This window comes from Panicum virgatum, chromosome 3N, assembly GCF_016808335.1.
Source record: "Panicum virgatum strain AP13 chromosome 3N, P.virgatum_v5, whole genome shotgun sequence".
Lineage (NCBI taxonomy): Eukaryota > Viridiplantae > Streptophyta > Magnoliopsida > Poales > Poaceae > Panicum > Panicum virgatum.
The window spans coordinates 4,980,433-5,121,847 of record NC_053147.1 but is presented as its reverse complement, the minus strand read 5'-3'; the positions used below and the strand labels follow the sequence as shown (position 1 = coordinate 5,121,847).

The window sequence follows — 141,415 nt, the reverse complement described above, 5'->3', positions numbered from 1 at the left end:
AGCCCGAAAGCACAACGAACCAAAATTCTTACCCAGATCATCTGGTCTAAGCAAGCAACTAGTATAACTTGATAAAGCACAGATCAAGACTAAGCATGCTAAGAACATAGCAAGATAACCAAGAACGAACTCAGTATGAATAGAATAATGAAAGTCAGAATACAAAGCCATACCAGAGGCCGAGGATTGCTCGCCGACCCCGAGGACGATTGGATTCGCTAAAGAGATGAAGTACTAGTCTAGCTCCACTACCCTAAGGAGTACAAGTCATAAGAGAGTGTGAGAGAGAGGCCTTCAAGTGGTGTGTCTGGTGAGTGGTATGAGAGGCCCCTTATATAGCTTGTGGAGGTTGGTTCCCGCCATCTTCATACATGGAAACATGCCAAACCGCCTTCAGGAGGATCAGAGGAAGCTTCCCGCCAAAATGCACCTGGACGGGACTCGGGGGGGGGGGGGGGGGGTTCGGCCGAACCCCTGGTTCGGCCGGCCCCACCTTGCCACCTCTGGCCACCGTCTTTCTCTGGTACACTGCCTGGTGGGCCCTGATGTTGATACGTCGGTGCCAGGGCTTCGTTGGTCGGTTTGGTCTGTCAGGTGGGCCTTTTTTGCATGTGTTACGCAGGACGTGATCTTCTGCGACTTTGTCTGCGTGTTCTTCATGTTTTCTTCATATTACGGACTTGTGCTCCTGAAAAGATAAATCTTCGAAAACAACTGTGGAGCTAGGTTAGTGATACAAATATGCGAGTAAGAGATATGGTTTTCCTTCTTTTATGAGTATAGTTGACGGTCATATTTCGCACTTAATGACCGTCAACAACACCCTCAAGCTAGCCTTTTGCTCGTCCCGAGCAAAACAAGGCGCTCGTAGTTGATCAGGAGTTGCTACAATGTTGAATTTCCAACTCATACTTTGGCACAACCAAATGCTTCTTACCTTGATTTTGAATAAGTTGGCTTTTGTTCTTACCTCTTGCATTACTCCTGTGGAGCTTATAGCTTCACCTCATCTTTGGCGGTTGAGAGTCAGAACAGTATCATAGAGTCCTCATATTCTCTTCTCTTTAGTTCAACCGTCAATCCGGTGGTTTTGTAAAGTTTTTCAAAAGAAAATTATAAAGTTCCTCGGATGATCTCTCGGATCGCTCAGTGTGTATGATTCCTCACCTAGGCTTTTTATTGTGTCTTTCTTCTCAACCTATCTCTAATGGCTGTTTTTGTGGAGCTGTAGGTATGGAGGCTTTGAAGGCATACCTGCTTCTCATATTTTGCTGAGTCAAACACCGGATCCAAAGGAGAAACAAGTCATAAACCTTGATCAAGATGTGCAAGTGTGTGAATATTTTTTTGTGGATAGTGTATGAACTCCTTTGTATGAACCATCTCTCCATTTTCTTTCTTTTTGGATAAGGGGCTATCTTTTCTTCTCTCTTTTTTTTGACATGCCGAAGCATGTGGCATACCTTCTTTGGGTATGCATCTTTTATTTTGTTTTTGCATAGCCCCATATCCTTGATATATTTTTGAGAGAGAGGTGTCATACATGGACTTGGAGTTTTATTTTGTGGATGGATGGATATTTACTTACTTCAAGTGTAGAAGCATAGCATGTGGTGGAAAATGTGTACGTGATCTTGATCATTCGACTATGAAATGAATCTCACTAAGGGTCACAACAATTTGACAAAGCTCAATAAGATAGCAAGCTGCATATGTGGAAGGTTTTGCAATGAAATCAACATATGACTTTGGATAGGAATTTTCATATCATTGAGGAACTTTATTATAATTTTGTGTTTTCAAAATTAAATACTCCGCATATCAAGCATCACATAAGAGAAGATCATAACAACTCTACTTAACCATATCATAGCTGACAACAACTTAGATTTGGATCATGCTTTCTGCTACCCACAAGTTTCAAGTCTAAGGTTTAAACTTTTAAGCCAACGAACCCAAAACTAGGTAGAGCATAAAGTTGTAACAAAGCATATGAAGGAAATTAAAAGAACAACTATTTATCATCTCAACAAGGAAAACTTACACCATGCTTACTACACATATTAAAAGAAATATTTTTGGTATTTTTCTAAGTTTTGCAAATTTTTATTTGTTTTTAGTTATACAAATTTTTATGGATTTTCTTATTTTGCAAATTTTTATGGGTTTCATGCAAGGTTATGGAAGCAGTAACGATAAATGATACAAGTTACCTCTCGTGGGGGTCCTCCCCCAAGCTGCTTCAGGCTCACTATGGCTGGTCGGGGTTGAAACCCGTCCAGCGGCAGTATGCCCTCCACTCCTCCTGTCGCTTCAACTGCAACTGCTCCATGTCGTGGAGTCTCTTGCCAATGTGACGCTGCCATGCTTGGGATGTGTCGATGTGTTGGTTCAGCGTCTCTTGTATGTTGTCGCTCTGCACCCGCAGCTCACCTAGCTGCTGGGTGATGGTACCGAAACCTCGGGACAAGGCCGTCCGTCTGATGAGGTCCGGGGCTCCACTAGAGCTAGAACTGGTGGACCGGTGGCCTGGTGCCTGCCGTGCCCACTCCTCAGTGCTGGCACTGTTCCATGATGAACCACCGGCCTCATATTGATGTGATTGCTGTGGCTGCTGAGGTGGTGGTGTCGGCTCTGCTTCCCTTCTGGTCCTGCTCCTTGTCATCCTGCCAGACAAATTAGAAGATCTATGCCTACGACCTCCTTATCGTGGAACGAGAGGGATGGTTAGTGAATGACAATTATACAAATGGAACTCCGCATTGGGCAGCAGAATTTCATTTGTAAAGCCCAAGTAAAAGAAAATCAAAGAGTCATTCGGGCCTTTCTTGAGTGTGTGACCTTGGATCAAATAAGACTCGTCGATATACGCACGGTCGCCCTCAATGAAAGGAATAAAATTCCCCTCTAAGGCACCGATACGTGTAGCAATACGAGTAATCAAAGAAGTTCACTCAATAGGACCCGTCATCTTGAAATTCGAAAGCCATTGCTTAACCAAAACTTGCGCAGGGGAGATTTTGATCATGGCATAAAGAATGAGCAACTCATCATTGCGCACGGGTCGGACATCATCTCTTGGAAAGAGAGTGATGGTTAACCACTTGTGCATCAACTGAAGAGTTGGATTATGAATGTCGCCGCACCGAGATGCAAACTTACCATGGACAACTTGACCCGAAATTTGGCCCCAAAATTCATGACGATTAAAACTGCGGCAAGCTTGTTCGAGAGAAATTGGCCAGCGTTTGTTAAAATCGAGGTGGCTAGCAAAAGTTTTCTAAGAAAGCAAATACTCTTTCCCGAAAAGTCGAAAGTAAACCCCATTTTCCACCTCCCAAAGAGTGCAAAGAAATTGGATGGTGAGGAGTCGAGAACCATACTCCTCAATGGGAACGAAGTTATCCCATCCAATTGCATGCCAAATAATAGAAAAGTCTTTGTACATACATGTTTTGATGAGGAGATCCGGATCGAATGCTCGGGTGTGGACGAAGCTTCGGTTCTTGAGGATAGCGTAGCCTTGTCGTTCACGATCATCTTGCAAGTCAAGGTAAGGAGCATCTTCTGTGTCAATCTCTATGACCTCGGCTTGCGGTTCAGCTTGCATCTCTTCGTATTGTTCTTCTTCCTCGTAGTCCATCGTGCTTGGTGTAGGCGTAGGTTCGGGTGTGTACGAACTTGAGCCACACCGAGAACAGGATGAACTTCCACCCGTCATCTTTTTGAATGCGCCGGAGACCTTCCACCCTAAGCCTTTCATGATGGAACAAAACACGTGCAACTCGAAACGGGTTACATTAGTGAAATCGAAATGAACGTTCTTACCCGTGAGTTGCTCCTTCTTTCTTGCAACAGAGAAATGAGAGAGAGAGGTCTCTTGAAATCAAATCTTGAGCAAAAATCCAATGAAAACACGAGAGCAAAGTTTGAGAGACTTTGATATGGAGTGAGTGAATGAGAGTTTAGTGTGAGAGCTCAACACCCACCTCTCGGCCTCTATTTAAAGAGAGAATGGCCGGGCACAACGGCTAGGAGCTGAGCACAACGACCACTAGCCATTGGAAAAAGGTGGCAGGGAGCCATTGCCAGGTGGGGTCGGCTGACCCTAGGGTTCGGCCGGCCCCCCTATGGGCCCACTGGCTGATAGCCAGGGCCCAGGGGCTCCCTAACGGCTATAAGTTTTGAAATTTTGGGTGCCCGGTCAAACTTTGCTTCGGAAGATGTTAAAAATTATTTTTTCAAAGGATTTTCATGCTCGGAAATATTTTTGAATTTTTGTGAAAATAGAAAAAGTGCTAGAAAAGTTTCTAGAATGCATGAGTGTTTTGAATATTCAAATATGCAGTGGGAAAAGTCGCAAAAGTCGAGAAAAGCAAAATGGTGAAAAGTAAATATGAGATACGTACCGGTTTACTTTCGGCAAGGGCTCGTCGATTTGAGTCTGACGAGCGGGACCTTTCTCCTACTTTGGTTACCACTGTTTGGCTCGTCCTGGAGAATTAGACGAGGATGAACTCGCGACCTTACGCCACATCTTCTTTGCACGTCTTCTCTTTGATCGTGTGGTCGTAGGTCTTGGTAGTTGGGATTCTGTTGCATCCCAAAGTGCCTGCCCTTCGTCATCCTGTTGGTTCAAGATGTGCTGCTCTTCTCTTTGTTTGAATCTAAAGAACATGTCCTTCTTTTCGATGCGGAAGCGGATTTCTCCTCTTCCTACGTCGATCCTTGCTCTAGCGGCCCTCAGGAATGGTCGCCCAAGGATGAGCTCGATTCTGAAGTCGCCTTCTATATCCATGACTACGAAGTCCGCAAGGACGAAGGAGTCTCGTACGCGGACCAAGACATTCTTGGCTATCCCCTCGGGATACCGGATTGTAGACAAATTTCATTCCAATCAACTGATCCGTAGCGGCCAATACATCTCGGTCTACGTACCGGAACTGATAACATTCGAGATTATGCAGAATTATACTCGAAAGATCCTTTTTTGGCTCTCTCTTTAGCCCTATGTCTCTTATCCCTAGGAGACCCATTAAAAACACTCAAATACCAAAATGAACTGATCCTATTAAATTTCACTAATAGAGTCTGCGAGCTACACACACATGTATGTTGTGGAGAGAGCAGGGTATAAGAGTTTCTCGTATATTACCATGGGCATAATATTGACACTGGCCCCCAGGTTGCAGAGCGCGTGCTCATAGTATTGATCGAAGATTGAGCAGCTGATCATGGGGACGCCTAGATTTTCTTGAATTGCTACTACCAGGCCATCCCAAGTGTCATACTTCGGGGGATTGTACCTGCCTGCATGGTTAGTGCGAGAAGTCTGCCGGAGAGGGTTACCCCACCCGGTAGACACCATGTTTGCAGTTTCAACGGGGGATTCGGGTTGCCCCGGAATCTTCCTGGACTCAGAGACAGGAACAGCAGTAGTGCTTTGCGCAAGTTGTGTTTCTAACATTTTGTTGAAACTTAGTTGGTTTTTAAGAGCAAAAGAAAGAGTTTGAACTTTAGCATTTATACCTTCCAAAATTTTATCATTGGCAGCAATCTTTTTGTTTAAAGATTCTTTGATTTTAGCTTGGCAAAAAATTAGATCTCTCAAGGAGGATTGGTTTGAATTAAAATTTGACTTAAAATTGTTACCTCCTCCTTGGAATGGTGGGCGTGCTTGACCCCACTCCTGGCCACCTCGTGGACGGAACCCGGTGTTGTTGTTGTTGATGTAGGCTGCGTCTTCTCGGGGTCTCGGGGTAGTCAATCCCCGAGTGTCCACCATCACCACAAACCTTGCACATTGAGTACGAGTTCATGGCATGGACGGGAACATGCATTTGTTGTCGGTTCCCTTCATCGAGTTTCTTCAGTAGGAGGTCCAGTTTGGCGGCGAGCATGTCCGTCTCCTTAACGGTATGCATTCCGCCTTTGGTTCTGGGCTGGGAACGTTCCTCGTTCCAGCCCTGGTTGGAGACCATCTTTTCTATTAAGGTCGTAGCCTTGGCAATTGTGAGGTCCAGATAGACTTCTCCATCAGCAGCATCAAGATGGGCTCTGGATGTTGTCGTTAGTCAATTGTAGAAGCTTTGGAGCACGAGCCACTCATCCATCCCATGATGAGGACATGCAAGTATATATTTATGGAGTCTCTCCCAAGCTTCTGGGATGGATTCCATCCCTGTCTGCTGGAAACTTGAAATTCTTCCACGTAGGACATTTATTTTGCCCAACGGAAAGAATTTGGAGAGGAACGCCGTGGAACACTTGTCCCACGTGCTGACGGCTTCTTTGTTCTGATAAAACCACTATTTTGCCTTCCCCAGGAGGGAGAAGGGAAACATACAGAGCCTGATGGCGTTAGCCGTAATGCCCCGTATGGTCACGGTCTTGCATAACTCCAGAAAGTTCTGGAGATGGGCGTTGGCGTCCACATTTGGCTTGCCACAGAATGGGCTAGCCTGCACCATGTTTATGAGGCTGGACTTCAGCTCAAAGTTCACGTCCCCAACATCAACGTTGGGTCCAGTTGCCACATTGGCAACTGAGGGGACGGAGAAGTCGCGGAGAGTCTTCTCAGCCATGGGTTCGGTTATTGTTGATGGTGCTTGGGGAGCTGGCTCGCTTGTCGACTGCGAGAGTGGAGGAGGGACGACGCGAGGTCGGACTCTTCTCACGAGTTTCTCGGGATTTTCAACAAAGTTTACCGGCAAGGAGAAACCAGACATACACTACCCTGTTTTCATCCAATTAGTTGAAAAAAAAAGATAAACACATTAGCCTGTATAAGCAGTAGCTATCTCTTACTCATATTGCCATGTTTATGTGCTTAGTAAAATCTTTACACCTAGTGCTATCCCCGGCAACGGCGCTAGAAATGCTTGTTGATATTTCTTAGCGCAATCACTAGGAACGGGGGTGTCCCAAGCAACGGCGTCAGAAATACCATGTTGGTATGTCTTAACATTTACAGAAAGATCCGCAAGCACACGGATATGCCGTTGTAGCATTTCACCCGGAAGTATTCAGGGTATCGTTATTTATATTTTTCCAAGGGATGACGAGGTTGTGTAAAGATATTTACTAGTTCCATAACCATAACTTTATGAAATAAGGTGCAGACTACTAATTATGCAGGGGTAAGTGATAAATAAATGATAATCAGGGGTAATGTGACACACACAGAACAACAAACTCTAATGAATAAAGAATAAACAAGCACACCTAAGTTTAGTGGGAGCATAGGCACAGATCCTAGTATACTATTCATGTTAGCAGATAAGTTATGTTAGCCACATGCTTAGAACTGCAGGTGCCGGGAAATTAGGGACATCGGAGAGAATGACCCGCACTGGGGAACACACAGTCCCGTTTCATTTTTGCATGAACTCTTACACGATACCCGAATGTCGGGGAGTACACTAATCGAGAACTAGCTTTCCGGCGGACCGACAGGACTGTCACCACCGGCGGTCTACCCCAATCAAACCGTAGAGCACCGTCATACCGAGGGATCCCGCATACCCAGGCATCATGTTCGCTTATGAGGTCACTACCTTAGCACCCCCGGGTCCCCCACCCTTCGGATGGACAGGTAAGATGCTAAGGTAAGTCCGAAAGCACAACGAACCGAAATCGTTACCCAGATCATCTGGTCTAAGTAAGCAACTAGTATAACTTAATAAAGCACAGATCAAGACTAAGCATGCTAAGAACATAGCAAGATAACCAAGAACGAACTCAGTATGAATAGCATAACGAAAGTCGGAATACAAAGCCATACCAGAGGCCGAGGATTGCTCGCCGACCCCGAGGACGACTGGATTCGCTAAAAAGATGAAGTACTAGCCTAGCTCCACTACCCTAAGGAGTACAAGTCACAAGAGAGTGTGAGAGAGATGCCTTCAAGTGGTGTGTCTGGTGAGTGGTATGAGAGGCCCCTTATATAGTTTGTGGAGGTCGGTTCCCGCCATCTTCATAAATGAAAACATGCCAAACCGTCTTCAGGAGGATCAGAAGAAGATTCCCGCCAAAATGCACTTGGACGGGACTCAGGGGGGTTGGTTCAGCCGGCCCCACCTTGCCGCCTCTTGCCACCGTCTTTCTCTTGTACACTGTCTGGTGGGCTCTGATGTTGATACGTCGGTGTCGGGGCTTCGTTGGTCGGTTTGGTCTGTCAGGTGGGCCTCTTTTGCATGTGTTTCGCAGGATGTGTGATCTTCTGCGACTTTGTCTGTGTATTTTTTGTATTTTCTTCGTATTCCGGACTTGTGCTCCTGAAAATATAAATCTTCGAAAACAACTGTGGACGTAGGTTAGTGATACAAATATGCGAGTAAGAACAACTGTGAAGCTATGTTAGTGATACAAATATGCGAGTAAGAGATATAATTTTCTTTTTTTATAAATATAGTTAACGGTCATATTTCGCACCTAACGACCGTCAATAGGTTGCATGCCCCGCTGGCCGCTCGCACAGCCGGAGGCCAGCAGAAGCAGGGAGGCTTACCGCGCGTGGCGGGAGATCGAGAGCGTCGCATGCGATTGGAAAGAGGGAGATGAAGAAGTAGCAGCGGCCGTGCGGCGGCGGCGCTCAAGCTACCTGTGGCTGCTCAAGACGTAGGGGATGGATCGGAGTGATCAATCGAGGTCATACTCACGGTCAGGCAGGTAGGGTTGGAGATAGACTTGAGTATGGAATATGGATAGGATTGGACCGATAAGTTTACTGGGCTCTACCTCTACTCCACCGCAGCATTTGCTCAGCTGCTTATTGGGCTCCTTGGCTCATTTGGCTCGCGAGCGGCTCGTGAGCAGCTCGAGCTGGCTCATTATACTTAACGAGCAAAAATCTTAGCTCAGCCCGTTAGCAATTTATAGCGAGCCGAGTTGAGCCGAGCCGAACTCGAGCGAGCTAATGAGCTACGAGCTTTTTGTCCAGTCCGGGGTGTATGTTGCTCTCCTAAGTTTACATGCACATTGAAAAATAATATATGTAATGCATTAATAAAAGAATGATTGGCGTGCGTGTCGCGTTGAAATGAGATGGGACTATTTCAGTTCATGTTGAACGTAATCGCTCTATTCGGCTCCAACCATCCAGTAGTGTTTTTCTCTCATACTAAATTAGCACCAGCCATCAGCCAGTCATAACCAGCCGAACAGAGCAATTAATAGATTTTTTAGTGTGGTGGAGGGGTTCATAAGGCTGCATAGATGGTATCAGTCTTTAACAGAGGTTGATTATATTACCTCGCCTGTGGCGAGCTAACTATATATGGTGGATGTAGTGTAGAAAATACGGAAGGAAAGAGTAGTAGATAGGATAGAATATTGATTCTCATTACGTGATCATATATAAGGAGTAGACCGACTTAGTTTATTTACTACAAGGCTCTTTCCAGGCAAACAAAATATCATAACTTTGCTCAAAATCCAATCTAACTACTAAGATTAGCTTAATCTGATCCCTAGTAAACCGAACGTCTAAAAAATAGTGGTGTCATGAATATATAGAGCCATGAGTTCAGAGCGATCTTGTCGTGCTCACGGTGAAGCCGAAACTGGAGCCTCCGGTTTTGTCATATTCTGACTAAGATTCAAGAACGGTCCCTAGGCAGGACCATGCCGGTATGCGGCCTAAGAATGCCTCCTTATTATGCCATGGCGACTTGAGAGGAAGAACACAAAGTTCGAATTGTAGGACAAAAGAAAAGAGGTAAAAAGATAAGTAACACATATCAAGGTTTGAAGCAAAATGGAACCAATCTATTGCAACTAGATAAAGGTAAATAAGTATTTTAGTATGTGTTAGAATATTTAATAGATGAAAGAAGATGTGAGATAGGCAATTATAATTATTTGCCACACACTTTATGTTTATATTAATTCTAATTATCCTGTGCTTGAGCGGGTTGATATGCTAGTTCCAACAAATATTGCAGAACAGATATGCGGTATCAGAATGGCTAATCCCACCAGAAGCGAGGACATCTCCATGGTCAAAATTTTGCAGGAGAAATATAGTGACCAGCAAATAAGATTATATATCACAAAACAATTCGGTTTTCATTATTTTTGTGACTGCAACACGTAGTTAAATAAAGGTGAAACGGATAATAATAAAATATTATTATATATCACAAAACGTTTCGGTTTTCATTATTTTTGTAACTGCAACGACACGTAGTTAAATAAAGGTGAAACGGACAACAGTATAATCCCTTGTAAAAGAAAATAATACAGCGAACGAGCTGAGCAGAGGGCAGAGCAGAGCTTCCCCCTCTCCTTTTATTTTTGGAAATGGAAATTCAGAAAGAAAAAACTTCACCTACGGCATGTAGGAAATCAAACGACACGACGATACAAGCAAGGGATGGATCATGGATAATGAAGCAGCTAGCAGCCGATCCAACATTTTAGCAGCACCTCTTTAGAGTGCCGGGCTTCTCCCCGTTGCCGTTGAGGATGGTGAGGTGGCCGGTGAGCTGCCACCCCTCGGCGTCCTTGCCGTGCAGGTACGGGCACTGCGGCGTGTATTTGTTGTAGCTGATGACCTTGAGCAGGTTCCACTGCTCGTTGGGGTCGACGGCGGCGAACTGGGTCCACGCCGGCGTGGAGTACTCGTAGCGGCTGTGCGTGAGGCGGTGGAACTCCTGGATGTCCTTGTTGTTGGCGATGCCGTCCTTGCTGTTGTCGCGGAGGTCGACGGAGAAGATGTCGCCGTACGGCCTGACGGAGTGGATGAAGATGGGCATGGAGATGGGCTCCACGGACACGGCGGCGAGGTCGGACGTGAAGACGAGGCTCCGCATGTCCGGGCTGAACACGGGGTGGTTCACGTGGCCCCGGAAGGTGTCGGAGCTGTGGACGACGCGCACCGGGGGCGGCACCTTGCCGGGGCCGCGCTCGGCGGCGTTCACCAGGTAGACGCTGAAGAAGCCGGCGTCCAGGAGGTCCCTGTCCGGCGCCTTGGGGTCCTTGTCCCGGGAGGAGGCGAAGACGATCCAGTTGCCGCTGGGCGACCAGCTGCAGTGGGTGTCCACGCATGCGCCGTCCGTCAGCTGCGTCACCGTGCCCTCGCCCCACTCCCCGAGCTCCGCGTCCTCCATGACGAACAGGTTCGTGTGCATCCTCTGGCCGCCGGGCAGCCTGTCGCGCGTCGACTTGAACACCAGATGTTTCCCGTCGGGGCTGCTCGACGGGAACCCGTTGTTGAACTTGCCCTTGGTGAGCCGCTGCGGCGCCCTCCACTTGCCGGTGTCCGGGTCCTTGACGATGGCGGAGATGTTCACCTCGCTGGTGCGGGTGAAGGCCGGGCCGTCGCAGATGTACAGGGTGTCCTTGTCGGGGTTCTGGCTCCACGCCGTCGAGAACAGCTTGTTCTGGCCGATCAGGTTGTAGATCACGCGCAGGCCGTCCTTGTCGGCGACCCACACCGCCTTGAACTCGTTGTCCACGAAGGCGAGCTTGGAGCCGTCCTTGGAGAAGCTCGGGAACACGCCGGCCACCCGGAGCAGCCCCACGTCCTTGTGCGACGCCGGGGTCTGCACCTTCTCGAAGTTCTTCTGGGCGACGGAAGTTCCATTCTGCGCGACCAGCCTGTCGGTCCGGCAGCGGTGGTAGCCGATGCGGCTGCCGCCGTCGAGGACGAAGGGGTTGTAGTGGTCGGCCTTCGGCCTCGCGCTCAGGGTGATCTGCGCCGGCCGGTCGAGCGCGGTGGTGTCGAAGATCTCGATGTGGCGGTACTGCGCCTCCTCCCGCGGTGCGGTCATGACGTTCTGCAAGGACTTCTTGCGGATGGTCGCCACGGCCACCCTGGTCTCGCTGATGGCCGCCGGAGTCATGGCGTCGATGCCGACCGGCGTCACCCGTTCCTCCTTGCCGGCGGCGATGTCGTACCGGAACACGGCCCAGGAGGTGTTGATCGTGCCAGGCTTGGTGTCGGCGCGGTGGAAGAAGATGACGTTGTCGCTGCCCCATGTGGGCCAGCCGCCGTTCCTGATGATCACCTTGCGCCGCAGGCCGCCCTGCGCCTGCCGGTCCACGTTCATGATGGCGATGTCGGTCTTGAGGTGCTCGATCTCGCCGTTCCACCGGTGGAACTGGAAGCTGGCCACCGCCACCACCTTCCCCGACGGCGACACGGCCGGGCTCAGGTCGTACTGGTCTGGTGGAGTGAGGCGCTCGGTCTTGCCGTCGGCAAGGTTGGTCTTGTACACGACCGTCCACGGGGTGCGGCGTGCTCTCCCCGGCTCCTTGGTGGAGACGTAGATGAGCGAGTGGCCGACGGTGCGGCCGCCGGCCTGGAATCCGCCGGCGAAGCAGCCGCTGTCCTCCAGGCGGACGCCGCCGAAGGTGTCGGCGCCGTAGATGTCGGCGAGGCGCAGCACCCTGGGCGGCGATTCGTCGTTGCTGGAGCCGTGCAGGGCCACGTGCAGCGTCTCGAGTCCGTTGTCTCTCTCGGAGACGAAGATGAGACCCTTGGCCGCGTCGCCCGCCTTGGGGTCGCTCTTGCGCAGGAACGAGACGAGCTCCTTGAGCGCCGCCGCCGGGATTTCCCGGCCGTTGTGGTTGTACGACTTGCCGTCGGTGAGGGGCCACTCGTCCGACGCCTTGGCCGCCGCATTGGCAGGAAGCGAGAAGATGTCGAGCTCCACCGGCGGCCGGTAGGTGCCGAAGAAGGCGATGCTGCCGCGGCTGTCACCCATCGCCCCGGGAGAGCGATCAACTTCTTCTCTCCTTCGTTCAGCTCGCTCGCTCGATCGGTGCCTGTGCTTGTACTTTCTTTGCGTGCTCAGCTTAGCTCAGAGGATTTGCTCGGATGTCTGATTTATGGAGTTGGCCTGCTTGACCTCGAGCTAGCAACAACAGCGTTAGTCGTCATTGTTTTTTCTGCCGTTTCTTGTTAAGAATTGATGGATGAACATCATACTCGCGCAAAAACAAGACGACCTCGAGCTAGCACAGCATCCAAGTCATTGTTTTTTTTTGCCGATTTAAAATTTTAATAGATCAAAATGTAACAAACATGACACCATTTATGTCATTTCGAGTGATTTTGTTGATCGTATGACAACGCAATCAATGAGACTAATGATTTTGTTAAGTGAACATTTCTAGATCCTAGAGATGAAGTAAAAAGGCCATACAAAGCAATACACGAAGAAAGAGCTCAAAGAAACGCTGAATTGGATGAGTTCTGCAGAAAACAGGAGCACCGGAAGAAATGATGCGTGTAGCATCGGTGCATCCGATGGTTGTCGGAAGTTCTGACGCCCTGTCATCGGTGCAAATCTGAGCACCAAATGGAGATCAAGCGAATACCAAGTCAAGATAGCCAAGTCACCGGTTGAACCGACGGCGTCAAGCTAGGCATCGGTGCATTGGATGTACTATGTTCCAGAGACGATGTCAAGCACGCAGGAGCCAAGTCTTCAGCACCGGTTGAACCGGTGGTCCATCGGAGCATAGCACCGGTGTAATGACGTCAGCAGGAGAGAAAGAGATCAATGGCTAGTTGAGTGCTGTGAGTGACCGGTTTAACCGACACACAGTCATCGGTTAAACCGGTGGTGTCGCAGACAGTGCGTCAGAAGCTCAACGGCTACTTCAGGTCTAAGAGTGACCGGATGATCCGACGCCGCCCCATACAGAGGCATCGGTTCATCCGATGGTATGATGTTTTCTGCTGACCGTTGGAGCAACGGCTACAAGATTTGGTGGCCTATATATACGCCTCACCCCGGCCATTTGAAGTTTGCTGGAGTCCCAAGACATCTCATACACACCCAAGAACACGTCCAAGCCATACAAGAGCTCATTGATCATATCCTTAGGTTTTAGCACTAGCTTTGTAAAGTGTGAGTGCTAGATTAGCTCTTGAGTAAGTGAACAAGCAAGGTTGAGATCCTTGTGGCTGGTTCTAGAGTGAACCACACTTGTATTACGGTGCGCCGACCCCTTGGAGCAATTGGTGGCTTGCCGGCAAGTCAACGACCCTCCGGTTTAGTGTGGAGCGGCGTCGACGACATTGTGCGAGGGACGGAGACCCCTCCTTCGTGGGCAATCTCCCTTAGTGAAGATCGGGATTAAGGTGACCGTAATTGTGTTCACGGAAGAGACTTGATTGCCGAGAAGCAATACTCTTCGTGAGTTCTTCAACAACGTGGACGTAGGGGCGCTTTTGTGGCAATCCGAACCACAGGATAAATCCTCGTGTCAAGAGTCCACTTCCTCTCATCCCTCTCTTTAAGTTTCCGCATTTCATATTGTAATTTATGTGCCTTTACCTTCTTAGTGTAGTATCTTGCTAAGATTGGCTATAGGTTGCAAAACTCTTTTGGGATGAGGGTTACACACTTAGGTGAATCGTAGTTGCACATCTAGTTAGATTGTTTTAGTTTAAGTTTTGTGCAAACTAGTTGGAGCCATAGGTTAAGATTTTAATAGTGCATAATTCACCCCCTCCTCATCATAGACTAGAGCACCCGATCACTTTCACAAAACCATACTCTAGCAAAAAGAAGACGCCCAGGGTGCCTTTCCTTCCACGATCACCTATGTCCTCGCTTCCTACTTGATCTTATTTGCCCACTAGCCGCCTGCAGCGTTAATTTCTCTTCCTTCAGAGGAGGTGGTGAAAATTTTCAATGCCTAGAGAATTCATGCATGTATGTGTTTGGTAAGTTTCTATTTTCATATAAGGCTCTTGCTGTCTTGGGAGACACACTCTGACAAGATAGTCGCATGGGTTACTACAGACCAAAGTTTTAAATCTCCCGCTATAGCTTCCGTTATAACCCGCTATAGCTATTTAGACATGGTATCGCTATTTGAACTCATGTATAATTTAACCACTATAGCTCGCTATAGCCTTATTTAGCCCGTTATTAGCTGTTTTCAGAGGTCAGCAGCTAAACCCCTTAGTCCGCTATTTGGAACCTTGCTACAGACACAACTACACATACCCCTCCGTCCTAAAAAAATAAGTTATTTTAGAATTTAAAATTTATCAAAAAACCAGAAGAGATTGAGAGCCAAATGATGATGATATCCGTTAACACACCAATTAAAGAAAAGTTTGTCCAACACAGGTTGAGATGGTCATATATATATTTAGTATGCATGTCATATAGTTTGATCCAATATACGGTGCCAGCTTTAGATTGTTGCCCTGGGGCCCGACATTTGTGTTTGTGCAATGTTTAGGAAACAAATTCCATCTTTTCGTAGGAATCGGAAAGAAATGGGGAAAAAATGAGAATTCTATTATCTCGATGGTGACTTCATTTTTTTCTCTATATTATTTTCAGCTTCGATATCAGGAATTATGTGACGACATCCTATATATGTACGTCACGCATAACACGTATTCCTTCTAGGTCCTCTTTTTTATGTAGTCATGGTGAACCTAGTTCATACTGTGATGCGACGCGTGAGATCCAGACAGGTTTTAAACGGTAGTTCAGGCCCCGTTTGGTTCCCAAAGGCAACTTGTGTTACAAATAGAATTTTATATACATGGAGTACTAAACGAAGTTTATTTATAAAATCTTTTCACAGATGGGTGTAACTTTGCGCGACGAATCTAATGAGCCGGCTACAGTAATGTTACAGTAATCATCCTCTAAGCGTACAGTCAATGTCCTTATTGGATTCGTCTCGCGAAGTAGCGCAAGGTTGTGGAATTAGTTTTGTAAACTGCCTTTATTTAATAATACATGTAATTAATGATTAAAATTGGCTACAGTACCTAGCGCTACTAAGGGCATCCCCAACCCTCCACATAGGATGATTTCATAGCATTAAATATACTGATTTGTGGCTTATGTGGCACCATAATAAATGAGAGAGAGTGTGAAAAGAGAAAGAAACTAGGTCTCATGCAAGACCCAGTGCTGATACGGGAACATATGCACTGGACACTACTAAGTTGTGCATTGAGAGTTAGTTGGTGTCTTCATATAAATGGAGAACAAATATGATAGGTGGATAGGAGAGAATTTGTTTTATAGGAAAGCACATTAAGACATCATAAGTTGAAGAGTGTAGTTTCTAAAGGTGGTGTCTTGATGATATAGCAATCACTACTATAAAACAGACCTTTATTCCAGCCCATTTGTCCCGGCAGCCTTTGGACCCGAGACAATAGGTGGCTTTTGTCCCGGGTCCAACGGCTAGCCGGGCCAGCGGGGGGGGGGGGCATGGGCCTTTTGTCCCAGTTGGAGACACCAACCGGGACAAAAGGGATAAAAGGCCCCCCTTTTGTACCGGTTGGAGCCACCAACCGGGATAAAAGGCCCCCCATTTGTCCCGGTTGGTGTCTCCAACCGGGACAAAACTCATTGGTCCCCTTATCCCCTTTCCTCTCCCCTCGCCCGAGCCATTTAGCTCATTTGTTCTTGCTGTTCTTGGCTCGGGAGAGGGGAGTTCTTGCTCATTTCTTCACCTCATTTGTGAAGATCTTTGATTCTCCCGTCCATCCATCGGCGCTAAAGGTTTGGGGCTTATTTTTCTCTTCTTACTTGGCTTGTATAGCTCATTTCATACTTTAGAAATAGAGAAAATGTGTAGCTAGCTCATTTCTTGGATATTTAGATTGCATATGTAGTTGTGATTTTCTTTTAGATTTAGATGAGTATGTGGATAATAGAAATTTTTAGAATGAGTGTAGACACTTCATGCGATGTACTTGTATATATGACCATATTGTAGATAGTTGATTTTTGTATTCATGAATGAATTAATGAAATGAGTATATTAGAATTTTTTGTATTATGAATGGATTATTTTGACACTCTAGTGTTGCATTCGTTCATGCTCACACTCTAGTGATGGATTATTTGTATATTTTTTATATGATTTCATTGTTATTTGCAAGAGTTATTAATCTGATCATTGTAATTGTAATAGTAAATAATATTTGCATTGTAATGGTAAGAATTTATAATTTTGTGGAAAATAAAGGTATTTTTCAGTAAAATATGGCTTCAGCAGCTGGAGGGAGTGGCGCCGGTGGGGGTGATCGTTGTCCTTCTGGAGAGAAGGGCACAACTCGAGTAGGTCGTCGGTCCAAAAAACCTAGTGCTTTTCATAGGGCAGCGCTCCGTTATTTGGAAAAAGAATATAGAGAATGCATGGCATGGGGCGAGGAACCTCTGTTTGATCTTGAGGATTTATTGCGGCGTTACGGTTCGTCGCCACCAAACTCGGAGGTTTCAGCTCCGCCATCTTCTTCTGCGCCAACAAGAAATCCGTTAGAGCATTCTGCGTTCCAACACAAGAACAGTTGAAAACATATGTGTTGTTGTCCGAATTTTTAAGTTTCATGTTGAGTACTCCTTTGTTAAGTTCTGTAATGGATTAAGTACTCCTTTTAATTAATCAAGATGTTAGGTTACATTTAGTTATTCATGTTATGTTAAGTAGATCATATATTTATTTTTATTAATGGATTAAGCAGATCTTTTAATTATTCATGTTATGTTACATTTAGTTTAATTTAGATTTGATATATTTTATTTATTCGATACGTGTAAAGAATACAAATTGATTTCTTTAAAATGCAGATGGACTGGCAATGGATGTACAATGCTGACCGACGTTCGAAAGAATTCATTGATGACCTGCATTATTTTTTGTCTGTGGCTGAGGCAAACAAGCATAATGGTTTTATGTGCTGCCCGTGTGTTCATTGCAACAATAACAAGGATTATTCATCTTCAAGAATCCTACACAGCCACATTTTCGCAAATAGTTTCATGGAGAAGTATGTTTGTTGGACGAAGCACGGAGAACAGGGGGTTACCATGGAAGACAATGAAGAAGAAGATTTTGACGACCACTTTCCCGGGAATGCTAAAATCGGTGCATTCGATGACGATATTCCCATGGAAGAGCCCGAAGTAGATGTAGCAGCAAATGATCCCAGCGATAATCTGGGGCAGGCATTGCACAATGTGCAGGCAGACTGTGAGAGTGAAACGGAGAGGTTGAAGTTCCAGAAGTTGTTAAAGAACCACCGTAAGTTGTTGTACCCAGATTGTCAAAATGGATTGAAGAAACTTGGCACCACCTTGGAGTTGCTGCAATGGGAGGCGACAAATGGTGTATCCGACAAGGGATTTGGTGAATTACTCAAACTTGTTAAAAAAAATGCTTCCTAAGGACAACGAATTGCCTACCACAACGCATGAAGCCAAACAACTTGTATGCCCTTTAGGATTGGAAGTGCAAAAGATACATGCATGCCCCAACGACTACATCCTCTACCGAGGCGAGTACGAGAATTTGGATGCATGTCCCGTATGCAGTGCATTGCGTTACAAGATTAGAAAAGATGATCCTGGAGATGTCGAGGGGGAGCCTCCCCGGAAGAGAGTTCCTGCGAAGGTCATGTGGTATTCACCTATAATACCACATTTGAAGCGTCTGTTTAGAAATAAAGATAATGCTAAGTTAATGCGATGGCACAAAGAGGAACGCTAGAAAGACTCGATGTTGAGACACCCCGCTGATGGGTCGCAGTGGAGAAAAATAGATAGAACGTACCCTGAATTTGATTTGGATGCGAGAAACATAAGGTTCGGTTTGAGTATGGATGGCATGAATCCTTTTGGTGAGATGAGCAATGGTCATAGCACTTGGCCTGTGTCTCTTTGTATGTACAATCTTCCACCATGGCTCTGCATGAAATGAAAGTTTATCATGATGCCAATGCTTATCCCGAGTCCAAAGCAACCCGGAAATGACATTGATGTGTGCCTAACACCATTGGTCGAAGAACTCTTATTGCTCTGGGGCGATGAAGGTGTACGGATGTGGGATGAATACAAACCGGAAAACTTCAACCTACGAGCATTGCTGTTCGTAACGATCAATGACTGGCCTGCTCTTAATAACTTGTCAGGACATTCGAACAAGGGATACAAAGCATGCACACACTGTTTAGATGATACCGATAATATATGGTTGACTCACTGTAAGAAGGTTGTATACATGGGTCATCGTCGGTTTCTTCCCATCAAGCATGCGGTATGAAAGAAGGGCAAGCATTTCAAAGGCCAATCGGACCACCGAACAAAACCGATGCACCGTAGTGGTAAAGACGTCTTCAACATGGTAAAAGATCTAGAAGTTATTTTTAGAAAGGGATCTGGTAGCCAACCTATTCCGAACGAAAACGGAATGGCACCCATGTGGAAGAAGAAATCTATATTTTGGGAGCTACCATATTGGGAAGTCTTAGATATTCGTCATGCAATTGATGTGATGTACCTCACGAAGAATTTTTGCGTCAACCTGATAGCATTCTTGGGAGTGTTCGGAAAGACAAAAGATACAGTAGATGCATGTCAAGAATTGCAACGTATGGAAGAACGAGATGTCTTACATCCACAACAGCGAGATAATGGATGACAATACTTAAGTCCTGCCAGCTATACTCTTAGCAAGGAAGAGAAAGAAATCATGTTTGACTGCTTGAGCAGTATAAAGGTACCATCTGGATACTCATCCAATATAAAAGGTATCTTAAATTTGGTAGAGAAGAAATTTACAAATCTCAAGTCCCATGACTGCCATGTGGTTATCACCGAACTTCTTCCGGTTGTGCTGTGGGGGATTCTGCCTGATAACGTCCGGTTAACCATCGTGAAACTATGTCCCTTCCTCAACGCAGTTTCTCAGAAGATAATTGACCCGGAGAATTTGATAAAGCTGCAAAATGATGTGGTGCAATGTCTTGTTGGCTTTGAGTTGATATTTCCACCATCTTTCTTCAACATCATGGCACATCTTCTAGTGCACCTTGTGAAAGATATTGATATCCTCGGACCAGTATTTCTACATAACATATTCCCATTCGAAAGGTTCATGGGGGTACTCAAGAAATGTGTTCGTAATCGAGCTCGTCCAGAAGGAAGCATCGCCAGTGCCTACGGAACTGAGGAGGTCATTAAATTTTGTGTTGACTTTATTGATGACCTTAAACCGATTGGAGTCCCTGAATCGCGATATGAGGGGAGACTAACTGGAAAGGGTATATTAGGAAAGAAATCTTATGTCTGCACAGATGATTTCTCATTCAAGAAAGCGCATTATACGATTCTTCAACAATCATCCTTGGTTGACCCATATATCGAGGAACACAAGAAAATTCTGCTCTCCAAATTCCCGGAAAATTCTGAGGCATGGATTACACGTGAGCACATGAACACTTTCTGTAGCTGGTTGCGGAAGCATCTAATGCATAACATGGATATAAGTGAACAACTGTTCTTATTGGCTAGGGGACCATTTTGGAATATCTTAACATACCAAGGGTACGAGATAAATGGAAACACATTTTCTACGATAGCTCAAGATAAAAAGAGTACCAACCAAAACAGCGGTGTTCGTATGGATGCCACGGACAATAATGAAAAAAGGACACATATTACAACTACATTGAAGAGATATGAGAGCTGGATTACGGTCCCAATTTCAAGGTGCCTCTATTTCATTGCCAATGGGTTAAGCTATCTGGAGGAAGGGTAACAAAAGATGAGTATGGTATGACAATAGTTGATCTCAACAATCTTAGGTATAGAGACGAGCCATTTGTCCTATCCCAGGATGTCGCTCAGGTTTTCTACATTAAGGACATGTCCAGCAAGCCAAAGAAGGGGATAAACAAGCAAAAGGATGAGCATAAGCGACACATAGTTCTATCAGGAAAAAGAAACATCATTGGAGTGGAGGACAAGACAGACTTGTCAGAAGAATATAATAATTTTGTTGTTATTCCACCTTTCGAAGTAAATGCTGATCCATGCATCCTGGTAGCCAATGATGATGCTCCATACTTGCGCCGTGATCATAATCAAGGGACATTTGTGAAGAGAAAGTTTGTTACTGCTAATTCTTCATGTACTTGAATCATTTTATATTATTGTATAAAAAAGTAATCGCAATTCGAATACTTTTATTATATATGTACTGTACAATTATACTTTATGTGTTATATATATCATTTTTTATTTTTTTCACTTAATTACCGGACTCAATTATAATTTTCATTCAATAATGGATTACTCAACTAATTTTATTTATTTCATGAAATTACATTTACATTAACACACTATACTCTCTCACTAACACACACAATCTCACTAACACACACTATCTCTCAAACTCACACACTACTCATTAATATCATGAAATTGCTTAATTTTATGTAAAATTCACTTTTTAAACGTTAATATCATGATAGAATCCACTTTCTGTCGAAAAGCAACAGTTTGAAAAAATTTGTTCACCTAATATATTTTTGCATGGTCAAAATAACAAATATTTCGTTGACCCAATCACTTGAATGAAAATTAATTATTTTTGTTGCGTGTATCAAGTTTATATAGAAGTAAGAAAATTTGTTCCATAATTTTTTGAATCAAAATTTATTAACTGAATTAACAAATGAAAGCCTATTTTAAAAGAGAAGTAAAAAGAAACAAAAACAAACATAAGATTTGGCGGGAATGAGGGAAAACGAGCCCCTTTTGTCCCGGGTGGTAGATCCACCCGGGACTAAAGGTGGGCCGCGGGCTGGGAATTTTCCCGGCCCGCCCAAAAACACTTTTTGTCCCGGGTGGAGCCACGACCCGGGACAAAAGGCCCTTTTGTCCCGGGTGGTGGCTTCACCCGGGACAAAAAGGCCCCCCCCTTTGTCCCGGGTGAAGCCACCACCCGGGATAAAAGGGACTTTTGTCCCGGGTCGTGGCTTCACCCGGGACAAAAGCCCCCCCATATATTTCCTTCGTTCTTCGCCCTTCCCCCAAACACTTGGTTTCTTGATCTGCGCTTGGTGCCGCCGCCGTCCCCTGCTCCCCCCACCACGCGAGCCCAACGTCCCCGAGCACCGCCGCGTCAACGTCGCCGCCCAGAGCCCCGCCGCATGAGCCTAATGCCCCTAAGCACCGTCGTCCCTACGAGCGCCGCCGCCGTCGACGTCCGCCATCCCGGCCCAGCCCCAGCCACGCGAGCCCAACGTTCCCGAGCGCCGCCGACCTCACACCGCCGTCCAGAGCCCCGCGTGCTCCCCGAGCACACCGTCGTCCTCCTCCTCCCCGACTTCGTGTACTCCACCGCCGCGCCGTCGTCCCCCTCCCCGGCATGTGGTCCTCGGCCCTCGCCTTAGGGCTCCGGCTCCGCCTCGGCGTGTCCTCGCCCCTCGCATCCGACTCCGGCTCCGCCTTCCCGACGTGTGCTCCGGCTCGCCCCGCCGTCGCCTGTGCGCGCCCTCGCCGTACGTGCGCCGCGTGCCGCCCTGGCCCTGCCACTGCAGCGCCCGGCCGGCGCCGCCCTAACCCTAATGTGGATTATTTGTTTAAATTTGTTTAGAAATTGGTTTAAATATGGATTATTTGTTTAAATTTGAAAATATGGATTATTTGTTTAGAAATTATGTTGTAAAATATAGATTATTTGTTAATTTGTTTAATTTTGATGACAATTAGGGTGTTAATTACTTTTGAAATTATATTATTTATAGTTCATGTTATTTAGAGTGAAATCATAAATTGTTGTGTAAATTAAGATATATTTGCAAATTTTTAAATGTATGAATGTGTATGTATGTATGTGTAAAGTGAGTTTAAATTTCTTTTAAATATTTCATGTATATTTCTTGAATTACTTAGAGAATATTTCTCGACTTCATTCATCGATCGTTACTTAGTGAAAAAACCTTCAAGAATATTTCATATATATATATATGATTTCAAGTTTATTTCTTGAATTACTTAGAGAATATTACTCGACCTCGTCCATCTATCGGTACTTAGTGAAAAAAACATCTAGAATATTTCACGGTCGATACTTAGTGAAATTGTAGATAGAATATTTCGGGTATATTTTTTGAATTACTTAGAGAATATTTCTCGAGCTCATCCATCGATCGGTACTTAGTGAAATTATCGATAGAATATTTCTTTTATATTTCTTGAATTACTTAGAGAATATTTCTCGACCTCATCCATCGATCGATACTTAGTGAAAAAACCATCTAGAATATTTCATATATAGAATATTTCAAGTTTATTTCTTGATTTACTTAGAGAATATTACTCGACCTCAACCATCGATCGGTACTTAGTCAAATACTCACAAATATGTGGATTATTTAGAGAATTTTTTAAGGGTTTTATTTGTATTCATATTTTAGTTACGATGAACCCGCGACACACAGACGCGGAAGACGAACAGTTCCTATTGAATATGATTGCCGAAGGTCAAGGAGATGTCCCTGAACAAACTGATGATGGCAGCAATACCGACATATATTTGAATATGTCCGGTGATGGAATTGAGCCACCATCTATTCAGGATGACGCTGCTGGTGAACAAAGTGCTAATGTACATATCACAACTATACTTATTTGTAGTGAAAATCATATTTTCATCTGAATCTATATGAATACTATGAATGTTTTTTTATAGCCGTCTGGATCATCGTCGCAGCAGAAAAAGATGAAGCGAGGCCCGATAAAAAAAACTGGAAGGGCGGTTCATTATAACGGAAGTTGGTCCAGATGGCGAACCGATCGCTCCAGAAGCTGCCGCCAAAAAATTCATAAGACAATCCAGATGTATTGTCAGGGACCACATCCCGATCAGCTTCAGGCTCTGGAAAGCTTCCAATCCAAGCGAGGAACGGGATGCGGTACCCGAAAGAGAAAAAGAATGGTGCTGGCGGGAGCTTAAGAAAAACTTCACGGTTCCAGCTGAATCCGAAGAGATATGCAAGCGCTGGACCCTGAGTAAGATGGCCGAACAACTGCAATCATTCAAGAAAATTTTGACGAAGAAATATATCAAGACCGGGACCACACCCGTATTTACCGGCGAGCTCGAAAAGCTCAGGAGTCACTGGGATGCATTTGTGGAATACAAGTCTTCAGAGCTTGGGCTTCAGAAGGTGCAGAAGGCCAAAGAAAATGCCTCGAAGAAAGTGTACCATCACACTCTAGTCCAAGGAGGCTACAAGCTTGCAATACCCAAATGGGAGAAGATGGAGCAGGATCTGCTTGACAGAGGCATCCAACCTGCGACCATGAACTGGCCTGAAAGGTCAAGGACCTGATTTTTTGGTCACGGGGGAAGCTTGGACCCATTGACTGGGGACTGCATCTATGGGCCAAAGATCCAGCTAGCAGCCCAGAGACTATAGGAGGCCATACAAGCAGCGGCCGAGGGAACATTCCAGCCGGATAGAGAGTGGGACGAGCTAACTTACGCCCTTGGGAATCCGTAGCATCCGAGCCGCACAAGAGGCAAAGGCGTGGTTCCGTGGAAGTATGTGTTCAGGGATTACATTGAATCATATAGAAGCCGGTAAAGAAGAAAGAATGATGAGCGGGAGTACTTGCGAAGGCTAGAGGAACGGCTCATGTCACACGATCAAAGACTGGAGGAAGAGGTTCAACGCCAAGTGGCCATAGCAATGAGCCAGTAATAGCAAGCGCAAACGGTGCCTCCAGAGCCTAATGTCGCAGCTGATCATATGTCTTAGCGGAAAAGCAGCTGCGCTTCCACAGACATCGCCGTCGAGCCAATGGGGATCCAGGCCGCAGTTGAAGCGATGGCCCCGCAGCGATTTCCAGTGGATGAGATCACCCAGCGGACTTCTTGTGACCTGCAGACTGCCATTAAGAACTTAATGTTCACTGTTGCGTACGGTACCGCCATGCCAACCCAACCAGGCGACGTGTACCACGGGCAGCAAATTCCGGCAGGATATACAAGAGTTGGCATGAAGCAGGTGTGCCAGGGTTGGGAGACGCTCGAGCTTGATATTCCTGGAGGCGATGGGGAGAGTACACTAGCAGAAGTCATTCATGGCTACATCCTATGGGATAAGCGCTACATTGTCCTAAAGTCGGATGATCGAACACCAAGACCGGCATCTCAGCATGCCTCTCCAAGGCCATCATCTCTGCAAAACCCCCAAGGGCAGCACTGTCTCAACAAGGTTCACCGGCACATTCTCCATCACCATCATCTCATGCGCCGATGAACACTCAAGCGTTACCATCGCCTCCATGGTCACCCCCTCCGCCGCCGGCAAAGAAGCAGAAGCAGCCGCCGGCAAAGAAGGTAGCTGCACCGGCTAAGGAGCCTCCAAAGAAGAAGGAAAAGAAGAAGAAAACCAAGGAGGCTCCTATTAAACCCTAGGACAAGAGCCTTGAAGAATGCGATCGGATAACTCAAGAAAGAGTTAAAGAGCACTTCAAGCCGAAGCCGAAGCCGGAGCCCGAGAAAGTGATAAATCCGGTAGATTTGAAATTTTTAAGGGAATTTGCGAAGCAAATAAGAGAAAATTCATTCCGAGAGATCCCCCTTCAGACTACGAACGCACAATTATCAAAACTACTGAGAAAAAGAAGAGACAATCAAAGTCGTCGTCATCATCCGACGTTCCACAGCTCGGAGCCCAAAAGAAACAATCAATAGAGCCTCTCGTAGTGGGACAGACGACGCAACAACAAGACTTTGTTACATTTTTGAATGAATCAAACCTGACGGCGGCTCAGATTGCAGGGGGAGAAGATATTCCAAAGGCCGATGTGGTTGTCAAATGGACGTATGAGCTGGGCAAATCTCTTGTACCCCCAAAGTAGTGTCCGTGCTTCCAACGCAAATGTATAAGCTGCACCAGCACTACATGCGTGCGATGGCCAATTGCATCTTTATGCAGGGCGCAAAGATTAAAGATGACGATTTCTTACGGGGGGAGGCCATTATATGGATAAACTGGGAAGAAATTTACCAACTATTCCATCAGGAGGACCTCGACATCTCTATGGTCGGCTTGTGGGTTCTGTAAGTATTTTACTCTCCTTACGTATTGTTTTGCATGATCTCAACATACTGATCCCTTGATTTATTCGGTATCATGTAGAATGGAGATACAAACTTGCAGGAGAAAGGGATACTCTCACCTCGGCTTCATCGACCCAATTACTTGTAATTGGAGGATTCTACGCGACACTTCTGATGAGCTATTCCAAAACTTGTTCAAGTACATAAGCGTTCATCACAACAAGCAAATGATATTGTTTCCTTACAACTTTGCGTGAGTGATTTCTTCCGTCTAACTCTTTCTATTCTGTAATCGAATTGTTTAAACCTTAACTACCAAGAACTGCCTCCGTATAATCTTGCAGTGAACACTGGGTCTTAATTGTCATAATTCCCGAGAAGAGCCTACTCGTGGTTATGGACTCATTGAGGAGAAATCCAGAACAATACGAAAATCTTCTTAACATGATGAAAAAGTAATTCTACCACTACTCCGTCGATGACCGATAATTTGAATCACTTTGTTACTTGACTATAATTATTCTAATCATGCACGGGATTTGGAAACAATTCGCTAAAAATCATCCAGGCAAATTTGACAAGGAATTGAAGATCAAGACAGATTTTGTGGTATGCACTTGGATGATTCATTGCACGACTCATTAGTTTTATTATATATTCATGTAAATACCTGATAATTTCTTCTCTCTTAAAGTGTATGAAGTAGAAACAAGGCACTAATTTATGCGCATACTATGTATGCGAGAACATCCATGGTCTGATAGGTCCTCCAAGGGCCTGGACAGATTGGGAGGAGGAAGTAAACAAAAAACTTGTTAATATTTGAACTCGTATTTTAATTAGTCGAAATTAATTATCCCCTTTTTTCATAGGTCGAGGAGATGCGCGATAAACTCATACCGGAGGAAAAGATTATGGCGATTCAAGAACAATTGTCCGGATTTATTGTTGAGCAAGTCCTCGATCCAAAAGGCGAATTCTACTATGATGGACTATCTAATATTGACAATCACAGCAAATATGATAATATACGTGTATATATATAGTTAAGAATGAATATACCTATGTAAATATATATGTGTATGTATTATATTTCTATTTATGAGTATGTATGTATTATATATTTAAGCCCTCCAATAATATATATGTGTATATATATATGTTTATATATGGAAACTATCTAGGACAAATATTATATAAGTAACTATATATATGTATATATTAGTGGAGATCTTACACACTGAATGCCAATACATAAGTTTAATTGAAATGTAAAAGTATAATCCAAATAGAAAAACAATTGAGAAAAAAAGAACAGAAAAAAAATGGACCTCCAACCGGGACAAAAGGGTGCGCCAGGCACGTGCCTGGCGCACCCTTTTGTCCCGGTTGGTACTGGGACAAAAGGGTGATTTTTGTCCCGGTTGCCAAACCCGGGACAAAAAGGCACCCCTTTTGTTCCGGCCTGGCGTTCTCAGTTGGGAAACCGGGACAACAGAGGTTTTCAACCGGGACAAATCAGCGTTTTTGTAGTAGTGAGGGTGTGTTTAGTTCCACCCCGTAAACGCAAAAAAACCGTAAACACATTAAAGTGAAAAGGAATCTTGCTAATTTGAAGTACTAAATGAAGTCTATTTATAAAACTTTTTGCATGGACGGGCTGTAAATCGCGAGACGAATCTAATGAGCCTACTTAATCCATGATTTGCAACAGTGATGCTACAGTAACCATCCGCTAAATATTAATTAATCATGGATTAATTAGCATCATTAGATTCGTCTCGCGATTTACAACACATCTGTGCAAAAGTTTTATAAATAGACTTTATTTAGTGCTTCAAATTGGGAAGATTCGAAATGCAAAATTTTTTTACGTTTACACCCTACCGAACTAAACACGGCCTGAATATATATACTGTAGAAACTACTCACGGACACTATCGGTTTTGGATTGCCCTAAACCAAACAAGGCCTCACATGCATGCATGCCATTAATAGGCTAGCATTGTCTGGTAGTCATTAAACACAACAACTGAATTTAAGAAAGGAGGAGTTGCCGATCTCAAGATTCAATTTATCTTGACATTTGCTGGGGCCAAATTTCTTGACTCGTTAGTTGGCCACATCTTTTGTGAGTACTCGCCCTCTCCCTCCTCGTTCCAAAGCCAGCGCTCTATCTGGGCAGGAAGTTGCTCTTGGCGCCCCTGGCACCTTCATAAACTCTTATTTTCTTTCTTTTTTCACGCACACTCACCCATATAAATACACACGCAAACCCTACCCTTATAAGAATCTATGAAGATTGAGCCGGCAAATCCTCAAGATTGATGAAGCCACCTAGACGTCTCGCTATCAACGGGAACGTTACCTATTACTGAAAGCACAACGCCGTTAAATTCTAGAATATTAATGAATGTTGAGCATATTAATGTCCAGGTCTTTCAAAAAAAAAAAGAGAAGGCTGACACTTGGTGACTCCAAGCAGTCATTGCATTATGTCTTTGGTAACGCGTCATTGTTTTTTGCGAAATTGGTAACGCGTCATTTGTTCATGAAAATATTTTGTGCATGTGTTGTACGTGTCATCATTTTCATCATCGGGGTATATAGCTGGCCAGTTCTAAGTTGTCAACGCATATCTATTTTGCATCATTCGAAAAATATTGCCTACGTACACATGCTAGCTTGTGTACTTCTTCAGATACATGCATGATGAGCTTGCATTGTTTCATGGAATCCATGTATCAAATATCTACGATTGTACTGTAATCATCAAACTATTAATATAATAAAAGGCTAACGCTAGGTCATTGCCAGCACAGCAGACTTCATTTTCTCTCTTTCGTGTCATAGGCCCAATTTTTTAAAAAAAACATTATGCGCATTATTAATCCATGTCGTGATTCTGATTACGACTCCATCCTTCCACAAGTATAAGGAATTCCAAAATTTTTAGGACATTATGGATGATGGGAAAATATATATTTATGCTTCTCAATCAAGCTCCAGACCAGATTTTGGTTAGCACCATTGAAGAATGGCAAATTTGGATTGGCGTATGAAAAATACAAATTAATTAAATGTGTGGCGATTGAGGTAGAATTAGGTGATTGGAAATTCTTATATTTATGGACAGATTTTTCCAATGGCCAGAAGTCCTTATACTGCAATATTTAGAAGAAAAAATCCATCTTTTAATCAAGAGAAGAAAAGAAAAACAGGATTCCACTACGAAATATAGGTTGATAGTGCATATGTTGGGTAGTATAGTTGTTCCTTTATTTTTCTATATATTTGATCAAAGTTGGCTAACTTGACTTAGGACAAAACTAATACGACATGTAAATAAAAATGGAGGGAGTATTGTGATGAAAGTGATCTCGTCATGCATTAAATGGTGGTTCACAGCAGGTATGCATGCCATCAACCGGCTAACATTGTTTGAACTGAGAAGACGAACTCTTGGTCACTCCAAGGAGTCTTTGCTTTATCTCTCATTGGGGCCGTGTCGTTTATTCTCAAGAGTATTCCGTGCATGTGCCCATGTCAACATTTCAATCAATTGGGTAGGTGGCCAAGTTCTAATCATCAGCATGTCCAATTATGTTACCAGGTTTAGATGACGTTTAGTTGCAATTAGTTTGAGGAAACACAAATAGTCCAACTGATTGGAGATCTATTCGAAGTCGGATTTCTCCAACCAGTTGGCTGGCTATTTATGTATTTTTCCTAGACCTAGCTCTGTATGCAGTCTTGGTCAAATGTCAAATATCTTATCCTGTGATGTGACCAGCTGGATCTAATAATCAGGGACTAATAGGGGTGGTAACTATTTGCACTCATGTGACGACAATCTATCTGTGTCAGGCATGACTATATATTGTTCATAATGTGGTGCCATCAGCGATCCAATCACATATTAAATGTAGTTCACATGCTGTAACCATCTGACCTCTGAACATGCAAATAGTTAATCTGAGGTGTATTATTGTTTGATGAAAGTCGTCTCTTAGGGGTGATGCCTTATCATTATTATCTTGTAGTTTTTAATAAGGTAATAAGAAAAGACTAAGTACTCTAGGTCATCGCAAGCGGCCATTGTTTTCTATGGTAGGACATGTTATTTTGTTAGAAATATTACAAGAATGGTACTGCTATTACCTTTTCACACGCATCTAGAATGGTACTAATGGTCACTCATTAGCACCGGATTGTGCCACGACCCAGCACTTACGCGTGTGGAGATATTAGTACCGGGTCGAGCTTATGCTAAAGGCTCTGAGAACCTTGGGTACCGGGTCATGACACGACCCGGTGCTAATTCAGAAGCATTGGTACTAGGCCGTGCCACGGCCCGGTGCTAAAGGCCCTCTCTTCGCACCCGGCCATTGCAGCCGGTCTGCAACAGCCGCCAATATTTTTTAGCAGGACAATATAAGGCATTTTCTAGTAGTATATTTGCAGGTTATGGATGGTGTAGGTCCTTTTTTTATGTAGTCTTGATCCAATTATTTCATATTGTGATGAAAGTGATCTTGTCAAGCATTAAACGGTAGTTCACATGTATGCATGTCATCAGCAGGCCAGCATTGTTTGACAGAATTCACATATAACTTGGGGATGGATGCCTTCCAATATTAAAGGATTATGGCTGTATTGTAGTCGCTAAACTAAGAGAAGACGAACTCTTGGTCACTCCAAGGAGTCTTTTGCTGGGCCGTGTCATTTATTCTCAAGAGTATTCTATGCATGTGCCCATGTCATCATTCCAATCAATTGGGGGTAGATGGCCAGTTCTAATCATCAACATGCCCATTACGTACACGTTTGCATGTGCCACATGTTTAGACGTGTAACTGCAATAATTTTGAAGACCACGAATAGTCAACTGATTGGAGACCTATTCGAAGTCCGATTTCTCCAACCAGTTGGACTATTTCTGTATTTTTCCTAGAGACCTAGACCTAGTTTTGTATGTAGTCTTGATCAAATATCTTATCCAGTGATGTGACTCGCTGGATCTAATCTAGGACAAATATAGCTTGGTAACTTATTTGCAATCATGTGACGACAACCTATCTGTGTGATGCATGACTATCTTGTTCATACTGCGGTAATGATCAGCAATCCAGTCGGATTAAAATTTAAATGTAATTCACATGTAACTATGTGACCTCTGAACATGCAAATAGTTAATCTGAGGTGTATTGTTTGATGGAAGTCGTCTCTTAGGTGTGATGCACGCCTTGTCATTATCATCTTGTAGTTATTAATTAGATAAGAAAAGACTAAGTACTCTAGGTCATCGCAAGCGGCCATTGTTTTCTATGCTAGCACATATTGATTTTGTTAGGAATATCACAAGAATGTTACCAGTATGAAAACGATTTCTTAAACATCCCTTATTATATTACCTTTTCACACACAGCTAGAACTAGCCGCCTGACATGGCAGGAGCTGCCTTCGACTATATGGGTGCCAAGCGGTTTCTTAAGACAATTGTCTGCAGAAATGGAGTGACGACTACCATAGGTACAACTTTCATAAGGAACCACCTATAGAGAAACAATTTTGTAGAAGCAGACATACAAGGAGCAGCGGTGCTAACAAAGAACCGTAACTACGACTAGGGGTTGGGGGCCTTTAAAATTCAAATTAGTGCCGAGAAGAAATGGCACTAGTGCCGAGAAGAAATGGCACTAGTGTCCATTGACCATGTTAAGTTTAATTAACATGGCATGCGAAAGATAAATTTGATAAGTATCTTGTGAAAGATTTTAATGAATTACATTGTTGTACTGGGGCCTTACAATTGTGGATGAATTTCATAGCCTATCAACCCGTGCTCCGGCACAGGCTAATTAGAATTATTATAGAAATAAAGATTATAGTTAATAATTATAATTATATATCTCACACCCGCTTTCATCTATTAAATATTCTAACACATACATACTATAAATACATATTTAATATTATCTAGTTGCAATGCATTCCATTTTGCATCACATCTCAACGTGTGTTTGATATATGTTTAATTGAACCATTTGTTTATGAATTGGTATTCTTATTTTTTTCAATCATACATGAATACATGGTGACACATATCATGGGTAGTATTTTTTATAAATAATATATTAATAATGATTGAAATAGTAATTTAAAATTTTATATTTGTGCACTTTAACATTTGTTATAATTATATAATTTAGATTCAGACTTAGGGGTTACTTTAACTTTTAATAATAATATAATTGGATAATTTATATACAATTTAAGGGGTTATTTGCATTATTTTTATAATGATATAGGTGTGTAATTTATATGAAGATTAGGGGGTTACTTTGGATATTTTTTGTTAACGGTTTAGGTGGGTAATTTAGATACATTACTTTATTCTATTTTCATAATAATGGCACATGTGGGTAATTTATTAGGAAAGATAACAGATCCAATGACTACTGTGATTAGAGTTGTCGGATTGATGGCTGGATGTTTCTAATTTTTGTGAGAATTTTTAGAATTTCTCTATTTTTTTATTGTGTTCACCTAGGATCCTAAGTGGTTTCACGTGGAGGTTCAAAAGAGCCTGTAATTAGTAATAGTAAGATAGTGCAATGTTTAGGAAACAAATTCCATCTTTTCATAGGGGTCGGAAGGAAATGAAAAAAAATTCTGTTATCCCGATGGTGATTTCATTTTTTTCTTTATGGTCTTTACAGCTTCGAGAGTTTGAGTTAGTAGTTAAGGTATCAGTAATATGTGACGACATCCTATGTACGTCACCCATGAGGCCAAATTCAGTGGGGGTGTCATGGGAGTGCCATAAACATTAAATTTGCTGACGTGGCAGTCTAATTATGAAGAGAGAGTAGGGAGAGTGCATGAGATATGAGAGGAGTGTCATCACCATGACACTTCTCCGATTTAATTATTTAGTCTACAGTCTTGGTAACAGTGTCGATGACACTTCAACTGAAACTGACTTGAGACGTATTAGTTTTGGTCCTCTTTTTTTATGTAGTCTTAATGGACATAATTCATAATGTGATGCGACGCGTGCGTGGGATCCAAGCAGGTTTTAATTAAATGCTAGTTTACATGCATGCATGTCTCTATCAGGCCAGCTATCATTGTTTCATAGAATATTCAGAATCGATGCTCTTCTAGTACTAAAAACCATGGCGCTGTCTGGTGGTCACTCCGCCAAACAGTCATTGATCATGTTATCTCTTTGGTGACGCATCAATATTTGTTCTTAAAAATACTTTTTATGCATGTGCCGTGTCATCGTTTTATTCACCGGGTTCCTTGTAGCTGGCCAGTTCTAGTTGTCAACATATCTATTTTGTATCATTCTAGTAATCTTGGGTGCACATGCTTGTGACATGTTGATCTTATTTGCTCACTAGCTGCAGCGTTGATTTCTCTTCATTAAGACGACTAAGGTATGCACTAATGCTTGACTGAATGCGGGTTAAGGCTACTGGTTGGAATCATAAATTAAAAGAACACTCTATAGACTCACTGCCATGGTCCAAGTCCAACAGTGATCACTCAATGGCTTTGGCCCATCAAGGGAAATAAAAACCTACTAGCTACTAGTATATGCAATCGCAATGGTCCGGGATTTCTTTGGCAGAAGACCCTGTCCTTTGCTGAAATTCGAGAGAAATGATCTGCCCATGTTAGCATAAAAACCCCTAGCATAATCTAGAATACCCATGATCGCCACAACGGAACGGCCTGCCCTGTATTACTATGTGCGTGCACAATAATCGCCTTCTGCTCTGTACGTGCACTGGTAGATCACTAACTACATTGTCTGTTGGAGTAACTTCACAACTACCCCAGTCCCTAGCTAATCAACTGCATTCTGCGCATTAATGCTGTACTAGGATATGGACGAAGACTTGCAGATGCATGCACACCATTGGCATTGACGAAGACTTGCAGATGCATGAGTACTGGAACCGCCGCAGCACACTGCACACGTCATGGAATTCAATTTCATTTCAGTCAGCCGCTGGAACAGTGGTACGCGGCATTGAAGCTCGATCAACCCACCGGCCCGTACCGGGGGCATTATTGCCGCATTTCGTGTGCTGGGTGTTCGGTTCTAGCCGATCGGTTCCGTTCCTTTTTTTTTTTTTGAAATTCGGTTCCTAGAAAATTGGAACCGATCATTTTTTTAGATATAGGAATTAATGAATTTCAGTTTCGGTTTCTTCGGTTCGGTTTTGATTCTGACCGAAAGAACCGAGATTTACCAGGGCAAAGGAAAAAGGAAGGAAAAAAATGAAAAAAAAATCAGCCGCCGCACGCACTCGCCGGTGGAGGTCGCCGTCGATCCGCACCCTCACGCAGGTCATGGCCGCGCGTCGTCGATGCGCCGCCACCGCGCCATCCCGCGGGTCGCCGAAGGGACGCTGTCACCGCCGCGCCTTCGTCATGGTGCCGCGCGATGCCGCCGCCGCCGCGCGCCGGGGGTGGGGCCGGGGGCGGCGGCCGCCGGGGCCGGGGGGCACGCTGGGAGGCGGCCGGCGGCGGCGAGGGCTGGGACCGGGGAGGCGACCGGCGGCGGCAAGGTCTGGGAGGCGGCCGGCGGCGGCGGGTCCGGTGTCGGCGGGTGCTGGGCGGAGGCCAGCGTCAGTGGGGGCTGGGAGGCGGTCGACGGCGGCGGAGGCTGGGAGGCGGCCGGCGGCGGCAGGGCGGAGGTCGCCGGCGGCGGGGACTGGGCGGCGGCATGCGTCGGCGGGAGTTAGCGCCTGGCCGCCTGCTCCCTGGTGGCTTGGGGGAGGCGGATGTGGTGTGTTTGGCAGGGTGGGATTGGTCCCTAGGGTTAATTGGTTTGCTGGATTTGTTGGGCTTCGTTCCTTCGTGGGATAATTTTCTGATGTATCCGATTCTTCGGTTAACCGAGGTGTAGAACCGAACCGAACCGAATATTTCGGTTCCTAAGAAATAGGAACCGAAACCAAACCGAACTCCTCGGTTTCGGTTCGGCTCCAACCGAGACAAAAGGCCCCTGTCCCCCCTGTCCCGGCTAGCCGTTGGACCCGGGACAAAAGCCACCTATTGTCTCGGGCTCAAAGGCTGCCGGGACAAATGGCCTGGAACAAAGGTCTGTTTTGTAGTAGTGTGGAGAGAAAATTTGGGAGAAGATAGTAGTGCTATATGATATGATGTGGTATTTTCCTTAAAACGATATTAAAAGGCATAAAAGAATTCCAAAATCATCGACACTGAATCAAAATCAGTAGAAAAGTTAAATAAAATACTTACAGATCTACACATATAGAAAAGAGTTAAATACACCAGCGGTCCTCGAACTTGTCCTGAGGTGCCACTTAGGTCCACGAACTTGCAAAATCGAAATCTGGGACCTTGAACTTATTAAGTTGTGCCACTTAGATCCATACCTCTTGGCATGACGCCACGTGGCATGAATATATGCAAAAAACCCTCCAAAATTGCTATCTTCTACCTTCACCCTCTCCCTCCCGCTCTCTCTTTCTCTCTCCCGACGCCTCCCCTGCTTCCTCCGCCAATGCGTGGAGCTCGCCGCCGCCCCCTGCCTCGTCGCCTTCCACTGGAGCTCGTGGCCGCCGCCGCCCCCTGGAGCTCATGGCCACCGTGCTGGAGCTTGCGGACTCCGCGCTCGCCGCCGCCCCTAGAGTTCGCGGCCTCCGCGGCCGCCGCCCCTGGCTCGCCGCTTCCTCCGCTCGGTCTCGAGCCGGTGGGTGTCTACTCTGCCTCTCTAGTCAAGTCATATTATTGTTTGAACATAGCCAAGTCTTCTGGGTCCATTTAATCAAATGGACTTGGAAAAAAAATTGCGCAGCGAGTCATACCAAGTCATCCAAACTGGGGCATTTGCTACAGGCCTACAGCTAGCGCTGGATTTGTATATATACAGGGATGAATGTGCATCCATCAGACTCATCAGATACAAGGTGTGCTCTCCTTCAATTTGTTCTCCCTCCCTCCCTGTTTGCTAGTTGCAGCAGCCAGCAGGATCAGCAATGGCATTCAACGATGATGACAAGCCTCCTACTTCCAACACCGGTACAGTTTCTTTGTCATCAGCAGCATGGACACAGAGATGACGATGACCTTGGCCATTGATTGATTGATTTGCATTTCATTTTCATGGCTGTAGGGAGCACCAAGGGTCTGGTGAGCATCAAGCCGGTGAAGTACTTCAAGGACGATGCGGCGCTGACGGCGGACACGGTGACGGCGGAGGTGGAGATCAACGCGACATCCTCCACCACCGTGAGGGAGGGGCTGGACCTGGTGGCCGTGCTCGACGTCAGCGGCAGCATGCGCGGGGACAAGATCGCGAGCCTGAAGAAAGCCATGACGTTCGTGATCATGAAGCTCACCCCGGTGGACCGCCTCTCCATCGTCACCTTCTCCAACGACGCCGCCAGGCTGACCCCGCTGCGCTCCATGACCCCGGCCGCCCAGACCGAGCTCAAGGCTGTCGTCGACGGCCTGGCGGCCGGCGGCTGGACCAACATCCAGGCCGGCCTTGAGACCGGGCTGGCCGTGATCGCCGGCCGCGTCAACACCAAGGCCCGCACCGCCAACATCTTCCTCATGTCGGACGGGGAGCAGAAGCCCGGCGACGCCAGGCAGGTCGACCCCGGCCAGGTGGCCATCTACACGTTTGGCTTCGGCAAGGACACGAACCACCTGCTGATGAGCGACATTGCCAAGAGATCGCCGGGCGGGACCTTCAGCTCCGTGCCGGACGGGTCCACGGTGACTCTGCCCTTCTCGCAGCTGCTGGCTGGTCTCCTCACCGTGGTGGCGCAGGACGTGGAGCTCACCCTGACTCCCAAGACCGACGACGGCGACGTGGACACAATAGTGGTGGCTCCCGGCACCGACTACAAGACGACCACAGACGCCGCCACCGGCGTGGTCACCATCGCGTTCGGCACCCTCTTCGCCGGAGAAGGGCGCAGGGTTGTCATCACCCTCACGCTCAAGGACGTGAGCGCCACCAACAATGAGGAGTACGACGCGCCCTTAGCCGAGGCCCAGCACAGCTACACCGCCCAGGGAAGACCAAGGGACCCTCAGCTTCCACAGGACATCCAGATCAGGCGCACCCCGACTCCATCCCAAGCCCCTGGCGCGAGCAGCAAGGCGCGGCAGGTGCAGGCCGAGATCGCCAGGAGGAACCACGCCGAGGCCATCAGGCAGGCGAGGCTGCTGGCGGACAAAGGCGACCCTGAAAGCCTGGACGAGGCGCGGTACAAGCTGGTGGACGCGCAGAACGCATTGGAGGACATCGTGCTGGACAGCCTCGCCGACGGCCAGAAGCTGGTGGACTCGCTCCGGGCCGAGCTGGTGCAGCTGATCAAGCTCATGGAGACCAAGGAGCTCTACGAGGCGCAGGGCCGCCCCTACGCCCTGGCCTCCGAGACCAGCCACGGCCGCCAGCGCTACTGCGCCAGGGGCGGCGACGAAGACAGCGACGTCCGCCTCTTCGCCACGCCGCGCATGGACACCTACCGCGAGCAGGCCAAGAATTTCGAGAAGGACCCCACGGCGCCGGTGCCCACCGCCGACGAGGACGTCAAGAAGGAGGTCGCCGCCAACCCGCTCGCCGCCATCTCCAACGATCTCGCCTACTACCTCCGCAATGCTATCGAAGCGCTGCGGGCCATCGAGAGGATCATCGCCCCAAGCGCCTAGGGATCGGAGTTACCATTTCCTGTCCATCCGATCACGCGCGCGTACCCGTTTCCTTTAATTTCTTGCTACAGTACCTGTTTCCAATAAGCGCGCGCGATATATACCCGGTGTGTAAACGTATTGTTGTTTCCTCTCCAGTTCACATCATTTGAATTCCAAAACAGCTTTGCTTCAAATAAATCTTACTCCATACTGATTCCATGCATGCTCTATTACTGGATACTACCTCCGTCCCAAATTACAATTCATATATTAACTTTTCTAGATACATATATTTTACTATACATCTAAATGTACACTATGTTTAGATATATAGCAAAAATCATGTATCTAAAAAAGCCAAAATAAATAGTAATTTGGGATGGAGTGGTAACCATAAAGGAATCAGAAAGTGGTGGTGTCTATTACATTTTAACAAAAAGTGCCATTTGTACGGTGTTGGGGATTGGACCTTCGGGTCAAGCCCTCACCCTCGGAAATGCTCTCTAACCTGTTTGCAGGGCCAAAACGAAATGGAGCCAAGCGTACCCGAAGGTATTGGGTGAACACTAAGGAGCGCAAGCTCGAAGACCATGACCTTCAGGCCGAAGGATATCACGTTCTGAAGGCCGAAGATAACGGATGGCTGCCCTGAAGCGCAAGCGCAAACACCAAGACCTTCGGTCCGAAGGATACCGCCTCCACCGCGCCGAAGGTGACGAACGGCCACCCGGAAACATAAACTCGAAGATCAAGACCTTCGTTGATGGAATCTTCATGGCCCGAACTCTCGGAGGAACCCGAAGGTTATAGCAACCTTCGTCGACTGAAGACGTGAGTAAAACGTGAATATGAAAGAAGGTCGGAGTTGTACACCTTCCGAATACGTGAGAAGGTCGGATTTGTAAACCTCTCACCTTGTAATTTTACCCCGAAACCGGCTGAGAGTGGGCTGTAAATGAGTTGGGAGGGGGCAATTTAGGTAATCCTGGCCGAGGGCTAGGGGTATAAATAGCCTCCTCTCTCCACAGTGTAAAGGGTTGAATTTTCTGATCATTATTGGAGAGTTCGACACTTACTTTCATTGTCTCCCTTTTTACTGTTCATGCTCCCTGTCTGGGCATCTACAAAGCAGAGATCCCAACAGCGGCGACCACCGTTCCAGCACGTAAGACAACCCTCGATGGCCCCAGCGAAGAAGAAAGCCATCGTCGGCACCACAAGCACCACCACCGAGCCTGGCCGCAACCTCAACGGCCCCCATCCGCAGCACGAAGGAGTCAACCCGCAAATGGAAGACATCAACAACGAAACTGCCCCTCATGGAGACCTGTTTGATAACATCGAAAACACCGAAGCTCATCAACTCACAGAAACTGCACTCAAGCTCAAAGCCCTCGAAATGAAGAAAAAGAACATCGAAGCCCAGCTTGCAACCAAAAAGAGGGCAATGGACCAAGCCAACAAGTTAGCCGAGGCCAGGCGCAGGCTAGCAGAGATGGAGGCAGAAGTTGAGAGCTTACAGAGGGCATACCAAGAAATGCCCGAAGGTTCCTCCCAGCAAGAAAACCGCGTCATCCTACAGACAGCCTTTGCTCATAATGAGAACCAAAGGCCACCGCCGGTCAACCTCCCATTTGACCCGACCTCGCCACTCTCAGTCGCTCTACGGAGAACTTCATGGCCGCTCGGCTACAAGCCAACTCAACTCCCCAAGTACAACGCCACAACAGATCCAACTCAGTTCCTCATGGCCTACGAAGCAACCATCGCTTCGGCCGGAGGTGACGACTCCACCATGGCCAAGTCATTCGTCATGGCTTGTGAAGGTTCTGTGGCTAACTGGTATTCGTACCTACCTCCGCAATCAATCAACAACTGGTATCAGCTGAAAGGAAGGCTCCTCCAGGACTTCCAGGGCTTCAGAAGGCTGACTACCAACACTGTCAAAGATTTCAAGTGCCCCCAGCATGACCGTGAGCCTCTCTATGACTACTTCCGGAGGTTCGTCCAAAAGAAGGCTCAAATTCCAAACTTCCCAGAAAAAGATGCGATAGAAAAATGCATCGAGGGACTCCTGCCTGGTCAGCTTGCCTCTCACCTCATAAGTGAGCCTCCGAGGACTCTAGAGGAGCTTTATTCAGAAGCAAAAAAGTACGCGAAGTCAGACGCTGACCACCGCAGAAGGGTCGAGCAAAGAAGAATCATGTGTCAGGCTGAAAAGTACAACCAACAAACATGGCAGCAAGAGAAGCAGCCAGCTCACCAGCTCATCTTACCTCTGGAAACTTCGCACGAAGATGAGGATCAGATAACCTTCGATTCTTTCATGACACCACCAGAGCTAGAGCCCCAACGCTCAAACGACAAGCAGCCTTCGTCCGAGGCACGAGGTAGAGGTCGAGACAGAGGAAGGGGCCGAGGTCGTGGACCTTCGCGGGACCCCAAAAAATTCTTCTGTCACTTCCATGGATCTGACTCCGACCACAGAACAAACCAGTGCCCAGAGAAGAAGAAGACCCTCGACAGAATGGAGGCCGAGAAAAAGGCCAAGCTAGTTGGGCACACTACATGGCCACAGACCCAACAACCTCAACAAATACAGTACACACAGCCTTCGTTCGTTCCACCTCAACCATTTACACAAGCATACCGCCCACCCATGTTTAACTACAACTACAATCACAGCTGGCAGCCGCAGCCAAACCCTACAACGCAAACCATCCAACCCACAACCCAAGCTCAACCCACTCAGGAGCAGCTACCGCCACCCCCAGCTCACCCACCAAAACAAGAAAACCAAACCACAAATAGCCAACCCGCGGCACTACCATCCTTCGGCATGATCATGCCCATCTCCGGAGGTTCTACCCTGGACTTCGAAAACAAGAGGCAACGCAGGGACTACTTCAGGCAAGTCCATTGCATCGTCTCCGAAGGTCCAACAAAGAGAACCCAGAGGTCACACTCTCCGATCACCTTCTCTGAAGAAGATGTCAACCTCATCAGCTACCCACACACAGACGCTCTTGTCATCGAGGCAAACATTCAGGGCTGGAGGATTGGCAAGATACTAGTTGACATAGGCAGTTCTGCAGACATCATCTTCTCCGATACCTTCGATAAGATGGGTATCGACCGAAGCCTGCTTCAACCTTCGGAAATCCCTTTAATGGGATTCGGAGGAAAGAGAGTGAATGCAATCGGCAAACTGTCACTCCCCGTGTCCTTCGGAGATACGGCCAATGCAAGAACAGAGCACATCACCTTCGATGTGGTAGAAATGTCGTACCCTTACCGCGCAATCTTAGGAAGAGGAAGAATTAACAAGTTCGAAGCTATCGTCCATCAACTATACATGTGCATGAAAATGCCAGCTCCCGCAGGGGTCATCACCGTTCGCGGGGACCAGCAACTTGCGCGGGACATTGAACGGGGATACACCCCAGGACAGAAAAATGTGCACAATCTTCGTACTGAATCCAAGCCAGTTACAGTTGAAAAGCACAAAGGGGACAGCGAGAAAGCAACCTTCGAAGAAGACTGTGAAGTCAAGAAGGTCCCCATCGATGAACACCTCCCAGACAAAATGGTGACTATCAATGCAACCCTAGAGCCTGAAGAGGAGAAAGAACTTCTCGAGTTTCTCCGCAAGAACCAAGATGTTTTTGCATGGTCAGCCAACGACCTTCGGGGAGTCAGCAGAGACATCATCGAGCATCGCCTCGACACCAACCCAAACATCAAGGCGAAGAAGCAGAAGCTTCGCAAAATGTCAGATGAAAAAGTCACAGCAGTCAAGGCCGAAGTCCAGAGACTGCTAGATGCAAATGTCATTAGAGAAGTAAAGTACCCAACATGGCTGGCAAATACTGTGCCGGTCAAAAAGAAGAATGGCAAATGGCGCATGTGCATTGACTTCACTGACCTCAATAAAGCCTGTCCGAAGGATGATTTCCCATTGCCAAGAATCGACAGAGTCGTCGATGATGCGGCAAACAGCCAACTGATGTCTCTACTGGACTGTTTCTCCAGATACCATCAGATATGGATGAGGAAAGAGGACGAAGAAAAACAAGTTTCATAACTCCCTTTGGCACCTACTACTTCGTGAGGATGCCCGAAGGGCTAAAGAATGCAGGACAGTCTTTTTCAAGAATGTCTTCTGTAGTCTTAGAGCAACAACTTAGAAGGAATGTCCTGGCTTATGTTGATGACATTGTTGTAACCAGTTCAATAAGAAGCAACCACGTGGCAGACCTGGCCGAAACCTTCGCAAGCTTAAGAAAAGCAGGACTGTCCTTGAACCCAAGCAAGTGCATTTTTGGAGTTCACAAAGGAAAGGTGCTAGGATGCCTTGTGTCCACCAAAGGCATCGAAGCAAACCCTGACAAAGTAAAAGCTCTTTGGAACATGGAGGAGCCAAAGTAAAACTTACAGGGCGGATTGCAGCCCTAAACAGATTCATCCCACGCTTTGCATACCGAAGCCTACCATTCTTCAAGGTCCTTCGCAACGCAAACAAATTCGAGTGGGGCCCTGAGCAAAGCGAAGCCCTCAAGGCGCTCAAAAACCACCTTCAGAACATGGTCAAAATGACCTCACCTGACCCGAAGGATGTGTTGCTCCTATACATCGCAGCATCCTACTCCGCAGTCAGCGCAGCGCTCGTGCTCGAGAGAGAGAGCGAAGGAAAAAAGAAGCAACTACCTGTTTATTTCGTATCCGAAGCTCTCGCAGGCTCGAAGCTCCTGTACTCAGAGCTAGAAAAAATCGCATATGCAGTAGTTATGTCTGCCCAGAAGCTTCGACACTATTTCGAAGCTCACAAGATAATCATGGTCATAGATCAACCCCTGCATGACTTGTTCAGCAACAGAGAGGCCTCAGTCAGAATTGCAAAATGGGCTTCGGAGCTCTCGGAGTTCTATATAGACTTCGAAAGAAGAACAGCCATTAAATCACAAGTACTAGCAGATTTCATTGCCGATTGGACATCCCCAACATTCAAGGAGGAACCTACGACTGAAACTTGGATCGTGCACTGCGATGGGGCCTGGTGTAACGACGGAGCGGGAATTGCTGCAATCATAGAGTCTCCTTCGGGAGCAAAAACAAGATACGCAGCACGCCTTACCTTCGGCAACCAAGAGTCATCTACCAACAACACAACCGAGTACGAAGCCTTGCTCCTGGGACTTCGCAAAATGAAAGCCCTTGGCCATCAAAACTTCTTAGTCAAAACAGACTCGAAGGTTGTCAGAGATCACATCGAAAAGGACTCAGAGGCAAGAAAACCCGAGCTTATCGAGTACCTTGATGCAGTTAGATCCATGGAGAAATATTTCAAAGGCTTCGACATCGTTCATATCCCGAGGCACATGAATGACGAAGCAGACAAACTGGCAAAGGCAGCATCAAGAAAAGAGCAGTTACCATCAGATGTATTTTTCGAAGAAATCACAGAACCTTCGGTCAAGCCGAAGAAAGAAAAACAGATCTCAGTCATCTCAGCCGAAGATTGGAGAACACCTATAATGGAGTACCTTCGGGGAAACATTGAGCTGCCAAATGAGAAAGAGGAAAAGAAAATGTTTCAAAGAGCTAGGGGATACGTTATCTCCGAGGGAGAATTATTCAAGTCAGGTGTAACCAGCCCATGGTTAAAGTGCATCTCAACGACCGAAGGAATCGAGCTCCTCAAGGAAATTCACTCCGGGTCTTGCGGATCCCACATTGGCTTCAGACAACTTGTCTCCAAAGCCTTCATGCAAGGATTCTTCTGGCCAACAGCCCAGAAGGATGCTCAACACATAGTGAAAACATGCCAAGCATGCCAAATGATGGGCCCGAAGTCCACAAATCCTTCAGAACCAATTCAGCTGATACCCCCCACCTGGCCTCTTCAAAGATGGGGAATTGATCTAGTGGGCCCCTACCCACAGCTCAGGACAATTACAAGTACGCAGCAGTTGCTATTGAGTACTTTACAAAATGGATCGAAGCCAAGCCACTCATCAACATCACATCGGAAACAATCAGAAAATTCTTTTGGCAGAACATCGTCTGTAGATTCGGGGTCCCAAGGGAGATCACCGTCGATAACGGAAAACAGTTTGATTCGCAGCTCTTCAGAGAATTCTGTTACAGTCTGGGCACGAAGGTAATCTTTTCTTCGGTGTACCACCCACAATCAAACGGGGTTGTCGAAAGGGCCAATGGCATCATCTTCGGCAGCATCAAGAAGTGTCTGTTTGATCAGAAAAAGGGTAAATGGGCAGATGAACTCCCGAAGGTCATCTGGTCCCACAACACCTCAGAATCAAGAACCACCAAGTTCACCCCATTCAGGCTACTATATGGTGCCGAAGCAATGACACCAGAAGAGCTTAAGAATCGAAGCCTAAGGGTGACTCATCAAATCGAGGGCACACCCTCGGAGGAGAAAGACCTAATAGAACTAGACATCCTACAAGCTTCGGAAAATCTAGAAAAGTATCAACAAGAAACAACGAAGTGGAGAGACAAGAAAATAGTGAAAAAGGACATCGCAGCCGGAGACTGGGTCCTAAAAAGGAAGCCAAATGCCGAAACCTCCGGCAAACTACAACCCAAGTGGGAAGGACCATTCCTTGTAATAAAAAGCAACAGGCCAGGGCCATTTCACATGTCCGACGCCGAAGGCAACGAGCTGCAGCATCCGTGGAATGCCGACAGCCTCAAAAAATACTACATTTAAGTTTGTAAAAAGGACGCATCGCGAAGCTATAAGCGATCGCGAACCTTCGCATTTATTTTTAGTTATTTCATACAATGTAAACGGGCCGTACTCTTTTCCTCACAAGGGGAAACTCCGCACAGGAGGTGAGGTTTTTGACGAGGCGGACCCAGTGTAAACTATCTAAATACAATGAATTTTCCCCAAACAGTGTCACTCTCGCCTAAGCAACCAAAATGGCAAGCTTCGGCAAGCATCTGCATGCTAAACAAAATAGTAAGTTAGCAAAGTATGCAGAACCCGCAAACTTTGCATACTTATCAACGCAAACGCACAATAAGTGCAAAAACGCCAAGGGGCTTCGACCATACAAATGGTCCGAACCAAAAAACCTTCGGCAAAAAAGCAAACGCACAATAAGTGCAAAAACGCCAAGGGGCTTCGACCTTTAAAAAGGTCCGAACCAAAAAACCTTCGGCACAAAGGCACAATAAGTGCAAAAACTCCAAGGGGCTTCGACCTTTCAAAAGGTCCGAACCAAAAAACCTTCGGCACAAGAGCACAATAAGTGCAGAAACGCCAAGGGGTCTCGACCTTACAAATGGTCCGAACCAAAAAACCTTCGGCAAAAAAGCAAACGCACAATAAGTGCAAAAACGCCAAGGGGCTTCGACCTTTCAAAAGGTCCGAACCAAAAAACCTTCGGCACAAACGCACAATAAGTGCAAAAACGCCAAGGGGCTTCGACCTTTCAAAAGGTCCAAACTAAAAAATCTTCGGCACAAAGGCACAATAAGTGCAAAAACGCCAAGGGAATTCGACCTTTCAAAAGGTCCGAACCCAAAAACATTCGGCACAAGAGCACAATAAGTGCAAAAATGCCAAGGGGTCTCGACCTTACAAATGGTCCGAACCAAAAAACCTTCGGCAAAAAAGCAAACGCTCAATAAGTGCAAAAACGCAGGGGCTAAGACCTTACAAGTGGTCCGAACCAAAAAACCTACGGCAAAAAAGTGACTCGAAAGAATCGAAAGACGGATGCCAGAAAGGGGGGAGACGTTTTTTCTTTCCGAACCCTCGGCATCCATCATTCGACAAACCAATGAGACAACGTCGCGCAGGTAAGGGGGGAGACATTTTTCCAAGAACAAAATTTGCGCGCATTGACTCTTATGGCAACAACTTGTTACCCGAACGAATCACGACCACCAAAGCAATAACGCACCAAAAGCACAAACCCCAAACCTTTGAAATAGGGACACCAACGAACCAATTGCGAGAAAGGGGGGAGACATTTTTCTTAAAATTCCTCTCGCACTTAACTCCGCGGGTCCTAACAGCACTAACGAAGCCGAAGAATACAGGAAGCGTTTTTACCAAGTGTAACAAAGCACCTCGAAGGATGCACATATCAGAACATCCCGAAGGATGAGAACAAAGCATCTCGAGGGATGCACTCATCAAAGCATCTCGAAGGATGCACACATCAAAGCATCTCGAAGGATGCACACATCAAAACATCTCGAGGGATGCACTCATCAAAGCATCTAGAAGGATGCACACATCAAAGCATCTCGAAGGATGCACACATCAAAGCATCTCGAAGGATGCACACATCAAAGCATCTTGAAGGATGCACTTATCAGAACACCCCGAAGGATGCGAACAAAGCATCTCGAAGGATGCACACATCAAAGCATCTCGAAGGATGCGCAGATCAAAGCATCTTGAAGGATGCGCACTTCAGAGCACCTCGAAGGATGAGAAGAAGGAATCTCGAAGGTTGCATCCAGAAGGACAAATCGAAGGATACGCACAGAAAGGCAACCTGAAAGGCGCAATAATAGGCCTAGAAAGAATTTTATACACTTTGAAAAGCTTTGCGAAGGTAGCGTTCAGACAATAAAACGAAAGTTACAACGAATCACGACCGGACCAGCATAAGTACTCCGCAACGCTGCATCCAGGATGAGCAAGGCTGAAAGCCTCCCAGCTCATCAATACCCTAGCACTGTTTGCGTCCTGCAGTACGAGAATATTTACAAAAAATTCCAAGTCCTCAAAACAAATCCCCACAAGCTAATCTTTAGATCTAAGCCCCGGAAGAACCAGCAGCAACATTCCCCGAAGGAGATCTCCGATCCTCGGACATTCGATTATCCTCCGAAGGCCGATCAGGAGACGCCTCCTGCACCAAATAGACAAAACCAATCAAAAAACAAACAAAAGACAAAGCGAAAGGTTGCTGAAAACAACCTTACCTCAGCAGCTGCGGCCGCCAGAGTCCGAACAGCAACCTTCCCAGAAGTTTCCCAGAACCGCTCAAAAAATGCAGCCTTTAACTCTTGGATTTTTTACACCTCCACTGCCAAGCCTTCGTAGGGCACATAATGAAAACCATCGAGTCGGGCAAGATCAACTGCGCCGACACGAAGAAGATTCCCAACAAGCCCCTCGAAGGAAACAGAGGCTGTGTTGTCATTTGCCACGCTCATCACCTCACCAAGGCCCTCGAATTCCGACATCAACCAGTCCAAAAGCAGAAAGAAAACTTGAAGACCTTCGACCGGCTCAGGCAAGGGCAAAGGCTCAGCTCCAAGGGCACCAAGAGCCTTCTTGTACTCTTGGTACACTCCTTCGGCCCGTCTGGCAACCTCGGGTATGACCCGCTCGAGTTCAACCATTCTAGTCTGAACTCACTCCAACTCCGTGATCCTACTCTTAAGGTCAGCCTTCTCGTTCGCATCACCCTCCACGGTCCTCCGAAGGCTCTCCAGAACCTTCTCATTATCCGAAGCAACAGACTCTAGCCTCGAGCACCTGGCTTTCAGTTGCTGGTTCTCGTCCTTCAAAACAAGAATTTCAGCCTCAGCCTGCCGGAGCTTATCAGCCAAACCCAGTCTCTCGGTGGCACTCGCCACCCGAAGGCCCGCATCCGCTTTGGCCTTCTGCATCAAAGCTCGGCTGGCATGGGCAAGCTTCTTGCTCAGCTCAGTAACAATGAAAGCAGCGTCGGAGGTAGACGCCTCTGCCACGGCTGCATCAAATCCCGAATCAAAAACAAAATCACCTTCGGAAACACTAAAAATTTATCAAGAGACAAATAAAACAAGACCCCAAACCTTTCTCGGGAGGGAGAATCCCAGTCGCGCCAGGCCCGTGGATCACGGCCAAGAGCTGCTGCATCGACGCCGATACAGCTGCACCAAATAACATAAGCAAAAACCCCCTCGGAAGCGGTGAACGAGCCAGGAAATCAGGAAGAGCCAAGTAGGTGAAACTTACCAGACTCGTCGAAGGGCATCCCCTCTAAAACCTCCACCTCTTTGTCTGAAGGTGGAACAGAGGAACCTCCACGAGCCTCCCCACCTCTGAGCGCCATCAGCGTCTCACCTACCAAGATCTCCCCCTCCTCGATGTTCACCGCAAGAACAGGCTGCGTGTCCTTCGGCGCCGGAGCCGAGTCCTTCAGAACATCGGCCGTCGAGGCAGCCCCCTTCAGCACGGGCGGCTTCGGAAGGTCCGCAGGCTTGGCCCCAGTCTTGACGAGGCTCTGAATCCTCCGGCGTTTCGTCGTACCTTCGGATGAACAATGAAGATTAATCAACGCTTTCGCCACCTCAACCCAACGGCCGGAACGGAAAAGCATGGTCCCGTACTCATCGCTAAGATCATAACGGGATCTAAAAAGCCTCCCTTCGGGAACTACAATCTTCCCGCCCACCGTCCCCATGAGTTCTTCCATAAATGAGGGCGTACCGCTGTCGCCCGAAGAAACCTCCTCATCTTGCGCCTTTCTCTTGGCGCTCTCAACCCGCGCAACAGAAACCTTCATGCTCGAGGGTTTCCGACCGCGACCGCGCCCCCGCGTACTGGTAGCCCCGGAGCTCCCCGCCACCTCCACCTTAGCCTTCCCTCTGGACTTCGCCTCAGGAACCTCCGAACCCACGTTCCCCGGCGGCGTCATCCTTGGAACGGCGTTAGCCGGGACCGGCCGAGGCTCGTAAGCGACGCCCATCTCAGCTAGGCAACGATTCAACCGAAGGTTCCCTCCGCACACCTCCACCAAAGAATGGTACTCCTTTTTGTTCCATGGCCCCAAAATCTCCGCAGCCCGACGCTCTAGCTCATCAACAATAACCTCGTCACTGGTACCTTCGGGTCTCCGAAGTCCAAAAACCGAAGAAATCACATCGTACTTCAAGCCAACAAAGCGCTTGCGGTCGAACCTCAACGGAGACCAACCAGCAGCCAGTGGCCAAACCTTGGCAGCCAGAAATTCCTCAACAGCATCCCGGCCACCACAAACTTGGCAAGCTGTCATGAAAGCTTCCAGACACGACTTGAAACCTGGCCCTCGCTTGCTGAAGGCAGGCTGATAAACGTGATCGAACATCTCAATGTCCGAAGCAAGAAGATACTTCTCCTCGCTAGAACCTTCGGGATCGGGGAAGCCAATCTTCGCGTAAAACCAGTATCCCAACCAGTTCCCCTCCCACTTATTCTTATAAGCTGTCGAGAGAATAACCTTCAATAGGCCGATCCTTTTGTTCGGCTTACGAGGAACGAAGGTGCAGCAGCCATTCTGAACATCGCTAAGCTCGGCATCATCATCTACATAGACCTTGCGAGGCTGGCAGTGCAACTGAAAAAGCCTGCAAAACGCATCCACAGACACCTCCCCTCCGAAGCTCCGCACTACCCACAGAAATTTGGACAGCGTAACAATCCCGTTCGGAGTGAAATGGTGTAGCTTCGCATTGAATGGCTCCAAAAGCTTCGGCACTATTGGGTCCATCGGAAGTCTAAGTCCCGCTGTAAAAAAAGTCCTTAAAGACCACAACCTCGCCGGTCTCCAGTAGAGGAATTAATTCTGCCCCCGGAGGGCGACAAACCCCCTCGGCGAAATAGCCCTTCGTAACGTAGAAGTCTATCATGCTCTGAGATACGACAGATGGCTCGAAAAGCAGAGTCTTACGTTTCTCCGGAGCCATCAGTTCCGACACGTCCGCAGAAACAGCCGAAAGGCTCTCGCTGGACTGCTGCTGCTGAGAAGGCTGCGAACCACCAGCCTCTCCTTCGGAAGCTGGACCAGAGTCTGTACAGAGAACCGCCCTCTTAATGAATGCCATAACTACAAAAATAAATAAAAAACAAATTCAAATTATAAACAAATACTCAAACGAACCTTCGATCAATCTCGCTGTCTGTTTAGTGCGAGCCATGAGCCGCAAAGCTACTTACACCGAGGAAAACAAGCAGCTTCAACGCGCACGAAACAAGAACCTTCGGACAAAACGCTTTATAGCAAAAAGCGACGAAGGATAGCAAAGCTCGAGAGGGCACAGGTTTTAACCCCCCCCCCCTCCTCCGTTTATATAGGCGGTGAAAAGGAACAGTTCCAGTGGTAAAAACGAGGAGACGGCAGCCCAAGCGGCGCAATCAGACAACGACACATACACAACAAAAACCGACCGTTGCAGCCGACGGTTCGGGAGACGTTTTTCCTCGGGAGCTTCCCGAAGGTTACACGCAATCTTCTTCATTAACAAGGGTTCGGACTGTCGGCTTCGGACCTCGCCCTCGAGGGGCTACTGTTGGGGATTGGACCTTCGGGTCAAGCCCTCACCCTCGGAAATGCTCCCTAACCTGTTTGCAGGGTCACAACGAAATGGAGCCAAGCGTACCCGAAGGTATCGGGTGAACACTAAGGAGCGCATGCTCGAAGACCATGACCTTCGGGCCGAATGATATCACGTTCTGAAGGCCGAAGGTAACGGATGGCTGCCCTGAAGCGCAAGCGCAAACACCAAGGCCTTCGGTCCGAAAGATACCGCCTCCACCGCGCCGAAGGTGACGAACGGCCACCCGGAAACATAAACTCGAAGATCAAGACCTTCGTTGATGGAATCTTCATGGCCCGAACTCTCGGAGGAACCCGAAGGTTATAGCAACCTTCGTCGACTGAAGACGTGAGTAAAACGTGAATATGAAAGAAGGTCGGAGTTGTACACCTTCCGAATACGTGAGAAGGTCGGATTTGTAAACCTCTCACCTTGTAATTTTACCCCGAAACCGGCTGAGAATGGGCTGTAAATGAGTTGGGAGGGGGCAATTTAGGTAATCCTGGCCGAGGGCTAGGGTATAAATAGCCTCCTCTCTCCACAGTGTAAAGGGTTGAATTTTCTGATCATTATTGGAGAGTTCGACACTTACTTTCATTATCTCCCTTTTTACTGTTCATGCTCCATGTCTGGGCATCTACAAAACAGAGATCCCAACATACGGTTGCTTTAGGTGCTAGTAACATTTTCTATTCCTATTAATGTAAACAAGGAAACGAAATTATTTTGAGCTAGCGCTTATCAGACAATACAAATACAAGACGAACAGCCATCGATTATAATAAATTAAAAATCAATATGCATGTCTGAAGTTCCACAAATTCAAATCCATGGAAACAAACATGCCCTAAATCTATCCACTCATATACTTGTCGAGTAGCTATCTTTCCTACTAATCTAGCTATCTTTCCTACTAATCCAGGTGCATTCCCTACACCAGGGAGGTGGCCACATCACCCCGAATTCCTCGACAGGAGCAGGTGGGGATGTAAATTTTACAAAAAAAAAATTCTCTCAAACTTTGGTGAAATCAACCCGCATTTTATGGACGACAATTTTACAAAAGAGCACCCAAACTTTATGAATGTCTTAACGAAATCGACACGCACTTTATATATAGCAATTTTATGAAAAAAATCCCTAGACTTTGGCAAAACCAATCTGCACTCCACGAACATCAAATTCACAGAAAACCCCCCGGACTTTTGCGGAACCAACCCCTTAATGTGTATCGGTGACGGGTTAAATCGTCACGCATATTTACACATTGCATATACCACATCATTAACACCTATGATGACTGCCACATACAAGCTTTCTTTTTATGGACGCATGGATGATCCATAGACATGTTTCAACAGTCCACAGCACACACACATACATTTAGCAATCCAAATTAAATTTGACCAAACCTGTAACAAAACTTTATAAGCACAGATATATATACGTCCGTGACGGGCCTCTCGAGATGCCAACGACGCAGCATTTTTCTAGTTGGCTTTAGAAATATGACTTGGAATAGACCTCCAAGCTGTTTGAATATTTGTGTTTCTTCAAATTAATTGCAGCAAAACACGTCGCAAGCATGTGCGCACGCAAGATTACTAGAATGATACAAAATAAATGTGTTGACAACTGGACTGGCCAGCTATACCCGTGACTAAAATGAAGACATGGCACGTTCATAAAGTATTTGAGGAAACTAGCGTTTAATTAAAACCTGCCTGGATCTCACGTCGCATCACACATTATGAACTAGGTTCATCGAGACTACATAAAAAAGAGGACCTAGAAGGAATACGTGTCATGCATGACGTATATAGGATGTCGTCACACAATTACTGATAACTTAAATCTCAATCTCTCGAAGCTGAAAAGATTCTGGCGGACCTAAGGGTGGCCAGGGTATGCCGTGGCATACCCTAAGCCAGCCCTCCTCTACACTAATGATTTTTTTGACTCGGATTTGGTCAATTTTGAATTGCAACTTGGTAATTATATTGATGACATTAGACATGAGAATGGCTCCAAAGATCTTACTAATCTTGTTGACCTCTCAGTTAAGCTAGTTCAAACTAGGAGACATAAGTTTATGATATGGTTTATAATCTTCTAAAATTGGTCTTACTTCTATTGGTGGCAACGACAAGTGTTGAAAGGATCATTGACTTTAGTGAAAATTAAGCTAAGAAATAAGATGGGAGATAGTCTTTTGGATGATTGTCTACACACATTCATCGAGTGAGATATCTTCTTTCAGGTGGATGAAGATGATATAATTAATACTTTCATGAACTTTAATGTTGCAGTATAAGTGAATTGTCCACCTCTTCCCATCAGTTTAAGCTTTTAGGCCGAATTGGTTGGTGCATGCAACTCAATATGGTATCAGGACTAGAGGTCTGGAGTTCGAATCCTAGCAGACGCGATTAAATAAAATAATTATAGCCGACTCCTATTTTCATGTTTGAGGCCTAGCGGCACGTGAGAGGGAGTGTTGAAGTATAAGTGAATTGTCCACCTCTTCCCATCAGTTTTAAGCTTTTTGAGTTGAATTGGTTGCTGCATGCAATTCAATATTTAAGAAACGTAGGCTTGATAAGAAAAAATAAAGTAATCTCTTTGAACTATTGTAGGTGTGTAAGCTTATTTTATGCATTTCTAGGATTTAATATACTTCTACTAGTTATATTAAAATCTATGCAAGTATTGAACCTAATTGCTTATATACTGAATTGCTCGTGAAATTTTTTGTTGTGTACCGAATTTTTTTAGATTGTACCGAATACTGAATTGTATGTTGAAATTTTGACATGGCATGCTCTAAGTTCCAATCCTAGCTCGGCCAAAATAACATAAATATTTGTCCAGCTGGTCACATCACAGGATGAGATATTTGATCAAGACTGCATGTAGAGATAGGTATAGGAAAAATACAGAAATAGTCCAACTGGTTGGAGAAATCGGACTTCGAATAGATCTCCAATCAGTTGAACACTATTTGTGTTTCTTCAAACTAATTGCAACTACTGGCATATGGCACATGCATATGTATACGTAACATTAATGGGCATGTTGATGATTAAACTGGCCACCTGCAGCCCAATTGATTAATTGTAATGATGACATGGCACATGCATAGAATACTCTTGAGAATAAATGCCACGTACGGCACATTGAGATGAAGCAAAGGGTCTGTTTGGTTTTGGCTGCGCTACCGCGCTAAAAAAAATCAATGTATCTATGTAGTACTAAACGAAATTTATTTGCAAAATCTTTTTACAGATGGATGTAACTTTTCGCGACGAATCTACTGACGGTAATTAATCAGTAATTGGCTACAGTAATGCTACAGTAACCAACTTCTAATCGTGCGGTCAAATATCTCATTAGATTCGTCTCGCGAAGTAGCGCAGAGTTATAAAATTAATTTTGTAAACTAACTTTATTTAATACACGTAATAATTGGTCAAAATTTGTGTTACTTCCTAGCACACAAACCAAACAGGCCCAAAAACACGTTGGAGTGACCAAGAGTTCGGTACCATTGAGAATAAATGCCACGACGTACAACATTTCAGCATATTAATTTATTATTAATCGAGTCCTTCACAAACCATCACATGGAAATGCAAGCTATGAAAATGAGACAATGCAACACGAGAAAAAGAAAACCTGGAAAAATGAAAGCCTCTCCATGCCCATTAACTGATAGAACATAGCATTTTAACATTTTGCAATCTATTTATTTGAAAAGGAAAAAAAGACTTCTATTTTTATTGTAGTTTCATGGATTATTTTTTATATTTTCTGCTTAGAGAAATTGGTTCAGTAATTAACTTATCTTAAATTATGTGACCACATCCTATGTACGTCATGGATGGTGAGGTCCTCTTTTTTATGTAATCTTTGATCGATTAAATTAGTTGATCTTACGATGAAAGCGATCCAGTCAAGCATTAAATGGTAGTTCACCAACACACCCATTATATTTTTTCTTGGAATTTGCATCTTGGAGCTGGGTGCCTTCCAATAGGACTATGACTGTCTCGTAGTCGTTAAACTATCAGAAGAGGCGGTTCCAATACAGACTCCACTCATAGAGTTTAAGTCTCAAAGACTTCGTCACAAAAAACTATACTTCCCAATGTAAAGTGTGTTATTTTGGTTTATATGGCTCACTTGTCTCTCTCACATTCATTCTTGATTTGCGTGAAAACTTGGAGTCTTGATTTCTCTCCCTCTCTTTTCCATAAATATACTGCCACATCAGCAAAACACAATAAATAGAAGGTTTAGACTCCATGGTAGAGTCTGGATTGGAACTACCCTAAACCCTTGGCCACTCAAGGAGTCTTAGCTTTATCTCTTCGATGCCGTGTCATTTGTTCTTAAAATATTCCATGCACGTGCCTATCTCATCGTTTAGTCTCTAGCTAAGACCAATCTCAGCGGGGGTTTCATAGAGGATTTCATGGCATTAAATATCATCAATTTTACTGACATGGCAAGGAGAGAGAAGAATTGAGTTTCATGGGATGTGAGGAGAGTTTCATCACCATGAAACCCATCTGTCACGATTACTTAGTTCCCAGTCTAAGTAACTGTGTCCATAAAACTTCCACTGAGACTGACCCAAGTGACCAAAGAGTTAGTCTCTTTTCTTAGTTAGTGGTAACGTCAATCATAGACCTTTAGTTATTACAAGGCTGGATCACGCATCGCATCATAGTAAATATGAACTAATTTGACCAAGACAACTGCATAAAAAAGAAAACCAGGATTGCCCCGTTTGGTTACCATTCTAGAATTCTAGAATGCGTATTCTAGGCTCCCTGAATGAAGTCTATTTGCAAAATCTTTTCAGGAGTGGGTGTAACTTTTCGCGACGAATCTAATGACGGTAATTAATCCATAATTTGCTACGGTGATGCTACAATACCCATCTTCTAATCACGCGGTCAAAGGTCTCATTAGATTCGTCAGGCCGGGTTCCTAGCGTAGGGGTTCTAGAGTTGGTTTTATAAACTAACACGTCATATTATGATGCCATCAGTGATCCAATCAGATATTATAATGTATACTCCAGTTCACATGCATCCACGTGACCTCCGATCCGAACTTGCAAATATTCATTTTGAAGTGTATTATTTGACGATGGAAGTCATCTCTTAGGGTTAGGGATAATCCGATAATGCCATTATTGTCTCGTAGTTATTAATTTTAAGTAAGAAAAAGATCGCGACTAGGTACTCTCGGTCATTGCAACCAGACATTATTTTCTATGGTAGGACAAACATAAATAATATCTGCTAAGGATATTACAAGCACGCTACCGAAGTAGGGATGAAAACGGTCGGGAACGGTCGGGAAAACTCCTTAACCATTCCCGTAACTGTATTTTTTTTATCGGGAACGGAAGCGGGAACGGGAAAGTCGGACGGGAAAACGAAATCGGTATTACGGGATATCGGGAACGGAATCAATCGGTCGGGAGCATGCCGATTACGATCGGGAATCGATAACTCAAAACGGGAAAATATATGCAACCACTTCAAACATTTAACTCGACAAAATAATTGCAACTATGCATAAATAACATGAAAACAAGACTCGTATAACTAAACAACATAGGTAAAGTGAATCACGAACTCACAATTCATGTTGTAACACATGCACACAACAGTTCACGTTTCTAACACAGCCGACGACGACAAATACGAGAATTCCCGCGGGAATTTTCCCGGCTAAAAACGGGAACCGTGAAAACGGTCGGGAAAACACCCCAACCGTTTCCGTTCCCGTTCCCGCCCGTTTTCCCGTTTTGTTTTCCCATTTTCCTGTTTTTCCCGCGGAAACGTTTTACGGTCGGATTAGACGGTAAACGGAGCCGGTCGGGACGGGATTTTCCCGTTCCGTTTTCAACCCTATACCGAAGTATGAATCCAACCAGATATTGTCTTCTATGGTAGGACAAATTAATATCTGCTAAGAAATATTACAAGCACATTACTATAGTATGAAAACGATTTTCTCAAGACTTTTTCACACGCAGCTCAAACTTTGAGCCACCTATGGACATGGCAGGGAGCCGCTTCAACTATAGGCCGCCTGTGAAATGTTTTCACAGGCGGCGGTTTCTTAATTAAGACAACCTCAAGTAGAAATAGGGTGATTGCCATTGGTGGCTTTCATAAGAACCTGCCTATCTCATGACTTATGGAGCAACTGGAATAAACTGCGAAATTATTTGTTCGAACATTTTGTCTAGTACAAACAAATCTGATCTTAATTATTATAACTTAATGAAATCACATAACATTTTCATGTAAGTACATGAATAGGCGTGCTAGCGCCAAATCGGACGATGCTTCGTTCAGTATGTGAGCGCTGATGCTCTTATAAGGCCACGCCCTGCAACAACGCAGTTCTAGTTGAATTTTTTCATCAGTGCGTTGGCGGTCAGCGCGGAAATCAGCCCCCGTATATTGGCACCCCCCACATTTGGCAGAAGAACGCTAGGCCGAAACCAAACAAGCCTTTAAGTACTAAGGTTATTCAATTCCGAATGCAATAAAAACATGAAACTGTTACAAGCAAAAAAGAACTGATTGCATAGCTGAGCAATGAAAACAAACATAATAGAAAACAGCAAAAAGAAAACAAACAACCCTGTAGCATCTTCCTGGTATGGTGGTATGTGAATAATGTAATAGAATCATGTCCAGTACGCCTTAACGTGGACATGCTGCCCCAAAACCAGTGCTGCTCGTGGTGACGAGCTCGCTCCACTGGGTATTGGGGTCATCAGTGGCAAACTTAGTCCATGCCGGTGTGGCGTACTCGTAGCGGCTGTGCGTGATACGGTGGAACTCCTCAATGTCCTTGTTCTTGGCGATGTCGTCCGTGTCACGGAGGTTGACAGTGAAGACATCGCCGTAAGGCCTAACCGAGTGCAGGAACTGAGGCATCGAGATGGGCTCGGTGGAGACCGCGGCAAGGTCGGCGGTGACAACGATGCTCCTCATGTCCGGGCTGAACATGGGGTGGGTCACATGCCCCGCGATAGTATCGGAGCTCTTCATCACCCGCACCACCACATCAGGATCGGTGGCGTTCACCAGGAAGATGGCAAAGAAGCCTGGGTCTAGTATGTCCCTCTTCGGGGCATCGGCTGGCCTGTCACGGGAGGAGGAGAAGACAATCCAGTCCCCTCTAGGCGACCAGCTGCAGTGAGTGTCGGTCCAGGGACCTTTGGTTAGGCGTCTCACCGTGCCTTCACCGAACTCCCCGATGTCAGAGTCTTCCATGATGTACAGGTTCTTGTGCTTCTCAACCCCTCCATCCCTTGTTGATCGAAACACAAACTGGGTCCCTTCCGGGTTGCTCGAGGGAAAAGCATTGTTGAACTTGCCGTTTGTGAGACGACTCACCACCTGTTGAGTGTGTGGCTTGGAGACGTTGGAGATGGCATAGATTTCTAGTGGCTTGGCAGCATCGAAGGACGGCCCTATACAGACGTACAGGGTGTCCTTCTCTGGGTTCTGATTCCACACTATGGAAAAGATGCTGTTTCCACACCTCCTCTGCAAATAAGTAGCTATTTTAGTTGCAGTCATGTACACCAAGCATAAAACTGCAATCTCAAGAAATTTTATTTTGTTTATTGTTTTGGAATTTTCATTGTTTTGGAGTCCTTATTACCTCATGGATTTTATGCAAGTTTGGGCCATCAGCAAGCCAGACGGCTTTGAAACTATTGTCAACGAAGGCAAGCTTTGAGCCATCTTTGGAGATAGTAGGAAACACACCGGACACCCTGAATAGCCCCACATCCTCGTGTGACTTCGGAGACTGTATCTTGTGGAATTTCTTTGGGTCACTATTATTAGTTCCGTCCTGCATACAGCCATACAGAGGGCCCACATAAATCCGGTCATTTGTTTAAACCAGTCAAGTGCGCAGAAATTTCCAGAAACATATGAATATATGTTTAAAATAATATTTACATGAAAGTTAGCATGCACATATAATATATTAAACATATATATGTGCAGTTTAACTTTCATGAAAGTGTGAATATATATGTAAAAATTTGCTTCTCCTACTGTTCTCAAGTAATTTTTGTAAGCCCTTGGAAGTAAATTTTGTAAGCCCTTGAAAACTAGCTTGCAGTTCAACTTTAGCCATTTAAAATACCAAATCCTCAATTCCTCGTACTATATTGGAGCAGGAGCTGTTGTGATGTGACTAACCTGGTGAGGACTGCAGGTTGTGGTTCTACAACGGTGGTAACCGACGCGGGCGCCGCCGTCGAGTATGAAGGGGTTGTAGAAGTCAGCCTCTCGACAGATCTGCTGGGTGATGCGCGCCGGATCGTTTGGCGCAGCGACGCCGAAGATCTCTATGTGCCGGTACTGCGCCTCCACGCGGGGAGCATCATCGTTGAGGTTGGCTTTCTGCCGGATGGTGGCCACGGCCACCTTGGTCTCGCTGATGGCCGCCGGAGTCATGGCGTCAAAGGCCTCCGGTGTCACCCGGACGGTTGCCCCGGTGGCGATGTCGTAGCGGAACACGCCCCAGGTCGTCTGGACGTCGCCGGAGGGGAGCGTCTTGTCGATGCCGCGGTGGAAGAAGATGACGCCGTCGCTGCCCCAGCTGGGCCAGCCGCCGTCCCGGATGAGGACCTTGCGCCGCAGGCCGCCCTGCGCCTGCCGGTCCGCGTTCATGACGACGATGTCTGTCTTGAGGCGCTCGATCTCGCCGGTCCACCTGTGGAACTTGAAGTTGGCCACCGCCACCATCTTCCCCGACGGCGACACGGCCGGGCTCAAGTCGTACTGATCTGGTGGAGTGAGGCGCTCCGTCCTGCCGTCGGCGAGGTTGGTCTTGTACACGACGGTCCACGGGGTGCGCCGTGATCTCACCGGCTCCTTGGTGGAGACGTAGACCAGCGAGTGGCCGACGGCGCGGCCATCCTCCCCCTCGAAGCCGCCGGCGATGCAGCCGCTGTCCTCCATGCGCGCACCGCCGAAGGTGTCGGCGCCGTAGATGTCGGCCAGGCGCAGCACCACCGGCACCTTTCCCGGCGCCTTGCAGCCGCCACCAGCGCCGTTGAAGCGCAGGGCCACATGCAGGGTCTCGAGGCCGTCGTCCCTCTCGGAGACGAAGACCAGGCCGGTGACGCGGCCCGCGTGCGCGTCGTCCGGCGTGGCGCCGCACCTGGACGCCGCCTCGGGGTTCTTCTTGGCCAGGAAGGCGAGGAGCTCGCTGAGCGCTGCGGCGGGGATGGGGCGGCAGTTTTGGTTGTAGGAGACGCCGTCGGTGAGGGGCTCCTCGCTGTGCACCGACGACAGCTGCGGGTTAGCGGGGCACGAGAAGATGTCCAACGGCTCCGCCGGCCTGTAGGTCGTGAAGAAGGCGATGCTGCCGCGACTCTCGGCCATTGCGATGGCGAAGGCTAGTTCCCCTTTGTTGTTACTTTGTGTTGGTCGATTGCTCGGATGAATCGCGCCGATGCCAAATTTATATATAGACTGATCAGCCAGCTATAGGCCTCTTAGCTTGATGAGCATCGTCAATGGCTGCTTAACGCTAAGATGTGGTCAAAGATGATGGTACAGAGGCCTCCCAAATCCCAATTATATTACAAGGAGGAGGAAACCATTCGAGATCAGTAGTTCATCGTGTCGTTAATTATGATAATCCATTAGTATAGAATTAAACTTTTCTGGTTGTGAGAAATCGTACAAACAATTTTCTTCTTCAGAATTAAACTTTTGTCATTTGATTTTGATGGGATATTGACATATTGTTGCAGATGATGTTGATCCGTCTCATCATGTTAATCTCATAGACCCCCAGCTCTAACCAAGTCAACTTGTCTATTCAATTTTCATCAAATTAACTTATTTGCAATCATGTGTGCCGGCAGCTTACCTATGTCATTGATGATTGTATTGTGATGCCATCAGGGATCCAAACAGAGATAAATGTAGTTCCCATGCATCCATGTGACCTCCCAACTTTCAAGTATTATGGAAGTCATCTCTTAGGGTATGCATGTTACTCCCTCCGTTCCAATTATAGATCGTTTGGCAAATTTAAATACGTAGTTTTTGCAATGTATTTTGATAAACATTACGTCTAGATATATAGCAAAATTAACTATCTAGATTTTTTAAAATAACCTACAATTTGGAACCGCGGGAGTATCATGTAGGCATGACGACGTCTCTTGAGCCCATCTATTGTCATGTAGGCATCCCACGAAAAAGGTCCATGTCTTTATGTGGCCTTTCTATAGCATGAATCAAATGTGTTCTCTTCTAGACAGCTTTAGAACTTGTGAATGATGAAGAGATAGGCCTGGCAGCATCCTATGTTAGTCATTACTCGTTACTAGTTTTTAAAACTATTTTATTATATTGACTACACTGTTTGATGTTATTATTTTCTCCGTCACATGGTTAAAATCAGTCGGTGATGCGATCTAGCGATCTGAAACGACAGTTAGTAAGATCTAACAATTTTGTATCAGACCATCAGTCGGTAAAATTCATGAACTCAAAGTCTCGACTTAAAATCAGGAGAGTGTATGATTGTTTCGATATTATTAAAGAAACAACCATGTGTAGGTCATTGAGGCTTGCTTTGTTTTTTACTTGACGCTAGAATAAAGCCATAGACCATGTCTAGGTCATTGAGGCTTTGCTTTGTTTTTGTAAGTCTTCTTGTTTTATTGCCTTGACCGACTCTTCTGGGTCTCATTATTAAAGGGACTTGTGAACAAATTCTGTAGCGAGTCATAACAAAACAAGTCACAGCCTCTATCCAGGCCACGCATTTAGAATTTCCGTAGAACTGGATGTGCATATATTTAGGGATGTATGTACATTCATTGGAGTCAGATAGAAGGCGTCCTCTTCTCTCTCCCTCTCTGCATCTCCCCCCACCCTCCTCGACCCCTCCTTGCTAGTTGTAGCAGCCGGGGCTGATCAGTAATGGCATTCAACGACGATGAAAAGCCTTCTGCTTCCAATACTGGTATGCTCCATCATCCCCCGGACTCCTTGTGTGTATAGATGGATGGATGGATGCAGAGAAGGTGATAGGATGATTTACATTCCATGGGTGCAGGGAAAACCAAGGGCCTGGTGACGATGAAGCAAGCCAAGTACTTCAAGGACGATGCGGCGCTGACGGCGGACACGGTGACCGCGGAGGTGGAGATCAACGCGACATCCTCCACCGTCGTGAGGGAGGGGCTGGACCTGGTGGCCGTGCTCGATGTGAGCGGCACCATGGCCGAGGAGAAGCTCGAGAGCATGAAGAAGGCGATGGTGTTCGTGATCATGAAGCTCACCCCCGTGGACCGCCTCTCCATCGTCACCTTCTCCGACGGCGCCACCAGGCTCAACCCGCTGCGCTCCATGACCCCGGCTGCCCAGAACGACCTCAGGGCCCTCGTCGACGGCCTGAAGGCCCGCGGCGCGACCAACGTCAAGGCCGGCCTCGAGACCGGGCTGGCCGTGCTCGCCGACCGTGTCCACACCAAGGCCCGCGCGGCCAGCATCTTCCTCATGTCCGACGGGCACCAAAACGCCGGCGACGCCCGGCAGGTCAACCCCGGCCAGGTGGCCATCTACTCGTTTGGTTTCGGCCAGCACTCCGACCACCAGCTGATGAGCGACATTGCCAAGAAATCCCCGGGCGGGACCTTCAGCTCCGTGCCGGACGGGTCCAAGGTGAGTGTGCCCTTCTCGCAGCTGCTGGCTGGCCTCCTCACCGTGGTGGCGCAGGACGTGGAGCTCACCCTGACGCCCAAGACGGATGACGGTGACGTGGACACCATAGTGGTCGCCCCCGGCACCGACTACAAGACAACCACCGACGCCGCCACCGGCGTGACCACCATCACGTTCGGCACCCTCTTCGCCGGAGAAGGGCGCAGGGTCGTCATCACCCTGACGCTCAAGGACGTGAGCGCCAGCAACAACGAGGAGTACGACGCGCCCTTGGCCGAGGCCCAGCACAGCTACACCGCCCAGGGAAGGCCGCGAGAGGCCCAGGTGCCGCAGGACATCCAGATCAAGCGCACCCCGACCCCATCGCAAGCGCCTGGCGCGAGCACCAAGGCGCGGCAGGTGCAGGCCGAGATCGCCAGGCGGAACCACGCCGAGGCCATCAGGCAGGCGAGGTTGCTGGCGGACGACGGCCTGCTCGACGACGCGCGGAGCAAGCTGGTGGAGGCGCAGAAGGCGCTGGACAGCATCGTGCTGGACGACGGCAGGAAGCTGGTGACCTCGCTCCGGGCCGAGCTGGCGCAGCTGACCAAGCTCATGGCGACGAAGGAGATCTACGAGGCGCAGGGCCGCCCCTACGCTCTCGCCTCCGAGACCAGCCACGGCCGGCAGCGCTACTCAGCCAGGGGCGGCGACGAAGACAGCGACGTCCGCCTCTTCGCCACGCCGCGCATGGACACCTACCGCGAGCAGGCCAAGAATTTCGAGAAGGACCCCACGGCGCCGGTGCCCACCGCCGACGAGGACGTCAAGCAGGAGGTCCTCGCCAACCCGATCTCCGCCGTCTCCACCGAGCTCGCCTACTACCTCCGCAGGGCTATCGAGGCGCTGCAGGCCATCGAGAAGATCGTCGCCCCGAGCACCTAGCTCTCTTTCAGTCTTTCCTGTGCCCGATCGTTTCATCATTTCCATTAAATGCCGTACTTGTGCTGTCCAATAAAGGTGCCACGGAATGCACTCATCTGCCATTGTCTTCTTGTAATTGTAAGTTTTAACGGATTTTGCTTGGATTGAAAGGAACACAGTACCTCATGCATCCTCCTTGATACTAGCTCTGATAGTAACTGTGCTATGTGACTAAGAAAGATATCTTGTCTTCCACCAGGTTCCTCCAGGTGACTCTGCTTTCTCGTTGTGAGCTTGTGATGACCCTGCACATAGTTTCTGAAATTCTGCACTCTGTGGGAGATGACCGACAGCAACTGCGTATACCGGAAGTCCGGAACATGGTGGACGGTGGACCACGCCGCCGCCAACGAGTTCACTGAGGTTCTCTTCAAGCCTTCAAGGACGTCACCTCCGTCCCCCACGCTGCCCCGCACCAAGTCCTGCGAGAACGGTGAGGCTTCCCGGTCAGCATCATTTCTGTCTTCTTCACTTGGTTCAGAGTTCAGGCCCTGATAGCCACCATGCTTCAATTGTTGTCACAAGCGACGAGGAGCGGTGAGGAAGGCATGGCGCTTTTCGTCCTCGGCTGCAACAACAGCTGTGGTTGCCGCAACATAACAGAAAAAATGTTTATCTGTTTCCTCGATGCATTGTAACTTACAGCAAGAGATTCTTGGTTCTTGTGTTATTGTTCGGGAACTGGAAGTGTTCTGATTGAATCCTAAAGCTGTATAAGGGACAAGGAATGTTTTCTGGTCAGTTGCTATATATTTGCAGTCAGGGGGAAAGTACAGAGCGCATGAACTGAAATTGTGGAGCAACTTGAACACCAACCAGATGGTCACAACCCGGATCAGGAGGAGACGGGTGTCGGTGGAGATGGCTTACCCGGTGGCCCTAGGCACGATTGCACGAGGATCTGCTACGCCTGCTCGAAGAAGGCGGCGGCCGAGCACGACGAGGGCTGGCTGCGTCCTGTGCCGCCGCCGCCGGCGGCATCTCCGGGAATCCCTCGCTCTACCGCTGCCGCTTAGAGGCGAGAGAGTACCCGGTACACGAGAGCTAGGGCGGATGCGAGATAGGCACAAGGAAGAAGGCGTACCCACGGGACGGCCGCCGCCAGGCGACGGCGCTCCGGCAAGCCGCGACGGAGGATTGGATGCTGATTCGGAATTTTGAAAATACCCCTAGATGATTTTACAAATAACCCCTAATTTGAATCACGACTATTGATCGACATCCAAATATTTGCAAAATACTCCTCACCATTTACAAATAACCTTCTAATTTATGTCATCTCAATCTAAATATTTGCAAAAATACCCTCTACATTTTCCATAGAAGCCGTAATTTGTAAGATGAAACGGACAGAAAAAGTTCCGCTCATCCCATCGTGTCCGCGTTCCTATATTTATTTTATAAGTTTTCATATTTACATAAAAATATTTAAATGAACGGGAAGTGAAATATTCCATCCTTATTTACGGGATCCATTGTTATCTAGGATGATCCCGTATTTGTTCCATATTTATAATTAGAAAAAAATTATTAGACACACTACATATTCTTTTTTGTTTCTCAACATCAATCGGTACATTTAACATGTTTAAATATAGGAAATGTGAAATTTTAATTATATTTTTTTTAAAATAGTTTGTGTAAAAATGTGTAGTGTTATATTCATGCAAAGTTAATGGTGGTTAAAAATAATAAAATTTCAGTAAATTTTCTGGTTGACACCTATATTTCGGTAATCCATATATCTCACTACAGCTTCCAGTTATTCCACTTCGTCAGTTTTCATCCCGCGCGCGAGCTAAGTTTTTGCAAAAGGAGCCCTAAAATTTTCGTATAGGCCCCTGGTTCAGCGCCCGCCGCCGCCGTCCGAGCTTGCAAAGGATCCGCTTGCAAAGCCCGATCTGGTTAACAAGAAGAAGAGGAAAAGGAGACTGTCGAATACGGAATACCTTGCCGCCGCCGCCGCCGCCGCCGCCGATGCTCCCCGCAGTGCGAGCCGGTGCCCTCGGCCGGTGGCGCTCGCCGCGGAACCTCCTCCCGCGCCTCCTCTCCTCCTCCGCCGGCGCCTCGCCCGCCCGTCCGCAGGCGGCGGCGCTGCTGGAGCTCTCGGAGGTGGAGAAGGTGCTTCGCGATGTCCGGGCGGGCGACGTGCGCGTCTTCCCCGTCGGCGAGGGCGGGCTGCACGGCGGCGCCTGCGCCGACTACATGGTCGTCGCCACAGGCCGCTCCGACTGGCACGTCCGCAACATCGCGCAGGCGCTCCTCTACAAGGCACGTATACCCCCTTCCCCCTCCCCTTCCCCTTCCCCTTCTCCTTCCCCTTCCTCCCCTCGCAGAAAAGCGAAAGGACGGTTCTTGGTAATTTGTTCTGCGCTGGATCGTAAAATTAGAAACTTGCAACTTGCAAGGTTCTTTGTCAATATGTTGCAGTTGGTTCCACCATTTCCTGGACCAGTAACATCTAGGTTTTTATAAGGGTTTCATTCGGCAATCGGATTGGGATGACTGTAGTTCGCTTCCCATTCGTGGGTGAGTTGGAAATTGCTCGCTGAACAACAGACTCAGCTCCACGAATCCTCAGGATAATTCAGGCCCTAGGAATTTTTTTTAGTTGATTTAGGAAGTTTCAGTTTGTTGGTCTCGTCTGCTGGAGAATATTTAGAAACTACACTATTACCTTGAGCAATCAAACTCTGGACTTGTAACAGATAAAGCAGAAGCAGAAGGGCTCTGATAGAATATTGATGCCTAGTGTGGAAGGCCAGCAAGCTGGAAAGTGGGTTGTCATTGATTCAGGTAACAGCAACATCTATATTTTCGTCGTTCCCACTTCATGGTGTTTAAGATAGTCTTTTAAATATTATCATCTGATTGATTCCACAAAGCATGATTCTTCTCCCAGTTTATTGTGTTATGCTACATGCCACAATGACTATGTTATTAACTGGAGTATAGTTATGATGAAATGCTCTTCCCTGAACCTTTTATCTTATCAGTAATGTTGTAATTGTGATTGAATGCGTACGTTATTCTGATTAGATAATTTTTCCTTATTTAATAAGTGAGCTCAGCTTTACTTTTGGGTTGTTTGTTACCTTGCTATTTTCCTCTTCCTATCTGTTTCCAAAAGTCAACCAAGTTTGAATTTAATAATTAGTAACAATTTGACTTTGAGGTTAAACTTCATGCTTGTGTACTCTAGTTTTTCTCAAGTAAGAATTTCAACAGTGGAATTGCAATGGTTCTTTTTGTGACTACAATTTGTTTTCCCTTTTATAGACAACCAGGTCATTAAATTGTTTATAGAACTCAAAATCACTTTTTAGAATCTAATTACATTTCAGGGTACAATTTGACTGAAAAACTGTACTTAACATGTTAATTCATGTTGTAGCCTGAGCATTGTTTAATGTGATTGATTTGATCATCAATGCTACATTACCGGTGCTTCTTGTCTTGATTATACAGCAATGATGGTAGCATTAAGCAGTAATCTATGGAATTTCATGGCAACATAAGTAGAAGGCAAAATTTGATGTTAGTAACACACTATCCAAAAATTGAGCATATTGGATTCAGAAAAAGAAAAGTTTCATAGCTTGTCCTTCTTTGATTTCGGCTCCATTCCACCCGAAGTTGTTCTGGATGATTTATTAATGATGAAGTTTTATGCCTCATACGTGAGTTTTGGTTCTGTCAGGAAGCATAATCATCCATGCACTTGAAGAAAGGGCAAGAGAGTATTATGATTTAGAAAGCATTTGGTCAAAAGAGGTGTCTCCTAATACTTCTGTTCAGGTTGGTACACTTATAATTCCGTTTTACTGTTTCCGCAAATAACTGGTATCTTTATCTCTAATACTGATAACTGCTATTATGTTTGCAATTACGGGTTGTCAAAGTTGAGTCCAGTACAACACTGAATATTTATTTGATTTGTTTCATGTTGTGAAATGAAAATTGACAATAGTTTGTCATTTCCAACCTGGATTGTTTTAGGCTTTTAACACTAGTAACCTTAATGCTCTTCTGGTAGGATTTAAATGTCAATATATTCTGCTGTTGTCAGGTGTTCCAATCTACATAGGAAGGTGCATGAATTCGATGTAAGATCATACTTGTTTCATGCCCATTTGCTTTATATAGTGGGAAAATGAGTTATACGCAAAATCAGTCCAATCTACAACTTCTTACAAGACTGGAATGTAACTACCAGAAACTAGATGTTGAATTAAGTAGAAAGAAAGAAGCACTAGGACCCTAGCAAAAATGTCAACTTCCTCATTATTAACTCCTTTATATCAGTCCTGTTTCCAGTTATCTTCCTGTTCCACATCCTCATGAGCAATCTTTCTCATAGGGTCACTCACTTTATTGGAAATGAATATTCATATATACCTTACACTGCAGTAATCTAAGGTAGTAAGGTATTTGCTAACTAATTGTTTATGGGTTTATGCCCTAACATGCTGACAACTGCATGACTACAATATTATATGAACACAATGATACAACCCTGTCAGACGCATGCTGAACTGCAGTGCAATCAAGAAAAGCATGCAATTTTCATATTAAATGTACCATGAACAAGGAAAAATCACAAAGACGAATGGCATTGCTGTTCATCCAAATTCTGGAGTGCGCTGATGTGACTGGTATATAGGATTGCCATCAGATTGGAAGTGGGACGTATGATTTGCTAGCCATTGTATTCGCTGCCAAAGTTGAGAAGTTCACTGGGTACTTCGGTTGAGGGAGATATGTGTATCTGGTAGTTACATCAAATGTCTTAAGGAACTTTGTCATCAGATGACCTAGAAAAAATAAGAAATTTTGAGGAAAAGGGCGTGCAGTACCTCACTCCTAAGGTTTGCCCCTCAACATCTACCATTGGTCAGCATTGTTATCTCTGCGTCGTGGTCATGGATATAGAGATTCTCGGTGGCAGTAGGGTTCCCAAACTTGGCATGCATCAAAGTTCCCAATGGCAGTAATCTCTTTCTTCTTTTCAACATTTCCCAGGAGGGCAGTAATTCTGATTTCTGAGACATGCTGAAAGCCCAGAAAGGGTTCAGTACACAAGAAAGTGTACTGACATTTCAATAGGGAATCAGATTATCCAGATTCCAGATAAATGTTGTGAGAAATTAATTTTACAACCTTTACAGGAATAGACAGCATTTCCTGTGTGTCTTCATCTGGATTATTTTTTTTGTAAAGTTGACAAACCAAAGTCACATGTTCTTGTTCTGAATTTTGAGATGGATTTGTGTATACATGGTCAGTGGCTAATAGGATTTCAATTCTTTTCATATCATTTCAAATTTGATTCATCTTCTCTTCTATCGAGTCACAGTGCTCTGAATCCTCTGCAGGAGTTGGAGACCACGCTAGTGAAGACACGCCGGAGGAACCTGTCGCAGAAACCCATGAAGAGCATCTGAACTTTGGTCTGGTACCATAATCCGTGATATTGTGGGGTCGCTTTTCTTTTCTTCTTTTGTAACATCCTTCAGTTTCCAAAACTCCCCATCTTACTTTGGGCTTATCGGGCTTATCTGTAAGAGAAAATTCCTTCTATGCCATCAGTCCCTAGTAGATGTTCATTTTTATTTCCCTATATACCATTGCCGTTAATTTTGATATCAGGCCGACGCATGCGCCCTTAGCCATCAACCCGTCTCCAGTTCCCAAATCAACGGCCACATCCTGTGTTGCCCTTGCCTGGCGTGAGGCAAGCTAGCACGAGCCGTCGAGCATGCGGAATCCTTGGAGGCTGGACAAGCCGTAGCAATTAGCTAATCTCGTTGCCTGAGCAAGGTCTCGAGGAGGCTTCAAGCAGTTGTTGTCCTTCTCACCCATGGTGTCGTTGTCGACGAACATCCTATACCGCACACAGTCCCCGTCCAGGCCGGCCTTCCAGATGCCGGCCACCAGCCGGCTCAGCACCCTCGCCCTCTTCTAACCAAGGTTGGCGAGCTAACGCCTGACCTGGAGCCGAGGCGGACTGGCAGAGGGCAGAGGCCATGGCGGGCTGGTGGTGGCCTCGTGGCGCAAAGACGGGGATGCAGGGGGCCGAGCCACGCTCAGCGCGCGGCATGCATGATGCATGGAGGTGGCGAGCGGCCTGACCTCCTCCAGGCAGATGCTAAGGGCGTGATTGGTTGACTTCTCCAGTGAGCCTGGCTCGCATCCGAGAGCCAGGCCCCAGTAGCCAGGCTGTGTGCATGCAAGAGGTGGTTGTTTGGTTGCATGCTGAGTCCAGCCAGGCCAGCCAGAGATGCTGTTTGGTTACATGCATGCATAGCCAAGTTTGAATTCAGATGCAAGTTCATAGTTGTTTAGTTGGCTGGATACAAGTTGGTTGAATAACCTCTTGCATGAAGTGGTGAGGTTACCAGCAAGTAGTTCATGAGTTTGGATAGGTAGTTTGAACACAATATTACATCAATTTCCTAATTAAATACACAATGGCTAGAGTTTGAACTACCAACATTGCACACAGGACTACTAATACAACATCTCTACGTGAAAAGGCATCAAGTTGAGATTGTTTACAGCAGACGCAACACTTGTTCCTCGTTACCCATAGAAAGCTGAGAAGGCTTCTTCTTTAGTTCTGTATTTTTTGTAGCAAGCACCACCGAAACCATCCACTTGAGCATGGCAATCGCCCCAACTTGAGAACACACCAGTTTGTCGACCAACATGGACTACATACCATGCCATTGATGCAAGCTATGTTGTTGTAAAAAAGAAGAAACATCATCATTGGCAATGGGCATATGCTCAGATTCATTTGGGGAAATCAATATAAATGCACATATGATCAAATTAACAGAACATCATCATTGGCAATGGGCATATGCTCAGTTTGAATTAAGAAAATCAATAGAAATGCACATATGCACATATGATCAAATCAACAGAACCAACATCTTTGGCAATGAGCTATGGAAATCAACAGAAGTGCACAAAGGATAAATTCAACAGAACCACATCATTGGCAATGGGCATAAGCTCAGTTCAACAAATTAACACATCAAATGGTACTGGTTGATCCAGCAAAGTGTCCAATCCACATCATCAGCAAACTCATAGATGAACTACTCATCTCTAAGGACTACAAGTAGCAGCTGTGACACTATCCTCTAATCAATCACTAACTATATGGTATAGTTAGTAAAGAGAGAAGGTTAGCTGCACAAAAGAGTGCAGGATCAGATCAACTGCACAAGTGAAGGCAGGAGGAGATATGCACAGAACCAGCCACCATGAGTGCATCATCCTCTATGCTCAAGTTTAGCCACCACCAGAGCTCAAGGCTTCACTGCACAAAAGAAGGCACTTGCAAATCAGCAGGCTAACTGCACAAAAGAAGCCACCATCTGATCAGCAGGCTCACTTGCAAAAAAGATGGATCAACCAGATGTAGAGGACCACCCTCTACATGTAGTAGTGCTTGGCCAAGTAGCTCCTGAGCCACATAACAGGGTGAGAGTCATTCATCTTGACAAATGCAGAACCATGAGCCTTGTTGTCAAGCAGATGGCTGTAGGCAGCTAACAGTGCTTCATCAATGAAGCCAGGCATGAACATGACAGCATCATACAAAGCAGGGTGAGAATCCTCAACCTTGGTCTCACGAATAGCAGAGGCAACATTGTTCACTGCATCTGTCATGCCAGTTAGAACAACAATATCCCCCTCAGTAAGCATGCACCTCTTTCTCTTGTTGTTTGCATCAGATTGTGTCCCACTACCACCACCACCAACAGCACCAGTTATACCAGTAGCAGCCTGTTGTGTCTTGGTTTGCTCAGCACTCCCACCAGCAGCCATACCAACATCAGAATCCACATAATTAAGGTTGCTGTCAGCAAAGTCAGATGGGGATCCCAAAGGCTCACTAGACCCCATGGCAAACTTGCCAGTTGCCTGCCCATTGGCAAAAATAATCTGCATCTGGTGGTAGTTGTCTATGGGCTTGTTAAGTAAGTCAGCATCCTTAGGGTGTGCCTAAAATGTATTTTGGACAAGTCAGTTTGTGAAAAAAATTTATGAATGCAGCAAATAACTTCTATAAGTTTAACAAGTAAACACACATTCACATGGCCCTTGTAGTGCTCATCCTCCAAAGTGATTGCACAGGTGTCCTCATTCCACAAAGCACCACTAAGTTCTCTAAGTTTAACAACCCTTACCCACCTCTGCCTCCACTTCCTCAGGTGGTTGTACACCTGAGTGCCAGTGGTCTCATTGCCTGAAAACTCTTACATAGCCTTAGCAACTTGATTCAGGTGTACTTCCTTGAACCCTTTGTCAGTTCTCACCCCACTTGAGATCAGCTGGCACATGCGGCAAAGCATGAAGCTAGACATGGCATTGGTCCACCTCATTGCATTCCTAGCAGCAGCACCAGCAGCCTGGGCACCAGCACCAACAGGAGGTTGGGCACCAGCACCAGCAGCAGGCTGGGCACCAACAGCAGCCTGGGCAGCGGCTTCAGCAGCCTCAAGCTCCTCCACCAAATCAAACTGAGGAAACTCTTGAGCCATCTCTGGTACAACCCAACTAACAGACTATTCAATCAAAGAGTGATTTGCAAACAAGATTGAATATTGATAAACATCATTACATCATGCACATTGCCTCATATTATAAAAAAAGATGGATCATCATTGCATAATACCCATTGCCTCAGGTTATAAAATAAAAATATCATCATTGCATAATACCCATTGCCTCAGGTTATAAAACAAGATGGATCATCATTGCATGTTACCCAATGCCTCAGGTATACAAGGAAGCTAGTACATGAAGTAGTTAATCATCACAGCAACTTGTCCAATGCCTCAAGTATAAAAGAAATTAGAAGGTAGTACATGAAGTAGTTAATCATCACAGCAACTTGTCCAATGCCTCAGGTAAAAAAGGAATTAGAAGGGGGTACATGAATTACTTAATCATCATAGCAACTTGTCCATGATTCAAACAACATAAAAGCAAACCACAAAGGGCATTGTTCAGAAAACAAATGGAAATAACCTAGTACAGGAATCTAGGTGCGTGAGTGACCCATATTAGCCCACATGCTATTAGCCCATTCATCCCTCTTCTAAGCCCAAGCTGCATTGTCATCCATAGGAGCACCATGCCCCTGATCATAAAGTCTGTTGGGCTCCCAAGTAGACTCAACAGGTATAACCTCATCTCCCCCAAAACAAAGTATCCAGTTGTGTATAATGCAGCATGCAAGCACCAATTTGACTTGTGTCTTGAATGGGTGAAAGGGTTTGTTGTCAATAATACGGAATCGATTTTTCAAAGCCCCAAATGCCCTCTCAACAGTTACACGCAAACTTGAATGCCTCAAATTAAATAACTCTCTTGCATTGGTTGGATAGTGTCGACCACATACTCATTAAGATGGTATCTAGTGCCCCTGTAAGGAGGAAGGAATCCAGGGCGACATACATATCCAGCATCTACTAGATAGAATTTACCTAGAACAAGTATATATAAACATGCATTAGTCCTATTGTTATGCATATTCTGATTCAAGTAAGATAGCCAATTTAGTTATTTACCTTCTGCAACCCTTAACCCATCATCCCTCTCTAGTGCATCAGCAAGAATTGTGGCATCATGTGCAGATCCCTCCCAACCAGCCAGCACATATGTGAATTTCAAATCAAAGTCAACTGCAGCTAGCACATTCTGTGTGGGGTAGTTCTTCCTACCCCTAAAGGCTGCTTGCAATCTTGGCTGGCACTCTAGCATATACATGAGTTCCATCTATTGCCCCAACACAATCCTACATGGCACCCAATAATTCTTGTTACATGCTATGCACCAAATTATGCAAGATTTATTATTAATTATACTAATTGTTCATTATCTTAAATATGGATACCATCTGTGGCTGTTCCTGACCTTAAGTGGTGTCTCATTAGATGGAGGTTTAATCAGGTCATGCCTAAGTTCCCCAATAGCATAGAGCACCTCCTTAAAATATCTATGCACTGTCTCAACAGACCTCCTCCAATTTTGATGTATCACTCTAAAACGTCGGTTGTGGCCGACAACATGCAAAAACATTGCAACTTGCTCTTCTACACTGCTATGTATGCTGTCTCTAAGCAGATTCCCCCCCTAAGCAAATTGCAAAGCTGAAAGAAAGGAGCTCTCCTCATGCGAAGCATGTTTACACACTCTACATCATTGCAGTTATAGATTTTGTCCAGGTTCTTTTGTCGTTCATCATCCATAACACTCATTGTGGAATAAGTAATACTAGGTCGGGACAGTTGACCCATTCTAATCCTACTGATGAAAAATGCATACATAGCAGTGACTAGAGCGGCTGCATGAACAATAATCATTTGTCTCTGGTCTTCCAGGGCCATCTAAAAAATTAGAATAAGGAGCTTAAGTGTTTGCACAAAACATGAAGTAAAGTGTCCTCATATTACAACACAGAGGCAACATTGGCATGGACAAGTGTACTCAGATTTGCAAAGAATGGATCATTGGCATGGACAAGTTTGCTCAGAATAATAAAGATGCATCATTGGCATGGACAAGTTTGCTCAGATTAACAAACAAGCATCTACAAGTTTGCTCAGATTAACGCAATCTACATCATTGACTTGGACAACAATGCTCAGATTCACAACATAAAGCACCACTGACATGATCAAATGCTCAGATTCTTCCCACAAAAAATGCATCCATGGCACAACAAAGCACAGAAGAAATTAGGAGGAGGGGTTTGTGCTTTCGTTACCACAACAGGAGTAGCAGCAAGCCAATCGACGACCAGATGTGAGGGAAAGAGAAGAAGGACCATCAGATCTGAAGTCCTACACAAAAAAGAAACTCGATTTCACCATGCAGCATACCAATCTTTACTGGAACATAACCAAAATCGAAATAAATGCAAGAAAGATAGATCTTTACAGTGAGCGGCTGCACCTTTGAGATCACGATTTAGAGAATCTAGGGTTAGGAAAATCCAAGAAATCGGCACCGACCAGAAAAGAAAGGGGCTAGGGTTTCGAAATCACTTGCCTCGCAGCTCGGATTCCTCACTAATGTCACCTACAAATCGAAGCACAGAGAAGAGAGGAGGGATTAGATCTGCTTCTGCAAGAGCAAGAGGGGAGCGGGGACGAATCTCAAAGGGTGGGGGGAGACGACGAACCTGCTGGACGGCGGTGAGGACCAGAGGAGTGAGTGGGAGGTGGGAGGAGGAGCAGTGAAGATATATACGCGAAGAATGGCGCAAAATCGCGGCGGTAACCCTAGTCCTTCCCGCCTGCACGCGCGCAGCCATTTTCGTCGCCCGCGCGCTCACCGCCGCACCGAGCGAGCCCGGCTCCGGGGAAACGAGGGTTTCGGCCATTTCCCGCGAGCTAGGCCCGGAGGCCCCTTTTGCATCCGCCCGGCCTGGCCCAATACCTAATAATGCAGGTAACCAAACAACCCAAGGTTGCACCCTGCGAGCCTGGATGAGGGGTCATGCGACCAATCAATCACGCCCTAATACGCCGTGCGTGCCCGCTTCGTCTCGAGGCCGCGCTCGCGACCTGGGCGAGATGGACGAGAAGATGCCGCGGCGAGGGTGCGGCCTTATTTTCTAGGGCCGGGCCGAAGCGCGGTCCAGATATTGGACCTAGTCGGTTATTTGGGCCGTCTTACTTAGGCGCCTCGAGCGCCCAGGCTGGCATTTTGTGGGCTTGTGTTGGTTGGGCTTCATTTTAGAATCCATTCAATTTGGCCCAGGGTTCACCAAATAGTATGTGGAAACATCTGTGCATTTCCTGGAAACTCTTCGAGCATCAAGAGATCCAGTTGTTGCAACCTGCAAAACTAGATCAATCTGCACCCGCAATCTTCGCTTTCCTAAAACCATACTAGGATTTCGATCACAGAACACACAGTTGTGATGTTTCTTCGTATAGCTAGGAAACCATCTCTTAGCGCGACGGCCGGAACACCTCGCAGACGAGGCTTTTAACCACGGAATGGTCTCTGCATCCATGTTCGCCACATTTGCTTTTGTGGTTGAATCCTGTCCCCATGGCCCAAACAAAGATTGGCCGATTGGGTGCTCGTAACTTTTTTTGAATTGAACACACGATCCTGCCGACAACAAATTAAAATATGGAGAAATGGAAGCCGCGTAGCACCTCAAGCAAGCCTCTTTTCTTGCATACGAATCAACAACCTCCTTTCCTTCCTCCTGTGTGTTCCCAATAGTGCTATCTGGTAGCAATAGCATCAGTACTAGATTGAGATCTTGGCCCTTAAGCGAGAGATTAGCTGCCATCCACGCGTTCAAAGACTCAAAAAAGGATGGCCGTTGGACACAGTGGCAGCTAGCTAGCGGCAGCTCAAAGAGTAGTAGTAAATCGGAAGAATCCAAAATGTGTCAAGACGGCCGGCGCCACTGTTCCAAGTACGAAGCTGGTTGCTGAAGCTTCGCCATTGTACCTACCAACAAACCGCTTTTGTCATTGACTTATGGTTAGCGAAAAGACGTAACCAGTTTAACGACCCAACCGACAGCTAGCTTTTTTTTTCCTTTCACAAGTGCATGTTAATTTATGGTAAATTGAGAATTGACTTATAAATTTATTTGAATTGCAATATTATGAGTCATCCTAGCTAGGTTCACTTCCACTACTGGCTGGCCGCTTGTTGCGGCCCACATGCATGACAATGACAACCTAGGCTAACTCGAACATTTCTAGAGTTCCACTTCTACGTTTTAAGGTGTTGCATTCACGAGTGTTAACAGGATGATGCTGCGTTTTCACTAAGGGTTTGCTTTTTTCCCCCCTCGCCATTTGGCAGGATGGTTGCATTTATGATTTATGTCCCCCGTGGGGTTGTATGTCCATAAAAAATGGATGCAATTTTTCTCGAGTTGTTACACAATTCCTAACATCTTGTTAATAAGTTACAAATGATTGTACCATGATCATCATCCAGTAGAGAGTCTACATCGACCGCAACAATTCCTGCCAAGGTTTCATTGCGTTATAACGAGGTACTAAAAGTTTCAATACTTCCTCAAATGTGCTACTATGACTAGTGAGCAACAAACCGAGCTCCTTTTGTCCTTGCTTAAAACGTTTATAGTCGGGAGAAAAAAAGCGCACAATGTAAAGGACCTCCATGTGGAGAGTACCAGTGTATATTCTTGCCTTTACAAATGAGTAATGTACACACATTAGTGGTTGGTACTTGTCTCCCATAATAAACCTGGCTAGTTAAGTAGCCTTTCCTACTTCTTTCACACTTTATCTTCTAGTGGCACTGTTCTTGGAATAATCTATATTCAGTTCCAGTATGTGCTTCTTAATCCATCTATGCACTGCACCTCCCATAATCAACACACAAAGTAACTACTCCTCAAAAGAAATGATATTTAAAAAAATGATGAACAGAAATGGTTGCATTGCTGTACTGCTCCATTTTGTTGCAGCACAAGTTGACACTATAATTGGAAAAAAAAAAGTGGATTGGCACCAAGCAAACTGATGACAGGGTCAACGCATGTCTGTTGAGCGCGCAGATACGGCTGTTGGATTGGATTAGCCGCTGCTAGCTGGCGCCTCGCAGGCAGCCGGACAGAGGATCTTGCAGAGGCCAATTGGAAGCAAGGTATAATTAATTAATTAATTAATTAATTAATAATCAGCTGCTTAATTAATCCACTTGATAGGGTTGATTAATTAATTGGGAGGTTTTCAGGTGGGCGGTTGCTGTTGAGTGACCCATGATTAGTTAAAGTGATGGATCGACGGACCACGCCCTTTTGTTCTCCTCCTCGAGATGAGAACGCCAGATGCTCCCGCGGTGTCCCTTTCCATGGCCTGGCAAACTCCACTCCGTATCCTTTGGTGATGTACGCATCTTTGTACGGTTTCCTTAACTAGAAATACATGTATGTTTGCTCAAAAAAAATTCCACTCTGTACACGCTCGAATGATTACCACCCTGGAGTTTGCAGTAATTGCTGCCGCGCCACTGCCCTTGCTTGATTAACAGCGTGAATTAATTAAGCTCCACTGCTGTTTTCTTCTTCCTTTTTTTCTTTTAGGAAAACAAAAACATGAACTGAGCATTGCCGAGCAAAACCTATGTGTTGTAAGTCGCATCAACTGCTCATTGCCACGAAATTAGGCTGACAAGTAATCATCACTCTTGCACCTTGATTGGAAATGCAACCACCAATTGGATAAGGAAATGGTGTATAGTACCTAATAGTAAAATTAGTGAGACTTGTACCAGAATACGGTTGCCCTTTAGCTTTCCATGCCATTTGATTTGTATAACTCTAAACAAGCAATAAGTAGATAGTGTCGACAACTCATACTCCCATGTTTTTATTTACATGTCGTATTAGGGTTGTTCTAAATCAGTTGATCAAATTTATAGAAAAATAATAACATTTACAATACCGAATTTCTTTTATTGAACCCACTACTGCCTATATTGGATAGTATAATTATTGCTATTTTCCTATAGATTTGGTCAAAGTTGGATAACTTTTGACTTAGGACAAACCTAATAGTATAATATATGTAAAAAAACGGGGTGAGTATTAGCTATTACGCCTCCTCCATTCTTTCAAAAATGTTGCAATCATGTCATGCGAATGCGCCTTTGGTTTTGATGTGACCAATACATTTTAGTCAATCTTGCAACCTTATATTAAATGAAGAAAGTGAAATGTGGTCTATCTTGTGACAAACGGTTGCATATTCTTGGAATACAAGCGAATCCAAAGAGATGAGCAGAAAAGGATATGCATCCTTTGTTTGGAATGGTTGGTGCTGTGCAGAGATGGTGCATACTGCTGAGCGTGACCAAACACTTGCAGGTCAAGTATTTCGTTTCTTATTAGGTGGCCACCCTCTGCACCTAGAAGCAGAGGTGGCTAGGCTACCTTTACCGTTGTGTAACTGAAACTCAAAACTGGTCAACGTCATCAGACTTCAGAATGCGGTGGTGTGAGGTCATTATTATCATCTTTAATGGTTAATAGGTTTAACGCTGAGGTTCAGGCCTGATGATCTTCAGGATCAGGGCCATGCTCAAGCTGGAACATGAGCAGAAAGGGGCTTTGTGTTGTTGGAGAATGTGACCAAATGCTTGCAGGTGTTTCGTTTTCAGGGTCATTCATACATGCGTCGCGAACGGCCGCGATGCTGAACTGGCTAGCAGCGCTCAATAGCGCCCCCTGCTTGTCGGCCGGGGTTCAATCCCCTTTGGAGACGGATTTTCCGGTGGGTAGTGCAAGGGTAAAGAAATCTCCTCGTCTGTCCTCATAGCCAAAGCATAGTCTGGGTCCGGCCTAACTCGTAAGGCGACGGGCCACTATGTATGGGTTGGGGCAGGGGTTCGAGAGTTTTTTTTAACCTGTGTGAGAAGGTCTTCTTCTTAATACAATGCCGTGGGAATGGTCTTTCCCCCGCAGGTCAAGTTTTTTTTATTCATACATGCGTCTAGGCACCTAATATAAACGAGAAGTTGCTAGGTCACCTTTTGCCGTTGTGTAACTGAAAGTTGAAGTGGCCACCTGCATGGCTTGGCTTTGCATTTTTTTTTTGAGCAATCAGGGGCAGGTGCTCTGCCTTTTCATTAATAGTAGAAGAGAGAAAAGTTACACACACACTATCTAACAAACGGAAAGATCTACTGACTAACACCTATATGTACAATGAATAGGAATTCAAGCGATTCCCCGAGTTACATGTGCTGCTCTGTAGTTGGCAATGTCGATCTTGATGATGCTGACCAATTGATCTATTGACATCGCTCTGTTATCAAAGACTCGACGGCATCGTTCCTTCCAAATGTTCCAAGCCGTGTAAGTTATGACCTGTAAAAGTTGTGCTGAACCCGGGTGGGGCTGCTGTGACAATTCATTCCACCATTCACTCACTGACGTATGGTTGGACATGGTTTGTAACGTTTGAAAATTAAATTCCTGGGCAATCTTCATCCACGCACCTTGTGAGAAGGCGCAATTGCTAACCAAATGCCAACTTGACTCGTCGTGGACATGGCAAAGTTTGCATGTTTTGTCCGCCTGGCCGCCTCTTCGGATTATGCGGTCTGTTGTCGGTAGGCGATCTTACAGCAATAGCCATGAGAAGAAACGACATTTTGGTTCCACTTTGGCCTTCCAAACCTTGCTCCACTTGTTATCTGCATAGGAGCCATGAAATTGCACACGATATGCTGACTTGGCCGAGTATTTTCCATTAGCCTTGAACCTCCATTGTATTGTATCTTCAATCGATGTTTTTTTTTTGAAATTAAAGGCAAGAGCACTGCGATGTCATATAAGAAGGTGCCTCATATTAAGGAAAACGAGGCCAAACCATACAATGCTCAGTTTAATAGAAAAAACCGAGCGAAAATCAACACGACGCTACACCACTACACCCTGGGAGAGGAACCTACAAGAGACCACCAAAGCAAGCGCCGTCATTCAACGTTGTTCCACGCCAAAACTGGCGCAGCCCGCTGCAAGCCTGGATAGAAACCACAGCTCCTCCATCATGGCACTGTCCTCCTCATGCCACATGCACATAGTCGTCGATCTCCCAGCCGCCACCGCGAAGCAAAACCAAATCTTGACCCTCGAAGACACCTCAACCGCGTGGGGCATCGCCACATCCACCGCCTCACAACACAGAAGCAAAACCACCTTAAAGCGACACTCCGCCGCTGGACACTGCTTCACCAAGACTAGCTAAGCCGTCATGCCTTAAAGATTAACCTTGCCACCACCGAGATCACCACCGCACCACAAACGCCGACCCAAAGCTAACAGCAACCATGAGCCCTCAGCACCATCAAATACAGCCACGAACGAACCACCCCCACCCATGGCCGCCTTCCCTCACCATTGGCATCACAACACTGCCGCAAGCCAAACCCAATCTCAAGAAGCGACGCCTTCAAGAAGGGCACGACGCCAATGGCGTCGCCGACGCTCGTCCACGAGTGGACAGGGTTTTCACCCAGAGACCTCACATGCAACAGGTAGAGTGGCTCCACAATAGCACCCCCAACAGGAAGAACGACGCTCGAGGGCGCCATCACCAAGGCTTTCGCCCGGAGCAAACCCCAACCTGTTGCACAAACACAGCCCACCCCACGCCGACGAGCGGCGGCAGTGAGCCGGCGGGCGACACTTGCGATAGACAGACCTTCTCCAAATCCCGGCACGCCCCGCCGCACCTCCATGATGCCCCACCGCGCAGTCCAGACCACCCTGGCCCACCACCATGGCGGAGCCGCAAGCTCCAGCCGAACACGCCGACCTCCCCCACCACCACCTCCACCTTCACCGCTGTCCGCCGCACCGCCGCCGCGCACACGGCCGCAAGACGTCGAGCCGCCAGCCACCCGCCGCAGCTGCAGCACGACTGGCACGCACCACAGCACAGGGGGCCGCCAGCCACCGCCGCGGCCGCCGCACCGCCAGCACGCGCCGACCGAGGCTCGGGGGCACCAGATCAGCCCACCTGGACGGCGGATCTAGCTCCCCGAGCCTCCCGCGCCGACGAAGTCCGGCGGCGAGCCTTGCATCAGATCCCTGCCTCCAAAATTGCCTTACTGACTTCTGCTTCTGATATTGGGTTGTCCAAGTGATCCAGATTATGTTGCTGGATGTGTAGCCGATCCCAGTTGAGGCACATTGTTCTTGGTGTGTTAGTACCAAGGATTTGCTGGAAATGGTTCCGTAAAGCACCTTCTTTGTCCTCATGACTTGTGAGTTGTCTGTCTTGTATCTGAATAGAGGGTATAAAATTTTTCCTGCGCCGCGCATTGGCCCTGAGGTGAAACAGCTTGGTGTTGGCGTCCCCAAGTCTGATCCAAGTCAGCCTAGACCTTTGTCTGCTTGGCTTTGCATCAGAGGTGAAGTGGAGGCCTGACCTCAGGGCGGTGGTTCAGAGTCATGTCGAAGCTGGAAAGGTGAAGTTATTCTCTCTATTTCTTTTAGATTGTCTGAAACAGAGGGGAAATACATAGCTTGCTTCGTTCTTTGAATCTTTTGCTTCGCCGTTGCATAACTGAAACGAGATGAGGCAGCCATCTTCAAGCTGGGACAAGAAAGAAAGGCTAAAATTTACATAGTACGTCTTGCTGTTGCCTGCTTGGGAGTTTGGACAACACGGAGACGGAGCTGTCATGCGAGCAGGCCAGGAGGTCCGAGCCGCGTAACGGCAGCTGCTCGCCTACCGGGCGGGCACGGAGCGGGGGGCTACGGCTCCCCTCGTACGTACGTACTCGTTCGTCGCCGGTTTCCCGTGGACTGTGGCCGGCCGCCGCGCGCCTGCGGGGTGCAGAGCAGAGCTGGTCGGGAATGACAGCGACGGATCGTGCTCCGCCTCCCGCCGGGCTTGTTCGTTTCGGCGGAGGGATTAGCGCCCCCGTTGGTTCCAGCCTTCCCGGGAATAAAGTTTAGTCAGAGTATTAAATAAAATTCATTTATATTTTTTTCACATATGTGTGGGTGCTAATTTGTGAGTTCAATTTAATGAGTCTAATTAATCAATAATTTGCAACAGTGATGCTGCAACATCCATCCATTAATTATGAATTATGTACATCATTAGATTCATCTTGCGAATTAGATCCGGGTTTCTCATTAATTTTATAATTAGATTTTTATTCAATACTTATAATGATAAGATTCTCATAACAGGGCTAATGTTTATTTTTTCGGAACCCAAACACCCTCTTACTATCTTTTGAGATTACATAGTACAACTTAGACACCCACAACGCACGCACATTCATTCCTATGATGGCATGCACGCAAATCTGTCACACATGGTATATTCTCAAGATTGACCAAGTCACGTGAGAGCGATGTATCAACCACGGATAGGTACGAGTTCAATTAACCAATGCCTGCAGTGCTCAGCACTGGTCTTCGTTGCTAAGAGTTTTTTTTACTTGCATTGCTATGTATTAATCTGGTAATATAATAATCTAGTGAAAACCACCATGGACAAACATTAACTTCATGTCTTCATCATTTCACAGTAGTGAGGCACTACAGGGTAGAAGAGACTGACACTCACTTAGCTTCAGCTGAAGACTCGATAGGATTGCATGATCTGCCAAGAGGGACTCTCAACCCCGCCTGCTCTTTTCGAGCCTCTTCTTTTTGATCTGTTCTTTAGATCTACTCGTATTTTTATTACTATCGGATTCGATTACCCTTTCGCCCTTGATTTTTTTTGGATAACAGGACTACACGAGCACCAATGAAAAATCTGTCCCCGAAACACCCGATCGAGCCGGTAGCGTAGCATCTCTGTCGGGGAAAAGAGGAGGGGAACTGGGAACCCCACCCAGGTCACGACAGCATATATTCCTGTCGCAGTTAGGCAGCGTGGATCAGCCTGTATCCTACTACTACTCTACTGTGCATGACATGCGGGCCCCTCGGGGGCTGGCTGCTGCCAGTGCCAGGGACGCTGGCACGCTGCCAATACGTTCGCACGCAAGGGAGCATGGCGACTAGGGGTGTGTTTAGTTCCACCAAAAACCCCCACAAAAATATCATTTTCCAACACATTTCCATCACATCGAAATATTAAATGTAGCAAATGACTCATGCATGGAGTACTAAATGTAGGTAAATAAAAAAACTAATTGCATAGTTTTGATGTACGTTGCGAGACGAATCTTTTGAGCCTAGTTAGGTCATGGTAGGACAATATCTACCACAAACAAACGAAACGTGCTACAGTGCGCTACAGTGATTTTCACCCCCGCGCTACAGTGTATTTCGTGGGAACTAAACACAGCCTAGGAAGAAATGGGAAATCATTTGGCAACTCTTCGCTGATGTGCCAGCGGATTCTGTTGCCAGATCATTCCTAGTCTATCTAATCCCAAGCGAAACCGTGGCGGGAGAGATGAGTGAGGGGGTCCGTTCAGTATGGGGGCAAAACGGCTAAATGGGAAGTTTCAGTTCAGGTGCTAGTGGTTGCGTTGGGGCCTTTCGTATCAGGATTGGCTTTTTTTTAATGTCCGTACTCATCGTACTCTAAATTCATTCTCTAAAAATATTCAATCTTGGTTATCGATATTCTTTTTTCTGAATCTAGTTTACCCAAATCTATTTCTCATACTCTATATTCTAGTCATCAATATTTTTTACTCAAATCTATTTTACCCATACATCTACTGCAACTGACAAGTGGGGCCTACCAGCTCTACCTTGTCTTCTTCCCCACCCCACCCACACCTCTCTCTGTCGCACATGGGCTGGCTCTCAGACTCCTCCCGGCGGCGGCCGTCCCCACGCCGGCGGCCCTGACCGCGCCGGCGGGTCTCCCCGCGCCGGTCCTCGTCCTCCCCGCCGCCCTCTCCACGCCGGCAGCCGTCCTCCCTGCCGCCAGCCCTTTCCGCGCCGGCCCTCGTCCTTCCCGCCGGCGGCCCTCCCCGGTGCGGTGTCCGGCGCGCGGTGGCGGAAGCGAGGGCCGGCGCTCGGCGGAGGTTTTGCTCCGGCTCCAGGCGGCGGCCGGACCCGAGAGCGAGGGCGCCGCGCCTCCCCTGCGCCTACGGCCTCGGTGGCCGGCGCGCTGCAGCGGGAGCGGGTCTGCTCGCGACGGCGGGAGCGGCGGCCGGAGCTGCTCTGGCCGGGCGGCGGCACAGGAGATGGCGGGCTTCGCGCTGGAGACGGGAGAGGCTCTCGGCGGCGGGCGGCGGCGCGGTGCACTCGGCGGCGACGGTCGGTGCTCTGCTCTCGACGGACAGGCGCGCTGGAGACAGTTGCCGGGGGGCCCACGCCGGCGGACGTCCGCTGCGCCCGCTAGGAATACCGCATGGACGCGCGTCCAGGATGATGGCGGACGACATACAGGACCCGCTGCAGACGTTTTCCCTGTAAACCGGTAGTGCAGTATGGGTTTACAGGATCCAGTGCAGCTAGCCTAATTCACTTACCTTTTGCAGTACATGTATGTACGGTTTACTTTAAGAGCACATATAATGTTAGAGATTTGGTGGTTTCGATAAAACATGGAATTCACCTGAATTTGCAATTAGGTTGCCACATGTTTCTCTAATCTCCTATGCAATATCTCACCTTTTAAAATTAGTGCCTTAATCATTGTGTTAATCATACTTGTGCTAAGACGTTTTATTCTTGTCATGCATTCTTTGATATTGTGGGCGATGATTTCAATCATATTCCCCAATCAGCATCTAATGTTTTGACTTTTTTTTAAAAAAAATCTTTGTCCTACCTTCTTACAACAACTAATAACTCTAGTTTTATTAACGCACCCTCCGTAAAAAAAATCTTTGTCCTACCTTCTTACAACAACTAATAACTCTAGTTTTATTAACGCACCCTCCGTAATAATTAATTGCCATCATCTAGCCTAATAAACAACACCACTCTCAGTGGAGGTTTTATGAGAATTTCATGCACATTAAATAGGGTGTCATGTCACCATTTTAGATGATGTCGTATTGAATAATGAGGAGAGATAAAATAAGTTTTATCTAGATGAAAACCATGTATGCATGGTTATCAACTCTTGCTGAGCTTTAGAATTAAATGTGATGGGACTGTATGAAATAGCAGATATGAAATAATGCATTGTGTAGTGAGTTTCTTCTATGATTTCATTCGTGTTTTGTTGATGTGGCACTCTTGAAAATAATAAAATGAAACCACCGATTAGAATTGGCCTTAGACTACAGTTCTATTAGACTGCTATGATGAGGCTTTTAATTGCAATCATCTCTTGCAACTAAATCTGTGGTTGCATTGTATGGTCGTTGGCTAAAAAAACTGGCTAATTTGCTATGACACGTTAGGGGAAAAAATCCAACATTTCAACGACCCGAATCCGTCACTGTCTTGTTCAACCGTTTATGTGGCCAACCACGTTATTCTCACCCTCTCCTAGGGGTAAAACCGTAATGTGCCCACCCGCGCCATATCATGCCAGTGCCGCCCCACCGCTATCGTCAACTAATACATCTTCCCTTCTTAAAAAAAACCTAATCCATCTTTCCAATTCTTAACTCCAAATAAACCAATAAGGAAATCAGCCAGCAAAAAACACTTCTTCCCCAGTCCACCCCCCCCCCCCCCTCCTCCATCGAGCGCGCGCGCGCGCAGGAGGCAAACGAAGCGAGCTCGCTTTGCTTCTCCCCGCGGCAACGGCCCCCAAGCCCCAGGCGGCGCGCGCGCAGCGACGAGTCCAGGACGCGGCGAGGGTGAGGGCGGAAGGAGGGGGAGGAGAGGAGCGCGCGGCGGGACTTGGGATCCCCGACCCCCCCTCTCGGGCCCGAAGCCGGATCTGCCTCGGGACTCGCGCCCTCAGCGGGAGATCGTGGGGCGCGGGGCCGGCGCGCCTGGTGGAGTCGGTTTCCGTCTGCCTGGGGGCGCTGGTGAGCGACGGCGGCGGCGGAATGCGGGCGGGTGGCATGGCGTCCTTAGCTGTTTTTTTTTCCTGTTTTTTTTTCTTTCGCGTGTGTGAATTATAGGTGTTCCTTTTGTTGTGATTTTGTGTGGGTCGCCTGGGAAGGGAAATGCAGTGCACGGGATTTGGGTTTTCGCTGAATTAGCGGCATTTCGGATGATTTTTGGGGGGTTGGTTTTCGTATACCGAGTTACTGATAGCTTCTGGGTCAAATTTGGTGCTCTCAGATTTCGAACACTTTTTTTCTAGCGCAGGATTTGCCGGAGTTTGCGGGTCTGGGAGCACGTTGCTGTTTGCTGCTGTTCTTTAGAGGGAAACTAGTAGAATTGGGCTCGAGCTGTTTAGCTCAGGTCCCTAGATTCGGTTTTGGACTGGTTGCTTAATTAATTTGAATCTATCTCCCGGACTGGTTGCTTACTTTGAATCTGTCTCCCGTGCGCTTTGTTCTGCTCCCTGTTGTTGCTTCGGTTCTGCTCTTCCTGTGCTACTTCTCTTGGGGAGCTGTACTTTGTGCTGTGGCTGATGCAGTTTTATATTTGCGTTCCTGGAGAGGTGTTGCAAAGTCGAATTCGGACTCAACTTTTGCTGTTTAAATTTTAATTTGACTTGATGGTACTGACGCACCACGCACCCCTGCAATGTGATTTAATCCGACTATCTTGGTGATGTAGCTCTAACATGGCCACACGGGATAGCAGATGGCGGATGCCATGAAATGCCGAGTTGAAAGAGTAAAATTTGGGAACTTTGTGTGCTTGATAGTTCAATTGAATGCTGTTTTGGTGAAGAGGTCCAATCGGTTGATTGATTCTTGCGTACTCTTTTGAAGACTTACTATTTGGGTTGTGTTTGTTTGATTCATTATTCCATTCGTTGTAACGAGAGGTGCTGCTGGTTGTAAAACAACGAGGTTGGATGCCAGGAGCTCCTCATTGGGTTACCTAGGTTTCCTAGTTGGGTGGATTGTTTCATTCGGATGTGATGGATTCGGCAATTTGAGTACATTGAGAGGGAGAAACAAGGATAGCTTCAACTTTTTTGTGGGCTTTCTGGGGCCTTCTTTGTCAGTTTATTCTGTATGATTACTTTCTATGAATGTATTGGCATGTTTACTTCATGAGTGGAATTGTATGAGTTGTTTCTGATGGTGGTGGGATGGGTTCGTGTATAGAGTATTCATGATGAAAATGTTTCTCTATTTCCCATTTCTTTGCAGTTTCGAGGATCTTACATTGTTGTCTCTATATACCTCTCAGGGTCTCACAGTTATCATAAGTTTTTCCTTGTGCTTTGGTGCATTTTGGGTTTTCTATGGTTGTTTAATATCAGTCCAATGTTTTGCAGGTCATGGTATATCCTCCACTTGATCTGGATGGAATTTGACTGCATTCTACTCTCTCAGAACGAAGGATATCATATTAGCAGTTAGAGAAGCCTTAGGAGGCCAGGAAAAATGCCCCCGTCACCCTCGCTGAGGAGATCGAGTTCGCCGGAGACTTATCACAAGAGGGCCAACAGTTTTGGGAGTGTGCTGCCTGCAAAACAAAAAGATGATGAACTCCCTTTGTTCTCTGATATGCAGAAAGTTGAGAGGGAGAACTTCTTACTGGAACCATCGGAGGACTTTGACGACTCAATCGGTAATGCTTGTAAATGTCATTCTCCTCCCTCTTTTACCGTCACATAGTATTGCTTATCTGTTTCTATTACTTACCATTTTTAATATCTTTCTTTCTTTCCATCAGCAAAATTGAGCTACTTCCCGGAAGTAAAGCTTGGTGTTAGCATTCCTGCACGTGGAGAAAGTCACGATTTGCTTAATGTGGATAGTGATAGAAATGATTGTGAGTGGTATGCACACTGATTGTACATTTTCCTTTCCTTGTTTGAAATTTGTCAATACCTCCTATGCTCAATTCTATGCAGCTATATCTTGGTACAGAGTAATGACTTGGTGCTCATTGCTTTTTCCAATTAACAGGTTGTTAACTCCTCCAGAAACTCCACTTTTTCGATCATTAGATGATGACGACCAATCCGTCACTCAGGTTTCTAGGGGCAGAGCTCAGACCAAGCCCATACAGATTTCGAGATCATCCACAGTAAGTGCTTATGTCCAGAGGAGTTTCTTCTGAGAACTGTATAAGGTTGCATCCATTACCTAACAATTTTATTCTATTTTATTCATATTCAGATGGATACTCAAAGAGCTAGAAGCAGTGCAAGCCCAAGTAGGCTTAGCCCATCGCCACACTCTATGGCAAGGACAAGATCATCTAGTTCAGCCTCTCGCTCTAGCCCACCACCTTCTCTTCAACCACCGACGCTGTCACGAAGATCTTCAACCCCACCGGTTGCTAAGACATTAACACCTCCTCGAAGGTCTCCAAGTCCTGCCTCAAGAAGGATGAGTACTGGTTCAAGTGTCCCAACTTTGAATGGAACAAGAGGAGCTTCACCAGTGAAACCTAATCACAGATCTTCTTCACCAAAACTGCAGGGATGGCAATCAAATGTCCCTGGTTTCCCTTTTGATGCACCCTCAAACCTTCGCACATCTCTACCTGATCGTCCAGTTTCCCGTTCAAGGGGTGGATCTCCTTCATCTTTTAGTGGACTAGACAAGGGTTCAAGAGGTAGAAGACAATCAATGTCTCCCACTCCATCTAGAAGAGCCAGTTCATCTCACAGTATTGAACGGGACCGAATGAGCTCTTACAGCAAAGCTTCCGCAACGTCATCTGGTGAGGATGATCTGGACTCTATGCAGTCTGTACCACATAGCTACTCTAGTAGCCCAGCTGTGAAAAAGAACTTGGCTGTGATGAAGACCAGAACTATTGCATCATCAAAGAATCTGTCCAAAAATTTCACTCCTAGCTCTGTCCCAAAGCGGTCATTTGACTCTGCAGTCTGGTTGATGGTAAGCATTCCTCTGCTTTTATGTTACAATAGTATAATATTTCTCATTTCATTACAAGCATCTCGCCTAGTGTATAATTAGTAGTCCATTTTGCAAATTATAACACTTCGCCTACATTAATTTTTGTCTAGTGTAACGTGATATTGGTGAGCCAGTTCATTTTTTCTGTTGAAGATACTTGGCACCTTGTATGCAAACAATCATTTGTTTATATAGTAAATTAGGAATTAGGTGTACTTTCCATGCGTTGCTGCAGTGCTATGGGCTTATAAACCTTCTTTTTGGTATGTTTCCATTCTATAGTATTTTTTTTAAACATATGAGGTCATGTGGTATGACAAAGTACTGAGAAATGTCATGTGGTGGGCCTTGGAGAAGCACAAAGTCCCAACTAAGTACATTACCCTCATCAAGGATATGTACAAGAATGCGATGACGTTTGTCCGGACTTGTGGTGGCGACACCACTGACTTTCCTATTAGCATAGGCCTACATCAGGGGTCGGCATTGAGCCCTTACTTATTTGCTTTGGTGTTGGATGAGGTCACAAGGGACATACAAGGTGATATCCCTTGGTGTATGCTTTTTGCTGATGATGTGGTGCTAGTGGACGAGAGTAGAGCAGGGGTAAATAGGAAGTTGGAGCTGTGGAGACGCACGTTAGAGTCAAAAGGATTCAAACTTAGTAGGACCAAGACCGAGTACATGATGTGCGATTTCAGCGCATCTAGGCATGAGGGTGGTGACGTTAGTCTCGATGGGCAAGTGGTGGCCCATAAGGACACTTTTTCGGTATTTAGGTTCGATGTTAAGATGGACATTGATGAAGATGTTAGGCATAGAATCTCAGCTGGCTGGTTGAAATGGCGTCAAGCTTTCTGGTGTCCTCTGTGATAGGAGGGTGCCACAAAAGCTAAAAGGTAAGTTCTATAGGACAACGATTCGCCCAGGCAATGTTATATGGTGCTGAATGTTGGCCTACAAAAAGGTGACATGTCTAGTAACTGAGTGTAGCAGAGATGCGGATATTACGGTGGTTTTGCGGGCACACAAGGAGGGATAGAGTCCGGAACGAAGCTATTCGGGAAGGGTAGGGGTGGCACCAATTGAGGAGAAACTTACTCAACATCGGTTGAGATGGTTTGGACATGTCCAACGGAGGCCTCCGGAGGCGCCAGGTGCGTAGTGGGGTGCTAAAGCGTGTTGATAAGGTAAAGAGGGGTAGAGGTAGACCTAAACTGACTTGGGACGAGTCGGTTAAAAGAGACCTTAAAGATTGGGATATCTCTGAGGAGTTAGTTTTGGATAGGAGCACTTGGAGACTAGCTATCAACGTGCCTGAACCATGACCTTTGTGTCTTTTGGGTTTCATCTCTAGCCTACCTCAACTTGCTTGGGACAAAAGGCTATGTTGTGTTGTTATTGTTGTATATGAGGTCTTTGAAATGCACAAATCAAAATTTAACGATATATTCGTCAAAATTATTTTAGATCAGGTTTCTTTGTATATTTAACGGTGTCTGCGAGCAAGCGACCTTTGATTAGGAAGTGGTTACATTGAGCAGTTAGTCACAAAATAATCAGATGATGTTTATTTTCTTGATGATGTGGATCAACTAGGAGTCATCATATGTAGTCAGTGATATAAGGTAGAATGATTGTTGCATAGTTTCATTTAAACAATGCTGTGGGTGTATCTTTACACTAAATCAAGCCTGTACTTCTGTTTATTGCGTTTTTTTCCAAGTTGAAACTTGGAACTAAGATGTGATGCCTGATCTTCCTTTTCAGGACCACCGCAAAGCTCCACAAGATAGGTTCCGACCACTTCTATCAGGTGTCCCTGCCAGCACATTTGGCCCTGGCAATGGAAATAATGTGCACAAGCCTATGTTCTCACACAATTCCTCTTTTACAACTAACAGCAATGCAAGCTCTGACCATGCTGCCATTTTTGGCTCTTATAAGCATGGCAACCAAGAGCAACATGATTTGGTTGGTGAGTGGGAAGCAGGTGACAGCTCTCAAGGTCATGAGGACATATTTATGTTTGATAAATTGGATGAACTAAATGAAGAAAACATTCATTACAAGAGCACGAAATCTACGGAGAACTCCCCAGTCATAGTAAAACATCAAGTAAGTGACAGACAGGACTTCAACATGGAAGAAAGCGGAACATGTGATCAGTCCTTATGCCATTCTATTAATAGTTCTCTAGTTGGCTATGGTAAAACTGCAACTTGCATGAGATGTGAGAAATTTTTTGATGTGATGGATGTGGATGGAGAGGGTAACTATTGTGAAATATGTGCTTCAAAGGTTGGGAATATTTTCTCTGACTCTATCGCACAAACTATAGAAGAAGCAGACCTGGATGATAAAGCTGCAAATTCGAGACCTTGCATTGTGTCTGACCCTCCTGTAGCCCCATACTGTATAGACCATAGGAAAGAAGTCTCTCTTGATCATCAACTAGTGAACAATGAACCTCACAATGGCTGCTTTGACCAGGCACTTCCATTTCACTCAATAGACACACCTCAGGAAATGATTCTGAGGCAGGAGGGAACGATTGATGCAGAACATACAAAGCAACATGTTGGAGACTCCGCACTAGGAAATAGCATCGATATTTCATTTCGTCAATCTAGTGCGACTGACTGTCAGCAAACAGAACCAACATTTGTGGAACATGACGTATTCAGAGACCAAATAGAAAACCACAATCATGGATTATCCCAATGTAGTGAAACTATCTCTGAAACCGTGACAAGTAATAACTCTCATCAACTGGCATCAACAAGCCCTAAGCTTGAAAATACTGAGGCCACTGGGATATCAGTACTGTTACTCCAGAAGTCAAATAGCAATAAATGGCCTGTTGTAGAAGGGAGGACCCTGGGTTCTGCAAATATGCTTTGTTCGGAACCATATTACGCAAGAGATGGTGTCAATATAATGAAGCGTAGCTTTGGACGGGACAGTTCTTCAGCTGCTTCATCTAGTGATCTTGGGTCTTCAAGGCAATCAGTCATATACTTTGAGCACCTTAGGAGTGGTAAGAGGGGTGACTTTGAGAAGTCCCAGATAAGCAGTACTATGAGTCGTCAAAGCATTGCTTCTGTGTCAGATATGTCAATTAGTAGTTCTTCAGCTTCACTTTGCCCTCAGAGTGATGCAGTAGGAGATACTTATTTGCCAATAGACACATTGGAAAGTTGCGCTTCAAGAAAAGTGATCCCTATCGAAGAATATGATAATTCTGGTAAGGATGCTTTGTCAAGTGCTATGGATTGTTGGTGTGCTGCACAGGCTATTGTCAATGATGACAGTCTTGTTGACTTGAACACCTCGAGCTTTGTAGACGTGGTAGAAGGAGATGCAACAATTGAGAACCATTGTACAGGCAGGATGGCTGACAGTGATCATTTCAGTTCGAATATGTGTTTGTCAGATACTGAAATGCCAAGTGACACCCAAGAGTCATCAGCTCTAGAGGAAAGTTGCATACCAGAAACTGAAGAGGATACTTCTGCTATCAGTCAGTGCAATACAAATTGTGCTCCAGAACATCCAAGTGATGAGAACAACTTTTGTAATATGCAAATGCAGTCCGAAGCAGTTCAGGGTTCAAATGAGAAAAACAGATTGGATGATTGTTGCATGTCTGCCATCTCCGAGGAGGATGTGTTGGTTTCTGAACAAAAAACTAACATAATGAAACTTCATAACGATGGTATGGATTTTCATCTCTTTTCCACCTCCAAGAATTATACCTATCTCAATGATGCATACGTGTTACCTGCTGTAATCATTTATTGGCCCTCCATTTGTCTTGTCTTGGACATAGTTTTTTGTGGTATGAAATGCACTGATATTCTATATACAAGAGCACTTTGGCCAATATGATTTATTCTTTGAACCAAAGGGAAAAAGGAAAACCCAAGTAGTCAGCCATTCTGGGATTAAGTTAGCAGTCAGTATAAGTAGATGTGCTAATCATTTCAGTAAAGGTTTGATACTTGATACATAAAATATCACTAATGTAAGAGTTTACAAGTGGGATGTGTTATTTTCTAGTGATTTAGTTCAAATCATTTCAGTAAAGGTTTGGCACATAAAATATCATCGATGTAAGAGCTTACAAGTGGGGTGTGTTATTTTCTAGTGATTTAGTTGAAAGAACAACTTCATGACTTTTTACCATTATGTTTTTTCTCTGTGCACACTGCAACACAAGAACTGTTTAGTATGAAAACCTTCTAGCTCCTAGCTTACGTGCACCTCTCTGATCAAGTGTCTGTCGCATGGGTTGCTGCTGCTGACTTCTGCCTATGCTTAGATGCTTCCGCTCTTGTCAAGTGAATTCGAATTGTATGCCAATGATGGTAGAGATATAAATTTAATCTTTTGTGGTTCTAGAGAAGCAAAAAAGTTTTCATTATCAGCTAGAGGTATACAAGGTTGACCTGGTACATTTTTCATATCAAATAGTTTCTAGCCCTGAAGTATCTTCACAGATATGCTGCCTGCCATGTTTTCTTTGCATAACTAACCAATAATGTTTCTTATGCTATTTGGTGAATATAAGTGTTTAACATAATATTTTTTTTTCTGAATTGCAGAAGAATCTTGTGAGGCAGTAGAAGGATCAAGGAAACAAATCCAGAGGTGCTTCACATTAGAAGAAGCCGCTGATACAATTCTCTTCTGTAGTTCTATTGTCCATGACCTTGCGTACAAGGCAGCAACAATTGCCTTGGAAAACGAGAAGGAATCAGAATGTGTCGATTCTATTCGCCCAACTGTTACCATCGTTGGAAGATCTGGTCAAAGGGAGGATAGCTTACCAAAGCTGGCTCACAGACGAACTCCAAATCGGAAGGTTAAAAGAAAAAGATTGGAAGGAGAAACAACTACAATGGAAACTGTGGAGAAAGATGCTGTTGCTAAGGACTCCTCACCTGTACGTTCTGCTTCTGGCATCACAAGGAATTCTGATAACATGAAGCCTCCGAAGCTGGAGTCCAAGTGCAACTGTATAATTATGTAAGTAACTCCATCGTCCAAGATCGAAGGAGCTTTTTGGGATACTGGTTGGATGGAATGGCAGGTTTCATATCACAAGTTGGACGCAGAGCTGAAGCAAGGCTTCACCTGTTACATCAGCAAAGAAGGCATTCCCTGCAGGTCTTCAGCTAGATTATTTTCGTATGTTGCATTTGCTGTGTTTTAGGTGACAGAATGCACTGCGAGCTATTCTTTTGTAAATTCTTGGTTCTTCCTTTCCCCCCTTCTGTTTGTCATTGCGGTTTGCCTAAAGTGTAAGAAACTACTAGAGGAGATGGTGTTGATAGCCTATTTTCTTGCAATGCACGTGGCTTGTTGTGTCAATATCTTTCAATATGGGCTTGTTTTGATGATGTTCAAATAGAACTCAGCAAAGATTCGGGCCGGTGATTTGATTGTGGTGGTGTGCGTTAACTTGGTGTAAGCTGGGGCAGTCAAGACTGGGGAGCGCCAATGCACATTCCCTAGCTGGGCTGTGCGTTCAAGCATGTTGTCACAGACGGGTCATCACACACATTGCATGTCCATGTAGTAGACATACATCATTTACAAACAGAAGTTTACACCGACGGGTCATTAGGTTTTACTCCTTCGTCCTAAATTATTTCTCATTTTGGTTTTTCTAGCTGCATATTTTTTACTATATATATATATATATATATATATCACGTTGAGGTGCATAACAAAATTAATATATCTAGAAAAGTCAAAAGGACTAATAATTTAAGATGGCAGGAGTACAATGAAATTTTCTGACTTCTCTCCACAAAAAAAAAGTTTCTCCAACTATGGGGGCACCATATAACTCGAAAACCTATTATTCATCTGTCAATCCTAATACAATCGTGACTTCTCATTTAAGAAAATTTAAATTTAAATTTGGTTCGATCACCACTTTGCTTTGTCTTAAAATAATAATCTCTTGGGTCTGCTTCGTGCCATATCCTTCTCACATATTGAATTTATTTATGGCCCAAATAGTTTTCTATGTGAAGCTTTAATTTTTTTCAACATTACGAAAGACTTATCAATGGTGCTATTATTTTATTTTAGTGGTAAATAGACTACGTACCATCAACAATGACCGATGCACTTAGATACTTGCTTTTGTTTGTACGCGAATATTTTATCGATTACCGACAGACTTAACCTTTTTCTCCACGAATCTACTAGTAGTAGAATAATAATAAAGCAATAAACCTCACGTGAAATTCCTCCTCCTGCTTCGGCCCAAGCCAGAGCTCACACTGGATACGTGTCCTCCTGCAGCGGGCCAGCGGCTGCAACGGGAACCCCACGCCTCCCAAAGTCCCAAGCCAAAAAAACACGCAGAAAATCTGGTGACGCAATCGGCAGCCTAACACTCTCTCACTCCCAGCGCCAGCCAGCCCGCCCCGCCCGGCCGCCGCCGTTCCCTCCGCGCGCCCCTCCCCTCCCTTCCCCGCCGCGGCGCAACCGCTACTCCCCCTCCCCCCGCCCGCCCGCCCGTCCAGTGGAGTGCGAAGAGATCCGCCCGGGAGTGGATTGGTTCCCTCCTCCTCTGGTGAGCGATTCCTGCCCGAGCTTCTTCCTTCCTCTCCTGCGGCGCGCGGGATCGACGTCAGTTCGCGCAATGGGGGCCTCCCGGTCCCCAATCCGTAGTTCTTCTCCCAACAATTTCCCCGGGCTCGCTTTTCTGGAGCTCAATTTTCGGGGGTTTATAGTCGGGATTCGATTGGTGGTCGCGTTTTGTGGGAGAGGTGGCATTTTGCTCCAATTCTGCCGCCCTTGTGTCGGAGTTCGGAGAACTCGTCGTCGTTGATGTCGCTGCTGCTCTTCCATTCTGGTTCTAATAATACAGCGCGGTAAACTAGAAGGGTTGGGTGTGCTAGTGCGGTAGATTAGGAGTGGATGCTTTGCGATAGGATGCTGTTCATTAAAGTGTGTGCTTAGTTATCAGTTTTTACCGGGACCTTCGTTGATGGCAAGGTGCTTCTTGGGGGGATAAGTAATTGGATTGAATGTGGCATGTTGCTTTCTCTTTTTTTTCTTCTTTCTTTTCCCTCCCAAGGGTTTCTTGAATTATGACGTCAGTAGATTATTTCGCTCCTTGGAGCCACTAGATGCAGCTAGGGCTTCTGTGAATTGCGGAATGGTGAGCTTGAATGTGAGCTTTTCCAATGGTGTGATGTTTGTTTGGCTTGTTATCCGGCTCAGTTTTGGAGACCCGCCACTGGGTTGGCTACTTTCTCCTGATTGGGTGGGTGTAGCTTTTCATCCACAAGGTGATGGATTGGGCAGATTGGGCTTTGGAGTGCAGCAAATATAGACATCTTTAATTTTTGGGGGTCCTTTTTGGGCCCTTTCTGTTTGGTTCATCCTGTTTGGTTGCTCTCTAGGAAGGTAGTAACTATGCTAGCGTGTAGTTATTGGTTGGATAATTTCGTGCAGCAATGTGATGGATTGGTTACTTTGGGCAATGCATAGTTCACAACTCAGGCTTCTTTTATTACTTTCCATTTTTTGCCCTTCATTTGCAGTGTATCCACAACTAGTCCCATACAAGTGTTACACATCAAATGCCCTTTGATTTTGGGTGCATTTTTTTGTTTATTTCTGTACTAACAAAATCACCTTTGCAGATATTTCAAATGGAGTAGTCTCAGTCTGATATCTCAGAAAAAAGAGCATACCTATGCCGTTTGAGAGACTAAAAGACTACAGAGATGGCCCCATCATCGTCACCTAGGAGATCTCTTAAAGAGTTTTCCCACAAAAGGGGGCATAGTTTTGGAAGCATTCTGCCTGCTAAACCAAAGGATGACGAACTCATATTGTTCACTGACATGCAGAAACACGAGAGGGACAACTTCTTACTGGAACCAGCAGAGGATTTTGATGAATCGATCTGTAAGCTCATAAATACCATCCTTGTAATCTGCCTACAGTTATTGAAACATTGTGCTTCCTAGTGTGAACTTCATTATTCGATTGATATTTACTGTTATTCTTTGTTTCTGGCCCTGCATATCAGCAAAGTTAAGTTATTTTCGGGATTTAAAGCTTGGTGTCAACATAGCTGCACGGGGTGAAAACCGTGATTTGCTTAATGCTGATGGTGAAAGAAATGACTACGATTGGTATGCACACTTAATAGCACATATTTCTTTGGTTTGCTCCATGATTAATACGTATTTTATTTTGGCTAGCTTCAACAGATTTTATATGCTTAAACAAATATAGTTTATTGAGCTATGTGAGGTTCATATCTCTTGCTTAATACATTTGTTATGTTTAGTACAGATTGGCTATCGTCATCTCATGTTGAGTAGTTAAGCAGCGAGTTACAAATTGCTCAGTCTTCCGGTTAATTTGATGCTGTGGCTTACTGGTATATGTAGTTCAGGATATGAGATAGATGCTCGTCATCTTACCCTTGACATCAAATGCATACTCCTATAATCAAGAAATTTGCGAGCTAAACACATGATTTGAGAGTGTTGGTCCTCGCCATCAACCTGGAGCTGTGATACCGAAAGTAGAACACCCCTCACAGCGGGAGAGAGACAGTGACTGGGGAATGTTCCTTGATAATTCTTCCATGGCCTTTATTGTTGATTCCTCCTATTGTTTAGGGAGAGGGGTTCCTAACAATGATATATGAATGCATGGAAAGTAATAGAATCATATCAAACTTACACACCGATTATTTGATGTGCAAGAAACCTGTCATGCAGCAGCTTAGTCTGTGCCACCCCTATGTTTAGAGTTCATTTGGTGCGCCAGACCAACCATATGAAGGAATAAGTCTATGTCATCTCGGTCTTTGTGGGTCTCCACCTAGGACAGGTTTCAGTTTTTCTTTTGACCAGCATCTCAGACCTTGCATGGTTTTTGCTGCGTGGTGGTTGCTGCAGTTGCAGCACATTGGCATCTTAGACTAGCTTTAGCATCTAGAGGACAGCATCTAGAGGACAACAGTTAGGACCTAGAGGACAGCATCTTAGACTAGTCCTTGGTGTGTGTTTTGGCTGCCCTGCAGCCCTTATATAAAAGCGTGGCCATCCCCTCCCGTTGGAAGGCATGGCTTTGAGTTTGTGAATGAAGAAAAATCCAGAAAATTGCCCCAAGTTCATTGTCATCCTCTCAGCTCAATGAGAGTTAGAATTGAGCTTCTAACATCTGGTATCAGAGCCGTACTTTCCTGTAGGTTAGACATCTCCTGCTCTTCTCCCTCCCAAGCAGCAGCTAGCGCAGCAGCAGCTAGCGCAACAGGAGCAGCTAGCTCAGCAGCACCTGCTGCACCCTCTGCTCCACCTTCCTCACCCGAGCAGACGTCTGAGGCTGCGTCTTCTGAACGCAGCAGCCCCTTGGAGGCGCGTCATGTCCGACGCACCGTCTCAGCGCTCGGTCGCCTCGAGCGCACGGCATCAGCGAGATGCCGAGCTCGCCGCGGCAGAGGAGCGCAGGCGAGCGACGGCACAAGCCGCTGCAGCAGCGGCGAGGGCAGCCAGGCTGGCTGCAGCGGAGCTGGCGGCGGCCAGGGCGGAGGTGGAAGCAGAGGCGGCGGAGGATGCAGCGCGTGCGGCGGAGGTCGAGGTTGAGACCTTGCGCGGCAGCCTCAGCGGCTCCATCGCCGGCGACGCCACCGCCGACGAGGACTTTGAGGAGTTGGAGAGGGAGAGAGCGCGGGAGCGGACCGCGCGGTGGGCCGCGCGGTGGGCAGCAGCCCACCCTGGCGGCGCGCCCGGCAACGGTCCAGGGGCCCGTGTGCCCGGCGGCGGCCTGGACGGCGGCGCGCCCGGCGACGGTCCAGGGGGCCGCGCACCCGGCGGCGGAGGCCGCGCCCCTGGCGGCGGCCGCGCCCTTGGCGGCGGCGCGCAGGGCGGTGGCGGTGCTCCTGGCTGGGGTGCGCGCGGCGGCGCCCCCGGATACCACGGCCTCCAGGCGGTGGTTAGGGACGTCGGTCTTGGCGGTGGGTGGCCCACCCTCACCAAGACCAACTACGTCGAGTGGGCCGCGGTCATGGAGGTGAAGCTCCAGGTGCGGCATATGTGGGAGGCAGTCCGGTACGGCGACGTCGACTACGATGAGGATCGACGGGCGCTGGATGCTCTCATCGCAGCAGCCCCACCGGAGATGCAGTTCACGCTTTCCAAGAAGCGAACTGCCAAGGAGGCCTAGGACTCTATCGCTGCGGCACGTATCGGCAGCGACCGCGCCCGCAAGACCACTCTCCAGACAATTCGCAAGGAGTGGGAGAACTTGGCCTTCAAGCCAGGTGAGGATGTTGATGACTTCGCCCTCCATCTCAACACTCTGCTGCAGAAGGTGGTGCAGTTCGGCGACGACACCTACGACGAGGAGAGAGCCGTCGAGAAGCTCTTCCGCTGCGTCCCCGAGAGGTACAGGCAGACCGCTCGCTCGATCGAGTCTCTGCTGGACCTCTCCAACATGACGATCGAGGAGGCGATAGGTCGCCTCAAAGTCGTCGACAGCGACAAGCCACAGCCTCCCTCGGGAGGCATCTCCATCGGTGGGAAGCTCCACCTTACTCAGGAGCAGTGGGAGGCCCGGCGCGGTGACAGGAGGAGGGGGGAGCCCTCTTCCTCGACTGGTGGCCGCAAGCGCGGCAAGCCGCGAAAGGGGCGCGGAGGTGCCCAAGCCGGGGCACGAGGGCGCGCCGAGGGTGGCGCCCGCGGAGATGCTCATGGCGGCGCAGCCGATAGGCCCAAGGCGGCACGAGACGACGCCTGCCACAACTGTGGCAGGCCCGGCCACTGGGCCAGGGACTGCCCGCAGCGGAGGCGTGGGGGCCAAGCCCACGTCGCGGAGGCCCAGCCGGATGACGAGCCGGCTCTGTTCCTACTCCACGGGGACATGGAGCCGCATCCGGCGGCACCGCCTGCCACCGCTCTACTCCACCTCGACGAGCCGCGTGCCCGAGTCCTCCTCGGCAACGGCTCCGACGACGACAGGGTCGATGGCTGGTACCTCGACTCCGGCGCCACGCACCACATGACCGGGCGGCGGGAGTTCTTCTCCGACCTGGACGTCGACGTAGGTGGCTCCGTCAGGTTCGGGGACTCCTCTGCCGTGGAGATCAAGGGCGTGGGCTCCGTGATCTTCACCGCCAAGTCCGGAGAGCACCGGATGCTCACCGGAGTCTACTACATCCCGGCGCTGCGGAACTCCATCATCAGCCTTGGGCAGCTCGATGAGAGCGGCTCCCGCGTGGTGATCGACAGCGGGGTCCTCCGCATCTGGGACTACCGTCGCCAGCTTCTCGCCAGGGTGGTTCGAGGGAAGAACCGCCTCTACATCCTCGACGTCGGGGTGGCCCAGCCTCTTTGTCTTGCAGCTCGCAGGGACGACGAGGCATGGCAGTGGCACGAGCGCTTTGGGCACCTCCACTTTGAGGCCCTGAAGCGGCTCGGCGCCAAGGAGATGGTGCGAGGCCTCCCGTGCCTCGGCCACGTGGAGCAGCTCTGCGACGTCTGCGTGCTGACGAAGCAGAAGCGGCACTCCTTCCCCCAGCAGGCGAGCTTCCGAGCCAAGGAGCGGCTCGAGCTCGTGCACGGGGACTTGTGTGGCCCGGTGACACCGGTCACACCAGGAGGACGGCGCTACTTCCTGCTGCTCGTCGACGACCTCTCCCGCTTCATGTGGGTGATGATCCTCGGCAGCAAGGGAGAGGCTGCGGACGCCATCAGGCGTGCTCAGGCCGCTGCGGAGGCGGAGAGCGGCCGCAAGTTGCGCGTGCTGTGCACCGACAACGGCGGCGAGTTCACGGCGGCGAGTTCACGGCGTACTGCGCGGATGAGGGCATCCAGCGCCACTACTCCGCGTCGTACAGCCCGCAGCAGAACGGCGTCGTCGAGCGGCGCAACCAGACGGTTGTGGGGATGGCCCGGGCCCTCCTCAAGCAGAGGGGGATGCCGGCTGTCTTCTGGGGAGAGGCGGTGGTGACGGCCGTCTACATCCTCAACCGCTCGCCCACCAAGGCACTCGACGGCATGACGCCGTATGAGGCTTGGCATGGGCGTAAACCGGCGGTCTCCCACCTGCGGGTCTTCGGCTGCCTCGCGTTCGCCAAGGAGCTTGGCCACATCGGCAAGCTCGACGACAGGAGCACTCCGGGAGTGTTCATTGGCTACACGGAGGGTTCGGAGGCCTACCGCATTCTCGACCCGGAGACACAGCGTGTGCGCACGGCGCGCGACGTTGTGTTCGACGAAGGGCGAGGATGGGCGTGGGACAAGGCGGTGGACGACGGCTCGGCTCCGACGTACGACGACTTCACCGTCGAGTATGTCCACTTCGAGGGAGCTGGGGGAGTAGGCAGCTCTTCTTCGCCGAACGTGCCTACCCCGGTCCCTGAGCCTCCACCGACTCTGGCGCCCGACACACCGGCGGCACCACGCTCTTCAGCTACGACTCCGGCTGCGTCGAGTTCCTCGGCTGCACCACCACAGCTGGCGACGCCGCGCACTCCAGTACCGATGGCCACTCCTCCGGGCACGTCTACTTCGACACCTGCTCGTGCTGAGCACAGTCCGGTGGAGTTCCCTACTCCGCTCTCTCACGACGAGGAGCGCGTCGACGCGTACCACGACGGCGAGCCGTTGCGGTACCGTACGATGGAGGACCTTCTCGGTGATCAGCCGGTGCCGGGACTGGTGCCTCACGACCTGGAGGCGCAGTTGCACCTCGCGTGCGACGACGGCGAGCCTCGGTCTTTCGCAGAGGCCGAGGGACACGCGGCATGGCGTGCCGCGATGCAGTCGGAGATGGACGCGGTTGAGAAGAACTGCACTTGGGAGCTTGCTGACCTCCCTCGCGGTCACCGCGCGATCACCCTTAAGTGGGTGTTCAAGCTGAAGAGGGATGAGGCCGGCACCGTCGTCAAGCACAAGGCTCGCCTGGTGGCACGAGGTTTCGTGCAGCAGGAGGGAGTCGACTTCGACGATGCCTTCGCTCCCGTGGCACGGATGGAGTCCGTGCGACTCCTCCTTGCGCTAGCTGCCCAGGAGGGCTGGCGTGTCCATCACATGGACATCAAGTCGGCGTTTCTCAACGGCGACTTGAAGGAGGAGGTCCACGTGCACCAGCCGCCGGGGTTTGCGATCCCCGGCAAGGAGGGTAAGGTGCTACGTCTGCGCAAGGCCCTCTACGGCTTGCGGCAGGCCCCGAGGGCGTGGAACGCCAAGCTGGACTCCACGCTCAAGGGGATGGGCTTCGAGCAAAGCCCGCATGAGGCGGCCATCTACCGGCGGGGCAAAGGAGGCAATGCCCTGCTGGTGGGTGTCTACGTCGACGACTTGGTGATCACCGGCACCAAGGATGCGGAGGTGGCGGCGTTCAAGGAGGAGATGAAGGCCACCTTCGAGATGAGCGACCTGGGGCCTCTCTCCTTCTACCTGGGGATCGAGGTGCACCAGGACGACTCCGGGATCACACTTCGACAGACCGCCTACGCCAAGCGCGTCGTCGAGCTCGCTGGGCTCACCGACTGCAACCCAGCTCTCACTCCGATAGAGGAGAGGCTGAAGCTGAGCCGTGACAGCACGGCGGAGGAGGTGGACGCTACTCAGTACCGGCGTCTTGTGGGGAGCCTCCGCTACCTCGCCCACACACGGTTGGACTTGGCGTTCTCCGTCGACTACGTCAGTCGGTTCATACAGCGACCGACGACGGAGCACCAGCAGGCCGTGAAGAGGATCACCCGCTATGTTGCGGAGACTCTCGACCACGGTCTCTACTACCCGAGGTGCCCTGGGGCGGCACACTTCGTTGGGTACAGCGACAGCGACCACGCCGGCGACATCGACACCAGCAAGAGTACGAGCGGGATCCTCTTCTTCCTCGGCGAGTGCCTCATTAGCTGGCAGTCGGTCAAGCAGCAGGAGGTGGCCTTGTCTAGCTGCGAGGCCGAGTACATAGCGGCCTCCACCGCGTCAACTCAGGCGCTCTGGCTCGCTCGACTGCTTGGTGATCTCCTCGGCGGAGACACTGGAGCGGTGGAGCTCAGGGTGGACAGCAAGTCCGCTCTGGCCCTGGCGAAGAACCCCGTTTTCCACGAACGGAGCAAGCACATCCGGGTAAGGTATCACTTCATCCGAGGCTGCTTGGAGGAAGGAAGCATCAAGACGAGCTACATCAACACCAAGGATCAGCTTACGGACCTGCTCACTAAGCCCCTTGGGAGGATCAAGTTCCTTTAGCTTTGCTCCAGGACCGGAATGGTTCAACCCTCCCACAAGACGACGGACAAGACTTAGGGGGAGAATGAAGTAATAAGTCTATGTCATCTCGGTCTTTGTGGGTCTCCACCTAGGACATGTTTCAGTTTTTCTTTTGACCAGCATCTCAGACCTTGCATGGTCCTTGCTGCGTGGTGGTTGCTGCAGCTGCAGCACATTGGCATCTTAGACTAGCTTTAGCATCTAGAGGACAACAGTTAGGACCTAGAGGACAGCATCTTAGACTAGTCCTTGGTGTGTGTTTTGGCTGCCCTGCAGCCCTTGTATAAAAGCGTGGCCACCCCTCCCGTTGGAAGGCATGACTTTGAGTTTGTGAATGAAGAAAAACCCAGAAAATTGCCCCAAGTTCATTGTCATCCTCTCAGCTCAATGAGAGTTAGAATTGAGCTTCTAACACCATAGCACTACAGTTGTACTGTAGGCCCACCAAATATCGTGGATCTTTTATTATTCATTACTAAGCATTATGTTAATGTTTTGGACTTTCAGTAAAATTGGTGCTTTTGTTCTGTCTACTGAAAAATATTCTACCATGCCACTTACAAGGAATGGATGCTTCTACCTGTCATTGTATAATTGCTGGCTAGGCCACATAATTAGACTGGTTAGTCCCACATTTTCACTACTAGGTGCTTGATCAACGGATGGTGGTTACCAATCTGAGTACTAATAAGTAATAACTGATTGTTAGAACCTTTCTCTTGTTGGTTCTGCTCATTCTTTGCATGCAGTGAATTTTTATGGACAATTGAGTTCTCCCTTTTTCACAGATATGGTAGTTGTTGAGTAGTTGCTCTATGCCAAACATTCTCGTCTCTGCTGAGTAATGGTTTCTGATTGGTGTGTGATTCCTGTACACCTCAAGAAGCTTCCTGACCGCTTCCTTTTTTCCCTGTCAGTTCGTTTTAGATTTTCGTATCTGAAGTGCACACAGAAACTATTGCAAGGCTCCAACCGTATGGTGTACTCTGGCACTTGTAGAACTGCACCTTCCACATCATTTGTTTAACTTCTAGGCTTTTTGTGTTTTGTCCTGTCTAAAACAGTAAAACTCCAATTACCTATAGTTCTCGTGTCATGTTGGGTGGGGCTAGGGGCACTGGGGCAGTTACAGCTAGCACAGAAACCAGGGGCCCACAGGCTAGGGCTGGTGGCTGGGTCTAGCTTTACCTTGGTCATCAAGTTAGGGAATTTGGTTCGAGAAAAAAAAAAGTTAGGGAATTTGAGTTTCAACACAGTATCTCCTTCATGTCTCAAGGCTCAGGGCCTAAACCACCCACATTGTAACTTGCCTATAATTTTATTGGCTTTTTATATGTTGGATGTAAGCCATTACGTGCCAGCCATCTAACTTCTCGCTTAACAGGTTGTTGACTCCACCAGAGACCCCACTTTTTCGTTCATTGGATGATGAGGAAGACAAGCACATTGGTATGGCTCTTAGGGGCAGGACGCAGATTAAGCCGACGTCAATTTCGAGGTCATCAACCGTGAGTGCTTACCTCATGACAGCTTCCTAGTATTCAGAATTTTCAATTGACAAGACCTACCTATCAGGTGTGAATGTCTCCTTTCTGATTTTACACAGATGGAAAATACTCGAAGGTCTAACAGAAGCAGTGCAAGCCCAAGTAGGCTTAGCCCTTCACCACGCTCATGTAGCAGCACTGTGTTGACTAGGACAAGATCATCAAATTCATCTTCACGGTGCAGCCCGCCACTTACTTTACAACCAGCAACACTGTCACAAAGGTCTTCAACTCCAACTTCTAAGACATTAACATCTCCACGAAGGTCACCAAGTCCTGCTTCAAGGAGGATGAGTACTAGTTCAAGTGACCCAGTTTCAAACGGAAGAAGAGGAAGTTCGCCAGTTAAAGCCAGTCACAGGTCATCTTCACCGAAACTTCAAGGTTGGCAGTCAAATCATCCTGGTTTCTCTTTCGAAGCACCTCCGAACCTGCGCACTTCTCTGTCAGATCGTCCATTATCCCATTCAAGGGGTGGATCTCCTTCATCTTTCAGTGGATTGGACATGAACTGGAGAGGCAGAAGGCAATCTATGTCTCCTACTCCATCGAGAAGAGCCAGTTCTACCCACAGCAACAACCGAGATCATTTCAGTTCGTACAGCAAAGCATCCGCAACATCGTCTGCTGAAGATGACCTAGAGTCCATGCAATCTATACCAAATAGTTACTCCAGTAGCACAGCTCCAAGAAAGAACTTGTCAGTAATGAAATCCAGAACTATTGCATCACCTAAGAAGCCATCCAAGAGTTTCTCCCCTAGTTCTGCTCCAAAGAGGTCCTTTGATTCTGCAGTTTGGTTGATGGTAAGCATTGTTCTGTTTCTTTCATATTTGGTATGATGGTGTAATATTTGTTGGTAGGATCATCCTTAGTGATGCGCTTAATAAAGGTTGAAAAACCTTGCTGTGCTTATAGTTATTTTGTTCCTTTTTACTAATATCATTTTTACTCATTGTGGCAAGATGACCCACATTTATATTTAAGATACTTAACTTTGCGTGAAACTATGTTGTCATTGCTTTTGTTTCACATGATCCTCAGAAAACAGAGATGGTTTGTACTTTGCTGCTATTTTGTGGCCAGTGATATATTTGATCAGTTGTAATACTGGCTTCAAATGACCTTGTTCGTTATTACATATCATAAGTTGTTCTGTAGTGATTCATAATTCGATATAGCTTTTCTTGTAGAATTGCATTTGTTACACACCTAGACTGATTTATTTGTGCAGTGAGAACCCTTTCTCGTGTTTAATGCTTCCTTTTGGATTGTCCGTGATATAACAAAAATGTTATATGCACTCCTTTTCTAGGACCATCGTAAAACTCCTCAAGATAAGTTCAGGCCACTTCTATCAAGTGTTCCTTCCACCACATTTGGTGTTGTCAAAGGAGATGATATACCCTCGTCTATGTTGTCGCACAATTCCTCACTCGCAACAAGCAGTAATTTAAGCTCTGAGTACGGTGTCACTTTTGGCCCTTGTATGGGTAATGACCAAGATCAGAGTGATGTAGTTGGTGAATGCGAAACAAATCCTAGTTCAGTAATTCATGAGGATATATCTATAATTGATAAATTGGATGGGCTGAATGAAGGACGCAGTTGCCATCAGTGCACTTTATCAACTACTCAAAGTGGCCCAGAATCTCCAAGCTCAGTAAAATATGCAGAAAGCACCATAGAGGGCCTCAATACGGAAAGAAGTGGGACAGCTCAGACTTCATGTAATTTTGTAAGTAGTTATAAGGTTGGACACACTAAAATGGCAACATGCACTAGGTGCGGGAAGTCATTCAATGCAATAGAAGACAATGAAGAAGTTAATTTCTGTGAAGAATGTGCTTTAGTAGATGAGGTTCTTTTTGTGGACCCCAAGACACAGACTATGGAAGAAGGACATCAACAGGACCACAAAACTAAAAATTTTAAACCTTGCCTTGCATGGGAAGATCCTCATATAGCCTCAGATTGCATTGGAGATATCAAGAAGTCATCTCTTGACAGTCAGCTGGTGAATAATGAATCTCAAGCTGGTTGTCTGCAAAAGTGTCCTCAATCTCAGTCAACAATGGATACAACTAACAGGTTGCTGTCACAGCAACATGGGGAGAATGTTTCTCAAAATTTGAGGCCACATGATACCAGCGTCTCCCCACAAGGAGATAGCATTGATATTTCACCTTATCAATGTAGCGTAACTGTCTGTCAACAAAAAGAACCAACATCTGTAGTTGAGTGTGATATTTTAAGAGACCAAACTACCAAGCACCACAATGAGGTGTCGAAATGCCTGCTGGAGTCAATGTATGAAGATACCGAATTTGTCTCTGATACACTTACCATTGACAGTTCTCATAAAACGGGATCAGTTGAGCATCTAAATATGAAGGCTGAAAATACTGAGGGTGCTGGGATTTCAGTACTCTTATTGCAGAAGTCAAGCAGCAATAAATGGCCTGTCATAGAAGGGAGAACCTTATCTGCTACCAATGTTCTCTGTTCAGAACCCTATTATACAAGGGACAGTGTCAGTACACAGAAGCGTACCACTGGATGGGACAGCTCGTCAGCTGCTTCTTCCATTGATCAAGGGTCTTCAAGGCAATCAGTACATCTGGAGCGCCTTAAAAGTAGTAATCATTATGACTTTGAGAAGTCTCAAGTAAGTAGTACTGTGAGTTGCCAAAGCATTGCATCCATGTCAGATGTGTCAACCAGCATTCGTTCAGTTTCAGTTTGTCCTCAGAGTAATGCAATTGTAGATATTGGCTTCCTAACTGACAATTCAGAAAGCAGTGCTTCAAGAACCATGAATTATACTGAGGAACTTGATGAGTCTTCTAAGTACACTCTCTCAAGCGCTATAGAGTACTGGTCCGCTGCACAGGCTATTGTTAATGACGGTGGCGATTCATTTGGAGATGTAGCAATTCAGAACCAAAGTGCAGGTGGGAAGGCTCACAAAGATAACATAACTGCGAACTCATGTTCATTAGATATCAAAACGCATAGAAATATCCCACTATCTTTGCCTCCAGAGGAAAGTTGCATACAAAAAACTGAAGAAGGTACATCTTCCATCACTCGGTGCTATTCAGATGGCACACCAGAACATCCAGATGATGAGTGTGGCATTGATAATCAACAAACACAATATGAAGCGGTTCCATCTTCTAATGAGGCAAATAGGTTGGATGATGGTTGTGTCTCTGTAATCTCTGAGGAGGATGTATTGATTTCTTCAACAGAGGATAGCACAATGGAGCTTCCTGGTAATGGTATGTATTCATGACTTGCTAACTTTCATATTCACTTGTTAGCTCCAACAAGTTCTGTGTTTGTCTCGTACTTTCAGTATTCTTGCAAGTGACACATATTGCAATTTATTTTTATGAACATGTACAGGCATTTGATAAACATATTTTCAGTGCTTAGGCTCCATTTGGCATTCCAGTGACTTTTCAATTTTTTGAATAGCACTTATTTTCTTTTCTCAAGATTGCAAGGCAGATGCAGGCTGCTAGTGCTATCCATGTAAAGGCCTGGCGGTCTTTTATTAAAGAATAGCACATGATTAGAAAAGTATGTTCGTGGCGGAGCACTTGGTATGGCAAGGTGTGGCCACTGCCACTCAGTATGTATTTAACGTGTGTGTAATTTAAACCTCAAGGGACATAGTACAATCTAATGAGAGGGAGGGAGGGATGAGCTGTATGGGCAGAGATAGCATGCACACCTCACACTTGTTTAACACTTGGTATCAATAGTTTAATGCAATATTTGTGTGCTTAAAAGTCTACCAACTAAGGTCAGTAACGCATTTCTGTCTATCCTCCCTGTAGTCATGCTGCAAGTCCAGCACATTTTCAATTTGAATTTGATTTAGTCGTGTTTGGCGTCTGTTAGTTAACACTGATTTATGTCTGACCTGTAGAAAAATCACCGGCTACAGTTCGGGAATCAAGGGAACAAACTCAGAGATGCTTCACTTTGGAAGAGGCTACTGATACAATTCTCTTCTGCAGTTCCATTGCTCATGACATTGCATACAGGGCTGCAACAGTTGGGCTAGAGCGAGAGCAGCAATCAGAACTTGCTTCTGCTCCTTGCCCAACAGTTACCATGGTAGAACAATCCATTTCAAGGGGTGATAGTTCACTGCAGACACCCAACAGACGAATCTCAAGACATCTGAAAAGATCAGAAGGGGGAACTGTAATAGAATCTGCCAAGTTGGAAGTTGTCACTAAAGATCCTGTATCTGTGCGACCAGTTCCTGAGCCGTTAAGGACATCGGAGAGCATGAAGCCTCCAAAGGTTGAATCAAAGTGCAACTGTGCAATTATGTAGAGCTTCCTATCAACCCAAGGTACAAGACACTTATGATTGTAGTTGAAATCCATGGTTGCTACTTATTTGTGCGCAAGCCAGAGACACATAAACGAACCTACACCCACCTGTTTCAATCAGCATCAGCAACCTGCAAAAGATTGTGGTAGTGGTGCATTTGCTCTTTTTTGGGGGTGATAAGGTGACGAGCCATTCTTTTGTAAATTCTTGCTTGTCCCTTTCTCTCTCCATGTTTACTCCGATTTTACTTGTCAAGTCGTCCAGTTTTAGTGTTTGTGCCCAGTGCATGAATTTCAGTTCCTCGCAAGGAGAGGAGTGAAATTTTTGGTTCAGATGTTTGTGTTCATTTGTGTATTCTTTTGCGACGAATGCAGTCGTGCCTTGTTATGCAGTCGTGCATTTGTGGAGTGCACCCAGTCTGTTTGCATACCTGACAGGGAGTACAGCGCAAGTTTAGGTTTTGACTCAAATGTAAGACAGTGTATCTATATATTGACATAGGAAGTTGTAAATGTATATTGGTTTGTCTAAATGGTGTTGGCGAAAAAGTAAAACCAAATGAAAATGTTGTGTTAAGCATATGCCATTTAAATTCACAACTGAGCACCTTGGGCAAGTTAAATTATGAAATATTCAGTCATTGGATATATTGTGCTTTTGAAATAGCTTTTTTTAGAGACGCTCAAATTCTTGAAAACATTTAGTTTGAAAAAAAAAACAAATAGGACATGCGTAGAATTTTTTAAAATTATTACTTTTATAAACTAACTGATTTTAAAATATATTTGAATAATAACACCAATTATCAAACTCTTATAATTGTGAAAATTCAAAATCGTTAAATATTTTTGGCCCAAGGAATTATGGGAGCTAACGTTTTGAGGCTTTTGAGTTTTGACACGAAATTGCTCACCATTGCCAAATTCCTAACCTAATAGCTTTCGATACATTTGACAACGAAGTTGGCACAACTATTCACCTAATCAAGCGCCTCCATTCAACTACTCTAAAGCGTTATCCATGTCATTACATCCAGTAAGCGCAAGTCCGGAATAACCTTAAAATCAGTGGCCTATCTACTCGTTGAAATCGTGAATAACCTCAAAAACCCTCTTTACAGTTTTCGTAATATTATAAATAAAAAGAAACACAAATCCGGAGGATGTGGTGACATAAAGCGTACACAATTTCAATACCAAACTCAATTATGTGTTGTGTATGAAAACAGCAAAACATAAAGAAATATCCCCTCCTTTTTAAATGGTAGGTTATTTTGATTTAATTTTACAACGTACTTAAACATAGGGTATATTTAGATTCGCAACAAAAATTATGAATATATAAAATTAAATAACCTACAATTTTAAACGGAGAGATCAGTGCATAATTGGATGAGTAGAGAAAGATGAAAATGATACGCGTACTATGTTTCTGTCTTTTTAGGATTTATCAAATGTGGATCTCACAAACAAACTTGAGCCTAATTTTTTATCATCTCTCCTATGGTCACATGTGTTTTTCACTCGAGAGAAATCCAGTAATAAAATCAAATGAGGGGGAAAAAAATCTAGTACCCGGAACGGAGGGGCCCAATGTGTGTAACGTTGCAGTAACGCGGTTGCAGGTTTTAACGTTCAGCTCGTCCTAGTAGATCCGTTCCGTTCTCCTTCCCCGCAGCGGCCTCCGTCCCGCCAGCCCCGTTCCGTTCTTACATTTCTCGTCCCGTCCGCCCCCGCCCCGACCCGCCTCCAGATCGACAAACGGAAGGGGACACCGCCGGCCTTCCATTCCGCCGCCCCGCCTCGGAGGAGAGAAGGGAAGGGAGCCCCCGCCCAGATCTCCGCCGCCCGCCATGCCGACTCCCGCCGACCCAGCCGCCGCGCTCCCCCTCACTCTCGACCTCGAGGACTTCAAGGTAGGTTCCCCCTGCTCCCGCCCTCCTCCCTCCGATTCCGTCCTGATCTCGGCCGTCTCCGCCGCGACGCTCTCTGACCGTGTTGCGTTGTTTTGGCGCAGGGGGACTTCTCGTTCGACGCGCTGTTCGGGGGCCTGGTGGACGAGCTGCTCCCGGAGTACCGCGGGGAGGACGACGCCGCGCCCGCGCCGCCCCCGCCCCCGCCCGTGCTCGGGGCGGCCCCGCCCGTCTTCCCCGCCGTCGACGAGCTGCTCGGGCTGTTCAAGCACTCGTGCAAGGAGCTAGTCGACCTCCGCAAGCAGGTCCGTCACGTTCCCGCCCCCTCCTGCTGGTGGCGCTGCGAATGCTAGCTGTGGTCTACATGCCACAGCCTGCCTGCCTGACCGAATCGAGTGGTTGGTTGGTTGGCTGGCTAGCAATGTTGTCTGCACTGATGGTGCAATGTTTTCTGGTTTTTTGTTGACAGATTGACAAGAGGCTCCAAAATCTGAAGAAGGAGGTGGCAGTGCAGGACGCCAAGCATCGCAAGACGCTCGGGGAGGTAAGTTACCATGCCTGCAGGGTTTTTATATTTGTCCATGATTATTGCAGTAGGTGTTGTTTTAGGAAAATAATTAATGACAAGTAAACGGAGACATGTACATGGAACCAGAAAGAACTATAGGAAACATATTGCTCAGGAAAGAAAAGCTTAAATTCCTTCAATTGCAGCCTTAGATGACCGTTGCAGACCCACAGAGTTGTTTCACGTATATTGCCTTTGTTATTTCTTTCCTCATGTGGGATCCTCAGATAAGAAATCAGATTCACTTGTAAATAATTTGATGGCTCGGCACACTCTCTGTTCACCCCTTTCCGCAAATATCAAATCAGAAGAGCAGATTTTTTTTTTTCAGTTGCAGAAAAGAGATCCCTTACACTTTCTTTATAAAATGAAGGAAAATCGATGAACTGACCCTAGTCTTTGCCATATTCAATGAGTCACATTAACTGTACACCTTTCCGGTTCAGGAATAGGGTTAAAACAAGGGAGGCCATTTGTTCTTATCTTTTGAATGACCAATAGAAATGACATTCTGTAATGAAAGGTACGACCACGTGAGTGAGTTGATTGATTGACCAAATAGTCAGCCCTCAGTTGACAGTTGCTATGTCTTTGGATATATTCATTTTGGAGAAGCCATGGGAGGGGAAATCACTCCCCACTCTCTCCAACTTAACATACTATGAAACATAATATGACAGAGGTGGACTGCCCTCTAGTCGTTGGGCTTTTCCTGGCGAGCAGAGGCTCTAGTCAAAGCCCATTTTGGTGGGCAGAGGCTGGGAGGCCTTTACTGAATTAATTCTTGACAACTCTAAACAATGCTGGGATTGTGTACATACTAGGTGCAATATGAGTAAATGGCTAACTTTGGAAACACTAGTTACTATATGGTTTGCAAGGCGTCGCCTAGGTGATGAGGTGCTCGCAGAGGGCAAGGTGTTCCCGATGCCTAGCCAAAATGGGGAGGGAGGGAGAGAAGAGAGGGCACGAAGAAGAAACAAAGAACGAGGAGGTGAACCAGCAAGCAGTGCGGCTCTCTTTCCTTCTTCCCCATACTTGCTGGCTCCGGTGCAATTGCTACCACAGCTCTGCCCACTGGTTCCAGAGCAATTTCTGGCACAGGTCTTGCCCCAGCTCAGCTGTTGTGGTGGTGGTCTGGAAGGGGGTGGCGACGGGGCTCTGTTTGAGTAGGGGGAACTGACCAATTCATGGCTGGCAGAGGAACTTGGGGGTGGCGTCCTCATCCGTTCGTTGTTGCCTCTGCAGAGTGGTGGCGTCGGGGACTGGAAAGGCAGCGCAGAGGCAAGACTCAAGAGGGTAGGGTACGTGTGGTGGGAGGGGGGAGGGGGTTCTTTATTGGCTGTTGGCACGAGTTGGGATTTAGTAGGATACGGGGCTCATCTATTGTTGTGGTTATGGCCCATAAGCTTATTTTTTCTTTTCTTCTCTAATTTATTTGTGAGCATGGTGTCTGCCTTGCTCGCTTTGCCACTAAGTGCCTACTCCCTCCGTCCCAAAATAAGTGTAGTTTTAGAAAATTTCAGACACATTACTCATCGAAAGAAATGACTTTGTTACCCCTAATTACTTCTAGCAATTGTAATTGAAACCCGTGTTATTTATTTGGTTTTCTGGATCCTCAATAAATGCATATGCATTGGAACTAGAAAAGTAATATCTACTAAATATTTGATTGGCTCTATGCGTTTTCCTATACAATGCTTTTTTGGTACTTGGTATTGCTTTAATTAGATGGATTGGCGGGGGGGGGGGGGGGGGGGGGGGTAGAGTCGTGGAAACACTTGTTGATTCCTATTTTGGACCCTAGCTCCATGTAACAATATGCTACTGCGGAAACATGGAAGAATTGCAATCTTAGATCAAAACACTATGTATGGGAAAGCTAAAACTACACTCTTTGTGGGATAAAATTTGAATGCTAAAACTACACTTATTTTGGGACGGAGGGAGTAGGTGATAAGAGTGTGATGGGTCGCTATGGCTTGGCTTAATGCTTTAAGAACATTGGGCCAGAAGTCCTAATGAAATGCAACTTGGGATGACTGTTCAAACTAATTGAGAGAAGACGACCAACCTGTTGATCAGTATATTCTTGTATACAATTTAACAAATGATGTTGAACAAGTGGTTCATGTTTCTTTTTCTTATTGATTGTTTTATTGTTCTCTTCAGCTTGAGAAAGGTGTGGATGGATTATTTGATAGCTTTGCTAGATTGGATTCCCGCGTATCTAGTGTTGGTCAAACAGCTGCAAAAATCGGTGATCATTTACAGGTAATTTCTTCTGTGCAGGAGTGATGCCTGTAAATATTGGAACATATTATATGATTCTAAGGTTGCCCCTTTACTCTTTGGTTTGGTTTCTTTTTTCTTAATTTTATGTTTAATTTCTGCTTCTCTTGTCTTTCAGAGCGCAGAATCTCAGAGGGAAACTGCTAGTCAGACTATAGATCTCATCAAGGTAACATACTTGTTTGATGCTAGTATGTTAAGTAATTCCATGGGATGATGTTTTTGCATGTTGTTAACTTGAATTGAAATATGCTTCTATTGCAGTATCTGATGGAGTTCAACAGCACACCTGGGGACCTTATGGAACTTTCTCCTTTATTTTCTGATGACAGCCGTGTTGCTGAGGCTGCTTCAATTGCACAGAAATTGCGTAAGCTATAACTGAGCTGTGACAAATTCTTATGCTGTTTTTCTTTCCTTCTGTAGGTTAACACTGTTGGTGTATATTGAGCCCATGTGTATAGAGGCCCATCTAGAGGCCCATGTATAGGAATTATATATGCCCACCCTTCTAGGGTTGGAGGAATACATCTATTATTCCCTCCTACATGGTATCATTAGCCTAGGGTTAGCCTCTTCTCTCCTCCCTCCCCTCCCAGCTGCCACCGCCGCCGGCAGCCATGGCCGGCCGCCGGCGCCTCCCCTCCCCTCCTCCTTCCCTCCCCTCCCTTCCTCCTCTGCTGCCGCCACCGGCCCTGCGCCGGGCGCCTGGCTCGTGCCGGCCGCCGGCCTGGCCGCCTGGCCCCCCTCCGCGTGGCCCCGATCCGCCGCCGCCCTCCCTGTGCCGGGCGCGGGCGTGGCGGGATCCGCGGGATCCACCCGGGATGCCGCCCTCCCTGGGCAGGGCGCGGGCGCCGCGGGATCTGGATCCGCCGCCGCCGCCCCTGCGGTGGCCCTTGCCGCCGTTCTCAGGCAGGACGCGGACGGACCCGCCGTAGCAGGGGCCCTGGACGCCGCCCTCCCTGCTCCAGGCACGGGCCCAGGCGCGGGACCTGCCCCTGGCGGCCCCTTGCAGCCGGCCCTGCCTCTGCAGCAGGCCCTGGACGCCGCCCTCCCTGATCCAGGCACGGGCCCCGGCGTGGGACCCCCGACGGCCCCCTGCAGCTGGCCCTGCCTGCTGCGGCCGCCGCAGCCCACCGCGCCGCCATCGATCCGGCCGCCCTGCAGGCCGCGGCGCAGCTGCTGCAGGATCCCGCCGCGGCCTGATGCTGCGTGGACCGAGCTCGGGATGTCGCCTGCGGATGCGCCGCTCTCCGCCGCCGCAGGCCAATGCCGCTCTCGCCGCGACCCTCCTCGCCAAGTCGCCGAGGCGGAGCACTTCTTCCGCGTGTCCTCTGGCCAGCCCGTCGTCCCCGAGCCCGGCGCCTCTTCCTCCAGCCAGGCCCCGCCCGCTGGATCTGGAGCCCAGTACGCCCCGACCGTCCCCATGGTCGCCCAGCTCCACCTCCAGGCTGCCGGTGTCCAGAACATCAAGGCCCTGGTCAACGTCCTCCTCGACTCGACGTCCTCCTACGGACGCTGGCGGGACCAGGTCCTGCTCGCCCTCCGCCACTACGCCCTCGACGACCACGTCCTCCTCGACACGCCGATCGAGGCGCAGGACGTGGCGTGGCTGCGCCTCGACAGCGTCGCCATGTCCTGGATCTTCGGGACCATCTCCCTAGATCTTCAGGACCTCGTCAGGACCCACGGCGGCAGGCCTGGGTGGCGCTCGAGGGGCAGATCCTCGGCAACACCGAGTACTGCGCCCTCCAGCTCGACGCCACCTTCCGCACCTTCGTGCAGGGAGACCTCTCCGTTGGCGAGTACTGCCGGCGGATGATGGGCATGGCCGATGCTTTTCACGACATCGGGGATCCGGTGTCCGATCAGGTCCTGGTGCTCAATGTCCTGCGGGGCCTGAGCAGCACCTACGACCACCTGAAGAGCTGGATCGCCCGCCAGAGGCCCTTCCCCACCTTCCTGCAGGTCCGGGACGACCTCGCCCTCGAGGAGATCACCAGGGGTCTCGCGCCCGGATCGCCCTCGTCCACCACCACCGCGCTCGTCGCTGCTCCACCGGCTTCCTTCGCCACCCCTGCCACCTCTCTCCTTGGTGCTGCTCCCGCCGGGTAGACCGGAGGTGGGGGAGGCCATGGACGTCGTCGGCGGCGGGGGGGGGGGGAACGTGGTGGTGGTGGCCCTGCTACCGGTACCGGTGGGGGCCGTCGGGGTGCGCCGACTCCGGCTCCCGCTCCCGCTTCTGCCCCTGGAGGTACGCCCTGGCCATCCTTCAACAACCCATGGTCAAGGCGCATCTCGATGTGGCCATTCCAGGGTCCGGGAGGGGGGCTTCGCCCTCAGCTCCAGCCGGCGGCCATGTTCACCGGTACTGCTCCCCTCTCCGTGCCGTACTGGACCCCGCCCGCTCAGCCCAGCTAGCAGCCGACCTGGCCTGGCCCGCACAAATTGACAACTCCTGTTCTATCGAATTTGACTCTTCTGGTCTTACTGTGAAGGATTCGGCTTCCCGGCGTCCGCTCCTCAGATGTGACAGCCCGGGGCCCCTTTACACTCTTCGGTTTCCTGCTTCCGCTGCCCCGCCTTCGACTTCTTCGTCTACTGCTTTTGCCGTGACGCCTTTTTCCACCACCTGGCACCGCCGGCTTGGTCACTCCGGCCGCGACGTTTTGGCTCAGCTCAGTCGTAGTACCGATGTTCCATGTACTAGGGCTCCTGCTGAGCACCTTTGTCATGCGTGCCAGTTAGGTCGTCATGTTAGACTTCCGTTTTCTTCTTCTTCGCATGCTGCGCATGCTTTTGATCTTATTCACTGTGACCTGTGGACATCGCGCATGCTTTTGATCTTATTCACTGTGACCTGTGGACATCTCCTGTACTCAGCATGTCTGGCTATAAATATTATCTGGTCATTGTTGATGATTTTTCTCATTACTCTTGGACTTTCCCTTTGCGCGCCAAGTCTGAGACCTTCCCCACTCTCCTCCACTTCTTTGCCTGGGTGTCCATTCAGTTCGGCCTCACCGTTAAGGCCGTCCAGTGTGACAACGGGCGGGAGTTCGATAACTCCTCGCTACGACCACCTTCGGGTCTTCGGGTGTGCGTGTTACCCTAACACCTCCGCCACTGCTTCTCACAAGCTGGCGCCCCGCTCGACTCGGTGTGTGTTCCTCGGTTACTCCCTTGACCACAAGGGGTACCGATGTTTTGACCTCACCTCTCGCCGCGTCCTGATCTCCCGACACGTCGTCTTTGATGAGTCGGATTTCCCCTACTCCACCTCCTCCACTCCTCCTGACCCCGAGCTGGAGTCTCTGTTTCCGACTGACCCGGTGGTTCAGCCACCGTTATCTGTTTGTCCTTTCCCTGCATGTTTTCCCGGCGCACCGGCACCGCTTTCGGTGATCCCTGCTGCGCCGAGCACGGCCCCGGTACCCGCGGTCGCGCCATGCGCGGCCCCCGGACCTCCGGTCGTGCCGCGCGCGGACCCGGTGTCTCCCGCTGCGCCATGCGCGGCCCCGGTGCCTTCCCCTGCACCTGCGCGGTACGCTCAGCCGGTGCAGGTGTACCGGCGTCGGTCGGCGCCGACTCCTGCTCCGGAGGCTCCTGCGACGCCTACGCTGGAGCCGTCACCGCCGCCGCCGCCGCCTCCTCCGGCTCCCTCTCGAGCCGAGCCGGAGGTGTACCACCCGCCAGCCATCCATCGGGATCATCGGCATATCCATCCCATGGTGACTCGGCGGATGGCGTCTCAGGCCGCGACTCTCTCCGCCACCGAGGAGGAGCCGCGGGTCTCTCCGGTACCCTCCTCTGTCCGCGACGCCTTTGGCGGATCCTCACTGGCGTCGCGCGATGGAAGAGAGTCCGAGGCTCTTCTTGCCAACCAGACGTGGGACCTCGTACCGCGTCCGTCTGGTTGCAATGTGGTGACTGGCAAGTGGATCTGGACGCATAAGCGTCGGGCTGATAGCACACTGGAGCGATACAAGGCTCACTGGGTTCTCCGGGGGTTCACTCAGCGACTTGGTGTGGACTATGATGAGACCTTCAGTCCAGTCGTGAAGCCCGCTACGGTGCGCACGGTCCTCTCGCTTGCGCTCTCGCGCTCTTGGCCTGTGCACCAGCTGGACGTGAAGAATGCGTTTTTTCACGGCACTCTGTCAGAGATTGTCTACTGCTTTCAGCCAGCGGGATTTGTGGACTCGAGTCGTCCGGATATGGTCTGCCGGCTCAACAAGTCTCTCTATGGTCTGAAGCAGGCTCCTCGGGCTTGGTACTCTCGGTTCGCCACGTTCTTGCTGACATTGGAGTTCACCGAGGCCAAGTCTGACACGTCTCTCTTCGTCTACCGCCGTGGGGATGAGGCTGCATATCTGCTGCTCTATGTCGATGATATTGTGCTCACAGCCTCCAGTCAGCAGTTGCTTCAGAGTGTCATCTCCTCTCTGCAGCATGAGTTCGCTATGAAGGATCTTGGTCAGCTCCACTTCTTGGGCGTCATTGTTGAGCCTCGCCCGTCTGGTCTTCTCCTTCACCAGCGGCAGTACGCACTTGATATCCTGAAGCGGGCTGTGATGACTGATTGCAAGCCCTGCTCCACTCCTGTCGACACTCAGGCGAAGCTGTCTGCTGATCTGGGTGATCCGGTGGCTGATCCTACCGCCTACCGGAGTCTGCCCGGCGCTTTACAGTACCTCACCTTCACCAGGCCGGACCTCACCTACGCTGTCCAGCAGGTCTGTCTCCATATGCATGATCCCCGGGAGTCACACCTTGCTGCGCTGAAGCGTCTCCTCCGCTACGTCCGTGGCACAGTGGACCTCGGCCTGGTATTTCACCACTCGTCCTCTGCTGAGCTGGTGGTCTACACCGACGCTGACTGGGCTGGCTGCCCGGACACTCGTCGCTCCACTTCCGGCTACGCCGTCTTCCTGGGCGGCAACCTGGTCTCCTGGTCGTACAAGCGGCAGCCGGTTGTCTCCCGCTCCAGTGCTGAGGCGGAGTACCGGGCTGTCGCTAACGGCGTGGCGGAGGCGTTCTGGCTACGACAGCTCTTGGCGGAGCTCCACAGCCCGCTCGCTAAGAGCACGCTCGTCTACTGCGACAACGTCAGCGCCGTGTATCTCTCCACCAACCCCGTCTAGCATCAGCGGACGAAGCATGTGGAGATCGACCTGCACTTCGTGCGCGACAGAGTCGCCATCAGCGATGTTCGGGTACTCCATGTCCCGACTATCTCCCAGTTTGTTGACATCTTCACCAAGGGGCTGCCCTCCTCGACTTTCTCGGAGTTTCGCTCCAGCCTCAACGTAGCAGGTGGCTAGTTGTGGCTGCGGGGGGTATTAGCCCTTTGTACTCTCTTTGTACTCTCTTCTTGTCCAGTCTTGAACACCGCTGTGCCGGTTGTTCAGACTGCGGTGGGTGTTGGCTTTCTTGTTGTCCAGTCTTGAACACCGCTGTGCCGGTAGTTCAGACTGCGGGGGGGTGTTGGTGTATATTGAGCCCATGTGTATAGAGGCCCATCTATAGGCCCATGTATAGGAATTATATATACCCACCCTTTTAGGGTTGGAGGAATACATCTATTATTCCCTCCTACAAACACATTAGTTGATCAATATTTTGTTGAAAACACCATGCTAAGTTGATATGGGCATGTATTTTCCTAATTTGTATATGGCGATTCTTGTTTTTTTAGCAGCATTGCTGGACATTTATAATATCTAAACACGACTCTTTCAAGCAAAGTAGTAGTATTAGCATTTTTCTCATGATGTCAATGAACTCTGGTGTATTCGCACAATAAGATATAGCATATTGCTCAAGTAGTTGTATGTTTTGATAATGTAGGATCATTTGCTGAGGAGGATGTTGGTAGACATGGTGTAACAACAGCTGTAGGCTCTGCAAATGCAAGCCGTGGTTTGGAGGTTGCTGTTGCAAATCTCCAAGACTACTGTAATGGTCAGTTTGTTTCATTTCGGCCTTTCTATAGAGATTCTGTTAGTATGTGGTGGTGAATTATTATCTTTTGTGCAGAACTGGAGAATAGATTATTGGCTCGGTTTGATGCTGCATCACAGAGACGAGAGTTGTCTACAATGGCAGAATGTGCTAAAATATTGTCACAGGTATGCATTTATGCAAAGAACAGGGTTCTGCATTATGCTCAGATTGCTTGGTTGAAGGGGAAGATTCCAATGGATGGAGTGCATTTTAGCTGTGTTCACTGAATTTTAGCAGCAGCAACAACAAATCCTTCACATGGTCATTAGTGTAGAATTCCATGAACCTGGTTCATATTTTGCAATTGAGTTCTTGAACTGACTATCAGAGGAGGCCAATGACGTGACCATCTTGTTTTGAAATTGTTGAGCTATTAGTTTTTTTTTAATACAAAATGTAGCTGAAAACCTAGGTCTGAGGTTTTTAGTGGCCTTATGTACTGGTGAGCTAGGACTTGTCAGTTAGAAGATTGTGAGCATTTGAAATTGTGTTTGGGCTTTAACAACGCATAGGCAACTTGCTTGCTAGATATGCCTGAAAGGCTAATTGGATAAAACTAAATTATAAACCTCTGCAAGCTTAAGAGCCACATGAGTATCTTTTGTAGAAAGGAAATTAATCTTACTAGTTTAGGCCGAATATATACTTGCTTTTGGGTCCTGGTTTTAGCTTTTGTACCCCTGTTAAGTCTAAGGGCAGGTGCTACTCTATGCAGCCCTATAGTACTATCTATTTTTCTGTATTAATTTCAAGAGTTTACTTGTTTTTCTAATATATAGTTTTCATGGTACATTGATTACAGTTCAATCGGGGAACCAGTGCTATGCAACATTACGTTGCAACACGGCCAATGTTTATTGATGTCGAAATTATGAACACTGATATTCAAGTTGTTCTGGGTGATGAGGGGCTGCAAGCTGACTCCAATTATATTGCGGATGGTCTATCTCAATTGTACAAGGAAATTGCAGGTTTTTATGGGCTATATTCATTACAGTACTTGTTTAGGAGCTATACTTTGATTTTACTTTTGGTAATCTAAGATATCATGCTTCTGTTTAGATACTGTGAGGAGAGAAGCAAATACAATAACTGCTGTCTTCCCTTCTCCAAATGAGGTCATGGCAATACTTGTGCAGGTAGGTATTTTAAATGGCACTCTGAGTCTATATGATTGATGTGATTTATAGAATAGATTGAGTGATTTACTATTGTAATTTGCATTTCAGAGAGTTCTAGAACAAAGGGTAACAACTATTCTTGATAAAATTCTGATAAAGCCGTCTCTTGCTGCTTTGCCTCCTCTAGAAGAAGGAGGCCTTCTACAAGTAAGTCTTGTGCTCGATAATATTTCCATTGTAGCTTTTTGCCATATCATGTATGATGCCTTGCTGATCTCAAGTTAAAATGGTAGTATCTAAGAGTTCTGGCAGTTGCATATGATAAAACAAAAGAATTGGCCAAGGATTTGCAGTCTATTGGTTGTGGGGATTTGGATATTGAAGGTATCTCTTTTATTTCATACACTTTTTCCTCTTTTCATATTTTATTGTTCCATGTAACTTTTGATCATTCTACAGTTCATATGGTTATAGTGCTACTTTTGATCCTTGACTGCATCTTAATTATGTTGATGCATCGTTCTTAAAAGGAATACATGTGTTTACCACATTCTATCTGTATAATGGATCTGAATAACGGGTGATTTCTATGTATTAGATAATAAGCATGTAGCTTTACTATAATATCACAACTTTAATTCATATTTGTAGTGTGATTAACAATTTTCAATTACTTCTGATGCAGTAGTCATTTGGTTTGGATGGCCTATTGGTTCATCAACTTAAGTAGTTCAATTCAATGATACCATCCTTTAACATTTTGTAAGGCAGTTGCAGATTTGTTGGTTATCGTTATGATTTCCTTTTTTTTGTTTCCTTAGGTCTCACTGAATCCATATATGTTGCTCACAAAGATGAGTACACAGAATTTGAGCTGGCATCACTCAGGCAGCTGTATCAGTCAAAGGTTATAAATATGTATATTATAAAATGTAACCTTCAAGCATTATTTCTCTGTAAAAAAAAACTCAAGTACCTACATTATAAAATTGATCTGCTGTGCAGATGGCTGAACTGAGAGCCGAGGCGAAGCAACAATCTGAGTCAACTGGCTCAATTGGACGTGCAAAAGGCGCATCTTTGACTGCATCACCACAACAACTGATATCTGTCACTGTAGTAACAGAATTTGTCCGCTGGAATGAAGAAGCCATAGCCAGATGCACAATGTTGTTTTCTCAGGTTGGACCAATCCAACTAGCTATTTCTTTCCTGATTCATTAGTTGTACTTGTGTATAGTGATTCCTTATACTTGATGGTTTCATTTACAGTTTCATTGCTGATTTTGACTATATGAACTGGCCAAAATGTTCTATATTTGTTATACTTGAATATATTGTGTGATGAATAGATGCCACCAGCGTAATACACATGTTATTTAAAGTTCAGAAGGTCTTCACTCTACAACTATTTTTTCCCCACAAATCCTGAAGTCTTCGATTGTGAATTTTAAGCAATAGGTGTGCCAATCTGAGCCGGTAGTGTTTTTTGTTCTATTCTCTCTTTTTTTTCTTCGTATGGTACTTGCTTTTTTATTTCTCCTTAATATGATGACAGGCAGATGTTGCAGGTTCCAGGAAAAAATCACAGAATATTTTCTTATGTGTATATTGTAAATAATTCCATGTATGATATATCTTGTCAACCGCTGTTCTGTCTGGACTAATTCTAAGTGACATCTTTGCAGCCTAATACTGTTGCAGCTAACGTGAGATCCATATTTGCGTGCTTGCTGGATCAAGTAAGTAAAGAACCACGGATCACTGATTTATAAACAATATAGAAGCTAATGCCTCTCAGATGATAAAGTTTTGTTGCCATAGGTGAGCCAATACTTGACTGAAGGGCTTGATCGTGCTAGAGAGAGTTTAAATGAGGCTGCAACTATGCGGGACAGATACGTCATTGGATCAAGTGTTAGTAGAAGAGTGGCGGCTGCTGCTGCTTCTGCGGTAAGTCTTCTTTATTTTTCTTCAGTCAGCGGTTCCTTTTTGCAGTCAAATACGTCCCTGTCCAAAAATTATCATTATATGAGAGAATTATCTGTATTTTAAATATTTGCAGGCAGAGGCAGCAGCTTCTGCTGGTGAGAGTAGCTTTAGGTCCTTCATGATTGCCGTGCAGCGTTGTGCTAGTAGCGTAGCTATTCTTCAGCAGGTAATCTGTGCTGATAACTACTTCTAAATTTGTAGCCTTGTCTGCTAGGAAATGAAGTCAATGAACCATGTTTGATTTTTTCCGTTCCTTGTCTGTAGTACTTCTCAAACACCATATCTCGACTACTCCTGCCTGTCGATGGTGCTCATCCATCTGCTTGTGAAGATATGGGGTCAGCTGTATCTGTTGTCGAGGCTGCTGCACACAAAGGACTGTTGCAATGTATTGATACTGTTATGTCTGAGGTGTGCACCTTTTGTCCTTTCCTTATATCAATTATGTTAGACCACATTGCTAGCTGTTTGTGCCTTGTTACTCAATGGTTGAATCACAGAAGTCACCTTTTTCATGTTACTAGCTATTCTGTATATTTGCTGATACATGATTGCAATACTTATGGCTTGGCCTTGTAGGTGGAAAGATTATTGTCTTCAGAACAGAAGGCTACAGATTACCGGACACCAGATGATGGAGCTGCACCAGATCATCGGCCAACTAATGCTTGCATAAGGTGATCTGTTCTATGTTGAATATTTAGTATGGTCCAATATAACTAACTTATGTTTCTTGGTTATTTCAGAATTGTAGCCTACCTCTCTCGTGTTCTTGAGGTTGCATTCAATGCCCTTGAAGGTCTCAACAAGCAGTCCTTTTTGACTGAGCTGGTAAGTTACCAATAGAGGACCTTGATTTGCTGTTCTTTTTGGGTGAATTACAGCCACATAACCAACAGGGTTATGGAAAACCGATGTCCTACAAGACACATTGGAAATGTTCCATTTTTGCGCTGTAGTAGAGTGATGATGCAAAATATCTATTATTCCTTCTCATGTCTGCACAGCAGTGCTTTTGTCAATAGGTCTTGCGTACTTCATTGCAACTAGAAAATCCTAGTTATATTATAGCCTTCTTCACACTCCGTCCACCAGTAACCATACCAGATTCATGTGGGGTACATAAGATATAAAGTAAATTACATTTAAGGGTGGGCCTGGTGCGGTGGTAGAGGCCCTCCACTTGTGTCCTGGAGATCCTGGGTTCAAACCAGCCTCTTTCCAATTTATGCAGGGATAAGGCTGTCTAGAAATTCCCTTCCCTGGACCTCTCCTTGTGTGTGAGTTTTCAGCACTGGGTGTATGCCCTTTTCTTAGAGATCTAAGCTTGCATGATTGGCTCAAGCAGGTCTTTGAACTTGTACAACATATGTGTAAGTCCCTAAACTTGTAAATGTGGTTCAACTGGATATGCTGGCATTAAGTTGTTGACGCAGCATAGAGGTGGCAACACCCCCTCCTTTAGAGGGCAAACGATGTGGTGCTCTGTGTGGATTGATACTTTTTTTTTTATCACTGTGTGGGCTGATACTGATGCCATTCCGCTAAACTGCTCATGAATTCCCATGGGCAGTTAGTTCCCTGCTGTTCCTTCTGCAAACTGAGGAAAAACATCTGGCTTCATGGCATACACTCAAATGTCATGTTTGATGGCACACCCTTGGTGTTGCTGATAAGGATGCACACACGGTGTAGGTGGCAGGAGATGTGGCTGCTTGAGTTCCACCAGTTATTGATGTGTTGCTCTGTCAACAGCTTGTGTGCCTGTCAAACATTCCACCTCACATGTGCATACCACAAATTGATGCCCAAGTACCATTGCGCTCGCTCAGTTGTTTGCACAGAACACTTACGGAGGACTACTGCCAATGACTGGATGCTTCAGTGCTTGGGCAGTGGATGCTTCAGTGCTTGTGTGATCTTGTGTTCGGACTCATCCATATGTCCATAAGGTGTCAATTGAAATACGGTAACTAAATTGTTGGCACTTTGCCAAGACAACATCTATTGAAATGGAGAAGCCTTGAAAACATGTTTGGAAACAGGGCCTCACAGACACATGTACACAAGTTTGAAGAACCAAATAACTAATTTTGCAAGTTTACTGACTTGCTTGATCTGCAAGTTCAGGACCAAATTTACTGACTTGCTTGATCTGTAAGTTCAGGTCCTACTACTCAGTTTACTAAAGGAATGTATTAAAAGTGAACACATTTAAGCATTTGAGCAAACTGCTGCCATGCTGCGTACATGTGTGCTATTGCTTATATTCATATTGACTGCTGGTTCTGATACTCTATGCATTATTTTATTGCCATTAGGGAAATCGCTTGCATAAGGGGCTGCTTAATCATTGGCAGAAGTTCACATTTAGTCCCAGGTACTCTTCTACCATTTCCAACAAATAAATCTCTGCATCCTTGTTTTGGTTTCTGGTTCGTGACTGTCTTCAATTCAGTTTTTCTTGAGCAATATTTTGTTACTCCTGTAATATTTCACATCCATATTTTATTTGCTCGATTCGATAATATTAAATTCATCGTTTATCTTTCTAAAATGGTAAATTGAGCATAAGGATCAAGTAAACAACCTTGAGTTGATTGGATTACAACTTTGGATAGTTTCTATTCATTTGCCTTTGTGATCTATGTAAATTTAGCAACTTAATTTTATAAGAGAATGTTTTGTCAACCTGTCAATATTCCGCTTTATTAAGCTGTACAGAATGCACTCAACATTCTGCTTTATTGAGCTGCCCAGTAGTGATTACAATCTTCCATGGCCTTTACCCTTTAACCTGTTTAAGTTATAAAAATGCAAGGCCAAATCATTAGTTATCTCTGTTAAGATTTAGATTTGTGCCACCGTGTTAATTACTGTATCCATATTTGCCATTGGTTTTATAATATCTGTACTCATGCCACCAGTGTAAAATTTGTTCCATACATGCCAGCATTTCGAGTGGCATGAATCAAACAAGTTTTGACACTAAAATTGGTAGGGTGGTGGCATAAATGGGCCAAGTTTTACACAATGATGGCATGAGTCCAAATATTACAAAAGCAATGGCAATTATTGAGACCAGAATTGGCGCAATAGCACAAGCCTCTCTTATTTCCCCCCCAAATAAGAATATTTTGAAGATGGTTGCTTTTTAATTTGCTGTTCTTTGATACTGATTTCTGGTGTTAGGGATGAAAGTGGGCACCCAATGATTAGATCCAGGTTGCTATTTTAGCTCATTGGTAATCCTGCACGAATTACGTAAATGTTCATATTTATCAAAGTTATGATTGACGGAGTGGTCATATCTAGTTTGAGTTGCCGTAATGACCATGAACCACTATAACCAGTGTGCATGCCAGCCATTATGGTTATCTTGGTAGAGCCTGACTTCGTAGTGCCATTTCTGTTTTATTGTAGTGGTGGCTTGCGGTTGAAACGTGACATAACTGAATACGGGGACTTTGTTCGAAGCTTCAATGCCCCCTCCATAGATGAGAAGTTTGAGCTGTTGGGAATGTAAGTCTTGCATCTGGGGTTTCTGTCATGATGTTTGTGCCAATTTGTCGCTAATCTTTTCTTGGATCTTATGTTTGCAGCGTGGCGAATGTCTTCATTGTTGCTCCAGAAAGTTTAGCATCGCTATTCGAAGGAACCCCAAGCATCCGGAAGGACGCCTTGAGGTTGTGTCTGCATAGAACATTTGATGATATTTCCAGAATCATTCATGGTTTTGTTAGGACCTCAGAACTGACTTTGAGGTTTGATTTACATTTCAGGTTCATTCAGCTCAGGGATGATTATAAGACGGCAAAAATTGCTTCAATGCTTAACAATATCACAGCCGAATGATATTGGTACTGGGAGTGCATGAGGTTTGAGCGGCATGCACTCTGTTGCTGTGGATCTAGGCAGTGCTAGACTCTCAGAATGTTGGTCGGTTTTCGCAAATGGCTCCTGACAATTGGTGCCGCATGTATAGCTGAGCTTCGTGATTACTTTAGTTCTTTGGGTTTCCCATTATTTGTTACCTTTTACTTTTATTTCGGGCTTGCTCAATTTGAGCTGTACATGTGGTTCAGGTTCCCAAGACATTGTACCTGTATAAAGCATTAATTATGTAGAGAAATTTATTTGTGTTGCTACACAATGTTTGTGGTATTTGCAGCCAGCTACAGTCAAATAATCGTTATGACGATGGCCCGTTTATGGTTTCTGTTCACTTCTGTGGTCTTCTCGTCTACGGCAGGGTGCAAATAACTTGACGTGCCTGGGCTGAGCCGTAGAAGGAACTGACTACTACTCCGTACATTTTGACTCTCCTCATTGACATATGGCGCAAATTGTACTAGCCACGTGTAGGGAATCCTTATGCAGTGCTGCAGAGAAGTTTCATGCTCATTGCAGATGGAAGGTTATAAATAATTACTCCTGTTAATGATATTATGATCCCTTTGAATACTATATACCACTAAGTAGTGATATTGCGCACCATAACTAACATCTATTTTTATTGTAATGCTCAAATTTTTTTAAATAAAAAGGATACAATAGAATTTATATCAGAACTTCCGAAGACCCTAACTTACAACTACACTACGGTACTCTAGACTGCTGAAAGAGTGGCAGGAAGCTCTTCTTGCCGGGAGTAACTCCTACTTTATAATAACCCAGGCTTAAGAGAGTTGTTTAGAAGGAAATTGCAACATAATGTCACTATGTCAGTTGCGCCAGCAGGCCCAACCCAAGCTTGATCTTCATGTGAATGGATGGCAGGGTCGTCATCACCACAGGGCGCGAACACGCAAAGTTAGGGACAGGAACACATGCGACAACAAAAGGCAGGGATAGCCATTATTTGCTTACACGTGATGAGAGGGCATAGAATATTACCATGGGCACGCAAAGGGCAGCATGCATGCTAATAAAGTAACAAAGATGCATAGAACGTACGGTACGACTTTACCCTTTTCTTTTCATTTGTGGATTTGATTCTCTCTTTTGGCAATCTAATTATAAATTAAGGCGGGGTGCCATTATTATCTTTTTGTTTCTTAACTTTTTATTTGGTTTGACCATCACCACGTCATCTCCTGCAAGCCATGTATCCTGCCAAGATTCTTTAACTCTGTTCGCTTGGCTTGTCAGCCAATCAATTAGTGTTTTTCTCTCACACCAAATCAGCATTAGCCACAAACCAGTTAGCAATATTTTTCTCTCATAACAAATCAGCACCAGCTACCAGCCACAACCAAGCAAACAGAGTGACATCTAGGATGAAGTGGGTTTCTCAGCTCGAACCAAATTAAACCTCGAACCAAATTAAACACTCCCATAAATGTTTGGTTGAGGACAGAATAGGCCTGTAGAAAGGCACTCAGACACCAAACTATGATGAGCTTATTAATGAAGCCATTCGCTTATGTCATCAAAGTGAGCTTAATTAGTAAAGCCTTGCTGCTTCATGAGGCACTGTATTTGTCAAGAAACCACGCATGCTTGGTCCATAAGATATATAGCAGTGGCCGGAGGCCGGGAACTGAATGCTTGTAACAAACCGGCCTGCTAATTGTTAGTTGTTACAACAAGAGCTCCACCCAGCTTCTAGCTAGTTGTCCAGATAGATAGCTAGTGATCGAGTTTCGATCTGTGCCATCACACACAAGAAATTAAACACACGATCGAATTGATCGAGCTTGCTTAATTAGATCGAAGAGAAACCAAAATAAAAACAATACAAGCAGAGATGGTTGATCTGGTGGATGCTATGATCTGGTGGGACAAGTGGCAGCTCCGCGTCCTGGTCGTCGGCAGCCTCATCCTCCAGTGGTTCCTCCTGCTGGCCGCCCCGATGCGCAAGTACGTCATCCCCCGGTGGTTCCGGACGTGCATCTGGCTGGCCTACATCAGCAGCGACTCCCTGGCCATCTACGCGCTCGCCACCCTCTTCAACCGCCACGCCCGGGCCGCCGGCGGCAAGCAGGCGAGCCCCCTGGAGGTCCTGTGGGCGCCCATCCTCCTGATCCACCTCGGCGGCCAGCGGGAGCTCACGGCCTACGAGATCGAGGACAACGAGCTGTGGACGCGGCACACGGTGACCCTCGTGTCCCAGGTCACCGTGGCCGTCTACGCCTTCTACAAGGCCTGGCCCAGCACCAGCGACCGGAGGCTGCTCGCGTCGGCGATCCTGCTCTTCGTCACCGGCTTCCTCAGCTTCTGCGAGAAGCCGTGGGCCCTCTACAGGGCCAGGATCAACAGGCTCGCCGCCGTGTCCGCCATGCTCGAAGAGCCTGGCCGGAGCAGAGGCGGCTTCTGCTTCACCAAGCTCAAGAAGCGCCGGGCGACGGGTGGCGATTATCAGCTGTCGGAGAGGGACAAGGTCCACATGATCCTCTCGGACCTGTCGCTGTACGCCGCCGCGGCTGATCTGAAGCAACCCCTCAAGCCTCTCGATCCAGGCGTCGACGTCCTGCGCTGGCTCCGCAAGGCGTTCAGGCTCATCTACACGAGGGCCAACATGACCACGCCCGCGTACGTGGCCTACCACATGCTCCTGGTCCCGTCCCTGCACGCCGCCGCCATCGCGCTCTTCGCCACCATCCCCCACAAGCGCCGCCGCTACGACGGCACGGACGTCGACATGACGTACATCCTGATGTGCCTCACCGCCGCGCTGGACGTGCTGGCGGCGTGCATCCGCGGCCTGCTGCACCTGTCCCTGCTCATCGCCGGCGTCCCGGCGCTGTGCGAGACGATCCCCGAGTACAACCTCGTGGACTCGGTGCTCCGGCGGATGCGGCCGTGCCCCGGGTGCCTCCTCAAGTGCGCCACGGAGGTCGGATTCAGCGAGGAGTATTTTGATTTTGATTTCAGGCGGCGGCGTCGGGAGCTGTACGGCATGGTGAAGGATTTCCTGGTCATAGATGTGCTCAAGGTTGGGGAAGCCAAGGCGCTCAAGGGCCTCGATCTTTCCACCTACAGAAACTTCTCCGAGGCCAGCGCAAACTGGGCGCTGGGTGACGATCTCAAGAAGGTTTGCAGCACCCGCATGAAGCGCAGCCTCCGAGCATCGTTCGACAGGAGCGTGCTCACCTGGCACATCGCCACAGATCTCTGCTTCCGCATGATGCCGCCACTGCAAGACACGGCGTCGCCGTCGTCGTCTCATTCTCAGCAGTCTGCCGCAGCTGGCTCCAGCTCCTCTACGCTGCAGGGGTGGAGCCGGAGCCAGGCGAGGCTCCAGCACTCCTACTCTGACAAGGAGCTCCACCTCCGCCGTCGGCTGTGCACGCAGGCAATCTCCAACTACATGGCCCACCTGCTCAGCTTCCGCCCCGAGATGCTCATGACCGGCAGCAGGAAGCACCTCTTCACTCGGGCCCAGCGACACATGGAGCGCATCCTCGCCGCCGACGCCGCCCAAGACATCAGGCTCAAGCTCCAAAGAAAGCAACACCACCTCGACGGCGCAGACCTGATGAGGATGAAGCAGCAGGCGGCGGCCACAACAGCCGCGGATGATTCGAAGCACATCACGTACAGTGCTGATCTCATCGGTGAGGCTTGCGAGCTCGCGGAGGAGCTGATGGGCATCGACAACGAGGAGACCCGGGTGCGCTTGATGTACCGCGTGTGGGTGGGCATGCTCTGCTACTCGGCCAGCATGTGCAGGGGCTACCTCCATGCTAAGAGCTTGGGTGAGGGAGGCGAGTTCCTCTCCGTCATCTGGCTCATCATCTCGCTCAAGGGGGGCAAGACCTTGGCGGACAAGCTCCAGATGCCGGAGACAGAAGAGGGCAACTGGGACTGGAACGATGTGCATGTGGATGTGGTGTAATTTATTTGTTCTCTTGCTTGATTGCTTGCTTCTCTGATCGATGGCCTACCCTTGATTATTTGTTTGTTTGTTTGTTTTTTATTTTGATGCGCTTAGCCCTGCTAATGCTAATGGTTTGTGTTGAAATGGATTTAATAGATTAGATTTTAATATGTATTGTGTTTGGATGGATTCAAATGGATTGTATTAGCTAATGGGATGGAGTGGAGCGGGTTCTATATATGTAAATATAAATTGAAGCGAGTTGGAGTGAGCTGAAATGGATACTTTATGCAAAACAGTAAAACCTTGAATTCACGTTATTATTTTTTATCGAAATTGACTGAATTTGTTGGAGATGGCTCAGTATGACTAGCAGCTACTTTGTGCAAAACTGTGTGGCTAGCATACACGTGGATCTCATGCCAAAAGCCGGACCCTAAAAATAAAACATCGCATTCACATTATAAAATTTTTATCGAAATTGACTGAAATTTATTGGAGATGACTAAGTATGACTAGGAGCTACTTTGTGCAAAGCAGCGTGGCTAGAATTACACGTGGATCCCACGTCAAGAGCCAGACCCTAAAAATAAAACATTGCGTTCACACTATAAAATTTTATCAAAATTCACCGAAATTTGTTGGAGATGACTCAGTATGACTAGCAGCTACTTTGTGCAAAGCAGTGTCGCGTTCACACTATAATTTTTTATCGAAATTGACTGGAATTTGTTGGAGATGACTGGTATGACTAGCATCTACTTTGTACAAAGCAACGTGACTAGAATTAGACATATGCCCCACGTCAAAAGCCGGACCCTAGAAATAAAAGCTCGCGTTCACACTATAAAATTTTCCAATATGCATGATTGGTGAGACAAATTGGATGATTCTTCTCTGAAAAGCTACGGCTACACATTGTGCAAAATACTGAAATCTCTGTTTCTGAATGAAATAGGTGATACTGTACTAAAACTTTAGTTCTCAACACCTGGAATTGGGAACTATATTGTTGTACTGCAAGTCTACAACCATAGTCCTCCTATGCGTATTGATCTGGTTACAAGCAGAAGCACAAGAAGATAGTCAAACGAAAGGCTCATACAACCACAACAAATACAGTCAAACGAAATAGACTGAAAAGCATCTATCAATAGGAGAATCTTGCTTGACACATGTACTTAGGTTCCCACGCAACCAGTACCAAATGACGAGATAAAAATAAAGGAAATTGAGTCTACAATAGCATGCTGGAGACAATTTAGGTACAATCATCAAGCTAATACTACCAACTAGTGTAAAACTAAACCACTAACAAGACGTTGCAGTAACACCAGCTCAACTACAATTCTAAATTCTACAGCAAGTGGTAACAAGGCCTCAAAAACCATCAGCTAGATTTAGAAGCGCACAGGTACCAGGGTTCAAATGACGAATACAAAATGCACTGATGTTCACTTCTTCACCAGATCACGAGCAGGCATGCCCAAAACACATCAAAAGTATTTTGAACACATAACACTGGGGCAACTTAGGAAACCGTTCACATCGACCTTGCAGATTAAGAAAACAGCCATCGCCATTGCTTGTGCAAAAAAACTAACCAAAAACCCTGCAGGCCAACATGATCACTGTCCAACGCCATAAACCAGACTGGGGAATAGCCAGAAGCTACCTATTAGGCTGTAGTCCGGTGGGAATCCCATACCATAAGGCATAGGGTCAACTATGTCGTGGCTCGGCACTGACTGACCAACCTCCAGCACAGTCCAAGTCTCGTCAGGATTAGCATCATCAAATAGCCTGGCAACGTAAATGCAGTTACTCTTCCCTCCCCATCTCTCAGGGTTCATACAAGAAAATGCTGGGTTCCTCCTATCCAGGCTAAGAAACAACACAAGGTTTTCCAGCTTCTTCATCTGTATCCACTTGGCTGGCTTCACTGACAAGTCAAGGCGAAAGACCTCAAAATATCTGACGCTGGGCTCACCAAAGTTACGCGTGCTGCCAATTTTTGCTATTGAGAGGTTAACCAGGAGAAGCATGTCACCACAGACCACCAACAATGGGCAAATTGGAAACTTCTGCAGGGACCACCACGAAACTTCTATTCTGTTCATGCTGAACTGAGGTGTCAATTGGATAGTGTGAAGCCTCATAAGAGCATCAATGACAAGGATATGACCTTTGAAGGACACAACCTGACAGATGCGTTCCCGCTCAAGATAAAGAGGATGCTCTGACCAGGAGTTTGTTCCAACCTGCCACTCAAACATGGAGTCCTTTGAGAAAAGGAGGAGGCGCGAGTTGTGTGAACCAAATGGAGCCGTAAGGACGCCTATGCCAGAAAAGAAACCAATCGTGATGTCGCGTGGGAGTTCAGGGGCCTTCACCTTGGCACCAGTGTATGCATCGATGAGGAGGCAGTGCTCCTCATATGTAAAGATAAGATAACCATGTGAGCAGCCCAGATAGTGCATTTCATTTGGAGTGTTTTGAGGCACTGAACATTGAAGGGATAGGTTTTTCTTGGTAAGGTCACTAAGCTTCCATTTGCAACTAGACATACGGAGCGGCTTGATATATCCACTATGGGGAGGGACATAAGGACCATGTGGTTCAAAGTGGAGAGGTGGGAAGCTGAAAGAATACACAGAGGGGAAGGAAGAGACTGCTGCCCACCAAGGCGCCAAGAGTGGCAGGTGCCAGTAAAAGCAAGGAAGTCCTGGAATGAGTTGATGAGAACAATGATATCATGAAGCAGGCTTTCCAGGAGATCTGCACAAACATAAGGCCCAGATGAAGTCGATGAAGTAGAGCCTGACTTCTCCACAATGGTAACTTCACTGCCACAGAAATTCAATAACAATGCATCAGAATGAACTGAAACATAATAAAGTTATACTGTTGGAGTTAATACACTGTAGGAAATGAAGTAGGATTTAAATGAACAACAAGGCATGGTGGTTTATGTCTATCATGACGTGCTAGGACAAGCTATGTCAGAAGCACCAACAGCTTGGTTTTTCCCCCACAATAGCATAACAAGGATGCTTTTGGTGTGCCAACAGTACATATAACTGTATGTTTTCAAATCATGGCAGAGGGGTGATTCGCATAATATCCACAAAATAAATATCAATTGACATAAAAGCACAGTGATATGCTCTTCTTAATCAGAAAACTTTCATGTGACTCTCCAACAATAATTTACTAGGTCACTAAATAGAAGTGAGCATTGCTCCTAGCGGCTACATAACTATGTGGATGACCAAATACCTTTTCTGATTCTACTGTGGATCCAACACATACAGTCAGTAAACTGAGTCACATTGTGTGATGAATATACATTTCCATATTATTAAATGGGCGATCATGGCTTCCCGGGTTTAAGTGGATAGCCTTGGTTCTTTTTAATAGTTTATTTATTCCATGCTAGTAATCAGGGTCACCACAAAAGTATCCATCAAAATCAAATTCGACACTGAATTTCACCTCATCACTAAACCAAGCGAGGAAAGTTCAAGGCAGAGGCGTTACCAAGACTAAAACTGATCTGGAGCGAATATTTCCGATGTTGATGAAAATCCCAGAATAATCTCAAATAGGCACCGCTTATTAACAGGGGGTGGAGACCCAAAATTAAAGGAGGCCAGTGCACTAACTGCCACTGTTAATTGGCCAAAGAACGCTAATTCATCAAGAAAATGCACTAAATTTTCCTACCTCGACACTGCTTCTTTTGATTGACACGAAGACTCGACATTTCAGTAGAATACTGATCGATGAGCTCATTTATTGACTACCGATTGACTAAAGCAATACTACTGATTCGTTGGTGGGTGGCAAGATCTCGTGGATTCTCTCCTGTGTCTGTCTTGCATCCGGCCCCATCCGCTCAGGAAAAAACACGCCCTAATTAAAGAGCGGGCGGGGGGAAAGAAAGAGAGATGGGTGGTTAAGGTTGGGGTCAGACTGCAGACCTGGTGCTGAGAGTGCCGTCCGCCAGCGACGACGATTCTGCGCCCTGCTGCAACGACTGCGATTCGCCGCGGCGGCGGCGGCAGCGGCTTCCGGCCATGGAGGCCGCGTGGAGGCTTTGGTGGCCCGAACAAAGAAAACAAGGTGGTATGGTGCTCGCGGCGGCTTCCATGGAGTGGAGATGATTAATTGGTCACCATCTTTGGTCACCAGGTAAACCAAACGTGATGCTCGAATCCAGGCCGAACGTGATGCTTGGAGGGATAGGCCACCCACGCTCTAGAGCTGCTTGCATGTACTTCTGCCAGTCATCAGTGTTGTGTATCATCATCAATTCTCATAATTCATTTTCTAACTCCCAATTAACAAGAGACTGGACAGTGATCACATGTGTCAACGGATCAACACGGAACCCACGCTGCAGCCACTTACATATGGAACCAAAACTCCTTTCCAGAGGTTTATCTATGGCGCTAGATGTGAACTTAAAGGCAGAAAGATCTACTCCATTTGGCCCATACATAACATTATATTCACCATAAAATACATGAAACTGCATCTTGCTCGACATATCTGTATATCACATAATACTTATCGAGTTATACTCTTTACTTCACTACCTTATTCAATAATCCGTAAAAACTAAGTATGAAATTCAACTACAACGTATAAGTATTCATAACTACGTGATGACACTCAAATTCTATACTGCATATGCCAAATTCTATTCTAAATCATAATTAATTTATAAACACGTCTCTAATAGTACTGCAATTGTAATAATAAATACGTAGTATTAATTTTCTAAACTAATTTACTACTACGTAACTACAAACTCCTACTTAAATGGTTATACTATAGCACTAATTAAATTAAATTACTCACCCGTACTTAAATTACTCTTACTTAAATGCATAGTACTTAAATAGAAAAATATATAAACTAAATGTACTAACCTGCAGATCACAAGTGCTGAATCCGACAGGGCTTCGCCGCTTCCCTTTTCCTCACATCTCTCTTTTTTTCTAGATTTTTGCTGGAATTTTCGGACTGAAATGAGGAGGGAAGGGGGGTTGGACCTTATATAAGGGGGATACCCCGGTCGCCCGGGGGGGGGGGGGGGGGGGGGCGACAGGCCCCCCTGTCGCCCGCGGAGGGGGCGACAGGCCCCTGCCGTGCCCGTGGGCGGGCCCGCCCACTGGTCGCCCGAGAGGGGGGCGACAGCACCCTGTCGCCCGTTGCAGGGGCGACACTTCCCTTTTTTTTCCAGAAACCTCATTGCAAAGTTGAAGAAAAAAAAATTACACTAAGGGCCTGTCGCCCTATGGGAGGGCGACCGGGGGTATTTTTGAAATAATTCAAAACGGACATATATTTTTGAAATTTTTATTTTTTTTAAATATATAAAAAAAACGAGCTCGCGGCGGCTTCCATGGAGTGGAGATGATTAATTGGTCCCCATCTTTGGTCACCAGGTAAACAAAGGCAGGCCCACTCGGCCCAACTCTGGCAAAAAAATAAAAAAATAAAACAAGGTTTGATGGCCCAACTCCCACCGCACAATAAATAACTTTGTGAGGTTTAAAATTTGTCTCGAAAAAATATCCTAATATGTGCTTTTTGATCGGATGGTTGAACGGTAACTCTTTCTCCCCCAGTCGTGACTCGTGAGAGGAATGTCCCGAGGGCCGCCATGCAACCAGTAAGCTTCTAGACATCATTTAGGTTTTTTGGCTTCTTCATACGGAGGATTGCTCCTATCTTTTTAGGATTAGCCTCGAACTCTCGATTGCTAACAATGAATTCGAGAAGTTTTTCCGACTGTACGCCAAAGACACACTTCTCGGGGTTGAGCTTCCACCTAAATCATCGTAAGTTCTGGAAGGTTTCCTCTAGATCGTTAATCAGATTGTTTTTTAGCCGTGTTTTTATTATGACATCATCGACATAAGTCACTATGTTCTGGTTTCATAACTTTTTGAGATCTACAACTTTCATATATATTTTTTTCCCATCCAAGATCATTTGAATTTTTGAAAAATTCAATTTTGAAACTTAAACATCTATTTTGGTGCCAAAACGACCTCAAATTGAAAAATTTGAACTACAAAATTGTAGATCTGGTCGAGATCTACACATTTTGTATAGACTATTTTTTTTCATCCGAGACCATTTAAATTTTTCAAAAATCACGTATTCAAAATTTGGGTGCTACGATAAAATCGGTAGAGATAGAGTCTCCCCCACTAGTTCGTAACACCAACCGGTAGGGATAGAGTCTCCCTACCGGTTGACCGTTCGCTACTAGTAATACCAGGGAGGGGGGGTCTTCCCTACCGGTTCCAAGCTAACCGGTAGGAAAGAGTGTGGAAAGACTCTTTTTAGTAGTGTGTTGTCCTTACTTCCAAAGCCACGTGCCCTAATCGGCTCCCTCGCACCCGTGTCGTGAGAGGGGTTTTTTCCTCGTGCGCTGCTCCATCTTCACCGGTGTGATATCTGTCGATATCGTGCTCTCATGCGTGGCACAGCTCTGCGCCCGCTCCTTCATCGAGGTGGGCCTCCTCCCTGCATCTCGCTCACGAACTCCTTGCTACGCTATGCGCCCTCGACGACTTCTGCCGGCACCATGTTGCATGGCTGACAGGGACGGGGGGGGGGGGGGGGGGGGGGGTTCGGGGTCTGGGTGGAGGGCATGGCACCCCTAACAATCCCAAATTTTTAGCTAATTAAGCATCTAATCACCTCAATTTTCTTTAATTTCTCTTTAATCTCTCAATCCTTAGCTAATTTCGATGTTTATTTGAATTTGGCACACCTTAAATCAAATAGTTCCGATCATTGTTGAACAAGGAGTAGGAGTGGAACAGAGAAGTGGAGCGGATCGAGGCAGGGAGAGAAGTGCAGACTTGCGCGTGGTGGAGAGCAGTAGTGGAGCGGATCGAGGCAGGGCGTGGAAATAGTGTGTGTGCCGCCAGACGCTCGAGATAGAGTATTTACAAATTTAAAAATGTAGATATAGTTCTTGTAGTTTTCTATAAAGAAGTTGTTTCAAAAGCTTGAGACATGAAAAATTAATGTTTTAAAAAATGGCAATGATTGTAGTTTAACTTGAAAAGACTACAATTTTAGCAATACCATGGTTTTCAATACTATGAGCTTTAATTTGTTGTGTCTAAACACCTCGTAGCTTTCCAAAAACTAAGATTATGTTGCAAAACCATTTTCTTTTCACACCTCTATTTGGATACAATGTTTTCTATATAGTTTTGTGTAAAAATACTAGGATTTTATAAATTCTTTGGTTTTGGAACGGTACTGGTTTGATGCAATATTTTTTTATGTTTTATAAGCTACTATTTCCATATCTAAATATTTGGTGTCACTAACCTTTTATCATAAGTTTGACTGCTCATCTTATTCAAAAGATTTGTGCAAACATAAAAAACATAAGTCACGCTTAAAATACCTTAGGTGATGAAGTGAGTTACATATAAGATTTTTGAAACTTACAATTATTTTTAATAAGACATGGTAAAACTCTTGACCAAAAGTCAACGGTGACAAATATTTAGATAAAGAGGGAGTATAAAATTACTAAAAGCGTAGCCTTTTAGGGTTTCGGCTTCTTTGTTTTCCTTCCAAACCACAGTGTTTTTACATGCCTATTTAAAACTGAATTTGTATTAATACCATGGTTTTCAAACTACAGTAACCAAATAAATAGGGCCTCGAAGGATCTTTTCATCTGCAAACTGAGTGTAGATCAGCTAATATTGGGAGGTTCTTTGTAGTGAAACCTGTCCACCGACTTGGTATAGGTGTTTGTATTTTTCAAGATTTATCACTACTACAGATTGGGCCATTTGTTCCGGTTCCAAAGGGCTATTTGTCCCGGTTTTGGAACCGGGATTCGGCCGCCGGGCTTTTGTCCCGGGTGGTAGAACCGGGACAAAAGGTCCCTCACGCTAAAAAATATTTGCGCCATGCGGGATTCGAACCCAAGACATATTGCCTAGCACATGGCTTCCTTACCAACTCACCTAAGTAGTACATATGACTTAGTAAAGAATAACTCCCTTTTGAACTATCACGTGGAGGGGTCTTTTATCCGGGTTGGTAACACCAACCGGGACAAAAGGGTCCTTTTGTCCGGGTTGGTACCACCAACCGGGATAAAAGGGTTGGGCATTTTGTCCCGGGTGGAGCCACCAACCGGGACAAAAGGGGGACCTTTTGTCCGGGTTGGTACCTCCAACCGGGACAAAAGGCCCCTACTCCCCCGCTGGCCCGGCTAGTCTTTGGACCCGGGATAAAAGCCACATATTGTCCCGGGCCCAAAGACAACCGGGACAAATGGCCTGGAACAAAAGTCTATTATGTAGTAGTGTATTCCATGATGGATATATCATCTTTATGTTTTCGGTGGTAGACGACATTCTCGACGACAATGACGCACTTGTGGTAACTCATAGGTAGAGTTTACGTGCATATATTCGTAAAGATGAGTATTCGCATGTTTGATAGCGTCTAAATGTACAGGCATTTTGATAGCGTAAAGATGAGTATCCTGGCGGCAGAGGCCTCCTACGGGTGGCGTCAGGCTCCTGGGGGCGTTCCCAACATTGTGCCCGTGAAGCCCAGCGGCCTGGAGCTGCAGCCAGCTAGCGTCGAGCTCATGGGGCGGGGTGGAGCTACTACCGGCAGCGTGGGATCCAGCCAGGTGCGGAGCCACTACTAGGGCGAGCTAGGCCAGTCGCCCTAGGTCCCTATAGGAGATGTTCAGAGCAATTCTGTATCTGTTAACAACAGAGAAGAAACATAAAAGAACAGAGGAGAGCATAGAATTATCTTTTGGAGGATATGTTACTCTTGAAAAAGGAGTAATAATTCATACAAGTTATTCGATACACTTCTTTATTGCCCACACTAAGTATTTAACCAGCGACTCTCTTACGTTTATGTAGGCTGGGCCTGATACGTACGCGCAGACACATCTAGTGAACCCTTTCGCTGCTGTCAAAACGGACACTAGGCTTCCTGGTGCGACGACCCATAGTAATAGATGCTTCCTCCGATTCGTGGGTGCTGACAATATCCCGCGTTCTCAACTCCGGCAGGGGCTCATGACGGTGCAGCGGCGCCCTCCAAACATGAGGACGACGGTCCTCTACCGTCAAGAGTTGCGAGTATTGGGTCATTGGGGGCATTGGGCGAGAGGACTTCGTGATCTCGTGGTTGCGAGTATTGGGTCATTGGGGCATTGCCTCTTAAGCGGTTCAGCCTCGCTCCCCAGCCCAGCACCGTTCTTCTTGCCACCAGACACCGCTGGCAACTTCGGCAGTTCACCATCCACCTCCCGCCTGCAATCTCGCTCTGGCGCTCCACGCCCATTCGTGCTACAGCACCGCCTCAGCACCCGTCAACCGCGCCAGCGAATCCCTTGTGCCGCCGCCGCAGGCACCTGCAGCCGGGCAGCAAGCTTCGGCGCGTCACTCTGTTCGTGCAAAAATTTTATCGTAGAACTCCGCCCTAGGTCATTTTATGAGCTAGCCTTCGCCGCTGCCGGCGGTGGCAGCCTCCGGCCGGCGGCGTCGGGCTCCAGCAGGCGCGGGCAAAGCGGGGTGTTGTCGAGCTCCAGTAGGCGCATTGGGGACGGGGTGGGGCTGCTGCCGGCGGCGTCGACTCCTGGGGCGCGATGGGGCAAGGGCGGCGGTGTCAGGCTTCTGGGGGCGCGATGGGGAGAAGGGCGTCACGTCTTTCCCAGATAAACTAGCAAGGTGGCCCGCACTAATAGCGCGGGTAGCTAGTTATTAGATAATTTTTATATATTTCCAGATAGTATCATTATAATTTCTTTTCGAGATGTCCCAAACTGAAAAGTTATTTATGCCTTTTACATTAGTCATATTTGGTGAAATATTTTTTAAAACATAAATTCAGGGGGTTGAATATCTTATATATAACCATATATTTTTATATTTTTTACCCCTCATACTTATATTTCATTGAAATATTTGTTGTATGAATATTTTTTAAATTTTCATTGGCTATGCACCTTTTCGCTTGATAATTTCAGTCACAGTTCATGAAAAAAATATCCTTAAAGTTTAGAAAAAAGGTCTAGATGAGTGTTCAATGTATACCAGTAGAAGTAAATAATCTTCTTTCTTTTTTTTATTCTCCGATGTTCTATTCCTAAAGTTTGATGCATACATGCACACATATTATCTTACGGCTGGTGCATCATTGTCGTGCACGGGATCTATAAATTCACTATTGCAGCAGGTAAGATGCATTCCTCTATTTTGTGCTCACCACTTCAATGGTCATCATCACCTCTCAAAATTTGACACGTGTTAACTTTTATAGGATTCCTAATTAAATAATTTCTTCAGAAAAATTGGTAGACTTTATAATATTCTTTTACTCAGTCCATGTGGCAACAGAGTGATTAGTCATATGATTATATGGCCTAAATGATTGCAAGATGTCACTAAACCAGTGTTAAGCTGAGGTTGGATGATTGGTGCACAGGTTTAGTTAGTTAAGGGATTGATTTCCACCAATCAAAATATAAAGACTGAATATCATACTATTTCCATTCTTAAGAGGTGAAAATACACTTCTTCCTTTTAATTTCAAGTTAGCATTAATTATATTCGATGAACTCTTTCCATTAACCTAGCCATTATATGATTATAGAAATCAAACTTCTATATACTTTGCTTAATCCAAATAAAAATATTCATTTTCATTAATTATATTGATACATACCTTTATTTAGCTATTTTACATTACAATTCATATACAAATTAAATACTTATTTCCTTATTTCTAATTCTAAATTTAACTATTTATTAATCATATTTGACCTTGAACACTTATTAAACTTGTAATTTCTTTTTTAACTTTGAATTTGATTATTTATTAGTTGGATTTTGACATTTACTATTTATTGAGCTGTTTTTTCTTTCTAATTTGCTTCTTAATCGCTACAAAAATCAATTACTAATGTTTTAATTTCAATTCTAAATATATGTATTCATTAGTCATATTCCATATGAACTTTTGGATCAATTGATGATTTTATTATGTTTTTAATTCAAATTAGCTATTTATAGTAGTATTCAACATGTACTTTTTTATCAAGTGCTATTTTTTAATTTGAAATTTAGCTATTTACCAATCGTGTTCATCGTGGACTCTTTGGTCCTAATTTTTTTTTTAATTCCGAATTTAGCTTTTACTAATCGTATTCGGCAATAACTCTTCGGTCATATCCTAAGTCTTAATTTTTATTTTAAAACCATAATAATATATTTTTAATTGCATTTGATATGCACTCTTTGAGTTAGTTTAGACCGTTAGATCTTCATAAAATCTAATAATGTATATTTTTATGTTTTTTCAATTAAGATGGTAACTTATAGACCCTCTCGACGTTAATACCCTCTTATTAATATAACAAATTTAATTGTATAATATGTTATTTATTCATCATA

The 141,415-nt window shown here is 46.6% G+C and overlaps 9 protein-coding genes, 1 long non-coding RNA gene, 1 other non-coding gene and 2 pseudogenes across 20 annotated transcripts; 8 read left to right on the top strand and 5 right to left on the bottom strand.

Annotated features, from left to right (window-relative positions):
* Window positions 1–6,111: 6,111 nt before the first annotated feature.
* On the top strand, window positions 6,112–6,218 carry LOC120668331. Its single transcript, XR_005672422.1, has one exon. It is a non-coding gene; the product is annotated as a small nucleolar RNA R71 (small nucleolar RNA).
* A 3,919-nt stretch (window positions 6,219–10,137) lies between these two features.
* LOC120663845 lies at window positions 10,138–12,906 on the bottom strand. The gene has a single exon (XM_039942788.1). It carries the CDS (start codon window positions 12,708–12,710, stop codon window positions 10,419–10,421), a length of 2,292 nt encoding a protein of 763 aa, XP_039798722.1. The 5' UTR covers window positions 12,711–12,906; the 3' UTR covers window positions 10,138–10,418.
* Window positions 12,907–35,340: 22,434 nt separating this feature from the next.
* On the top strand, window positions 35,341–37,764 carry LOC120663843 (E3 ubiquitin-protein ligase WAV3-like). Of its 2 annotated transcripts, XM_039942785.1 has the most exons (3): window positions 35,341–35,599; window positions 35,746–35,928; window positions 36,023–37,764. In XM_039942785.1, the coding sequence occupies exons 2-3, from the start codon at window positions 35,886–35,888 to the stop codon at window positions 37,570–37,572; spliced, it is 1,593 nt and encodes a 530-aa protein (XP_039798719.1). In that variant the 5' UTR covers window positions 35,341–35,599; window positions 35,746–35,885; the 3' UTR covers window positions 37,573–37,764. The 2 variants fall into 2 exon arrangements, with proteins under 2 accessions (XP_039798719.1, XP_039798718.1); XM_039942784.1 differs by lacking the exon at window positions 35,341–35,599 and having other exon boundaries at window positions 35,617–35,928.
* An 18,648-nt stretch (window positions 37,765–56,412) lies between these two features.
* Window positions 56,413–59,501, bottom strand: LOC120663842. The gene is made up of 3 exons (XM_039942783.1): window positions 58,149–59,501; window positions 57,598–57,792; window positions 56,413–57,479 (listed from the first exon to the last, which is right to left on the bottom strand). The coding sequence occupies exons 1-3, from the start codon at window positions 59,337–59,339 to the stop codon at window positions 56,628–56,630; spliced, it is 2,238 nt and encodes a 745-aa protein (XP_039798717.1). The 5' UTR covers window positions 59,340–59,501; the 3' UTR covers window positions 56,413–56,627.
* Window positions 59,502–60,398: 897 nt separating this feature from the next.
* Window positions 60,399–63,231, top strand: LOC120663839 (E3 ubiquitin-protein ligase WAV3-like). 2 transcript variants are annotated; one of them, XM_039942780.1, is made up of 4 exons: window positions 60,399–60,939; window positions 61,033–62,681; window positions 62,803–63,036; window positions 63,129–63,231. In XM_039942780.1, exons 1-2 carry the CDS (start codon window positions 60,897–60,899, stop codon window positions 62,562–62,564), a joined length of 1,575 nt encoding a protein of 524 aa, XP_039798714.1. In that variant the 5' UTR covers window positions 60,399–60,896; the 3' UTR covers window positions 62,565–62,681; window positions 62,803–63,036; window positions 63,129–63,231. The 2 variants fall into 2 exon arrangements, with proteins under 2 accessions (XP_039798714.1, XP_039798713.1); XM_039942779.1 differs by having other exon boundaries at window positions 61,033–63,036.
* LOC120663841 lies at window positions 62,628–63,942 on the bottom strand. The gene is made up of 2 exons (XR_005670636.1): window positions 63,474–63,942; window positions 62,628–63,312 (listed from the first exon to the last, which is right to left on the bottom strand). It is a non-coding gene; the product is annotated as an uncharacterized LOC120663841 (long non-coding RNA).
* Window positions 63,943–64,459: 517 nt separating this feature from the next.
* Window positions 64,460–68,192, top strand: LOC120663840 (protein Iojap-related, mitochondrial-like). Of its 2 annotated transcripts, none has more exons than XM_039942781.1 (4): window positions 64,460–64,874; window positions 65,312–65,399; window positions 66,304–66,401; window positions 67,979–68,192. In XM_039942781.1, exons 1-4 carry the CDS (start codon window positions 64,581–64,583, stop codon window positions 68,045–68,047), a joined length of 549 nt encoding a protein of 182 aa, XP_039798715.1. In that variant the 5' UTR covers window positions 64,460–64,580; the 3' UTR covers window positions 68,048–68,192. The 2 variants fall into 2 exon arrangements, with proteins under 2 accessions (XP_039798715.1, XP_039798716.1); XM_039942782.1 differs by lacking the exon at window positions 67,979–68,192 and adding an exon at window positions 66,673–67,961 and having other exon boundaries at window positions 64,462–64,874.
* Window positions 68,193–70,049: 1,857 nt separating this feature from the next.
* On the bottom strand, window positions 70,050–71,161 carry LOC120667195 (annotated as a pseudogene).
* A 13,529-nt stretch (window positions 71,162–84,690) lies between these two features.
* LOC120663834 lies at window positions 84,691–93,413 on the top strand. 5 transcript variants are annotated; one of them, XM_039942770.1, is made up of 7 exons: window positions 84,696–85,061; window positions 86,438–86,733; window positions 86,839–86,944; window positions 87,075–87,195; window positions 87,288–88,016; window positions 89,808–91,755; window positions 92,645–93,413. In XM_039942770.1, exons 2-7 carry the CDS (start codon window positions 86,547–86,549, stop codon window positions 93,070–93,072), a joined length of 3,519 nt encoding a protein of 1,172 aa, XP_039798704.1. In that variant the 5' UTR covers window positions 84,696–85,061; window positions 86,438–86,546; the 3' UTR covers window positions 93,073–93,413. The 5 variants fall into 5 exon arrangements, with proteins under 5 accessions (XP_039798705.1, XP_039798704.1, XP_039798706.1 ...); XM_039942772.1 differs by having other exon boundaries at window positions 84,763–85,088; window positions 92,645–93,078; XM_039942773.1 differs by having other exon boundaries at window positions 84,764–85,092.
* Window positions 93,414–94,447: 1,034 nt separating this feature from the next.
* Window positions 94,448–108,748, top strand: LOC120663833. Of its 3 annotated transcripts, XM_039942767.1 has the most exons (7): window positions 94,448–94,632; window positions 95,711–95,978; window positions 96,103–96,208; window positions 103,698–103,821; window positions 103,920–104,666; window positions 105,176–107,144; window positions 107,801–108,748. In XM_039942767.1, exons 2-7 carry the CDS (start codon window positions 95,795–95,797, stop codon window positions 108,214–108,216), a joined length of 3,546 nt encoding a protein of 1,181 aa, XP_039798701.1. In that variant the 5' UTR covers window positions 94,448–94,632; window positions 95,711–95,794; the 3' UTR covers window positions 108,217–108,748. The 3 variants fall into 3 exon arrangements, with proteins under 3 accessions (XP_039798701.1, XP_039798702.1, XP_039798703.1); XM_039942768.1 differs by lacking the exons at window positions 94,448–94,632; window positions 96,103–96,208 and having other exon boundaries at window positions 95,849–95,978; XM_039942769.1 differs by lacking the exons at window positions 94,448–94,632; window positions 95,711–95,978; window positions 96,103–96,208 and having other exon boundaries at window positions 103,698–103,811.
* Window positions 108,749–109,931: 1,183 nt separating this feature from the next.
* Window positions 109,932–126,284, top strand: LOC120663832 (exocyst complex component 5). The gene is made up of 24 exons (XM_039942766.1): window positions 109,932–110,131; window positions 110,233–110,433; window positions 110,598–110,672; window positions 112,872–112,973; window positions 113,110–113,160; window positions 113,256–113,361; window positions 118,842–118,955; window positions 119,031–119,122; window positions 119,800–119,968; window positions 120,060–120,136; window positions 120,227–120,325; window positions 120,412–120,502; window positions 120,940–121,025; window positions 121,124–121,300; window positions 121,807–121,860; window positions 121,943–122,071; window positions 122,184–122,276; window positions 122,375–122,521; window positions 122,690–122,787; window positions 122,857–122,941; window positions 124,432–124,490; window positions 125,534–125,632; window positions 125,713–125,796; window positions 125,893–126,284. The coding sequence occupies exons 1-24, from the start codon at window positions 110,069–110,071 to the stop codon at window positions 125,963–125,965; spliced, it is 2,424 nt and encodes an 807-aa protein (XP_039798700.1). The 5' UTR covers window positions 109,932–110,068; the 3' UTR covers window positions 125,966–126,284.
* A 1,306-nt stretch (window positions 126,285–127,590) lies between these two features.
* On the top strand, window positions 127,591–130,166 carry LOC120663831. Its single transcript, XM_039942764.1, has one exon. It carries the CDS (start codon window positions 127,860–127,862, stop codon window positions 129,948–129,950), a length of 2,091 nt encoding a protein of 696 aa, XP_039798698.1. The 5' UTR covers window positions 127,591–127,859; the 3' UTR covers window positions 129,951–130,166.
* A 967-nt stretch (window positions 130,167–131,133) lies between these two features.
* LOC120663830 lies at window positions 131,134–134,072 on the bottom strand (annotated as a pseudogene).
* Between the last annotated feature and the right edge of the window lie 7,343 nt (window positions 134,073–141,415).

Bases quoted from the DNA above. Each gene is read 5' to 3' on its own strand.
- LOC120663845 (XM_039942788.1), bottom strand. From the start codon at position 12,710: ATGGGTGACAGCCGCGGCAGCATCGCCTTCTTCGGCACCTACCGGCCG.
- LOC120663843 (XM_039942785.1), top strand. From the start codon at position 35,886: ATGGCATTCAACGATGATGACAAGCCTCCTACTTCCAACACCG. The intron at 35,929-36,022 runs GTACAGTTTCTT...TCATGGCTGTAG, and splicing joins GCCTCCTACTTCCAACACCG to GGAGCACCAAGGGTCTGGTG.
- LOC120663842 (XM_039942783.1), bottom strand. From the start codon at position 59,339: ATGGCCGAGAGTCGCGGCAGCATCGCCTTCTTCACGACCTACAGGCCG. The intron at 57,793-58,148 runs GTTAGTCACATC...GGCTGTATGCAG, and splicing joins CAACCTGCAGTCCTCACCAG to GACGGAACTAATAATAGTGA. The intron at 57,480-57,597 runs GTAATAAGGACT...ACTTATTTGCAG, and splicing joins ACTTGCATAAAATCCATGAG to AGGAGGTGTGGAAACAGCAT.
- LOC120663839 (XM_039942780.1), top strand. From the start codon at position 60,897: ATGGCATTCAACGACGATGAAAAGCCTTCTGCTTCCAATACTG. The intron at 60,940-61,032 runs GTATGCTCCATC...CCATGGGTGCAG, and splicing joins GCCTTCTGCTTCCAATACTG to GGAAAACCAAGGGCCTGGTG.
- LOC120663840 (XM_039942781.1), top strand. From the start codon at position 64,581: ATGCTCCCCGCAGTGCGAGCCGGTGCCCTCGGCCGGTGGCGCTCGCCG. The intron at 64,875-65,311 runs GCACGTATACCC...GACTTGTAACAG, and splicing joins CGCAGGCGCTCCTCTACAAG to ATAAAGCAGAAGCAGAAGGG. The intron at 66,402-67,978 runs GTTGGTACACTT...AATCCTCTGCAG, and splicing joins CTCCTAATACTTCTGTTCAG to GAGTTGGAGACCACGCTAGT.
- LOC120663834 (XM_039942770.1), top strand. From the start codon at position 86,547: ATGCCCCCGTCACCCTCGCTGAGGAGATCGAGTTCGCCGGAGACTTAT. The intron at 87,196-87,287 runs GTAAGTGCTTAT...ATTCATATTCAG, and splicing joins AGATTTCGAGATCATCCACA to ATGGATACTCAAAGAGCTAG. The intron at 88,017-89,807 runs GTAAGCATTCCT...CTTCCTTTTCAG, and splicing joins ACTCTGCAGTCTGGTTGATG to GACCACCGCAAAGCTCCACA.
- LOC120663833 (XM_039942767.1), top strand. From the start codon at position 95,795: ATGGCCCCATCATCGTCACCTAGGAGATCTCTTAAAGAGTTTTCCCAC. The intron at 95,979-96,102 runs GTAAGCTCATAA...CCTGCATATCAG, and splicing joins GGATTTTGATGAATCGATCT to CAAAGTTAAGTTATTTTCGG. The intron at 103,822-103,919 runs GTGAGTGCTTAC...GATTTTACACAG, and splicing joins CAATTTCGAGGTCATCAACC to ATGGAAAATACTCGAAGGTC.
- LOC120663832 (XM_039942766.1), top strand. From the start codon at position 110,069: ATGCCGACTCCCGCCGACCCAGCCGCCGCGCTCCCCCTCACTCTCGAC. The intron at 118,956-119,030 runs GTCAGTTTGTTT...TCTTTTGTGCAG, and splicing joins TCTCCAAGACTACTGTAATG to AACTGGAGAATAGATTATTG. The intron at 120,326-120,411 runs GTAAGTCTTGTG...TTAAAATGGTAG, and splicing joins AAGAAGGAGGCCTTCTACAA to TATCTAAGAGTTCTGGCAGT.
- LOC120663831 (XM_039942764.1), top strand. From the start codon at position 127,860: ATGGTTGATCTGGTGGATGCTATGATCTGGTGGGACAAGTGGCAGCTC.